At 37.3% G+C, this 144,179-nt stretch overlaps 2 pseudogenes; one reads left to right on the forward strand and one right to left on the reverse strand.

Moving 5' to 3' along the window:
• Positions 1–7,555: 7,555 nt before the first annotated feature.
• On the reverse strand, positions 7,556–92,963 carry LOC123610337 (annotated as a pseudogene).
• A 46,912-nt stretch (positions 92,964–139,875) lies between these two features.
• On the forward strand, positions 139,876–142,511 carry LOC123610338 (annotated as a pseudogene).
• The last annotated feature ends 1,668 nt before the right edge of the window (positions 142,512–144,179 follow it).

Here is a 144,179-nt window from a genome sequence, read left to right on the forward strand (position 1 = left end):
CAGGCGGGAAAACAAATAAAGGCAGGGGAAGTATTTACCTATGCTACTGTGGCCTGATGTTCCTCCTGGAGAGTGATGGCCTAAATAAAATTTAACTTTTGGAGTGGATCAAGTCCCTAAGGTGTTCAAACAACCACCTTGCTCAGATGCCTGGAGCCATCACAGTGAGGCAGTAGCTGAGCAAAGAGTGTAAGAAGTAGCTAGTGAGGGGAAAGAGAGAATGGTAATGTTAAGCATATAAGAAGCTTTTTCTTGCTTTTAAAATTATATTTTCTTTACAGTAGCAACTTAGACAAAATTTTTAGTGATATTTTAAGATAAGATGTGTTGTGTGAGTGTGTAGGTGGATTGTTCCAGTCCCTAAGCCATCAGTGAGCTCCTGAAGAGAGAAGTTTGACAAGTCCAGGAAGTGTGATTCACTGTGGTGATATCGAAATTTCAGCCATTCAAATATACCTCTTTTGTGACTTTTTCCAGAGGTGTATTATTATGAATACATCTTTTTAAGTTTAACATGCATTTTTACACTGATACAAATATTTTAAGACTATTTTTCTAATCACTGCTATACTGCCAAATCTATTATTACTGGTCATCAATATCTTTCTTAGATATGTTAAAATTAATTAAACCTATTGACTGTTTTTAATGTTTTTCTGTGTACCACCTATAATCATGTCACCTATAGTAAAGGCAGCCTGAGTTTTGAAAAAAATGTGTATCATGGAAGGAACAGGTGCTTAGGGCTTAAATAGTCACTTTGCCATTTTCTATTTATTAAAATATAGGAAAGTAAGTAATACTTGGGTTATTGGAACCTCAGGCTCCCTTTCTACGAAACCAGAATAACAGTGTTCACTATTAAGTGCTGTTTGGTTCTAATAAGATAATAGTTGTAAAAAGGATCATCCTTGGTATCCAGTAACAAGTGCAAAGATAATAATATTGGCAATACCTGATACTTATTGCACAATTACTATGTGCTAGGTACTGTACTAAAGCATTGTGAATATGTTTTCAATAAAAGTGTTACATTCAAAAGCTATGATATCAAGTAATTCAACAGTCCCATCTAGTATTGATTCTTACCCGAAACAGCTCCCAAGTTTCAAAAGGAAAGAAAAATGAGGGTGTGCTGCTAGATTGGAACATTTATAATGACTCCAACTTTATGGCTAGCAAAAAGTAAGACGGTAAAACGGGACTAAGTCTACATTACAGATACAAGTTATGACATTTAAATGTCTCCCTTTGTAATGTGCTATATTACATGGATTATGTGGAATTAGTCTTCATAATTTACAAACTGGAGTGGGAAGCTCTTGCAGGTGATTAGGACACATTTAAAACGCAAACATCGTCACATATGCAGGGGTTCCTACAACTTTCAGGCCTAACAACAAAACATATGTGTAAGGTGTGCCCCATGGGTAGTAAGTTTTAGAAACGAGAGACAATTAGGTAAATAAGAAATGTTCTTTATGTTTCTTGACCCACTGTCCCAAATTTCCAAAACTCACGTTACACATGTTTGCAAATAACTCCTTCCAGTTTTGAGTCCTATCTTCCTGAGAACTACGATCTTATTCAGGTCTCACTTCCTCTGGCAGGTTTTTTCTTTTCACTGAAACCTCCTCTCTTAAAGCATTTTCATGGAGCAGACTTTTCCTCAAGTGCCGATGTGAAGGTGTCCACTTTAGTCTACCACCTAGCTGTCTAACATTTCCGTGCTTCACTATCTTCTGGGGGTTCTTCCTGCAGCCTCCCAGAAGGGACACCTTCTTTCACTTTAGGCAGCACAGCAACCCAGCTTTCCACCACCTCTCCGGCTCAGATCCTGATATTGCACGCCCAAAGATTCACTAGGGGACAGTGCCAAGCGACAGATTCTTCCAGGCCCCCCCGCAAAGAAACACAAACGAACTGGAAGAAACTTTGAGATTTCCTTACTCTCTTGTCATCTCAACCAATCTCCATGAGAGGAAAGGAACAGTACAGAGATAATTTTATCCCATTTCCTTTAGAAGGCAGAAGCACCCAGCATCATTTTGGGTGGGAAGTAATAAGTTGCCTTCTTTTTGTTACAGTAGGATAATTCCAGGTAGACACAAGGACTGTTAAATACTCCTCGTCTCATTTTGACAATTTCCTCTTCCAAGAAAGAGTTCCTGACTCTATCCTCCAACATGCCTCAGGATGGTTATGCACACATTTATGAATGAATTAGACCTCTGAAATAATCAGATTCAATGGCCCCATTTTGCAGGCAAGTAAACTGACGGCCATCAGAACCTAAATTTAAAGAGCTATTCTAGCAGATGAATAGACAACAACTTAATGGACATCTCACAGCACGTCATATTCTCACTGCACCATTTAGGTATCGAGGATGAAAGGAAAAAAGTAACCTCTTAAATATGTCCTGGAAAAGAAAGTTACTTGTACTCTGAGGCCAACAATCCCCCAAGAATTGTAAATGGTGAAGATGCTAGTAGCTTTTGTTAAAGTCTAACCCAAACTGCATCCAGTTCCCTCTTTCCCAGTGCATTACTTCCTTTCAGCCACGTTCATCAAAATTCACACTCCACCTGACATTTCAACACAGAGAAGGAAAGAGGAGGCTATTGGCTTCCAGAATACTGAGCAATACTTTTTCTCCTTGACAACAGAAAGCCACATTTTCAGCTGAAAAGCCATGAATATCAGATTAATAACTGTAGTGAAATCCTCCCTTTCTCTAAAAATATTGGGAATTGAAGGGTGACCCCATCTGGGCCAAGGTTGGGTATGAGAAAATGCATATGTGCAGCTTCCAGTGGGAGAAAACACGATGCAGCACTCAGTCAGAAGTGTGGACTGAATGAGGATATTTTTTAATACTAATGTAACTGGGGGAGGACTGCTTCCAGATGGGAGGGGCAGCCGGTGGAGAGAGGTTTGTGGGGGCTGGGGGTGAACACTGAGCAAGCATGTGGAGATCTGAGGGAAAGAAAAAGGCGCGAAAGAGGCAGACAATGTGGAAGCAGGACTCAGATTGCAGAGAGCTCAATAATGGGACAGTGGGCCTGAAAAGAGGGAGACAAACTCAGGAAATAACCTTGGATAAAGGTGGGATGCTGACTCATGAGAGGGCAGTTTCCATTATGTGGCCAGAGAGGAAAGAGCTTGTCAGTGCAGCAGGGAGAAAGAAGGCTGCCCTGTATTTGGGGTAAAGTAAGGAAGTAAAGAAATGGGAATGGGCACAGCAGCATCTCTTGGATTTTTAGTGAAGTCATTCAAGCATCCAGTGACATCTGAATTTTCTTCTACACAAAATATCTTCAGAGATAGAGCAAATGCAGCATATTGTTACCAAAAGGGGGATCTAGGTAAAGGGTGTTCTTTAGTGTCCCTTTGGCGTTTGACTATTCTTACTCTTGCATCGAGGCCCCTGGTGGACAGGGAGTCACTATTCAGTTTTGCTCAGCACTGTGACCTCATCTATGATAAGTGTTAGCCTTCTTCATTCAATGGCTCAATTCAAAAAGTAAGCAAAGGGTGATGAGACAGAGGAGTTTCTCACTTAAGAAAAGCTGCTCCAATTTAATTTAGTTCCATCAGTTTACCAGCAATAAATTGTCAAATTTATAAAATATAAGCCGCCTTATTCAAGTACTATTTCATTACCTTAGACCCTGTACTTAATGCTGAATCTGTAGCAATTCTCCCCACCAGGTCATGTCGAGCTTTGAACCAGTGATTCTATGTATGAGCTCTGGTTCTTCTTCACCAGGTCCTTTTCTGTCCTTGTATTCATCTTCACTGTGATATCTATTACGACCTTAGTTTTGAGTCTATTAATATTTCAGTGCATCGTATCTAAAGTACAGTGTGTCCATATCTTCCTAATGCTAGCTACATTTTCTTACCACAAGCTCCCATTTCAAGATGTGTTAACTGGTTTCAATACATACACAGTTATTAATACATAAGCAAGGTCCCATTTAAATCCAGGCCCCTTTTCTAGATAAGCCTGTTTCATATATTATGATTAGGAGGTCTACAGACCTTTAACCAAATCTATTTCATAAACAGTTTAGGCTTTGAGGTTTCCTCAAAGGTTTTTTTTTTTTGTTTTATGGGCTTTTTTTTTTTTTTGGCAGTTAAAAAGGAACTATTTGTTTTACTCAATGTCAAACTCATTTGATCACGAAACCCCTTTTCAAGGAAAAACCATCAACATTCAGTAGAATGAGTGTTTTTTCTACCAAAGATTGGAGAACAATTTAAGGCACCAAAGAAAATCATGTTGATTGCAAACAGTCACCAGGCAGTCACCTGGGAACATGCCACAGTGTGTGATAATTAAGAATGTGGGCTCTAAAGTGGAATCAAAGCCTGTGGTTGAATCATGGCTCTTCACTGAGAGCTGTGTGACTGTGGGTCAGTTAGTCAACTGCTCTGAGCATCTATTTTATAATGTATAAAATGGGGAGAATAAAAGATCCTGAAAATGGAAGCTGATATCACAGTTGCCTGGGTTGGCAAAACAGATGATGTTGAGCACCTTGGCTCGAGTGAAAAGTGCTTAGGTCAGAGGAAACCCAGGAGAACGGTAATATAGGACAGATGGAAGTTTGAGCCACAGGGCCCCTGGAGACTGTCTGATGTGGAACCCTCCCTTTATGAGTGGGAACCTGGTAATACAGTGGAAGGAGTCCACCCAAGGTCAGTAGCAGAGAGGAGACCAGGACCAGAGGTCTGGCCTAAGCCCACTGAGCCCTCCTGTGCCAACAGCCCACTGTGCCAACACATCATTGAGTCACCGAGGTAACACCTCAGGTTTCCTTTTAAGGAGTCACCTTTGTTCCAACATAGTGTTTTGGTTAAACACTCTGTGTATGCTGACATGGCTTGCCAGGTGCTGTCTGGCAAAGGACACAACAGAAGTGGCAATAAAAGGCCACAAGTCTCAGTCACACTGTCTTTACAGTAGGAACCCTGGGTCCCTTTGGACTTGACTGCCTCTACAGAACACAACTGGAAGCCTTCTGCTGGGGGACTTCCCAGGGATTCCCAATTGAATACATACGCCTATGTAAGGCCTTGTACCACAGGGGAGTGATGCAACAGAGGTACCACCACTTACTCGCAACCACATCAGACTCCGACTCCTCTTTGATTGCAAACTTCTAGGCAACCAGAGGTCTCTGATAAAGTATAACTTCCACCTCAGAACCAACATCTTACATTACACTGCAGGGTGAACAAGCCCTTTCAGCTGCCTCCTTGTTGTCTGCCTTAGATTTTAACCTTCCTTTCATCGTGTGTGTTTCTCTCACTCTAAAGAAGAAGCGAGTCGATGGAGAACACTGAGTCTTTATGGCTCTTAAAGAGGGTCTGCAGAGAGACCCTGGGATGCTAGCCTCTGACAGTTTTATTTCAGACCATGTAACCAGAAAGGCAAGTAGGAAGGGATGCTATTGTTAACATTTCAAAACAACATTCAGTATCACCTTCTGTTTTGACCTGTGCAACCTTCTCTTTCAAGAAATTATCCTTTGATTCTCAAACTCCTTTGCCCTTGTCTGAGAACAAAGAGGTCCCCCCCTCCATTTTTGGTGCACAAATTGCTTTAGTCATTTTCAGGTTATGAAGTGTGGGGGAAATTTTCATGCAGAGAAAATACTTATGATTTCTTTTATGGATAATTCAAATATAGTTGAACCTTAGAACTTTAAGATGAAGAATGAAATTGTTATGAGTTTGGGGAAAAAAAAACCTGAGCAATCAAAAACCAGTCGTCATGTATGCACAATAAAATTGAGTTTTAAATTGTGTAATCATACCTCTGAATAATATGGCAGGGATATTATTGTTTGTTTTGATATTGTGCTCTATTTTAAAATGTACATAGATATGCAAATAAAGTTAGATAACTCAATCAAGGCACAACTTTCCTTTTCTTTTTCCTTAATTTACCATCTTAGTTTCTTAAATCTAAAAGACAAATTATATGCAAAAAAAATCAAAAGGAAATAATTGAAGTGTTGATGTTTCCTCTTAAAAAAATTAAAGATCTTTAAAATTTTCATTAGGACACAGTGAATTAACATTACAAGTAGGTAATATCATTAGTAAAAGAAAACATTTCTAAATTGTGTGTCTCTGTTTAATTTTCCATCCTCTTCCAACAGTCCCCCTTCCCCATACCTCTGGCCTGTGTAAAATTACTCTTCTGGTCTGGAATGTCTTTCATCCCTCTTATCTATCTGGCTAACTCATTCTATCCTTGAAACTCAGATCAGTTGCCATCTTATCTTTTCTCTATTACCCTTACTGGCTCAGCAAAGTGTCCTCTCTATTTCCATATTTTCATCTTGAAATAATTTTATTATATTATAATTTGTTTTTGTCTGACCGACCCCTCAATTTGGTTAGGAACTCCTGGAGTTAAGAATTTTATATTCCTCAACTCTCTATCCCTAGCACCTACTATAATGCCCAGAACATAGAAAATCCTCAATATATATTTGTTTGTTTGGATTTACTTTGATATTTTCCCACTAATTAGTGATCTGATAGATTTGGTAACCTATTTGTGAACAAATACATTGTTCATCTGAAATAATAAAATCATGCTAAAATTATTTCTTTTTCAAAAGACCTTTAAGAGGAAGAAAGCTATATTGAACACTTCAGGTAGAATTCCGCATTCAGGTCCTTTTAAAACTTTTCACAATATAACTAGAAGTTATTGGGTGAACCATATGAAATTCCCATGGGTCAAAAAGAGTCAAATATTCATAATATTTTATAATTTCACCCAACATACACTTAGTCTCTCCAGTACCTTGGTTATCACCATGATTTTAAGCTGGCAAGGATGGGATTATGTTTCAATACCCAGGCCCTTTCCTGTCCCCATTCGTATTTTTTGAAAGCAGGTGGCTATGCTGTGCGTAGCTAAAGCACACGTGCTCCTCACTGTCGTGCATCAGAATGATGATTCAGAAGATTGGGAACGGGCTAAGTCAGGGCTCCCATCAGAGGGGATGTGACCCAGTCTGTTATGTTTATGGGCAGCTATGACTTCTTCAATGAGCAAGAATCCTTGTCAGATACATTCTTAGATCTCCAGATGAAGCTTCCAAGCAAGGAATATATGGCAGCTGATATTTCACTGGAGGAGATACCCACCATGTCTCTTTGCCCACCCTGAAGCAGACTCCTCATCAGCTTTCCTGACTTCCCTTCTCCAGACCCATCTTGCTTGTGCTGCATCAGGAGAGTCAGAGGCGATCTGGCTTCCATTTACCTCCACCATCACTTTTGCTGGCACAGGGGCTTTCCTCTTTGGTGTGTCCCACCTGTTTTAACTCTATTTCTTCCAGAAAAATGAGTTAGTTCTTCCTGCTTCATGAAACTAATTATAGATGCATGAATAAAGACTTAATGGTAATATAGTTAGAGGGATTCAAATTCATAGCTGGTTAGAACAAAAGCCTCTTTTTTTTTTTTTTGCTAAGAAAAAGGGTGTTTTATTATATTGACTTGACCATAAATTATAATTATTTATAAAAGTTATACAGATGCAGGCTGATCATCTTTTAAAGTCCCAAAAAGTCAAATACAAATAAAGCGCAGAAAATTAACTGAATTGAGAAAGGTTCTGACATAATTCTTTCACATGTTATGTGTAATCACAAGAAGAATCATTGCAATAATTATCCAAAGTAATATTAAAGGTAACAAAAGAGATGTTTGGTCTTACATGTAAATTCAAATGTATAGTATATCTAAATTAATGGATCAGAGTTGGAGGACATCTGCAATTTCTAACAGTAAAAAATAAGTTCGTTTGCAAATGCTGTCTTCTTCAATGAAACAAGAAAGCAGATCAAGGATAAAATGTTAGATAGTCTTACCAACCAGGCCACCTTTCGAGATAATTTTTCAGGGTAATGATCTGCGTATGTAACTGAACTGTTTGTTATAACTCTAGAGCCAGTACTTTTATTTGCAGAGTCCATAAATCAAAATGTAGCAAATAATTATACACCAGGATTGGTAGGAACACCAAGTATTATTTCACAACTGGCACTATGTGTTTCTTCTTCTCTGACACAAGAGACACAGATCTAAGCTTGCTGTGTTTGAGACAATTCCTTTCTTTCACTGAGGAGCTTCTTTTATGACATGCTGTTCCTGAATCTGGCTGTAGATAGATTTTGGTAGATGTCAGTGACAAGCAATATGTTTTATATGAGGAGGATGTTGAAATTTCTCGTACAATTTTCTGGTTATAATCTTTGGCTGCTTTTTCTCTGCCTTTCCCAATATTGTATGCAATGGTTCCTCCTCTCCATAGCCCGATCCATCCATTTTCCACTGCTTCACCGTTTTGTCATCACCAACAGTAAAAAAAAAAAAAAAAAAAAAAAAAAAAAAAAAAAAAAAAGAAGAAGAAGAAGAAGAAGAAAAAGAAAAGAAGTCCCACAAAAGTATTTCTCATACAAAACCCTCATGTGCTTATGTTGCCTGGATACATCTTCATTTAGTCAAGTTCCAAATTCTAACCTCTCCATCGCATACCCCAGAAAGGACAGTAGCCAGGCTCTTTGGATGCTTTCCCAGCAATTGGCTCTATCTCAGTGACCATCCAGGGACGCAAGGAATGGTTTTGCAAATACACGTTCCAGTTTGGTAGTATTTAAAACTTGTAAGTATTTTTGTGGGACCTCATAAGGATGTAAGGTAGGATCATAGTTTCCTGGAACTTTTCACAAGCCCAGCGTGGTTTTGCAGATATAGTTGTCTGGGCTCTGGCTCAGCATCTTCACCTTCGTTTTGGCTCCTAGTTGTCCATGACTCCTCAAGCCTCCCCCCCCCCCCAAGTTTGGATTACTGTTGCCTCCTTACACAAAAGCCCTTTTAAAACACTTAATTTATACTACTAACTCTCTACCAGTAGTGGCGTGACTTATGTTCTCTTAGCATCATTTCTTTATTCACGATATGAGAGGAAAAGCAAAAAAGGTTACTTTTCCTACAATCCAGGATTATAGTATCAAATGAGATCATGTATATGAATATGCTTTGTGAGTGCTTTAGCACCATGCAAATATAGAATATTAGTATTACGTGCATTATTATGGGAATCTTTCTACCCAACATTTTTACCAACAACTTGAACAAAGACATAAAAGCACAATTATAAGCTCTGCAGATGATAGACATATGGGAGGAATAGCTAATAAAAAAGAAAGGAGGATAGAATCAAAGTTCAAAGAAATCATGACAGATTGGAATGATGACTAAAACTACCAAAATGATATTTAATAGGAACAGATGTAAAATACACTTCAGTTAAAAAAAATCATGTCAGGGGAGACCTATGATGACATCAGTTTATATGAGCCACAGTTACATGGCTGGGAACTGAGGATAATTTTACGCTTCTCTAATAGGAATACTGTGTCCAGAATAAAGGAAGTAATATGCTACATGTGTCAGACCATTGCTTACATGTGTAGTATTTAAACATTGAAATAGGAGGAACTGAGCATCTGGGGAAAGCAACCAGAATCTTGAAAGCCTTTAAAACCATATCATATAAGAAGCAGCTGACAACGATGGGGTTGTTTTGTTTGGAAAGAGATGCGTTAAGGGAGTCTACGAATGTTTTAAGGGCTTACACACAGCCTAATACACAGAGTAATTGGGAGATCTTAAAGAGATAACAAGGCATATACTAGATTCTCAATAAACGAGAGTCAAATCTAAATCCATTCTGCATGGCTCTAGTGAGAAGAGTATGAATCTATGCCTGGGAGAGTCAGTAAAGCTAAAACAAAAGGAATGAGTTTCTCATAGCTGGGAATATTCAAGGAAACTTTTATTGCTACCTAGAATGATTATAGAATATGCTGGAAGTTTTGTGTATATTGGTGTTGTCTTATCAGAGAATGTGCGTTAATCTACTTATAAACCTGCCTTCTAGCCACACACAAACCATGGCTAAGAAAAGATAATATACAAAATTCCATTACATTTTCAGGAAAAAAAGAAAGAGAGGCAATGTTATTGCCTCTTGCCACTGGAAAATCTTAGATACAGAGAGCTTATGTAAACTAAATATTCAATAATATTGCAATTGCCCCTGCTAAGGCAGTGGTTTTCAAACACTAGTGTCTATCAGAATCACTCACAGGGCTTGCGAAAACACAGATGGCTGAGACTCACCCTCAGAGTATCTGAGTGAGTAGACTTGGATGTTTAATAAGCTCTCAGGTGATACTGATGAAGAATCACTGCTCAAAGTAAAAATGCCTTGTTCATAGCCCTTGCAACACAAGACAAATTTGCTACATTAAAAATATTTTTAGTGTTTATTTTTGAGAGTGCGCGTGAGAGAGAGAGAGACAGACAGACAGACAGAGCATGAGTAGGGGAGGGGCAGAGAGAGAGAGAGAGAGAGGGAGACACAGAATCTGAAACAGGCTCCAGTCTCCGAGCTGTCAGCATGGACCCTGATGTGGGGCTCAAACTCATGAATTGCAAGATCATAACCTGAGCCAAAGTCAGATGCTCAACTGATTGAACCACCCAGGTGCCCCTATATTTGCCACATTTTTAAATGTATTACATGCTCCAACCATCTTCAGTTGACAATAAGGGGTCATAGCCTGATCAATCCACAAGCTATTCAGCAACCTACAATGTGCCTTGGCATGAAAAGACAAGTAGAAGAAATCAAGTTTCATCTCTCAAGAATTTGAACGAGTGCATGTTTAGAAGACAGGAAATTCATATAAGAAAAAAACACATTAAAAAATCAACAGGTATAAAAGGAGGAGTGAAAAGGTAACTGGATAATCAGAAAAGTAGAACACAGCAATAAGTAGGAAGAAGCTGAGTTCGGTAATGGTAAAGCACTAAACACCCTTAAACTTCTGAAAATTCCTGGAACTCCTGGGATCTGGTTTCCTTACCCATTAACAAGGTGTATTTGCTAAACTTTTGTACCTACTAAACTTCTTTCTGCTTTCTAATTATTTGACTTTCTTTTCTTTTTTTGACAGAGGGAGAGAGCATGAATGAGAGAGTGGGGGGGGGCAGAGGGGAGAGAGAGATAGAGAGACACAGAGAGAGAGAGTCTTAAGCAGGTTCCATGCTCAGCACAGAGCCCAATGAGAGGCTTGATCCCATGACCCTGGGATCATGATCTGAGCCAAAATCAAGATTCAGCCACTTAAACAACTAAGCCACCCAGATGCCCCTATTTGACTTTTTCTATGTTCTTCCACACTGGCTTATGATATACGTCACACTTACGGATAATTTTGAAAAGTGTTTACTCTGGTACTTGGAAGAACATTACCCTCCTGCTACCAAAGTTGCTATTGAGAAGTCCATTGCCACATTGATTCCCTATATTTTGCTTGAGACTTAACATTTTAACTCTCTGGAAGTTTTGAGGGTCTTCTCTTTTCCTAGTGCTCTAATGACAATATGTTCTAGTATGGGCCTTTTAAAAATTACTGTCTGAGTGACTCTTGCGTTCTGGAAAATTGTGTCCTTTGTCACAAACTTTTGTTCTTTTGTTGTATTCTTTCTTTAAAAATGAATTGAAAGAGAAGGAAGACTTTCCAAAAAGAAGCTCACGCAGTTTTATAAGTCAAACAAGAGCGAAAAATCTATTTTCCATTTTTTTATCCCACTTAACAACTCTCCCCATCCCAAAAGAAGAAAGAAAAGCAGGAAAGTCTGAGGGGGTTTTGGTTTCTCTCCATTGTAATTGAGCTTGATTCTTCTGTTAAATTCTCAGCAGGGAAGCCACAGAATCCAGAGCAGCAAAGCTAGTGAGAAAATGAGTAGAGAATGGATGAAAGGAGAGTGATGAGAATCAGAGAACAAAACAGAACAAAGCCATGTTGCAGCTGACCATGCTGGACGCAGGGTTGCACACTCTACAAATACAGTTAATGGTGGTGGGAAGGAAATGGTATTTTAAACCCATCTGTAATCCCCCTCTATTTTCTGTCACTCTGGAAAAGCAGTGCTTACAATGGCCTTCTCTGTGCTTCCCACGTGGGATTTAGCCGCTGTTGTAACCTTTGTGTTTTCATTGTGAGGATAGAGAAGCATAATTCCACTATATGTAAGCCACTTTGTAAGGGGAAATACAACTGTCAGCTCAGGTGGCTTTAAGCTGCCAGAGCTTGGGGAATAAAACCAACTCATCTCTCTTCAAAATCCCCACATGAGGAGAGAAGCTGACAGATATTAGTTTTGTCTTCCTATAATAAACTCTCCCCATGCAATGCAATGGTCTCATTGGAGTCACACTGGAATCTACTGTGGAGGCTTAAGAACTACTGCCCTCTCCCTTCTCTCCAGAGATAAAGACTTATTTGGCCCAGCGTTTTGGTCGGGACATAAAGATTTGCTAATGCTCCAGGTGATTCTAATGTGTAGCCAAAGTGGATAACTATTGCTATGAGGTTTCCTTTTTTGTTTTTTTAATGTTTATTTATTTATTTTGAGAGTGAACACAGAGAAAGGGAGAGAGAGAAGCCCATGCAGGCTCCACGCTGTTGGTGCAGAGCCCAATGCCAGGCTTGATCCCACAAACTGTGAGACCACGACCCTAGTGGAAATCAAGTCTGATGCTTAACCAACTGAGCCACTCAGGCACCTCTTTCTTTCCTTCCTTCCTTCCTTCCTTTCCTGTCTTTCTCTTTCTTTCTTTTTCTTTCTTTCTTTCTTTCTTTCTTTCTTTCTTTCTTTCTTTCTTTCTTTCTTTCTTCTCTTTCTTTCTTTCTTTCTTTCTTTCTTTCTTTCTTTCTTATTCTATCTTTTTTGTTGTTGTTGTTGCCTGCCCAAAATAATGTTTTTCTTTCCTAGATACCTAAATCTAAATTTTGGTTCAGGCTTCTGCTCTTACCCATTTAGGAAATTGTGAGGAAAACTAACTCCGCCCAACTTCAGGGCTAAGCCTTCTTGGCTTGTGTTAATTAATCCACTCCATCCCTCCATCCACAATCACTGATCCAGAGATGAACAATTAATACAAACAACCTAGTCAAGGTGGATCTTGAAACACTTGCTTGAAAGTATTTGATAAGAACATTTTCTTTCTTCCTCAGGACATTGTGGCATGTGGTTGTGAAGCCAGGAACCACTACAGGCATTTTTCTCGATGAGAGAAGCAGCATAAAGATGTAATCATTACTTAGAAGGGGACACAGCCAGGGAAATTGCAGAGAAACAGAGCCAGAGTCACGAGTTTATGGTCATCCCCAGGCCCGTTCTATTTCTGAGATTGCAGTTAGATAAGCCAGTAAAGGGCTTTTTTATTTAAGTCGACTGAAGTTGGGATATAGCAAAAGTACTCTAACAGATTTCCCCCCACGTGCTGTTTTTCTTCTTGACTCTCTTAAATCTGGGCCAAGTGTTATAGGAAGATGTGAAAACCATTCAGTATTTATAGGGGACTAAAGCAGTCTTGGTAGTAATTTTTTCATGATCACCTGCTTAGATTAAGGTAAAGCCTAATATATGCAAGATATCTTTTTTTATGGTTTGAAATGGAAGCACTAGCTTCTCACATCTATATAGAGTCAGCTATGTAATAACTGCAGGAAAAAAGGGGGAGCCTGGGTGGCTCAGTCGGTTAAGCATCTGACTTCAGCTTAGGCAATGACCTCACGGTTCATGAGTTTGAGCCCTGCATCAGATGAACTCGGGTCCCACTTGGGATGAGCCTGAGACCCGTTTCTCTCTCTCTCTTTCTCTCCCTCTCTGCCCATCGTAGGACTCTCTCTCTGCCCCTTGCTCATTTTGCACCCTCTCTCTTTCAAAAAAAAAAAAACTGCAGGAAAGAGCCCTTATATCCCATATTGTTGCTTTCTCCCACAATAAGCAAGTTGCCTACTTGTTAGTAAATTGATAACTGTTGAGTGGATAATTCACAGGAACACTGTATTAGAAAGTGTAAGTCTGGTTAGGAAACAGTGGAAAGAAAGAAAGGAATGGTCCACGGCCTCAAGGAGTTTGTTCTTTAATTGAGCAGTTCTCCACACATTTCATTTACAGTCTGTAATTGTGGACTGCTTTCCCATTGGAAGAAAGGTCAGGGAGTCATGCCTAGATCTCACCTAATATCCTGACTGTGCCTTTAGAATGTTGAGTCAGAGCGCACCAATGGAGACACCAATGATCCATGATCCTTTCTAGACAGGAATCTTTTCACTGGATCCAACAAACCCATGACTTTGCCAGCCTGGAACTGAAATTAAAACCAGAATGGATACTGGAAACTTCCCTTAGTTTTTCCCTTTATATCACTTTTTCTAATTGTAGAAGCTAGCACTTTTCAAGTCACCAGACACAGTTCTCTTATATGTCATCATCTGGTGATGTTTCACTATATAAACTTTATCCCAAACTTACCTCTTTTAGCTGGGGATCAAATATTCCTTTTTGCATGCATAAGAAACTGAAATATTTATGATTCCACTAACTAATTTGACAAAGAAACCATAGTCTTCAAGGAATTCTGAATTTTTATTAAAAATAGACCCTTCCAATATTTTCCCTAGTTTCTTGTGGAATGAAATCATTTGGATTTTATACGCTGATTTCAGTCAAATTGGCAAAGAGGCAGAAGTCTGAAAGATATATTGAGTTTTCTTGCAGGCAGCCACCCATGAAGTTAAAATCCAGGGGAAATCAAATTTCTTTAGTTCAGTCATTTACCTCCAGTAATGACTTACTTTTTCACCAACCATAACATTTCTCTACCATTATAACGATTTAGAGAATTTTTGTGTATCAGATTATTTTCACTTCGACACAGTTTTCCCTGCTTCACTGCTGAACCAATCCAGTGCTCTGAGGTGCTGTCGGTTCACATGAAGGGACAATCTGCAGGCTCCACTGAGTAGGTGAAATGTTCCATCATGACTGGTTACACTCAAGTTATGAGTCTTTACCTCCAGCTCAAAGTAGCACTACATTTTCTCTTAACACTTGTGAGTCACAGTCTAGAGACCTTAGTTTTTAGATTGTAGGGGTGTGTGTAAGAAGCAGGAATGAAGATTTTCAGAAAGCTAACTTTTCACACGTGAGTAATGCTGGAATAAGCTTAAAAATGCATATGCTATCCCCCAACCCAATCCTTTGCTGTTAGGCTCTATGACATCTCATAAGAGACTAATACTTAGGCTTTAGAACCACAATTCCTGGCTCAGGAAAGGAACCCAAACACCTCTTGCTAGGTTTTACAAAGACTTGTGGGGTTTTTTTTGCTTTTGTTTTTGTTTTCTAAACTCTGTTATTAAAAATATAATATATGCATGCATCTATTCAAGTGTGTAAAATGTGTGTTTTGCTGTTTAATAAACAGCTGTAAGCAACACTCATGGAAATATGATAGAAGTCAGGTGAAAGAGTATTATCAACATTCCAGAACTCACACCTGTGTCTCCTCCTACCATTCCCTCTCCTTTGGGGTAAACATTATCTTAACACTGATTATAAGTAATTCCTTGTTTTCCTTTAGTTTTAGTTCCTGTTTATGTATCCCCAAGCAAAATGCTTCAGTTTTGCCTGTTTTGAATGCTATATAAATGCAATTATGCTTGCATGTATTTTCTGTAACTTGCTATTTTCCATTCACTATTAAGATTGTAAGTTTCAGCCATATTGTTGCACATAGAACTAGCTCATTAATTTTCACTGCTGTATAACATTCTATGGTTTATTGATATGGTGATTCGTTCATCCATTTTACTACAAAAGGCCTCTTTTTGGTTTTTGGAAAATGTGAAAAATACTGCTTTGAATATTCTTGCATTTTATTTCTTTTGGATATAAACATACAGATTTATAAGGAATACTCTTAAAAATGGAAAGACTGAGTCACAGAATATGCGGGTTTTTTTTCAAGTTTACTAGTTTTCTTCCCCAACTACAAAAGTACTAGATAACATTATACAAGTTTGCAAAATGTGCTAATTTATATTCTTAATAAAAGGTAGTATAAAGTATTCCAACTTTATTCTTTTGTTTATAATGCTTTGTCTATTCTGGAAACTTGATATTTCAATATGAATGTAATAGTCTGTTCAAATATAAACCTACAAAAATTCCTGGGATTTTGATTGGTATTATATTGAAACTACACATCAATTTAAAGATAAATGACAGGGTAACAATATTGAGTCATGTAATCTACAAAGATGGCATCTTCATTCTTTTAAGGCTTCTTTAATTTCTCTCAATATTACCTATTTTTCAGTGTAAAGGCCTTGTACATATTTTCTCTTATCTCTAAATAATATTTTTGATGCTAGTGTAAATGGTATTTTCAGTATTTCAATTACTGATTGCTAGTACACAGAAAACCAATTGATTTTGTATGTTCATCTCACATCCTACAAACTTGCTAACCTCCTGTATTAGATTTATTGGCTTATTTGTTTTAAATTCCAGAAGATATTTTACACAAACCATTGTAGTTTTGTAAATGAAGATCATTTTACTACTTCTTTTCCAATAATGTTGTCATTTAGTCTTTTTCTTACCTTACTGGAATGACTGGCACCTCCTCCAGTGCAATGTTAAATAGCAGTGGTGGGAATGAATACCCTTACATTGCTCATGATCTTAAGAGACAATATTCATTTTCTTTTCACCATGAAGAATGATGTTAGCTGAAAGCTCTTCACAGACGACATTTATCAGATTAAAGATATCTCTTCCATTTCTTGTTTTCTGGGAAACTTCTATTAGTAAAGGCTGTTGGGTTTTGTCAAATGCTCTTCTCTATATCTGTGGATCTATTCATTTCATTGTTGTTGTTACTATGTGTGTTTGTGTGTGTGTGTGTGTGTGTGTGTGTGTGTGTGCAGTCTGTTAATAAGGTAAATTACATAGATTTTTAAATGTTAAACCACTTTTGCATTCTTGAGAATATTCCAAATTGGTCATAACATATTTTCTTTTTTGCATACTGTTAGATATGGTTTGCTAAAATTTTGTTGAACATATTTACATGTATGTTTATGAGGGATATTTTTCTGTAGTTTTCTTGTAATGTGTTGGTCTAATTTTGCTATCTGGATAATGCTGGTCTTGTAAAATGTGTTGGGAAGTTGTCTCTTTAATTTTCTGGAAGGATTTGTGTTTAGACATGTTTTATGGCTTGATATGTGTTAAATATTTATAAATGATCTGTGCATGATTGAAGTTAATGTACATTCTGCAGCTGATGAGTCAACTTTGTTAATTATGTTTTTCAAATTTTTCATATCCTCATATTTTTAAATGCTTTTCTATCAGCTCCTAAGAGAGGCAGGTTGAACTTTCTGACTTTGGAGATCTATCAATTTCTCATTGTATTTCTGTCAAATTTTGCTTTGAATAATTTGAAACTTCGCTAATATAAATTGCTATATCATTCTGCTCATTGAATCTTTAATCATTTTGAAGTAATTCTTTTTAATTCCACTAATTGTATTTGCCGTAAGTCTCTTTTGTTGCTTATTAATAGATTTATATCAACTTTTCTTTTATCAGGATTTAATAGCATGTTTTTCTTCCATCTAATGGCTTTCAACATTTTCTATAGCCATGTATTTTAAATACATTTCTTATAAACAGTATAGACTTTTTGTTCCCAGTGTATTTTTTTTTAACTAGAGCATTTAGTCCATTTGTACTCAGCATAATTACTAATATATCTGGATTTGTTTCTACCATATTATTTTATACATTTTGTTTGTGGTCTCTGTTTTTATATCTTTTCTTTGTTATTTAAGATTACTTTTAACAATGTTTTCACTCATTATTCGTATAAAATGTAGATCTTCTGTTTCCCCTCTCATAATATTTGAAATGATAACATGCATAGTTAACCTACTAGAGTTTGTAATTATTTATTATTTTACTTTCTTCTTTGAAAATATTAGGATGTCAGAACTTTCACCCCCATTAATGCCACTCATTCCAACTTATAAATTATGGTTCCATGATTTTTTTTTATCTGAAATTATAAAGTCATTTTTCTATTTATATATTTACTACAACAGACATTATTGCTCTTGATTTATAGACTTGGTGTTCATTTACATTGCCCACTCATCTACCATTTTCTCTGATGCTCACTTTCCTTTGACCTGAAGATTATTTTCTGGATTTTTTCAATAACTGACAGTCTTTTGGTGATAAATTTTTCTAGTATTTATTTTAGTAAACATGTCTTTATTTCACCTTTTTTTTAATTGACGTTTTGTCGGGTATAGAAGTCTAGTCTTGCAGTTATCCATGACACTACATTATTTTTCTTTGTAGCACTTGAAATCTGTAACTGTGTATTTATTTGTTCATTACCTGTATTCGAATTGGGTTACAGGGTCATAAGTTCTATGTGGGTAGGAACTATGCCCATTTTACATATCAGTGGATATTTAAATCTACTAGAATGGCTTGGAATATGGAAGTTAAACAATATAGCCTTGAATGAATGAATAATAGAATGAATAAATTAATAAGCATAGTCCCTGAACTTGTGGTATTTACATCCTGGTAGAGGTCTATCGAAAATAGACAAAATATTGGTGATCTGATAATTCAGGGCTGATTGTCTGATTCCCGTCATTAAACTAACAAACAAACAAACAAACAAACAAACAAAAAACATGGACCTAGGAAGTTTTAATGTCGAAATTTGGGCTAATTACTGGGGTGCTTGGGTGGCTCAGTTGGGTAAGCATCCAACTTCAGCTCTGGTCATGATCTCACAGTTCATAGGTTGCAGCTCAGTGTCAGGCTCTGTGCTGACAGCATGGAGTCTGGAACCTGCTTCGGATTCTGTTTTTCCCTCTCTCTCCACCCCTCCCCCACTCGTACTCTGCCTCAGAGAGTCAAGAATAAACATTAAAAAAAAAGTTTGGGGACACCTGGGTGGCTCAGTTGGTTAAGTATCTGGCTCTTGGTTTCAGCTCAGGTCATAATCTCATGGTTTGTAAGTTTGAGTCCCATATATAGATCCATGCTGACCATGCAGAGTCTGATTGAGATTCTTTCTCTCCCTCTCTCTCCGCCCCTCCCCTGCTCACTCTCTCTGTCATCCTCTCAAAAATAAAAAAAATAAACTTATTTTTTTTAAGTTTGGGCTAATTTCTGAACTTGACTAATATGCAGCTTTAGTGACTTTTATTATTCTTAAAGTTGTAGATGAAATTGGTCCTAAGGACTTAACAGTATAGGCTGAGTATAAATTTTTTCTTTGAATAGTTTGGGTTTTACTAATATATGTACCTTATTCCCTCCTCTTTCACCTTCCTTAGGGTATATTCATAGTTCTTAGGGAAAGAATAGATTTCCCCAGCAATGACCTTTTCAGTCTCAGGTGCATTTCTACGTGAAAATCAAGTTCATATGCATGATCCTTTGCCATATACCCATACAGCAGATCTAAGTAGTAGTGCTAGCCATTGTGTTACTAGTGCCCATTATGATATTCATTATGTATGGCTCTACTTCTGGCTCACTGGGGTAGATGGATGGGTAAAAGATAGAATGGCAGCTTCAGGGTGCTAAGCATCTAAACGAGCTATGGAAAATGTGGTGAGCACACATGGAAGGGGTGGCTGGATTTGAAATTTTAAGCTTTGATGGCCTCTTTAATATGTAACAATTCTAAAATATATATCTATAGATACTGACATAAACACATGACTTTTGCTAAGGCAAGAATTACATGACACCTACCATTTGAGTCTCACCCACCCCCGGAGTTACCTCCTTTTCTTGCTATTTGGCATCGCTGAATGTCTTTGAGTATATTTTTTCAACAGTCTTAAAATCTGCTAGGTGCTTTGCTATCTACTTGATGATAGAATATAAGTAATCCCTACCTTCAGGAAGTTCATGGTATAGTTGAGGAGGCAAAGAACTAAAATAACCAATTATACCACAGTGAGAAGTTCCACAAATAGGGAAATGACAGACATCTAAGTGGAACTGTGACTATTTTATGTCTTGGTTAGATGTGACACTCCTTAGTGTTCAGTGAGAGAACCATTTTGCTCAACCCCAAGGGCGACACTCATATTACCATGCAAGTGGTGTTCCCTGGATTGTTCAGTATATGCTCCATTCAACTCAGCTACTATAATGGCAGCCATGATTATTTTGAAAAGGCCAATTTTCCAGAAGACAGTGAAAGATTGTATCTGATTGAAATTATGGAGAGATGTTTCATTAGTAGGAAGTATAGGAAAAGTAGTCTTCCAGCTTTGGATGGATAGCTACTCCATCAATAAGAGAATAACGGAACACGGGGATTGCAAAGGCTTTTGTGGTGCTGTCAAATCAAGATATAAACTGGCATCATGGTGACTTAGTAGTCCGTTGAAGACAAGGTGGTGTGGATGGAATATCTTTTATATATTCATGAGGTTGTAGGCTTCAAAAGACTGGTTTCCATAATTCAGTACTCCAGATCTGTTTCAGAAGACCATCAGAATGAGGAACAGTCATAGGGGTGACATATTTGAGGCTAAAAAAGTCCTGGTGGAGGTTATTTCTAATGAAACTGGAGTCCTAGTAGTGGAAGTAAAGGTCCTAATAAGTCCCATTTCAATGTGTTATCTGTATATTGTGCAAGATGTCTGTCCTTTGTAAGCTAGGGAAAGCACTTCCTCACTTGAAAACAACTCACTCTAGACAGCATATGTATCTAGAATCCAGTGCACAACGGTGACAGACAGGGCAGTATATGGCAAGAGTTACAGAGTATTGTGGAGCTGAGGTTCAGATTTTCTAGTCAAAGTCAAGGGTACTTTGTATAAGTGTGCTGATTGTCCTTGAGTCTCTGAGCATTTGACTAATACAATGGTGCCTCTTTATAATGCAGCATAGGAGGCTAAACCTCCCAGTCTGCGCCCAGGCCCTGAGGCCATATGCAACTTTTCTCCTATAAACCTGCAAAGTTATAGAATTTTTCTCCTATAAACCTGCAGTTCTTGGATCCCTGTTTAGCTCTTATATTTGCAACCGTCTTTTAAGGTAAAGAGTATTAGGGAATTTTATTCAACAAAAGCTTCCATCAGTCAAACAATTTTTTTTTCTTTAATTTAGTTCTAAAATTCCTGGAGAAAATAATTTCAGTATTAAGTTTTTCGGGAGGAGCTTTATACGCATTGCAAAATAACTATTTATCAGTTTGTGTAGTCAGTAAGTTTACCTGTGAAGAAATAAATATGAATACAAGAGCTCTCACATATAGGGAGAGAAAATTTCTTGTTAAAAATCTACCATGTACTGCTCCGGGTGCTTTGTGTTTGCCTGATCATGAGCCATCTCCTTCTTTTGATGAAGTAATTCACATCTGAATGTTTTCATCATGAAAATAAGAGCCCACTCCAAATTCTCTTTATGAGAAAGTCTGTGCTTTGGACATGAGATGATCATTTCTCTTGAGGAAACAACACTAAAAAAATCAAAACTTGTTTTTAGCACTGAAACTACAGCTCTAAATTTGTTTAAATGGGTTCAGTTTTCTATTTCAATTCCTGTGTCAAATGCAAGTGTGGGAAGAATTTTTAGCATCGTGGATAATCTGTGGAACGTTGCAACTGTGCATCAGGACTACAACAAAATGAACATACAGTCAGTGTACAGGAAATGCTGAGCCTCTTTAAATGCACCTTTAATTTGAGTAGAAAGAAAAGATGGATATTTGAACTCAAAGACTTATAAAAAGCTATATATTCTAAAACAGATTATAAGGTATAATTTAGATCATCCTCGTATGAAGCCAATGAGTTGGAAACTTGGGAATTCAGATAAGAGCTAAAGAGAGACAGAAGGTAGGATTTATTTCCTGAGCCAACTAACACCAGGCTAGAATCATTAGTTAATTTCTCTCTCTTTTTTGATGTATAGATGTTTTCTCCTCCTTAAAAATGTGATCAAATAATACATAAAATTTTGTTAAAAATAATAATTTGGGGAAGAGGGACAGGGGAACAGAGAGGAAAGCCCTGACTCTCATTATGAACTTTTTTTTTCTTTGAGAGAGAGAGAGAGTAGGGGAGAGGGGCAGAGAGAGAGAGAGGGAGGAGAGAGAAAGAGAAAGATAGAGACACAGAGAAAGAGGATCTTAATCAAGCTCTATGCTCAGTGCAGAGCCCTACATGCGTCTCGATCCCATGACCCTGGCATCATGACCTGAGCTGAAATCAAGAGCTGGAAGCTCAACTGACTGAGCCATCCAGGCGCCCCTCATTATAAACTTATTAAACAATTATTTGAATATTCTAATAATATACATGGATTAGTTTTTAAAAATGTCAATAGGTATTTTTCAGGTAGAGAGATTATAAACCCTATATGCTTTTTTTGTTTGTTTTAGTTCTGTACACTAAGAGCATGAATGCTATTCCTCAGCAGTACTCATAAACTTACCCATTGTTGAAAGTCACAAATCTCTGGTAAACAAAAATAATAATACTAAAACATTTTCACAAACCATGGCTGTTCAAAGACAACAACTATTAGCTTTTAGATGGTTATTCTTCCAGATCATTTTCTCAAATAGATTATGCTAATTTAGCAACTAATATATAACTGTCTACATTTCTTTATATATTTCTGCATCACATCACAATTTTTTTCTGTATTACCATTTTTAAGGACTACATGTAATATATCATGATTTATTTAGTGAATTCATTACTTTTGGAATCACAGGGTGTTTTGAATTCATCCTTCTCCCTTCAAATTTGTGCATTTGCCTCATTCCTTAGGATGAATTCCTAGAAGAGTATTGCTGACCCAAAGGGAAGGCATATGTTTAAGACATTTGATACACTTGCCAAATTGCCTTTCAGGAAAGTTGGACCAATTTAGACTACCATTAGTAATGTATCAGAATGTCTGTTCATTCCAATGCTTGCTGTCACTCAGTTTTGTCAGTCATTTTAATATTTGTCAATGTAATAATAGGCTAAAATTTAAAATCTCATTTTATTTGCATTTCTTTTAAGTTAAACATATTTTCTTCTTTTGTGAAATACCTGTTATAGCTCTGATTATTGTTTCCACTGAGATGTTTAATAATTTCTTCATAATTTGTTAAAACTCTTTGTATACATATATTAACATGTGTTCATACATTTTCCCATATATTTTGTAGTCACCTTTTCCCATATATTTTGTAGTTAGCTTAGTCCTCATCTCAACTTTGTTTATTCTGTTTTTTCCCCATAGATAGGGAGGTTTTACATTCTGTTTTCAAATCAATTGAGAGCCTGAATATAAAAACGAACAATGGCTGGAACACATATAAAAATAAAACTTTGATCCAAAGCCTCTAGTAACCTTACCAGGAAACTAACGGTTACCTACAATAAACAACCGGGAAGTCAGCTTGCTATAAATCAGACTTCCAGGAAGCCAGATTGGTATCTCTAGTGGCAATCCAGTAAACCAAACAGTAACTTCTGTATCGATTGGCCCCAAATGCCCATGATCTGAATAATAACTGACGGCTTCCCTAATTTTTGCTCCAACTTAGGACCAACCACCATAAGCCAAATATGTACTCCTAACCAATCATCTAGGACGTCCCCCATCCAGATGGCCTGCTCACAGCTTCCCCAGGCCAAGAGCCTCCAATGAGGACACACCTGCAGCTCCTTCCCCTTCCACTCCTCTGTCTGCCTTTGAATCTCCTACAAAACATAGGTAACAGTGGCTGATTCCTGCTCTATAACCAGCTTAGAGTAAATAGCTTTTGTTTTTTTTTTCATTTGGGTCATCTTTGTTATTTCCATACTATCTATATATTCTCATATTGTTTCTTCTTAGGTGCCACACAGAGAGAGCCCTTCCTCATTGCAATTTTATGTAATTTTTAAAAGTTTTTTTTAAAAGTTTATTTGTTTCGAGAGAGAGAGAGAGAGAACACACGGGAAGAGCAGAGAGAGAGGGAGAGAGAGAATCCCAAGCAGGCTCCATACTGTCAGCACAGAACCTGACATGGGGCTCAAACTCGTGAACCATGAGATCATGACCTGAGCCAAAATGAAGAGTCAGAGGCTTAACTGACTGAGCCTCCAAGCATCCCTATGTAATTTTAAACTATATTTATTTATACTTTATTGAAGAGGCAATCTGGTATGTTGATTCAAAGTGCTGGCTGGAGAACCAGACTACTTGGATTTTGCTGCCACTAATCAGTTAAGTGACTTGGGCCAAGTCGCCTATCCTCTCTAGCCTTAGTTTCCCCATTTACATAATGGGTGTAACATTAGCTCCGCATGGTTGCTGAGAGGACTGTGTGAGAGTACCTAGAATGACACATGGTTAGCACCCAGTATATGTTACTGTTAACGCCTACATTTTTTGAGTACTTTTATGATAACATTGCTAATTATAGGAGAATTTTACATGGTTCCTACAGGAGGTGACAGGCACACACCTAAGAATCAATGGGGGGATAGGTTCTTGACTTCAGCCAATTTAGTCAGTGTATACTTCAGGGTAGGGATGCTTTCACAAAATCAAGAAACTGAGGGAAGCTCAGGCATGCTGCTAGCACTGGGGGTTGAGAATCAGAGAAATGCCACCTATAGCTATTTGGATGCTCATGACTTAGTCCAAAACCATAGGGTCCATAATCTTGAGAATCATTTCATCCACCAGAAGTGCCAAGAGTCCCGATGTGCTCCTTGTCCTGACCCCTCATGACAGATGCTACTTATGAGTAAAATGGAATAAAATGGAATAAATTAAATCTTTTCTTTCTTCCAGTCTTTGGCCATAGTTCAACTAACCCATATACAGCCATAGGTAAGTATATCTCAGTTGACTTATTTAAAGAAAATTTGAGGGATGTGCCTTCCACATAGACCTAGAGCAGAGTTCTTATGTTTATTACTAATAATCCCAAGTGATTATGATATTGATTCTCAGGTGCCACTATCAGAAATTGAGATGATTTAAGAGACCTGACAGTGTGAACGGGAATCTACATTCCCCCCACGCCGAGCTTTACTTGTGTATAAGATGAACAAGATGATGATTTGATGCATTTATATATTATGAAATGATTACTGTGGTAGTTAGTTAACACCTCCATCACTTTACATAATAACCTCTATTGTGACGAGAACACTTAATATCTACTCTTTTAGCAATTTTCAAGTATACCATACAATACCGTTAAGTGTCTACCATGCTGTACATCAGATCCCCAGAACTTACTCATCTTATAACTAGAAATGTGTATCTGCTGACCAATATCTCTCTATTTCCTCCACCCTCGGAGTCCCTGGCAACCACCATTCTGTTCTCTATTTCTGTGAGTTCAGTGTTGTTGTTGTTGTTGTTGTTGTTGTTGTTTTGGTTTCACATAAAAGTGAGATTGTACGGTATTTGTCTAACTCTGACTTATTTCCCTTAGCATAATGCCCTCAAGGTCAATCCATGTTGTCACAAATTGCAGAAGTTTCTTCTTTCTCAGATCTGAATATTATTCCATTGTGTGTGTGTATATATATATATCTATATATGTATATATATATATATATATACACACATATATATATATATGTATATATATATAGATATATATATCCCATTTTCTTTATCCACTCATCACTTAGGTTGTTCTCATGACTCGGGTGTTGGGAACAATTCTGCAATGAACATGGCAGTACAGATATCCCTTTGAGATTCTGTTTTTATTTCTTTGGGATATATCTAAAAGTGTGGTTGCTAGATCATATGGCAGTTTTGTTTGTAAATTTTTTGAGCTCCCTCTGTATTACTTTCCATAGTGGCTGCACCAATTTAGTACCCCACCAATAGGGCACAAGAGTTCTCTTTTCTCCACATCCTCTCCAATATTTGTCATTTGATAACAGTCATCCTAACAAGTGTGAGGTGATATCTCATTGTGGTTTTGATCTGTGTATCCCTGGTTATTAATGTTGAGCATCTTTTCATGTACCTGTTGGCCATCTGGAAAAAGAATTTCATTTTTAATAAACACTCTACATTATTTTGATGATGATATTATGTAGATCCCACATTGAAAACACTGCTATAGATGTGCTCAGATACTAAACTGGTTTGCATTTGATTTGGCATTTAAAGTATGAGTTTAAAAAATGACATGGGTGGGGTGGGGAGCACCTGAGTGGCTCAGTTGGTTAAATACCTGGCTTCAGCTCCAGGTCATGATCTCACGGTTCATGAGTTCAAGCCCCACATTGGGCTCTGTGCTGACAGCTCAGAACCTGGAGCCTGCTTTGGATTCTGAGTCTCCCTCTCTGTCTGCCCCTCCCCTGCTCACACTCTGTCTCTCTGTCTCTCAAAAAAAAATAAATAAACATTAAAAAAATGACATGGGGGGCAGGATTTGAGGAAGAGGAAGGATTAGATTGTCTTCCTCTTTCATCTTTTTCAGGCTTTAGAGAAAGAGGTCTATTATTAGTATTTTGTCTTTAAACAGTACATTAAAAATACTTAGTTTCTTTAATCTTCCAGCTCCTCTGCTCTGTAGTTCAGAGCATATTGTCACTGGGACAAATTTTGGGATGTCCAAGGAAACACCAGTCATTTCGATCCTCTCCTCCAATTACTAGTACCTTCATTTTCAGTGAGAAGCTATATCTTAATCCTTGTCTTAGAGCTTTTTGTACAATAGCAATTTTACATTTAGATCCTTACAAGTGGAATTTTAAAAAATATTTAACTTATTCACTCTCCCCCCACATATACATATCTAGTACTTAAATATGATTTTATACTGTCTCTAATTATTTCATATTTTCATCTTGTCTTTTCAGCTAGATCAGAAGTCAGTAGTATATTTCATTACTCTTTACAGCTACACCAATTTGGCTTAGCTTTTATTTTTCTGACTTAACTTTTTCTTTCATTATTATTTGATCATTCTTTTCTATTACTTTAACTCATATTGTACATTTTTCTTTTATTTCCTCCATAAAAAAACAGTTGTTTTTTTTCATTTACAAAAATATTTTTTAATTAAAAGTTCTCAGAATGATTTAATAACACTACCTCAATTTTGCATATAAGCAAACTGAGCATCTGACATGTTGATGTAATTCCCCAATGTAATAATGCTAATAAGTTGCACATAAGTTTTTAAAAAGAAATATAGTATTAGCAAACTTTTGTTAAACACCCATGTAGTCAAATTTTCATATGTATTTATCTCATTTATTCTTCAGAATAAACCTATGAGATAAGTATTATCGACTTTAACGGATGAGTAAACAGACTTAAAATGCCAAGTAACTTGTTCAAACTCAGTTCACAAATAATACAGTCAAGAATCAAACCCAGCTATTTTTGTACCTATAGTAATTGTTTCTTAAGGGAATACCTACACCCAAATCCAAGCCTCACTGCACGATATCACACTGGAATGTTATGTTGTAGCTCTGTCTCTACTCCAAGCACATGAGTGGAACATACCCTACCTCAGTGAGGAAGGACGCCCTCCCATCTGCCCAGAATGAGAGAAGTATACCAACTTCAATACCCTTTGGCTTTAGGAGAAGAAAAAGTATCATGATTTACAATAAAGCACTTCCAAGTGTGTAAATCAGATTTGCAGTGGTTACTCTTTACCTGTGGATCTGATTTACTTATAAACACTTGGGCCAGTCAACACACAAGCTCAAAATATGATATTAATGACACAAACCCAAGGATTTCAGCCAACCCCAACTAGAAAACACTTTCCTGAAAACTTTATGACTCAATATTTCTAAGACTGACATTGTCAGCTAATTTTCAAATGGTGTTTGTCAAAAGGAAAAATCAGTCTCTAAAGTTTATGCAACCCAAGTAATCACAAAGTGATACTGAACAAATCTATTCAAATTATTTAGTTTCATTCCTTTATATTATTTAATAAATGAATATTAGATTAAAATTTTTAACGGCTAGAAAGAAGAATATAAATTCTCATGAGTGAGACTCTGTAACAAAAAGAAGAGAATAAGCAGGGTATTGTGTGACAGCAAAGGCCAAATTTCCCACCATTTTCTATTATCACCATTCTGACGCAGTTAACCCTCACTCTCACCTGGATTTAGGTGTTGTTCCAGATACAGAAAATCTAAATATTACAAGCATGGAAATCTATGACATAGGAAAGTGGAGCTCTCTTTGAAGAAAATTAGATAAACGGTAATAACAAATTGCAGGTACAGATGAAAAAAATGATACCTCATCATGAAGTCTAGAAAAAGAAACACAAGTGTCTATGCCTATTGTTTCTTAAATTCAGGGTCAGTGCGGTGATTTGACTTTCTAACAACTTACCTATTATTTTCACATTATGTTACTTGGTAGCAGCATCTCTGTAGTGCATAGTTTTCCTCAAGAATATAGCTACTCTCCAGCTATTGCAAATACTGAAGCATGTATGGGCATGGATTGCCAACTACTTTAAGGTTCAAATATACTGTCTTCTGTTCAAATAGCCAAACCCAAGTGATGTCTAACAAACCTCAAAGCAAACAACAATTTTGGAGAAGTATTTTAGAGTGAACCAATAAATGAGGAGTCGCTGTTTAATGGGTATATAGTTTCAGTTATGCAAGATGAGTACGTACCTAGAGATCTGCTGTGTAACACTGTGCCTATAGTTAAAAATACTATCATTATTTAAGTACATTCTGCATTTAAAACTTTGTCAAGGGGGTAGATCTTAAGTGTTCCTACCACAATAAAAAAAATATTTAGGGGCACCTAGGTGGCTCAGTCGGTTAAGCGTCCAACTCTTAGTTTTGGCTCAGGTCCTAATCTCAGGGTTTGTGGGTTGGAGAGCCCCACAGTGGCCTATTTGGGATTCTCTCTCTCTCTCTCTCTCTCTCTCTCTGATCCTCCCCATCTCATGTATACTTACATGAGTATGAGCACTCTCTCTCTCTAAAAATAAATATTTAAAGAAAAAAAAAGCATATATTTTTTAATAAACTAATTCCTATCTATTGACCTATACTCATTCTTCCTTTTTGAGGAAGTCATAGATTGCCCTTCAAACTGAAATTCAAGGACCTATTTACTTAACTATTTGACTTTGAGTCTAAAGCACCTTCAGCAATTTGCTTTAAACCATCCCATTTTCAGCCAAGCTCGGAGTCAATGTTTCTTCAGCTTTGCTCCTGGTGTAAAACATTTTCTTTATGTTTCATCCTATTTCAGTCAGCTGGTAGAACAAATAAACTGCGAGAAGAAAAAAAGAAAAAAAAAAGAAACATGGCCTATCTCTTCACTTTTGAAATTTGATATCACCTACCAAAGAAAGTATCAAATATTTCTCCTCAGAAAAAAGTATTATGGTATGGTGCCCTCCAGTCAGGGAGAGACAAGCACACATTTCTTCTTCTCTTATGTAATGCTTTTACTAATAGCTAATGAAGGATTTGGCTTTATTTATATATAAAAAAATAACCAGTAATAATTTAAAGTTAATTCTTTCTACTAATTTTCAAATGTGAACTAACTTCATTACAGTAAAAAGAATAATGCTATATAGCTATATTCTCCCGTCTTTGTGCCATTATTGTTATACATATTACATCTATATGTTACTAACACAACATTACATTGCTATAATTATTACTTTATATAATTTTATGTATTTTTAAAAAGCTGAGAGAAGAAAGAAAAGCAAGTATGTATTTATAGTGTTTATTATATTAAACTTCTCATTTGCCTTTTCTGATTTGCTTTATTTGTTCCTATGGATTCAAATTACCATCTGGTGGCATTTCCTTACTCCATTACAGCTGGGCTCCCTCCCCCCTTCACCTCCTTTATGCTGTTATTGTAAAATAGGTCTAAATGCTTTAAGTTCAAAAATATAATTTATATAATTTGTTCACTTATATATATATTATATACAGTCTTACACAATTTCTTTTTTAATTAATTAAGAAAAGAGAAAAATAACATTTATACTCTCATATAATTACATAAATTGCCTTTGTTGATGTTCTTTGTCTTATGTGCAGATTCAAATTAAAGCCTGGGGTCACCTGCTTTCAGCCTGAAGAACTTCCTTTTAGTATTTCTTGTATCTGAATCTTCTAGAAACACATTTTGTTTTTCTTTATCTAGTAAGGTCTTAATTTCACCTTTATTTTTGAAAGAGAATTGCTCTGGATATAAATATTTTGGTTGATGGGGTTCACTGATGGCATTATCATTGTTTCACTTTCGGAACTGGGAAAATGTCATCCTGCTCCCTTCTCCATCATTTCAGATAAGAAATCTGTCAACCTTATTAGAGGCTTGTGTATATGACAGGTTGTCTCTTACAACATTTTCTCTTTGTCTTAGTCTTTCAACAGTTTTGCTATAAAGTACCTCCATGTGGATCTTTTTAATCTATATGCTACGTGGAGTTTGTTGAGCCTCTTGGATGTGTAAGTTAATATTTACCTTCAAATTCAGGAAGTTTTCAGACATTATTTATTCAAATATTTTTTTCTGCTCTTTTTTCTTTTCTCCTCTTCTGGTACTCTATCTGCACATATGTCTGTGTACTTAATGGTGTTCCACAATTTTCTGAGGCTCCGTTAATTTTTGATCACTACTTCTTCTCTGTTTCTTGGATTATGTAATTTCTACTGATCTATCTTCAAATTTCCCTGCTTTCTTCTTCCATGTTAAGTCTGTGGATCTCCTCTAGTGAACTCTTTCTATCACGATTTATTATACTTTTCAACTCCAGAATTTTCATTTGTAATACTTTCTTGTGTGTAGTTTCTATCTCTTTATTGATACCTACTATTAATGAGACACTGCCATTATACGTTCTCTTTTACTTCTTCAAACACAATTTCCTTAGTTCTTTAAACATATTTAAAATGGCCGCTTTAAAGTTTTTGCCTGAGAAGTTCGACATCTGGGCTCTTTCATAGGCAGATTTTTCACCTATTTTTATTTTCTTGATCATCACTTTTCCTGTTTATTCCCATATATCAGAATTTCTTGTTGAAAACTGGACATTTTAAATAGTATGTTATGGTAATTCTGGATACAACAAACTCCCATGGTTTGTTGTTTGATTTTTATATGTTTAGTGACTTGGCTAGATTTAAGTCTATTTGTCCTATACCGTGGAGCCTCTGATGTGACTCTTCAGAGGAAGCAGGCTTGGACATATGCACAACCTGGGATGACGGCAGGGTTTTCACAGAGTTCTCTTCGACTGTCTTTTTCCTGATCTCTTAAACTGTTTGCCTCTGATGGTATGATGCCCAGCTGTTAGTCTCCACTACTTGCCCGCTGATTGTGCTATTGTTTTCAATAATGCCCTGGGGCATAAAATGCTCTACCATCTGACCCAATTAAATCTGAGCTCCTTTATGGGGATAATTTTTGAGGCAATTCTTTGAGGTTAGTTCTGACCCTAGGAGGGACACTTTTAGCTGTGTCTTTCTATAATTCTCTCTAGTAAACCAGCTGTCATACCATTTAGTTGTGGCTCTCATGGAGTTACCAGCCTCCTCTAGATTGTTTACTAAAAAAACCTTCACTGTTTTTGAGAGTACCTTATGCTTAAACATCCCTGCACTCTGTTCCACATAAAGATATTTCTATTGGAGGATTTTCAGAGCTCTCTTAGGTACGATCTCTCTCCCGAGGTAAAATCTTTGGGCCACTGCTCCAGAGCTGGGATGTGCAGCTGGCCATTTCTCTGAGTAACATTCTTATTTTACAAACACGGTGTTGGAGGAGGGCAAAGGCCTCTGGTCTTTACGGCTTGCCTCTTTGGTCATGAAACCTCCACCTGAGAAGCAAGCTTGGTCAAAGGCTGTTGAGGGCCCAGTACTCTGGAGTAGAATCTCTGTCCTAAGAATGGGGCTGAGTGGAGGAAGGGAGCTCATAGCTGCTTTCTAGGTTACTTTTGCCTACAATTTAGTTCTGCAACACAGAGCTGGTATAGATGAGAAATGCTGATGACCTTTCCTTCGTGGGGAGATACCATGGCCCTTGCCTGGGAGCTGGAGAAAGATGGCATTCCGACTGCAGGCCAAACCCTCTTAAGTGGAGCTCTCCTGGTGCTTAGCTGACGGGGGCGGGGGGGAGGGGGGCCGGTGGTGGTGGTGTGGGGAGCAGTTTGTATCTAAATGCCACAGAGTTTTGCTCTGCTTACTGATATTTAGTAGATTTTCTTGAATAAATACTTCTTCATTTGTTCTGTGCACTTAGAACAATTCTTAGAGACTTTAAGTTATTTTTTAAAGCTATTTCCCAGTTATTCTTTCACCGTAATTCCTCCTCAGCTTCACTGAGGAGAGCATCTGCAGAACTTGTAGGCTGTAATTCCCAGAGCCCAGGACTTGCCCCCCCATAATCGTGGCTTAAAATTTCATTTTCAGGATGGCTAATGATACTGTCCACTTTTTTTTTAATCCAAAGATATTGTTTTATTAGTTACCTAAAAAAATATATATTTCATTTATCAAAATGACTGCAATTATTTTTTAACAACTTTACTGGGAGTGTAATTGACACATAACAAATCGTACAAATTTAAAGTATACAAATTGAGAAGTGTTGACATGTACTCCAATGTAATAGTCACCCCAGTTAAGGTAATGACACTATACATCACTCCCACAATTTTTCTTACGTCCTTTTGTAATCCATCCTTCTGCCTCTCTCACTGACTTTTCCTCCACACTGTCCTATAGAAGCATTGATCTGCTTTCCTTCCATATATATGTGTTTGAATTTTCTAGAATTTAGTATTAATAGAACCATATAGTATGCAATCTTGTTTTTGATCTAGCTTCTTTCATTAAATGTAATTTTTTAGATAGTCATACATTTGGTACTATGTATCAATAGTTTCTTTTTATTACTGAATGCTATTACATTATATCCATTAACCTGCTAATAGAAACTTCATTATTTCCAATTTTAGGCTATTATAAATAAAGCTGCAATGAATATTCATGTACAAGTCTATGTAAAGACATATTCTTTCATTACCCTTGATTAAATATCTCGGAGTGAAATGACTAGATCATATGATAGGTGTATGTTTAAATTAAAAAAACAAAAACAAAACCTGCTGAACTATTTTCCAAAGTAGTGGTACTCTTACATTCTGACCAGCAGTGTGTGAGCATTCCAGTTTCTTCATTTCTCCAAATACTTGCCAATAAACGGTATGGTTGGTCTTTTTTTTTTTAAGCCATTCAAATAATGTGGTGGTATTACATTATATGTATGTATTATATATATGTATAAACATATGCACACGTTTATGTATATAAAAGTTTATATATAAATATATACATACATATGATTTCAAATATTTTCTTCCAGTCTGTGCCTTATCTTTCCATTACTTTAACAGTATGGTTCAACAACAAAGTTCCTAATTGTTATGAAAGCTCAATTTTCCAATCTCTTATACATTTGCTTTTGGTATCAACACACACACACACACACACACACACACACACACACAGACACACAATCCTTCTCTAAACCCAAATCACAAAAGTTTTTCCCAGATTTTTTTTAGAAGTTTTAGATTTCACATTTAGGTTCAAGATCTTTTATGTGTTAGTTTTTTTTTTTTTTTAAACAAGGGGTGAGATATAGATCAAAGTTGTTTGTTTGTATCGCACATGAATAGCCAATGTTGAAAGACTATCCTTTCTGTACTGAACTGCCTTTGCAACCTTGCCAAAAGTCAGATGTCCCTATGTGTATGGGCTTATTTCTTAACTCTCCATTCTGTTTCATTAATCTATGTGTCTGTCTCAATCCCACAAAACCTTCATCACTATTGCTTTATTATAAATTGCACATTCAGGCATTGTTAATCCTCTAGTTCTGTTGTTCTTTCTCAATTTTTTTGGCTAGTCAATGTCCTTTGCATTTCTAAATGAACTTCAAAATCAATTTTCTCATTTCTATTTTAAAAATTTAGATGGAGGAATAGGGCTTCCCAAATGACACACTGAGAAACTCTGTGAATCTTTTCCTGCATAAAACCAATAAAAATTCTAGAAAAAATTTTTGTCAGGACTCTGAAAATTAACCACAGCTTGGTGACAATGAGAGGAGTGTTTGATAAGAAAACAAAATAAAAACTGCTACAACTTTGTAAAAAAAGTAGGGTTTTGACTTTTATGCTTGGCCTATTCCCATCCCACTCTCCACAGATATTCATTATAAATCTAATTTAAAGACTTCATGGCTACTTTGAAAACAAATAGCCTCATAACCACGAAAGCAATGAAAACCAGGAGTCTTAGAACAACCAGAAAGAGGAGACAAGGATTTCATTTCTTCAAAAAGTTCCTTTGCCAGGATATTGTCACTATTAGATTTGTATTACAGCTATCTAGAAAAGCCTGATTTATAAGACATAGTCATTACCTGCTCAGAGCTCATTGCATTATAAAGTCTCTATCCTCGTGGACTTTGTTGAAAAAGAATGGCGATTGTTTATTATTTCATCCTCTTAAGTCTATAATACCAATTGAGGTAAATAAGAGCCTGACAAATAGTTACAAGGGAGATTTGAGGAACAAATGTCCAGAGGAAGCTTTGTAAATCTCACATACTTCTGTAGCTGTGGAAGTCTGTGTGCATGTGCAAGGCTATGAACATGTTCAAAAAAGACCTGAGAGGGCTCCAATCCCTCAGATGTGGCTGAATTTCAAATACCATACAAATGAAGGATACAAGTGAAGGATAAGGCAGGGTTGTGAAGAGCCTCTACACTGAAGGCATGTTCTAACCCACATACAGAATCCCTTTGTAAAAGATGAAAGATTCACTGGTTCAAGGCATTTAAAGAAATATCTGACCAATCAGATGTTGACCACTAAGGTAATCAAGCAGTAATTTCAGTTGTAGCACACTATAGGGAATATAGACGTCAGAGAATTAGTCAAGAAAAGTCACTAGACAAATAGCAAAAACAACAGTAACAAACCTAAGGGAGAAGGACAATAAAATTTCCGGAGTTGCCATATGATGTTATCCCAAAAATTAAGTTTGCAATGACAATGACAAAATATAAGAAACATGAAATTATTGCCCATATACAGGAAGAACTTAAATCAGTAAAAACTATCCATGAGGAAACCCAGATTTTAGAATTACTAGACATAGACTTAAATCAGGTAGTAAAAGTGTGTTCAAAGAACTAGAGGAAAGCTTGTCTGAAGAATTAAAGGTATGACAATGATTCCCGTCATCAATCAGACAGAACATCAATAAAGAGAAATTAGCAAAAAAGGATGAAATAAGAAGTTCTTATTTCACAATAACTAAAATGAAGAAAATCACTACAGGGCCTTTAGAGTAGATGCAAATTGGCAGAAGAAATTATCAGCCAACTTGAAGAGTGAATAATAATAATTGATATGTCTAGAATATAGAACAAAAAAATAATTAAGAAAAATTAATAGTACCACTTAGATACCATCAAGTTGTACTAATAAATACATAATGAATGAATGTTTCAGTGAAAAGAAAGGGGTAGAAATAATATTTAAAATAATAATATCTAAAAACTTCCCAAACTTGATGAAAAACATTAATTTACACATTCAAGATGTTCTATAAACTCCAAATAGGACAAGACTTCAGAAAACAGAATATTCAAATTATTAAAATCAAGAATAAAACAGTGGAAATCAATACCAACATTACAGAAATTAAAAAGGATATGGAAATAGCCTAAGTGTCCACCAACTGATGAATGGAGAAAGGAGATGTGATATGTATAAATACAAAGGAATATTACTCAGCCATAAAAAGAACTAAATCTTGTCATTTGCAATGATGTGGATGGAATTAGAGAGTATTAAGCTAAGTGAAATAGGGAAAGAAAAAATACCATATGATTTCACTCATATGTAGAATTTAAGAAACAAATGAGCAAAGGGAAAAAGACAGAGAGAGAGAGAGAAACCAAGAAACAAATGATAAACTATAGAGAACAAAATGATCATTACCAGAAGGGTGGTGGATGGGGGGATGGGTTAATTAAGTGATGGGGATTAAGGAGTGCACTTGTGATGAGCACTGGGTGATGTACAAAATTGTTGAATCACTATACTGTACAACTGAAACTAATATTACACTGTATGTTTACTAAATGGAATTTAAATAAAAACTTAAAAGAAAAAAAGGATTTAAACGGACTACAGTTGACCTTTGAGCAGCATGGCTTTGAAATGCAGGAGTTAACTTATATTTAAATTTGTCTTTCTGATAAATACAGTAAAGCACTATAAATGTATTTTCTCAGGGCGCATGGTTGGCTCGGTTGGTTAAGTGTCCAACTCCTGATTTCAGCTTAGGTCATGACCTCGTGGTCATGGGATCGAGCCCTGCATCGGGCTCCATGCTGAGCATAAAGCCTGCTTGGAATTCTCTCTCTCCCTCTTTCTGTGTCCCTCCTTTGCTCATGTGCACATGTTCTCTCTTTCTCTCTCTCAAAATAAATAGACACTAAAAAAATAAAATAAATGTTTTATCTTTAAGATTTTCTTAATAAAATTTTATTTTACATAGATTATTGTACGAATACATTACATAATACATATAATATGCAATCTATGTGTCAATTGACTTTATTATCTGTGAGGCTTCCAGTCACAGTAGACTATTAGTAGTTAAGTTTTTGGGGAGTCAAATGTTGATCCTGGATTTCAACTGCACAGAAGATGGGCACTTTTAACCCCTGTGATGTTTAAGGGTCAATTGTACAATATGCCAAGAATGTCACCTATGAACAATATGCCAAGAATGTCACCTCCTTCATTCTTGTCATTGGAATGTCTCCTTTCCTTTTATCTTATAATCAGTCTTGCTAGAGTTTTCCTTTGCTTTTATTGAAAAGATTCTAAAAAAAAAAAAAAAAATGGGGCGCCTGGGTGGCACAGTCGGTTAAGCGTCCGACTTCAGCCAGGTCACGATCTCGCGGTCCGTGAGTTCGAGCCCCGCATCGGGCTCTGGGCTGATGGCTCAGAGCCTGGAGCCTGTTTCCGATTCTGTGTCTCCCTCTCTCTCTGCCCCTCCCCCATTCATGCTCTGTCTCTCTCTGTCCCAAAAATAAATAAACTTTAAAAAAAAAAAAAAAAAAAAAAAAGAAAAGATTCTTTGGTATCAAAGAATCAACTTTTGACTCCACTTATTTCTTTATTATCTTTCTGAATATACTTTAACTTATAATAACTCTTTATTATTTACTGTATTCTGCTTATTTTGTGTTAATTTTCCATCACTTTCCAGTTTCTAAAGATGGAGGCATACACTATTTATCTGAGACTTTTCCACTTTTCTAATACGAGATTTGTACTATATCTCTAATACTGTGTAACAAATTACCAAAAAACACAGTAGCTTGAAAACAACAAACATTTATTATCTCAGTATCTGTGGGTTAGGAATACATGAGTGCTCTCTCTAGGTGGCCTTGTGTCAAGGTCTTCCATGAAAGAGTTGGATCTGTAGTCTCACTTGAAGGCTCAACTCAGAGAGAACACATCTCCAAGCTCTCTCATGTGGTTGTTGACAGGCTTTAATTCTTTGCTGGCTGTCTGCTCCTCACCATGTGATACTCTCCCTAGTCTGCATGAGTGAACTTATGACAAGGCTTCTGGCTTCCCCCAGAGCAAGTGATCTGAAAGTGAGAAAGTCCATGCCAGGTGGAAGCTGCAATCTTTTCACAATCTAATCTCATACATGACATGACATACCATATTCTACTATATTCTATTCACTAAGTCTATCCCATGCTCAATATCAAAGGAATAAGGCTCTGCCTCTTAAAGGGAGGAGTATAAAACACTCTGTGGACCTATTTTTAAAACAATCACAGTCCAACCTCTAACCAAAATTTTTACTCTCCTCTCACAAGCAAAATAACTTCCTTCCTCCTGTATTTTAATTTTTAAACAGGTATGGCTTAGCAGTTATTCTATGCCTGTTCCCCTATATATACTGGGTTTTTGTGAGGCAGTCAAGTTTTTGTCTTCATTACATAGGTCTTCGTTACATAGACTGACAAGAACGGTATTCCAGGAACAACAGTTAAGAAACTATATCCACGAAGCAGTATCCAAACCTGGACCTGAATTAAGTGACAAGATTCTGAACTTAGAGCTGATTGGACAATAAAATAAGACACCTGGGAGTCTTGGAGGGAGGATCTAGGCATCGTAAAACTGGATACTTCTGTACATCTCTGGACCTTTGTAGTCCTTCTTCTATCATTTTACTTTTACATTTGCTACCACACCATGATACACTGTCATTTGTATACTTCAGATACTTAATTATATTTTATAGAAATTGAAAAAAAATAAAAAACAAGTCTTTTGTACTTATTCAAACATTTCTCATTGCTGATGCTTTTATTCCTTTCTGTAGATCCAGATTTTGACCTTGATATCATTCTTTTCTTCTGCCACAAAGATATCCTATTTATTTCCATTAAATTTTTGTGGGAAATTTATATATGTGGGTAATTAATATATATCAACTTGTATAACCTTTTTAATTTCAGATTGTGATATAATACAAAAATATATTTGGTCTATTTCCCCAGTTTCTGGCACAGAGCTCTTAAAAGTCTTGGAATTTCCTGAGTGTCTTTTGTTATTCATTATGAGCCCCTTACATCAAACCTGTGTTTATGTCAATGACATGACCTAGAGTGGGATTCCCTAGAATGCTTTAGGGTGTGGCTGGTCTTCAGAAAGACCAAATGATTAGACAGTTGGGACATTTTTTTAAATGTGTATTTATTTATTTAGAGAGAGACAGAGAGCATGAGTGGAGGAGGGACAGAGAGAGAGAGGGAGACACAGAATCTGAAGCAGGCTCCAGGCTCCCAGCTGTCAGCAAGAGCCTGATGCAGGGCCCAAACCCACAAATCACAAGATTATGACCTGAGCTGAAGTCAGATGCTTAACTGACTGAGCCATCCAGGCGTCCCAGAAAGTTGGAACTTTTAGCTCCACGCCTCAACCGCTAGGGAGACGAGGTGGGGTGCTGGAGACTGAGCTCTATAAAAACTCTTGAAAGCGAAACTGTGGAGAGATTCTAACTTAGTGAATATATCCACATGAAAGGAGGGTAGAACACCCCAACTCCACAGTGACAGAAGCTCCTGTACCAGGGACCCTTCTAAATCTTTCCCAATGTACCTCTTTATCTGGCTATTCATTTGTATTCTTTCTTTATCAGGCTATTCATTTCTATTCATTTGTATTCTATACTGGTAAACATAGTAAAGTGGCTTTCTGAGTTCTGTGACCTGTTCTAGCAAGTTATTGTACCTGAAGAGAAAGTCATGGGAACCCCTAATTTATGCGTGGTCAATCAGAAATATGGGAGAGCCAATATTTTCAACTGGCATCTGGAATGAGGAGAGTCTTTTGAGACTATGCCATGGAGTCTCATGCTAAATCTAGGTAGTCAGAATTGAATTTTGGACATTGAGTTGGTTTCCACAGAAGATCAGGGAATTGATTAGCACCAGGAAACATCCCAGACAGATATAAGTAATTAAAACTAATTTGTATTTTGTCTAGGTTTTTTACTTAGTTAGTATTGACTGGATATTATTAATTTTATTAATTTCAACTTTTGTCTTTAAAATTTTTTCTCTATTATATATCTGTCTTTTTCATTGAATTGACTTCCTTTTATTGTCATGGATTACTATCATCTATTTCCCACAAGTTCAGCACTGCTCAAGCCCAAGGACACAACCAAACAATCCCCACTCCCGTCTTTGCAAGTCTATTTTCTAGAAACACTCATGGTATATACCCTTTATCATTCAAGGTGTAATCCAAGCACATAAATATCACTGAAATCTGAACACAGGAAGATTAAAGAATTGTTAACCATAACATAAAATAACTATGAAGAGAACTGTATAGAATAGCCTGTATTTGAGGTAACAGTGTTCAAAAGAGAAATTTGGAAACCAGGCCTCCCCCTCACAGCTACGACTCAGACCTGGTTGCAGAAAGTGAATTGCATTTGACTGTATTGTAGAGAACTTTATTTGGTTGCCTCCATCAAGCTGGTCCACCATTGCCAGGCAAGTAGGAAACACTCTTCTGGGCTCCATGTACAGTGAGGCTGGTGGGTAGATGCTCAGAGGGAGTCAAGACTATAGAAACCCACTTGCAAGGATAGTAGTAAAAGGCCTAAGACACAGTGTCCTTTTCAGGAATGCCACAGTGAGATGATCACTAGGCCTGGGTCAGTGCTACCAGTTCCCCAAGGCACTGTGTACTCTGAGCACATGATTTGGGCAGAGTGGCACTGGATGTCCCTACCTACATGCACCCTGGGAGTAATTCAGTAGGAGCAAGAAGAAACAAAGACAGAAACACCCTGGAATGAGAAAGATAGTGTTCTTTCTCTTGCAATGTCCCTCTAGCACCCACTACTCTCAGAGTTTGACATCTTGGTCTCCTCATAGGAGATACATGTAGAGGATCAATCTCCATTATTACAAAGCATATTATTAAAGGTGAATTTTTATCCAAAAGGCAATAAATGGACAACTGGTACAAAAACATATGCAACTCATGGAGGGATTATGCTAAAATGAAGATTCTCATTTAATTGGTCTTAGGGGGAGCCTGAATTTCAGGAACCTAACTCTAAACCAGTTTCCTATACTATATCTGGTAGGACCAATAAACTCCTAACCATATTAACTGTCCCAGAGAAAACAATTACAAACACAGAACAAAATACAAAAACAGTTATCTAATGGTTTGGAGAGTAAAAATTAGGACACAGATTCTGGAGAGGAATTAAAACTTGTCAGAAGGGATCACCACAGGGTTAGTTTTATTTATTTTGGCTTTTAGCCTCAGTGCAGACAATACTCACATCCTCATGTAGAAAGCTATGGAATATCTAAGCCACAACATTTCTGGCCTGGAGAAAGAGAGAACAGAGTCTGGGGCAACACCAGCTGCCGGAACATGAGGTATGTGGGGGGAGGCAGGAGCCACAAAAAAACAGAGAATCCTGGGGTCATATTTTGTGTATAAACTCTTAGCAGATCTCTGGCTGAGTGCTGAATTATACATGTATAGGAGACACTACAGGCTGTAAGCAACCCAGCTAATGCAGAAAACAAAGCAACAAAGAATTAAACAGATTTGAGTTTCCATCTAAGAGTCAGAGTTATCAGTATGAGGTGAACCAAGCTAACTATCTGCAAAAACAAAAATATGCATACCCTTTTCAGTTATATATCTGAATCCAAGTCACCATAACATGACATTCACAATATCTAGGATATAATCCAAAATTACTTGAAATATAACAAAGCCAAAAAAAAAAAAAAAAAAAGAAAGAAAGAAAGAAAAAAGGAAAAAAAAAAGCAACCTCTTTTAAAATGGAAAAAATAACCACTAAAGGGCAATGTTAAGATAACCAAAATGTGGGGCGCCTGGGTGGCTTAGTCTGTTGAGTGTCCTACTCTTGATTTCAGTTCAGGTCATGATCTCATGGTTAGCGGAATGGAGTGAGCCCTACATCAGGCTCCATGCTGACCCTGAGGCATTTTCTCTGAGCCTCCGTGGCATTTTCTCTCCCCCTCTCTCTGCCCCTCCCCCACTTGTGTCCTCTGTCTCTCTCTCCAAATAAATAAGTAAACATTAAAAAAAAATAATCAAAATGTTACAGATAGTAATCAAGGACTTCAAAGCAACTCTCATAACTATACTCAATGAGAGATAGGAGACTATGCTCATAATGAATGAAAAAAAAGAGAAACCCCTGGAGACAAATGGGAAATATGAAAAAGGAAGTTCCAGAACTGAAAAATGCAGTTTCTGAATGGAAAAGTCACTGGTTGGACTTAAGAACAGACTAAAACTTAAAAGGAAAAAGTCACTGAAGTTGAAAATAGATCAATAAATTGAATAAATAGATTAAATAAAATGTAAGAGGAAATGAAGAACAGGCAAAAAAAATATTTGAGAATAATGCCAAAATATTCTCAGTTTGATACAAGATACACATTTGTAGTTTGAAGAAGCTTATGAAGCTTCAAGTCAGATAAATATGAATAAAAAACTGTACTTAGGCATGTAGTTAACCTGTTGAGACCAAAGATAAAGAGAACATTTTGAAAACAGCAGGGGAATATGGCATATTTTATTCAGTAGGAGAACAATTTACATAACTGTTAACTTATCAGAAATTAGGGAGGCTAGAGACAACGGGATTAGGTCTTTAAATGTGCTGGAAAAAAGATCAATGTACCACAATTTCAAATAACGGAAAAAACAAGAGAATTTGTCAAACACTCATTACAAAAAAATGCTTTGTGAAATTGTTCAAGCTGAATGAGAATGGTTCCAAATAAAAACTCAGATATTCAAGAAGGGGTGAAGAGCATTGGAAATGGTAAAATGGTAAATATGTATAAACATTAAAAAAAATTTTCCTCCTAATTTGTTTAAGACATATATGACTAGAGAAAAACTTATGATTTTGTTGTGCACTTTATAATGTACATAGATATAATATGTATGATAGGCAGAAAGGGTTGGGGGATGGGATAAATAAAGAGTCCCAGGGTGTCTACATTTTATACGAAGTAGTGCAATATAATATACAGTAGATAATCAAAAGTTAAATATGTATCCACAGAGCAACTGCTAGAAAATATTCAGAAGTATAGCTAAAAAGCCAATAGCTAAATTAAAATGAAATTATAAAGATTTATTTAAATAATCTAAAAGAGGGGTGTCTGGGTGGCTCAGTCAGTTAAACATCCAACTTCGGCTCAGGTCATCATCTCAGGGTTCATGTGTTCGAGACCCATGTTGGGCTCTGTACTGACAGCTCAGTGACTGAAGCCTGCTTGGGATTTTGTGTCTCCCTCTCTTTCTGCCCTTCCCCCACTCATGCTCTGTCTCTCTCTGTCTTTCAAAAATAAAAACAAAATAAAAAATAAATAAACAAAAATAAATAATCCAAAAAGTTAGAAAAGGATGGTTTCAAAAAAGGGGAGAGGAACAGAAACAAATAATAAAATGGTAGTAAAACAAAAATCATTGAGAGAAGATATTTGCAAATGACGTATCTGATAAACGGTTAGTATCCAAGAAATATAAAGAACTGATACAACTCAATATCTGAAAAACAAATAATCCAATTAAAAATATGCAGAAGACATAAACAGACATTTCTCCAAAGAAGACATCCAGATGGCCAACAGACACATAAAAGATGCTCAACATCACTCATCATCAGAGAAGTGCAAATCAAAACCACAGTGAGCTATCACCTCACACCTGTCAGAATGGTGACAAATCAAAAACACAAAAACAACAAATGTTGATGAGGATGTGGAGGAAAAGGAAACTTCTCTCTTTGTTGGTGAGAATGCAAACCAGTGCAGCCACTGTGGAAAACACTATGGAGGTTCTTCAAAAACTTAAAAATAGAACTACCCTATGATCCAGGAATTGCGCTGTTGGGTATTTACCCCCCAAATTCAAAAACACTAATTCAAAGGGATACATGCCCCTTGATGAATATAGCAGCATTATCTACGACAGCCAAATTATGGAAGCAGCCCAAGTGTTCATCAATAGATAAATGAACAAAGAAGATGTGGTACATACACACAATGGAATATTATTTAGTCATAAAAAAGAATGAAATCTTGCCATTTGCAACAACATGGATAGAGCTGATGAGTAAAATGTAGCAAAGTAAGTTAGTCAAAGAAAGACACATACCATACGATTTCACTCATATGTGGAATTTAAGAAATAAAACAAATGAGCAAAGGAAAAAGAGATAGAGAAAGACAAACCAAGAAACAGACTCTTAATTATAGAGAACAAACTGATGGTTACCAGAGGGGTAGTATGTGGGGGGATGGGTGAAACAGGTGATGAGGATTAAAGAGTACACTTACCATGATGAAAAAAACAAAAAACGGTATCACACACACACAAAAAATCATTAATCACATTAAATATTACTGGGCGAAACACTTTAATCAGAAGGCAGAAATGATTATAATTGACAAGAAACAAACCTAACTATATGCTCTCTAAAGAGATAAACATTAAAAATAATGCACAGATAGGTTGAAAGGAAATGGAATGGGAAATATATATAGTATACAAACTACAATTACAAGCAGGCTGGAGTAAGATAAAATAGACTTTAAAATTATTACCAGAGACAGAAAAAAGTAATTATTAAAGAACTAATTCCCATGAGGAAGACAATAATCAGAAACACAGATACACCTTATAACAACTTCAAATTATATAAATCAAAATCAATTTCACAGAATTGAAAGAAGACTAGTTAATTCCACAATCATAAGTGAAGATTTTAGCATCTTATCTCACCAACTCATGGAATACTAGACAAATATCAGTCAGTACATAGAAGATCAAAGAAATACTATCAATCATTTTGATTGAATTTATATTTATACAATATAATTAACTCCAAAATACACATTCTTTTTAAGTTAACATGGTACATTTATCAAGCTAGATCATATCCTGAGCCACAACACAAGTCTCTATAAATTTACATGAGCCAATAATATATAGAGTATGTTCCAGTACTATAACAATATTAAATTAGAGATCAATAGCTGTAAGATTCTGTCTAGGGAAATCACATCAGAAATTGAATGACACACATCTAAATAATATAGGGCCCAAAGAATAAATTATGCCCAAATTAGAGAATAGTCCCAACTAAACAATAATGAAATTATAACATACGAAAACTTGTGGGTAAAGGACATCTTACAGGGAATTTACATAGAATCTTTACATTACATCTTACAGGGAATTAAGACAGTGAAGTATGGGCAGTAAATTTTACAGTATGATACAACAAAATTTTAGAGTTTGAAACAATTAGGGTTAACACTGCTATTAGCGAAGAAGTGTTAGTTGTGATTGTAAATTCTTATTTTCCTGGGCCTACAGATCTGAACAAGTGCCAGTATTGATAAAACCTACCTCTACCTTGTTAATGCTAATGGATTAAACAGCACCATGAACCTGATTATCTGTTAGCCAATTAAGATAAGCATTGAGCTTGTCTTTATAGCATATTTATTGTGATTGGAAATATTGATGTATTCTATGTTAAATACTGGCCAATATATCAAGTACACGATTTTGCTCTGGGCAGACTCCAAAAACCACCACTGAAAACATATTTTAACAAGGACAGTTGCTAACTTTTCTCCATTTAAAAAAATAAATAAATAAATAAAGGACCTGAATCTCAATGGGTGATAACAATGACATTCCTTCTAAGGATCTGAAAGGAAGTTATCTCCTCTCTCCTAATATGCGTTGTCAGTCACTACTGCATGAAGTTCTCTTCAGACAACCCCTCCCTTGGCTCACCAAACCCAGTCATTAAATTATACAGATTTTATCTCTGAATAGTACACCAATCCAACTCCTACCATCTTCATCTTTGCTATCACTGCTGTAACGTTAATTACTAAACACCTCTCCTGACTGCTATTCCTTTTCCCTTCAGGTCCATCTGCCACCCAACTGATCCATTTACCCTTCCTTAAAATATCTACAATACAATATTCAAGCTACTCATTGTGACATAAAAGACACCCCATGAGCTGATCTCTGCCTATCATGATTTCTTTTCTCATGAGTTCTGTCCTCCAAAATTATATTCCAGTAGCAAGTCTGCTCTACTTATACTGGCCACGCTATTTCTCTTCTTTATACATTGGTTCTACTTGGGATATTTTCTAATGATGTAATCATTCCTTTCATCTTCCACAGTCTGTGCCTAAACACACACACACACACACACACACACACACACACACACACACAGCCACTTGAACTAGGGAACACTATTTTATTTGTATCTGAGTCCTAACCTTACTCCTTATTTTCCTCTAGATTCTAATTTCTTTCACTCTTGAACCACCATCCCTAGTCTAGTTTCTGCAAGAAATGCTCAGAAAGGCTGGTCTTCAGTTTCCCACTGAAATGCAAATAATTCTTCTATCCATCTTTAGTGTATGGAGAGATTCAGCCTGGAGGTACAGAATGGTTTTGCCCTTCATAATCTAAATAAAAATACTAAAGAATAAACACATACAAAAAAAGCTCTCTCAAAATGTCTGTGATAGCTTCAGGCATAGAAACTTGAATGGTAACTGTGTCATTCTATTCTGCTTGGAAGGAAACTTACATGTTATAAAGATGAGCAAGGGTGGTCACAGAAGGGAGAGGAGACAATCAGGCAGATAGTTAAGGATAAATAAGTTTCCCATGAGCCCCCATGCCTTTATAGTTCCTAAGTTTCATGAGCTTTTGTCACTGAAATTCTTCAACTCTCATGCTCACCATCCTACTTATATGTTCCTCTCCATTTCCAGTACATTGATTAACTAACACTTACTTTGCATTTCTACATGCCAGATTCTGTTGGAACTGTAGATACCATTGTAAACTAAATATAGTCTTGCTCTAAAACGTTCAGCATACTAGGAGAGATAAATAAACAAACACTATGGTTATAAATACTACCAGTGGACTAAGCACAAAGCTCCTTGCCCCACCCACCCCCACCAGTGAGGCATTTATAAAAAAGAGCCAGACTCAAGTGAATCTGTTTTTGGGAAGCAACTTGCAGAGCTTCTCAGAGAAAGTTGTTGATTTTCATTCTGTTTGTTCACTTACTACAATCATAAATACAACTCACAAACTCATAAAATTTCTTCTTGGTGGACTCTTATTATCCTACCCATTAAATAGATGATTAGGAAAAAGAAGTGAGTCATTTCCACTGCCTTATGGATGAGAAGTGTCCCTGCCATCTTAAAATAGAACCCAGGGTTTTTTTTCTCAGAAAACATTTTATATATAAAGTTTAGTTCTATAGTTATATTTCAGATAAATCAAAGGTTAAATATGATTTTTCTTTTTATAATTTTTCTAAGGTTATTTTTTTTGAGAGAGAGAGAGTGCGCATGTACAAATGGGTGAGGGGCAGAGAGAGGCAAAGAGAGAGGCTCTCAAGCAGGCTCTGCACTGCCAGCAAGGAGACGGCTGGAGGGCTCAAACTCACAAACTGTGAGATCATAACCTGAGCCAAAACCAAGAGTTGGATGCTTAACTAACTGAGCCACCCAGGCATCCCTTAAATACAATTTTGTATACTTGTTTTAGAATGTAAGCACCACTATGACATAAAGAAAAGGCATCCCAAGCTCCAAGCAAATGGTCTACCTTGCATTTACTATACCACCTTGTTAGTAAGTCAGATGCTCCTGTATCTTAATTTTACATACTAGGAAAACTTAGACTCAAAATTGTCAAGTGACTTCAGACTTTTTAAATATTCTTTATTAAAAAAATGCAATCTTAAAATGCTTGTAGAAATGACTGGGTAAAAATGAAATAAATTAAATTAAGGGATAAAAGAAAAAAAATTGTTCCATAAATGACCTAAAGCCTTACTGAAGAAGGAAGATTATTTCACAGTCCATGACTCAGTATATCCTCACGGTGAGAACATTTAAATCCCTGAAGCTCTTGTTCATGTTGATGACAAAGTCAAGCCTTTGGAACGTTAGTGTAAAAGAAAAGAGGGAAGAGAGCATGGGGTACCCTGATAGGCCAGATAATTTTAAAAGAGATCATGAAATTGTAGGCCCCTAGGAAAAAATGCTCATGTTAATTCTAATGAAAATCAACCAACTCTTCTTCAAACTATTTCTCAATCAGGGTCATAGGCAATTAGATAAAGGTTTGCTTCCTTTTTCTTCTTTAAACTCTGACATGGAAGTAGGGATGTTCAGAAGGTGATATAGATAACTAACCTGTCTTAGTTGGGTTTCAACATTAAGACACATCTTCAGGGTTAAAACTGATGGCTTATATAAACAACTCTTAGTAATGAGATCATCTATCCAGAGAAGAAATCCAGATTTGCATTGACCCAACTTTTCTGAGCATAAGTTGTCATGCCACCCTTATTTTTACTTTTTATTTTTCATTCTGTTGCATATACAATATCTGATAAAGAAGGAGATTTGACCATAATGTGAAGAAAATTCTGAAAATAAAGCACTAGAGTACTTCCTACCATATCCACTATTGCTGCTGTAGAGAAATATAGATGGAATCTCAAAAGTAACTCGGAAGAAATAAGACATGAAGGAATGCTGAAAATAATGCAGTTTTTCTGGTTTTGCCTATTCATAACACTAGAATATCTTCTCTGAAAATCAAATATGGTCCCGATATTTATATACAAAAACAGTAAGAGTGCTTTTTTTTTTTTAACGCAGATATTTGGAGACAAGAAGAGATTTGCTGAAAATGCCTAACCCCATAATCTGAAATGAGAACTATAACATTCCTCACATACATGGAGGGTAGGAGTATAGAATGCTTTCTGAAATTGTTTTCATTCCCTGCATTAAGAAACTGAGAATGGCCCTTAAATGGTATAGTTGAGGAAACAGCATGGTCCAGCTAGAACGCTCCCTAGTGTGACAGCCTGCAGCAGTCCATTCCTTAATCCTGAGCCCCAATTACCACTTATCTCTTCAATCCTTAAAAAGTAAAATTTGAGGGGCACCTGGGTGGCTCAGTAGGTTAAGCATCTGACTCTTGATTTCGGCTCAGGTCATGATCTCACAGTGGTGGTATTGAGCCGCATGTCGGGTTCTGTGCTGGCAGCATGGAGCCTGCTTGGGATTCTCTCTCTCCCCTCTCTTTCTGCCTCTCCCCAACTCACACTGTCTCTCTCTTAAAATAAATAAACTTTAAAAGTAAGTAAAATTTGAGGACTATTTATTAAATTATTTTACAGAAGGCTTTGCTTTACTTCAACATGCTCTGCAAAAAAATGAATGTGAGATAAATGCTCCCTTTTGCTATGAATATTGAAAATTTTGAATTTATGCTCTCTTTTGCCATATGTGGTATTTTTTTGCGATCTGTAGTGATAAAATTCATGTTTTGTACCTGTTTTGGAGGAAAAGTCCCTCTTCTTAGAGTCAGTGATCTAAAACTATGCCACAATATATAATCATCAGCATCATTTGTCACCCCCATGGTAGTAGCAGCTCAAAGAATTGCTTGGTCCCATCACTGTTTTTTTTGTGGCAAGCCTACATAGATTGGGTTATGGAGAGATGGAAAAAGTGTTCCTTAGAGGCAGAGGGCATTCAAGAGAAATGTCAAATATTTAGAGATCATCAGAATGTGATGCAGATGTGAAAGATAAAGACAAGAAATTTTGAACCCAAGGTTCTTCTCCAAAAAGCTAAATACAGTCCTTGTGAAGAGTATACATTATGCCACATTGCATGGAACATATGAGAGAAATAGAGGTATTATAAATAAGTATTACAAATCCTTCTACAGATGTGAAGAATCAGAGATATGCTATGGTGATAGTTGGTGATACCATGCTACCACTGACTAAATTTGTTTAGTAGTGATCTATTTTTCTTGATTTTGTTTACTTGTTTTCCTACAACCCTGTCTCCTTTCTTTTGATAATAATAACTTCATCTTCTCTTGGTGAACAACACTCTCTCTCTCTTAGAGAGAGAGTAGTTCAAGTGGGACTCAGTTTGCCTTCTGGTTCCATGACGAAGACATGGTCGACCATGACATGACATCTCCTGGATACGTGAAATCACTTCTTGGAACTTTTACTAGAATTATCAGGAAAGAGGCGCTCTCTCTTTCTTTAAGGAATATGTTAGTCTGGAGTCCATGGGACTACCACATGTAGAGAATCTGCTGAGCACATCTGAGACATGGCTGGAAGCCAAATGTGCCACAAATTTTTTCAAAAGCAAATCAATTTCATTTATTGTGTTTACCCTGAACTAGCTGAGTTGGACTTTTTGTAACTTGCATCCAAGAGAGTCATGGCTAGAACATGTTATGAGGCAAGTACAGTTTTCTTCATTTAATTGGAAGTATTAATAAGTCACTCAAAACTATGAAACTAAGGAGTGGCTTGGCCAAATTAGAAATGATTTTTAAATAATAACTGAATTATGTTGTCTTCAGGAATGCATGCCTGCTATACCATGAGGAGCCCTCCTATATTTATTAACTGCTACCATTTCTGCTGACATGTAAAGGGAATAGTAGACAATAATAACATTTTTATAGAATAGCATTTTCACAATCATTACCTTACTCACCATCTCTATTCGATATCAAACTGGAGCTCCCCATCAGCAAAATAAAACAAGAAAACAAACATGCAAGTCAGAAAGTTGGAGAAGAAAGAAATAAAATTGTCTTTATTCACAGGTGACATAATCATGCATGTAGAAAACACGAAAGATTTTTTTTAAAGAGCTGTTAATACTAACTATTAAGTTAGGCAAAACTTAATATGGCAAAAACAATAATAATAAGTTAGGCAAAAACAAAAAATGAAGTCATTTCACAGAAATCAGCTGTTTCCTACATAACAGCCACAAATAATCAGCGAATTAAATTTAAAATGACCACTTGTGATCACATCAAAACATGAAGTACATTGAGACAAATTTAGTAAAATACATTCAGGACCTGTAAATATAAGCTGCCTTGCTGAAAGAAATTAAAGACCTTAAGAAGTGGAGAGATTTATCACATCCATGGGTCAGAAGACTAAATATTGTTAAGATATCAATTCTTTTCAAATTGATGTCTACATTTATTGTAATCCCAATAAATTCCCAGAAAGCATTTTTTAAAGAAATTAACCAAACGTTTCTAATAGCTGTTTGGAAATATATCAACCTGAGCACTGAGTGTTATATTAAGTGATAAATCACTAAATTCTGTATCTGAAACCAATACTATACTATATGTTAGCTAACTTGAATTTAAATAAAATCTTGGGGAAAAAAAGGAAATACAATGACGTAGAATAGCCAAAATAATTTTTGAACAGAACAAAACAATTTCAAGGACTTATATTACCTGTTTATAAGACTGCCATAAAACCACAGTAATTAAGAAAGTGTAGTATCAGCATAAAAATAAATATGTACATCAATGGAAAAGAGATAGTCTTGACATGAACCCACACCTATATGACCAACTGCTTTTTAACAAAGGTACCATACTACCTTTTGTAAAGGACAGTTTTTTCAACAAATGTTAATGAAATCATTGCTTAGCATATGGAAAAAATAAACCACGATGTTTACCTTACACCTTGCACAAAAAGTAACTTGAAATGAATCATAGTCCTAAATACAAAGACGAAAGCTATGAAACCTGTAAAAGAAAATGTAACTAAACACCTTCATAACCTTGGGAAAACAAAGATTTCTTATAGATTACACAAATGGTAAACCATAAAAGAATAAAAATGATAAACTGGACTTCATCAAAATTTAAAATGTCTGCTCTTTGAAAGACACCAGTAGGCAAATTAAAAGACAAGTTACAGGCTGGGAAGAAAACATTTGCAATAAGCACAACCTGAATACACATCGAAAACCTTCCTATGCAGTTCTTAGAAAGTACTTTTCCCCAACTCTTTCCAACAAAGTAGTTTGTCCTTAATACATAAACTATGTGTTCTTGTATCATTCACACTGGTATCTGAAAGGTAATACTGTTTAATGTTTTAGGTCCCAAAGGAAAAGTTGAGAAGTGATATCTTAAAGACATATCTTATTTTTTTTTTAATTTTTAAAATGTTTAAAAATTTATTTTTGAGATAGAGAGGGTGGGAGAGAAAGGCAGAGAGAGAGTCTCAAGCAGGCTCCACACAGTCAGCACAGAGCCTGACACGGGGCTCCATCTCACGAACCGTGAGATCATGACCTGAGCTGAAATCAAGAGTTGGATGCTTGTGGACTGAGCCACCCAGGAGCTCCTTAAAGGCATATTTGAAACAAACCTTTGTTTTCTAAGGTCTAGTTCAATTGAAAAGAAAAAATGAAAACAAAAAACAAAACAAAACCAAAACCAAAAAAAGACCCCAAATTTATCTGGATAATCTGAGAGCTGCATACATGCTTCTGAGGATTAGTCCTAGCTTTGACATTGGTTAGAGAACTCCTAAGGACAAGATCGGCAAAGGAATGGAATTTCCAATGGGCCAACACAAATTTTAATGGCTGTGCCGACAGAAGTAGGAGTTCAGGTCCAGAAGTTGGATCCTGCTTCTGGTGAAATAGTAGCAAGGGGAGGATGGGAGAAGATGTTCTGCAAAACATCCAGGTACAAGCTAGAGCTATTTTACAGGCACAGAACCCCAGGGGCCACATACAATCTCAGGTAAGAGAAGGTAACCAACATTATACTTATTACCAACCTTGGAAAGTGATTTTATAGCCAAGATTTAATTTGATTTAGAAAAATTAATTTGGCACATCTTATACTGTGAGTGTTAAGGAAAAAGTCAAAAGCTTGCCATTCTTTAATGAATTCCTCGCAAAGTGTTAAGTGTCTTCATTTAAAACTTGAATCTAGAACATGACATCTTGTAAAAAATTTTCAGTACCTTTAAGACAGTTGTCCAAATCCATAGTTTGACCTGTAACACCTTGCAAGATCTGGCACCTGCTGATTTCACTGTGTGTGTCTCATGACACTCTTTTTCTTGATCTCTGTGGAATATCAAAGATAAAAAGAACTTGTTGAAGAATGTGAGAAAATGTAACTTTCTAGAATCCAGACATTGATATAATAATAGCTTCAAATTTCTGAAGGAAATAACTGTCCATCTAGAATTCTATATCCACAAAATATATCATAAAATCATGAGTACAAGATAAAAATATTTTCAAAGAATAAGAGTGTAACCTACTCATAAACTATCACTGAGAGGTTTAATTTTAGCAAAAGGGAAATTGAGCCTTGAATAAGGAATTATATAAGAAAAGTAACAGTGAACAAATAAATAAGTTAGTTTAGTAAATATAAATAAGCATTGACTACGATAGCAACAAAAGAAAAAAACTAATTTTGTTGGGTTTCAAAACAAGGTTAAACTAAATTGCTCAACAAAAATGTGGATGACGTAGCAGAGCTTGTGGGCTTGTAACTAAAATAAGTTTCTGTTTTTGTTGGGATGAAGGATAGAGCCATTGATCATCTATTATTTTAGTATTTAAGATCCTAGCAGGAATTGGTCTGTTTGTACCCTGTGGTAACTACAGCATCTAAAAGAATGCCTGTCATGTATTTGCTTTGCTTTGTGGTTTTATTTGCTTTTCTGTATAGTTGTACAGAACCATTATATATAGTTGCATAGATTTATAGAATTCTTGAAAAGGATAATACAGAGGGTTTCTGTATACCCCACACCCAGTTCCCTATTATTAACATCTTACATTAGTATAATGCATTTGTTACAAGTAATGAATGAATGTCGATGCATTATTATTACCTAAGGTCTATATTTCATTCAGATTCTCTAAGTATTTTTCCTATTTTTTTTTCTCTTCTACAATCCCATATGTATACTGCATTAAATTTAGTAGTCATCTCTTTTTCAACGTTTATTTACTTTTGGGACAGAGAGAGACAGAGCATGAACGGGGAAGGGGCAGAGAGAGAGGGAGACACAGAATCGGAAACAGGCTCCAGGCTCTGAGCCATCAGCCCAGAGCCTGACGCGGGGCTCGAACTCACGGACCGTGAGATCGTGACCTGGCTGAAGTCGGACGCTTAACCGACTGCGCCACCCAGGCGCCCCGTCATCTCTTTTTAGAATCCTCTTGGCTATATAATTTCTCAGACTTTCTTTGGTTTTGATGATCTTAATTTTGAGGCAGATTGATACAGTGTTTTGTATAATATCTCTCAATCGGGAGTTGTCTCGTGTGTCTTTATCCTGATTAAACTGTAGTGCTATGTTTTAAACAAGACTGACCAAAGTTTGCTTCTCACCACATCATATAAAGGGTACATAATATTAATAGGACTCATCACTGTTCCTATTACACTTGGTCACCAGGTGTGATTATCAGAAAGTGTCAGGTTTCTGGCAGGTATTATGTTTTCTCCCTTCCTACCCTGTATTCATTAGAAGATCACTATGCATAGACCACATTTAAGCAGTGGGGCTGTTTTGAACTCTAGTTATTAACAGTAATAATCCTGTTATTTTTTTTTTAATTTTTTTTTTCAACGTTTATTTATTTTTGGGACAGAGAGAGACAGAGCATGAACGGGGGAGGGGCAGAGAGAGAGGGAGACACAGAATCGGAAACAGGCTCCAGGCTCTGAGCCATCAGCCCAGAGCCTGACGCGGGGCTCGAACTCACGAACCGTTAGATCGTGACCTGAGCCGAAGTCCGACGCTTAACCGACTGCGCCACCCAGGCGCCCCAATAATCCTGTTATTAAAAACACAAAAAGCTTCCTTATGCAACATTTTTGAAAACAATATAAGGGGAAAGTAAAACTAATTATTACAACTAAAATGACTATTTTGGTAAAGATTGTTTCATGCATTTCTGTGTTGATGTACATATATTGGGTATATTTTTGGGTACATATATACATACAAAAATACTGACACCTCACACTCTACTATAGAATTTTATATGGATAGGATCATATCAAACTAGCTGCTTTTTATTATATATACCCTGTTTAAATGTAGCTTCTTGTTTTTTTGTCTTGTTTTGGGTTTTTTTGGCTTACTTCTCTCTGCTCAATGGTCTCCTATTTTTACTAACACAACCTCTCTCCATTCTTCAAAGCCAACATTTCAAAGTTGTGCATAATTTTGGTCTCTAATATTATATATATACACAATTACATACATGCGTATATAATTATATATGTAATTTTACAAAAAATAGAATGCTATTATATGCTTGCCTATGTCTAGCTTAGACAGGCAGTAGACTCCGTTGTTAAGTCTCTGGAGGCAAGGGAAACAAAAGCAAAAATAAACTATTGGGACTTCATCAAAATAAAAAACTTCCGCACAACACAGGAAACAACAAAACTAAAAGTCAACCTACAGAGTGGGAGAAGATATTTGCAAATGACATATCTGATAAAAGGTTAGTACCCAAAATATACACAGAACTTGTAAAAATCAACACCCCAAAAAACTAATGATCCAATTAAAACATGGGAAAAAGGCATAAATAGACATTTTTCCAAAGAAGACATACAAATGGCCAGCAGACACACGAAAGGATGCTCAACATCACTCATCATTAGGGAAATGCAAATCAAAAGTATAATGAGGTATTGCCTCACACCTGTCAGAATAGCTAACATCAACAACACAAGAAACAAGTGGTGGTGACAATATGAGAAAAGGTAACCCTCTTGCACTGGTGGTGGGAATGCAAACTGGTAGAGTCACTCCAGAAAAAAAGTATGGAGTCTCCTCAAAAAGGTAAAGATAGAACTACCCTATGATCCAGCAATTTCACTGTATTTACCCAAAGAATACAAAAATACGAATTCAAAGGGATACATGCACCTCAAATTAATATAGCAACATTATTTACAATGGTGAAAGTATGGAAACAGCCCAAGTGTCTATCGACTGATGAATAGATATATACTACATATATTCTATTATATATACAATGGAATATTACTCAGCCATAAAAAAGAATGAAATCTTGCTATTTGCAACAACGCGGAAGGAGCTAGAGTACAATGCTAAGCAAAATAAGTCAGTCCAGGAAAGACAAATATCGTATGATTTCACTCATATGTGGAATTAAAGAAAAAAATGCAAGCAAAGGTAAAGAGAGAGTGAGAGAGAGACAGAGAGAGAGAGAGAAACCAAGAATTAACTATAGAGATGGTTACCAGAAGAGAAGGGGTTAGGGGGATGGGTTAAGTAGGTGGTGGGGATTGAGGAGTGCACTTGTGATAAGCACAGCACGATGTATGGAATTGTTGAAATACTAAATTGTACACCTGCAACTAATATTCCAAGTTAAGTTAACAAACTGAAATTTAAACTAAAACTTCAAAAAAAGGAATGTAAATTCTGGGGCCAGACTGAGACTATCCTAGACCCAAGTCTTAATTATCTTGGTGACTCTAAACTAAATTCTCTATGCTTCATCTTTCTCATGTTTAAAAAGGGTATTAATAGAAACACTTATTTGACAAGGAAATTGAGAAGACCAACCAGAGGATTTAGTGTAAGCACTGAAGTATGAAAAGATTCAAGAAATGTTAGTTATTGCTGGTTTTCTACTACTACTATTCTTATTATCAATATATTCAACTAACAACACAAGATAAAAATCCTTCAGTCCATCCAAGTCAACTAGTATAGGTGCAGCCACATGAAATTCCATGTTAAAAAGACAAACCTCATTTTATTCAGTTATTCCCCTATTGATGGATATTTGCCTTCACTCTCTTTTTTTTGTCATTACAACAATGCTGCCATAAACATCTTTATCCATACAGTCTTTTTGAACTTGGTCTTTTATATATAAAGAACAGGTTCACTGGGGAAATATGTTCGTTTGATGTGTATATGTATTTTCATTTAAAAAAATTTAACGTGTATTCATTTTTGAGAGACAGAGACATACAGAGTGCAAGCAGAGGAGAGGTAGAGAGAAAAGGAGACACAGAATCTGAAGCAGGCTTCAGGCTCTAAGCTGTCAGCACAGAGCCCAATGCAGGACTTGAACTCGCCAACCATGAGATCATGACCTGAGCCAAAGTCAGACACTTAACTGGATGAGCCACCAGGTGCCCCTGTATTTTCATTTTTAATGGCTTCATCAGCATTCTAAAATTGTTGTAATGATTAATATTTTTTTCAGTAATGTATGAGAATTCACATTTATAACATCCTTGGAGCAATAGGTATTGTCACTCTTTTTATTCTTTGTAAGTGGTAAATATAATGTGATATCTCAATAAAGCTTTGACTTAAATTACCCTCCTATTACAGAGATTACATTTTAAAAAATTGTAACATTTATTTATTTTTGAGAGAGAGAGAGAGAGCACAAGCTGAGGAGGGGCAGAAAGAGAGGGAGACAGAGAATCCCATGCAGGCTTTGCACGGTCAGCACAGAACCCAGTGAGGGGATTGAATTCACAAACTGTGAGATCATGACCTGAGCTGAAACCAAGAGTCAGACACTCATCCAGCTGAGCCACCCATGTGCCCTTAGAGATTAAATTTTTTATATATGTTTCTGGTCACTTGAATTGTCTTTTTTGAGATTTTCTTGTTCATATCTTTTGCCCATTTTTCTATGAAGATGTAACCCATTTGTAAGAACTATTTTTATACAAACTTTATCTGTGAAATGGGTACCAAATATTTTTTCATAATCTATTTTTATATATTAAACTTGTTTATGATAACTTAACTACATAATTTTTAAAAATACATAATTATACAAGTATGTTTTCCATTTTAAAATGAGTTTTATAAGTTGTCTGTATTGTGTATCTTTTTTTTCATTCAAGAATTATTTGGACTATGTTTCTTAACTTCATAATAGAAAGTTTATTGTAGTCTTTTCACTATTCTATAATATTTTTTTGAGTGGAAGTCCTCTAAATTCATTTTACGAAGTATTAAGACAGTGGTTTTCAAACTTTAGTGTGCATTAAGATCACCTGGGAGATTTTCTAAAACACAGATTTTTAGATTCCATCACCAAATTTCTGTTTCAGGATCAGTGGGGGGCAGACTATTAGGATTTCTAACTACTTCCCAGATGATGTCGGTCCCACTGGTTGAGAGCTCACATTCTGAAAATCACCAAAAACTCACAGCACATAGTTTGAAAAATACTAATCAAAAAATAACACAAAGACAACTTGCAATAAAGGCTTAGGCATCGATGCTCACTACCTTTTTTCAAGGTCAGACATTTTAAAATGACAGATCAGTATCTCCCAGGAAAGTAATGGCTCAACACATCACACCATCTCCCAAGGTTCAGTGTAAGACTGAAGTTTCTATCAGTTAGGTCTATGTGGGTGGAAAGAGTTCCATGTTCCTGCAGAGACTAGAGAACCAATTAGAAGAGATAATCTTGAAAACTTCTATACATAAAAGACTGGAGGTTAATCTGAACTACTTCTGAGATTTGAAACCTCACAAATTTAAGAATACAAAGGAGAATAAAACTGATGGAAATAGTTCATGAAAAACAGACTAACCACTAGGCTTAGAATGCCGGAAGAAGGGCTAAGTAAGAACAGTTGCTTTGGAGTTGCTAGAGTTGAAAAAAATGTTGATAAATTGATCAAATCAGGGAGCGCTTCTAAATCAAGGGAGAAGGCTGGAGGTTAATATGACATTTGACGGGTTAAAATGTAGTAATTCAATTGGCAACTACAAAACTAAAAAACATAACTAATAAAAAGACACCACAACCTACAAATTTGGAATAATGCAAATTCTGTGCTGCTGATTACAATCTGGTTCCACAAGTTAAAATTTTTGATGAGTGTAATAATTAGTAATGGTAAATCTGGAGCTCATTGAACCTAAATAACTTGCCCAATGTCAATATATCCAGTAAGCCTCAGAGCTACTATTGGGTTTTGTGAGATTAAAACTACTTTGTTCATTATGCCATAAATGAATAGTTTGATCTACATCCCAGGGGACCATCTATATTTCTGTGCAAAGCAGGACCTTTTGTTAGTGAAATAACCTATCATTAATAGTAGTTCTGGGAGGAGCACATGGGTGGCTCAGTTGGTTAAGCATCCAACTTTTGGTTTGGGCTCAGGTCATGATCTCATGGTTTGTGAGTCCAAGCCCTGTGTTTGGCTCCGTGCTAACAGTGCAGAGCCTGCTTAGGATTCTCTCTCTTTTCCCCTCTCTTTCTCTCTCTGCCCTTCCTCTGCTCTCTCTCTCTCTCTCTCAAAATAAATAAATGGACTTAAAAAAATAGTTCTTGGGAAAACATATTGGGTAGCTGTTTGCCTAGGACTGTGTCTGTAGCCTATTGGACAATTCCGAAGACAAAGCAGTTGCTTATGGAAACACAGCCACATCTGCTACATCATTCCATTTTGAGACCCATCCTCTAAGCTACTCGAATGCACCTGGACACAACACAATCAGACTTTTATTTTTAACATTCACATACATTTTTCTTTTGCATTTCAGAAACTGCATCATCTTTTTTTTCCCCCTCCATGTGCCTGAAACCTACCTTTTTCCCCCCATGCTTTTTATGTCATTTGCCACAGTCGTTTTGGAACATTCTCCTCCACTGCCTGCCAGCTGGAACTGTCCTTCAATGTCTAACCCTTCAGATCTCTACTTATTTATGAAACACATTGCATAGTATAATTAAAGTGGTTCTGTTCTGTTGTATGTTGTCTAACATTTTGCTCTGTGCCTGAGAGAGCTATTTATTTTAGCGGCCACAGAATCTTTGGGAATTGGTAGCTCCCAATGAGGGTCAGTAGGCAGCACGAAGAACAGATGACAGCCTGCAGTGCCTCCTTCGCATTTCTGTAAAGAGATCTGACATTTACAAAGAACTGCATGTTGCCTTTCCCCACAAATCTCTGAAGATTCCATAAAAATAAAAGGCTTAATGATTATTCCTTCACATTTGATATGCTTTTGAAAGTGTAAGAGATGCTATTCTTGGTTAAACTGAAGGCCTTACCATTGTAGGAATGGTGGAACCATCTCTAAGAATACTGAAATACAGGAATGATATAGGTCAGAGAACCCTCTCCTAGAAATTGCTAGGCCAGTTCTGGAGCTGAGAATTGCTGTACAGGACAGGCCTTTCGGTTCTAAAGAATCAACATACCTCTTCCTACAGTTCTCTTAAATTTAGATCTGGTAGATTCAGGTAGCATTTAAACCACCTTAGAGTTAATTATACTTCCATTTTCCCTGTTCATGAAAGAAATTTGAAAGTACCTGAAGTCCATCCTTAAATAACTGAGACAAACTTCCTTTAATGATAGATAACACCTTAAACTAAAGATTCAAATGAATTCCAAAAGTTAATCTACCCTTGGATCTTTTAAATTGCATACAAAAGCCTGCATGTATTAATAAGAAATGACTTCACTTTATTAATACCGCTTTATTTTTAATTTTCTGATCTAAATACACATTACTGAAAAAGAAATTTTCTGTAATATTTCCTTCATGCAGAATTTAGAGAGGTGCTTAGATTAACTAATCTTTTCTATGGTAAATAATTTAAGTGGGGAAAAAAGTTAATCAATAAAAAATAAAAGGAGCTTTAGTGACATTTTAAAGTAAACCCAAGGACAGTTGTGGAGTGAATCAAGTCCCATTTCTCCATCAGGGTCATATACAAAGTATGGAAAACTTGGCTTAAGAGACCCAGTGCCAGATTTGGTAGGACAGGGAGGAAATGAATGAGGTGCAGAACTGGAGGAATAGTGATTTCCAGAGAACGTTCATTCACCATGGATACAGCCACAAAGAGTTTAAGGGGAAGAAAAGTGACTCCCTAATCCTGCTTCCTTTCTCCCAATCTCTGTCCCAGCCAGTCCCCATCTAAATATGGGGAAAATGAAGAACATAAAGATTCCTTTTTTTTTTTAACGCGTAATTATTTTTGAGAGAGAGCAAGCATGAGAGGGAGAGGGCCAGAGAGAGGAAGACAGAGGATCCAAAGCAGGGTTTGCACTGTGAGTACAGAGCCCGTTGCAGGGCTCGAACCCACAAACTGTGAGATCCCGACCTGAGCCAAAATAAGCAGTCAGATGCCAACGGACTAAGCTACCTAGGCGCCCCAAGAATTCCTCTTTTTAAAAAAAGTTCCTTTATGGTAGAAACCCATAAGTCACATTTTCTTTTTAAATTGTTACATTCCCTAAATTTCATTCAATTCCTGAATTTTTATAGAGTGTTATGAAATATATCCCTACATTAAAAAATGTATCAAATAGATAAATAGTTTAGAATAAAAATAGCATGAACACCCATATACATATACTCACCACCCTGTTTGAGAACTAGAATTAATACTTGTACCTTATATGTTTTCTGTATATCCCTGAATAAGTGTGTTACATGCCCTCTGCTCAGTATTGCTCTGCTTTTTTTCTTTAGTTTTATCATGTAAAGATACAGTATACAGCTTATTTTGGAATTTTATGTTAGTAGACTCATGATGTGCATGCACACTGTTTTGTGACATTTTTTCATGTTTTTGTGATTCATCCATGTTGATACTTATGCCTATAATTTATTTTTATATATTGTATCATTAAACGATATACCACAATTAATTTATCCATTATATTGTTAGCAGATATTTGGGATGTTTCCAGTTTCTGAAATCTATTTCCATTTTTACCATCAATGTTTATTTTTTTTAAAAATGTCAAATCTCAAGATTCTCAACATCAATAATTAAAAGGGGATAATTATATGGGGACGAGTTACTAATTAATGAGATATTACTTGTCAGAATGGCTAAAATAAAAGAAGACAAGAAATAACAAGTATTGGAGAGGATGTAAAGAAAAAGAAACACTCATACACTGCTGGTGGGAATGTAAATTGGTGCAATCGATGTGGAAAATAACATGGAGTTTCCTCAAATAGTTAAAAATAGAAATAGCAGATGATCCAGTAATTCCACCACTGTGTATTTACCCAAAAAAAGTAAAAACACCAACTCAAAAATATATATGGATCCCTATGTTTATTGGAGCATTATTCACAAGAACCAAGATATGGAAGCACCCCAAGTGTCCACTGATAGATGAATAGACAAAGATCTGGTATACACACACACACACAGGAATATTACTTAGCCATAAAAAGAACAAGATCTTGCCATTTGCGAAAACATGGACAGATCTAGATAGGGTATTATGCTAAGTGAAATGAATCAGACAGAAAGACAAATACCATATGATTTCACTTACATGTGAAACATAAAAAATAAAACAAATTAATAAACAAACAAAAAAGCAGAAACAGATTCATAAATACAGAGAACAAACTGATGGTTGCCAGAGGGGAAGAGAGTAAGGGAATAGGCAAAAAGAGTGAAGGAGAGTGGGAGATACAGGCTTTCAGTTATGAAATGAGTAAGTCATGGAGATGAAAGGAGAAAAAAAGCATGGGGAATATAATCAATGGTATTGTAATAACATTGTATAGTAACAGATGGTAGCTACACTTGAGGTAAGCATAGCATAATGTATAGACTTGTCAAATCACTATGTTGTACACCTGAAACACTGTGTGACAACTATGCTTCACTAAAAAAAATTAAGGCCAAACCTCCCCAGAAGTTGAAAAAATAGTACAATATGTGCTTCACTTACATTAATCAAGTTAATTTAGCCACATTGTAAGCACTTTTTTCTGTACTAAAAGTTGTGGGATACAGAAAACTCTGTAGTTGAAGGTAAATTTATAGCTCACAAGTTCCACCAAGAATTTCAGTTATCTGTCATGCACCATTAGTGTTTTTATTCTAGAATAGTTCTTCAGCATTTTGGAGAATGCCTCAGAATTTTGATTTGGTGGATGTTTTCCTCATTTCAACATTTATGTTAAAAATCTTTGTAAGAAATACTTCATAGGTGATGCTGTGTCCCATCTAGGGCATCACATAAATATGCACAATATATCAGATTATCCCATTATTAGTGATGTTAAGATTGTTTGGTTAAGATGATGCCCATTGTATTTTTCTACTGTAAGTGTACTTCCTGAGTTCACAATTAATAACTAATGTGAGGTAATAGTTAGGAGCTCTATAAATACCTTATTCTCCAACAAAATTTCACCCAATGATTTCAGCATCCATTGACGATTTTTTCTTTATTCAGTCACTACCATGCTGTTTGTAAAATGGTGACTTTTAAAGTTTCCATTAACAGGGCACCAGGGTGGCTCAGTCCATCGAGTATCTGACCCCTGATCTGGGGTCAGGTCATGATCCCAGGGTCATAGGGTAGAGCCCCATTTCAAGCCCCCATGTCTGTGCTGAGCATGAAGCCTGCTTAAGATTCTCTCTCTCTCTCCCCCCTCTCTCTCTTCCCTTCTGGCCACACACACACACACACACATGCACTCTCTCTCTCTTTAAAAAGAAAAAAACAACAAAAAAACAAAAAAAACACAAAAAACAAACAAAAAAAACATTAAAATTTCCATTCTTTCTTCATTTAGTAGTTGGCATTCTTCTGTAAAAAAAAAAAAGAAAGAAAGCATTTTCTTTTCCAGTCCATACCTGTTTCTAAAATTTTTTTAATGTATATTAATTTTTGAGAGAGAGAGAGAGAGAGTGCAAGCGGCGGGGGCAGGGGGCCAGGCGGCAGAGAGAGAGGGAGAAACAGAATCTGAAGCAGGTCCCAGGCTCTGAAATGTCAGCCCAGAGCCTGAAGCAGGGCTCGAACCCACAATACCCGGTATCATGACATGAGTTGAAGTCAGTCGCTTAATCGATGAGCCACCTAAGTGACCCCATTACATATCTTTTAAATTTTCATACTACCCAAAGCTATCTACACATTCAATGCAATCCCAATCAACATTGCACCAGCATTCTTCTTGAAGCTACAATAAGCAATCCTAAAATTCATATGGAACCACAAAAGGCCCCGAATAGCCAAAGGAATTTTGAAGAAGAAGACCAAAGCAGGAGGCATCACAATCCCAGACTTTAGCCTCTACTACAAAGCTGTCATCATCAAGACAGTATGGTATTGGCACAAAAACAGACACATAGACCAATGGAATAGAATAGAAACCCCAGAACTAGACCCACAAACGTATGGCCAACTCATCTTTGACAAAGCAGGAAAGAACATCCAATGGAAAAAAGACAGTCTCTTTAACAAATGGTGCTGGGAGAACTGGACAGCAACATGCAGAAGGTTCAAACTAGACCACTTTCTCACACCATTCACAAAAATAAACTCAAAATGGATAAAGGACCTGAATGTGAGACAGGAAACCATCAAAACCCTAGAGGAGAAAGCAGGAAAAGACCTCTCTGACCTCAGCCACAGAAATTTCTTACTTGACACATCCCCAAAGGCAAGGGAATTAAAAGCAAACATGAACTACTGGGACCTCATGAAGATAAAAAGCTTCTGCACAGCAAAGGAAACAACCAACAAAACTAAAAGGCAACCAACAGAATGGGAAAAGATATTTGCAAATGACATATCAGACAAAGGGCTAGTATCCAAAATCTATAAAGAGCTCACCAAACTCCACACCCGAAAAACAAATAACCCAGTGAAGAAACGGGCAGAAAGCATGAATAGACACTTCTCTAAAGAAGACATCCGGATGGCCAACAGGCACATGAAAAGATGCTCAACGTCCCTCCTCCTCTGGGAAATACAAATCAAAACCATACTCAGATATCACCTCACGCCAGTCAGAGTGGCCAAAATGAACAAATCAGGAGACTATAGATGCTGGAGAGGATGTGGAGAAACAGGAACCCTCTTGCACTGTTGGTGGGAATGCAAATTGGTGCAGCCACTCTGGAAAACAGTGTGGAGGTTCCTCAAAAAATTAAAAATAGACCTACCCTATGACCCAGCAGTAGCACTGCTAGGAATTTACCCCAGGGATACAGGAGTACTGATGCATAGGGGCACTTGTACCCCAATGTTTATAGCAGCACTTTCAATAATAGCCAAATTATGGAAAGAGCCTAAATGTCCATCAACTGATGAATGGATAAAGAAATTGTGGTTTATATACACAATGGAATACTACGTGGCAATGAGAAAGAATGAAATATGGCCCTTTGTAGCAACGTGGATGGAACTGGAGAGTGTGATGCTAAGTGAAATAAGCCATACAGAGAAAGACAGATACCATATGGTTTCACTCTTAAGTGGATCCTGAGAAACTTAACAGAAACCCATGGGGGAGGGGAAGGAAAAAAAAAAAAGAGGTTAGAGTGGGAGAGAGCCAAAGCATAAGAGATTCTTAAAAACTGAGAACAAACTGAGGGTTGATGGGGGGTGGAAGGGAGGGGAGAGTGGGTGATGGGTATTGAGGAGGGCACCTTTTGGGATGAACACTGGGTGTTATATGGAAACCAATTTGACAATAAATTTCATATATTGAAAAAATAATAATAATAAATTTGCTTAATTATAGGGGCACCTGGATGGCTCAGTTGGTTAGATCTGACTCGTGATCTCATGGTTCATGAGTTCGAATTCCATGTAGGGCTCTAAATGACAGTGTGGATGCTGCTTGGGATTCTCTCTCCTTCACTCTCTGCCCTTCCCCTGCTCAAGTGTGTGCTCTCTCTCTCAAATAAATAACTTAAACATTAAAAAAATGTAAATGTGTTTAATTGTATAATGTTCACACATTAATCAAGATAAAACTGCCATAACTATAAAAATAGTCTACAAAGTAGGGGCTGCCTATGTTGCTCAGTTGGTTAAGTGTCTGACTCTTGATTTCAGCTCAGGTCATGATCTCACCATTTGTGGGTTTGATGAACCCTGTGTCAGGCTCTGCACTGGTAGTGTGGATTCTGTGCTTGGGATTCCCTCTCTCTCTCCTTCTCTCTCTTTCTCTCTTCCCCTCTTCCACCCACATGAGTATGTGCTCTCTTTCTCAAAATAAACTGTAAAATAAGTAAGTAAACAAACAAATAAATAAATAAATAAATAAATAAATAAATAAAGTCTACAAAGTAGAATTGAAGGCAATAAGAGACTTAAAAAATCCATATTTCTTGAAAGTAAAAGTAAATTCACTGGGAATATTTAACCATTATAAATGTGTATGCACCTAATAACATAATCTCAACATTATAATGCCAAAGTTCATAGAACAGAGAGGAGAAACACACAAACCCATAACCACTGTGGATAATTGATAGAAAAAGCAGGCAAAATATCAGTAAAGATAAAGAAGATCTAATAACACCACGACAAATTTTATTTAATTTGAACCACTGAATCTAAATTGACCTAATACACTGATCAACTGTAGAAAATATATTATTCTGAAGTGCACCTATAACATTTACCACAATTAGCCAATACACTGAGTCATAACTTAATACATCTCAAAAAAAAATCCCTCAATAAATGTCAAAGGAGCAAAGTTAGATATGAGTAACAGATATAGTTAGTAAGTTCCTAAATGTTGAAAGTTTCAAAAATCATTTTTAAACAACACATTAGGCTAAACAAGTCATATATTAGAAAATAAGAAAGGCTGAAATCAATGAGCTAAGCATCCCACTCAAAAGTTAAAAAGGAATAGTAAAAAATTCCTAAATAAATTGGAAAAAAAAGGAAACAATGAAGACAAGAACGGAAATGCATGAAATAGAAATCAAAGAGAAAAGCAAAGAAAAAATTCCAATATATTATTTAAAATGACTATTAAAATTTATGTAACCATAGCAATACAAAGAAGTACACAAATGTATAATATAAAGAATTAAAAAGGGTGACCACAAATACATATTTCAGATGAGGAAAGATGAAAAGACCAAAAAGATGAGGAAATGTGAATAACTTTATACCAAAATATATGAAAATATAAAGGAAATGGACAAAATCCATATAAATACAAATCATCAAACTTACACAAGACAAAAAATCAGGATGAAGTATATGTATCAGATATATATCTCTATATACATATATAGAGATATATATATGAGTTTTTTGGAGGGTGCTCTCAAGAGGAGTGAAGAAACTAAGGTAGAGTGGGAAAAAAGCTATACAAGACTGTGGTCTCAGTTGAGACTTGCTTCAATTTTATCCAAGAGAGAAGTTCTGACACAAAAATTACACAACAGAATCTCATCCTGAGGTAAGGCATTGGAGGATGGGGAGGGCTGACCTTTTATACTTGTGTCACTTAGTTTGACTAACAACAAATTTTGTCTGTCCTAAAGCCAATGGAATAGAAGTGTACTCTACCAGGCAAGCTGACTTACACTGAGCTGAGGGCAATACTCTGGCAGTTGTAGACTGTTAGCAGTCAATCATAGCAGGTGAGGGAGGGTACACCAGCCAGTAAAGGGAATCTGGGTGTGGTGGTCAACTCATCCACCAGGGTCCACCATAGTGGACCTATTGAGATTCACTGTGTATCACAGTAGGTTCACTTTATACAGTCAGAGTTTCTTCAGGATTCCTGTTGGTGACAATTTCTGGAAATACTATGAGAGGAGAATTAGCAGGACAAATTATAGCTCCACTGCTATAGTTGGTCCTGAGGCCATAACATAATCATCATCTCCCTCTTTTTTTTTTTTTAATGTTTATTTATTTTTGAGAGAGACAGAGACAGAATGTGAGTGGGTTAGGGGCAGAGAGAGACACACACACAGAGTCCCAAGCAGGCTCCAGGCTCCGAGCTGTCAGCACAGAGTCCAAGGCAGGGCTGGAACTCATGAGCTGTAAGTTCATGACCTGAGCTGAAGTCGGACGCTCAACTGACTAAGCCACCCAAGTGCCCCCATCATCTCCCTCTTCTGCTGCCCATTCTAAATTTCCCTGAACTCTGGCTGCCATTTCCACTAATCTAGATAGCTTGACTGGGACACTGACCAAGATACGTGAATCCCCAAGGGAATCTGGAAATGTCTGGAGACAATTTGGGTTGTCCCAACAGGAGGAGGTGCTATTGCCATCTAGTGGGTAAAGGCCAGGGATGCTGCTAAATACCCTACAATGCATAAGACAACTCCCTCCACAGAGAATTTTCTAGCTTAAAATGTCAATAATGCTGAGGTGGATGAATCCTGCCTCAAAAGATTTAGTGAAAATTCTTACGGGTTTGGGGAGTTTTAAGGTTTGCTTTTGTGCAAAGTGCCAGTGACTTGGCTTTTTGCAGACAGGCAACTGTGGAAACCAGCCACCCAGACCAGCCTCCCAAAATGCCCTTTTACTTCAAGTAAATCCCACTGGAGAGTGAATCAGGAGAGTTAGTTTTGAGAAATGGCTCTTCTACAAACTAGTTCTGTTTCCCTAGGCAAGTCTCATCAACTCTGGGCTTACATACCCTCATTTACAGAAAAAAGGAAATTATCTGATCTTCATATGGTCCTTTCAGTTCTGATCTTCAGTTCTTTGTGGCTAAATACTTCTTGGGGGAGGGAGATTAACACTGGAAAATCAGAATCATGTATTTACATCTTTGTTAATCAGCTTCATTTATAAAAGACAGCTGCACAGGAGAGCAAGTAATAATGGCTGTTGTAGGAGGGGAGCATGTAACCCTAATAACTGGAAGTCAGCTGGACAGGAAAATTATGGATTATGGGGGGGGGGGGGAACCATTGAACATGAAGGCAAGAAGGTCCAGAAATAAAAAACCACCATTATTCTAAAGCTGATCTGGTAACCACTATAACCACAACAGCAAACATTTGCACAGGGTTTTATAAACATTAGATACTTTAACCCTTTCAGCAGCCTCATGAGATAGGAAGTGATGTCTTAATTATCCCCATATTACAAATAAAGAGCTTAAAGTTAAATAAGACAACTGGATGCTTAAGTTCCTGTGCTGAGTGAGAGGTAGAGTTGGACTTAAACTGACATCTTCTGATTGCTAAATCCTTCAGCTTATCAGAAGAAAATTGGACTGAGAGTCTCAAGAGTCTGAAGATCCCGGTTTTAGTGTAGCTCTGGCCTTTTCCAGCTCTGTAAGAGCTTGTTTCTCCATATCAAAATTATTTGATTCCCATGCTGGGGGAGGTTTTGCCATCTTCTCTGCACTCATTAATTACATCCCCCTGATCTTGAAAGGGGTGATTCACTTTAAGCATTTCTAAAAAAATAAATAAATAAAGTCTTGCCAAAACACAAACATTAGTTCTGCCACATTATTCTTCAGGTCCATAGGCCATGTCTCAAAAACCTAAGAGAATAATTCTTATAAATTAACTCTGGCTGTGAAAGGTTTTGAAAGAATTATGTTCCCATAAAAGCGTTAGAGAGCATGGGTTTTGTGTCAGTATATTTGTATGACCCTCACTGTGTGCTAATTATCGGTTATTTTTAAAGTTGTTTTATACTGAATTTTCTACACAGCAGCTTAAAGAAAGATTCTTGGAAAATATCCTGGATTTCTATCAGCAAAACCTTGGAAAGCTCTATCACACATTTAGTGATATTACAAATATTATGGTTTTAAATTCACCAAAAATAAAGAAGAGATTTGGAGATACTAGAGTTTTGGGGGTAAAATTTTTGTCTTGGTTCACTGGAGATATTTTAGAAGATAATCTAACATCTGGGCTTTAAAGTCAGTCTATGATCCTCTATATTTCTTGTGCCCCATTGCATATCTTTATGGTCTCACCATTTATTTTAGCCACAGCTGCAACATACTTTTTCATGTAGGCTCTGACTCATTTTGCATTTGTAGCATTTCACCTCTATGACATGCCATGCGTCTTTGCTTCTTGCCCTATGACTTCAATGCCAAAGCATGAATGGGCCTGGAATGGAGCTTTCTCAGCACAACTCATGTACTGTTGCATAAACTGGATTAGCTCTGGGATAATGCTCAACCAATCTGGGATGGGAGCCAATGGATGAATACACTTCACTGTCAATCCTTGGATTCATGATTTTGTGAGGCATTTCATATGACTCTGGAAGATCTCAGCAGCACTGAACTCTAGTTTCCACGATGGTAACCAACTCAGTAATGATCTCTTATATTGGCTTTGTGTCCTTCCCTATTAAATTCTGTGCAGTTACCTCTATTCCCTGATACAACCTCCCAAAAAAACTACCAGTTCATAAGTCTTTGTTTTACACTCCACTATTTTGGGGGGACAGGGGTAGATGGGTAGAATACAGGCCAAGAAAACTGATACTAGAAGTAGCCCTAGAGGTTGGTAGACCTTCAGGATGAGATTCTCTAAATCCAATCACTAACCAACTGCTGGTGACTGACCCAGGGAGTGGTGAGAGCACCAGGGACGCTGTAACATCATAATTAGATGTCACCTATGGTGTGTTGGCATGATACACAGATGGAAAGTGAAGTCTGAGGTAATGTAAGCTATTGAACAGAATAGACAGCACTGGTCATTATAAGGCAGAGTTCTGTTGGCTGCATTGGAAACACTAATAAGGAAGGATTGGTCTGGTAAGCCAACCATCAACTGAGAGTGAGCTATGAAAGCCATAAAGGCCTCCACAGAAGAATTTAAAGAAATATGTTTCTCCTGTTGTAACAGGACAGCCTGTGTTGGAGATCAGATCCTAGATTTATTTAAGAGAGAGCATTTAAAAGGAGACTAATATGCAGACTCAGTGCAACTCCAGTGCCAAGGAGTCCTGATAGAGGAGAGATGTGACCCCGATACCTGGTAGAGGAATATTTGGATTGATAAATTTAAGAAGGCACAACTCCCAAATTCTCCTAATCCTCTATGCCAGCAGAAGTAAAGCCCTCCCCGCTTTGGGGAGGACAGCAGCCTCCCCTTACCTGAAGACCATGTAAAGAACTCACCTGAGGTAAATGCCCTATAAGATTCTGTTTGCCTTCCTCATGATCTATCACACCTCTACTCCTTCCCACAAATTGATATCCGGATTCAGATCTCTTCAAAACTCAAGCAAGGAAGCAGAGTCTCTTCTCTGGAAGGTAACAGCTAACTCTCCAAAAGAATTGCAGATTTTGGCTTATACGTACAACGAATCATGAGAGTTCCCCTTGGATTGAAGGCAGAATATAAGACTAGACGAAGAGACATTATTCACATAGACGCACTCTCCCATGACACAGAATTTAATATTCTAGCCTGAACACCTAGAGCTAATTCTAATACACTGCTGGAATGGTTCCTTAAAGCTCTAATATTCTGATAGTCTACAGTAATTGAAGTCAGATATGGGAATTGCCGTGAAAGTTTTAATCAACTTTATTGAGGTACAATTTACATACAATAAATGCACACATTTTAAGTGTACAGTTCCAGGAGTGTTGATAAATCCTGACACCAATGTCCACGCTAATCATTATAAAAAATGTTTTCTTCACTGAAAAAAGTTCCCTTGTGCCCTTTGCAGTAAATTATCCCCACCCTCCACTTCAGGCAACTGTAGATCACTTTTCCCTATTCTAGAACTTCGTATGAATGAAATTATATGATATATAGCCTCATATGTTGGCTTTTCTCTTTTTTCACTCAGCATAATATCTTTGTGTTTCAAACATGTCATCACATGTAACAGTAACTTATGCCTTTTCATTGCTATTTCTCACTTTTGAAATATACCACAATTTGTTTATAAATTCACTTGCTGGTGGACATTTGGGTTGTTTCTAGTTCTGAACTAATTTAACAAGCTGCTATTAACATTCCTGTCAAGTTAATGTATAAGTATATTTTCATTTTTCTTGGCTAAAATACTTGAGTGGATTAGTGGATTATATAGAAATAGGTATATGATATTTTTTATAAGACACTCTGTTTTCCAAAGTAGCTGTATCATTTTACATTCCCACCAAGAATGTACGAGAGTTCTAGTTGCTCCTCATCTTTACCAACTTGGTATGATCAGTCTTACTAACTTTTAAAGTTCTTAGTTTTAACTATCCTAACAGGTATGACATGGTATCTTCATGTGGTTTTAATTTGCATTTCTCTAATAATAAATGCTCTGGAAGACTGAACCATTTTCATGTGCTCATTGGTCATTTGCATATCTTAGTTTGTGTATATCTGATCAAGTGTTTTATCTATTCTTAAAGCTGTGTTATCCTTATATCATGAAAGAGTTCTTGGGCTTTGCTAAGGTGGGTCTAAGATTTTTGTTACTGTAAAGTGTAGTTTTTATTCCTGAAATAAACTTTCTAGTGTCTCAACTAGATGCTGTAGTTGTTAAGGAGGTCTTTCCACTCTGGCTGGTCTGAAATTCCAATGTCCCCTGGAACACCTGATCTTGATCAATATGATCTCTGTTCTCTGTGCCCTGTAGGTGCTATTCTCTAGTAAGACTCCAGTAGTCTTAACCTGCTGCATTGTGGAAAACTACCTGCATGCAAGGTAGCCTCTAAATACACTACCGAGTTATTTAACCCAAAGGCCAGAGAACAGAGGGACTCATAGAACACATTTTAAAGGTTTGTTAAATTATTTTTGAACACACAGCAATAAGAAAGAGGATAGAAGTGGGGTAACTTAACATTTTTAGGATAGGTTACAAGTGGACAGAAGGACCATAGTACTCGAGTCCTGGGTTATGTAATGTTCACTTATCCTGTCTCTGTCTTAGCTGCATCAGCCTTTCTGCTGATGGTGTGGTTATAAGATCCAGAGTTGAAGTCAGAGCAAGGAGTTTACAGAGAGATCTTGGACCAATGACTCATGCATGCTCTATCAGAAAGATGCAGAGGCAAGTATACCTGGCCCTAGCAGGAAGCTGTCAATTAGCCTATTGGACAACCATGGGTTTTATTTGCATTTCTTCCATAGACTACACATGGTGTTGTTAATCCAGAGGAGGCATAATCAAGACTTGCTCTTCTATCCTTAAGTAGGACCCATATTCGTTGTATCATCTTGACTATTTATTACACCTATCTTTGAAGTGCTTTATAGTTACTCATTTATAATCTATATTTTTTATGTCTCATAAATTTTGCCTATACCTTACTGGCTTCTTGTTTACTCATCTATATTTAACACAGTCTAGAAGCTTTATCTGTGTATCATAAAATCCCAGCTTACTTACTATCTATGTTCAACATTTATAGGTTTCATCAACCATCAATTATCCCATCTTCTATGGAAGATTTAATAGTCTCAAACAATGCAGTACACCCACATTACATCTGTGCATGTGCAGCTTAATCCTCAACAAAGCCTTCACCAAGTTCCTAAATCCAAGCCAGCACCCATTGATTGAAAGGGAGATTGGGTCCCCTTGAAGAAGGACTCTGATATGCCACTATGACAAATAGTCACCCAATCCTTCTCCCAAAAGGATATAGTCATTTCCCAGAGTAACTGTGTATTAGGGAAAGTAGTATCCCCAAACACTTTTGAGGGTTATTGGAAACAAGGTCTAATCTACCATTTCAACAAGGGGACCAAAATACCAGTTAGGGGGTTAATGGTGGACAGGTGATTAATGGGGTGTGACAGTGGGTACAAACTCATCTTGCCAAAATACCTGCAAGTAGTTAGAGTAGTAGAATAATATAATGGCCTATTAAAGGCTCATCTCAGAGTCAATATCTTATATGTTTTGATAACTATGTCCTTGAGGAGGAGGCATATAAAGTAAACTAAAGTAACTAAACACACATTAATCATCAGATGATGACTCATCCCCCAATATCTAGAACAAATACCTGGATTTTAAAACCAAAGGGTGTAAGATTGGCACTTATCACCACAATTTTTAATAATCCCTTTGAGGAATTACCATTTTCATTCCTAAAACATTAGGGTCTGATGGATTAAAAGTCCTGGTTTCCAGAAGAGATACAAATCCACAACCCTTACTGGGTTCCACTAAAGAAATGCTATGATGGGGCGCCTGGGTGGCGCAGTCGGTTAAGCGTCCGACTTCAGCCAGGTCACGATTTCACTGTCCGTGAGTTCGAGCCCCGCGTCAGGCTCTGGGCTGATGGCTCAGAGCCTGGAGCCTGCTTCCGATTCTGTATCTCCCTCTCTCTCTGACCCTCCCCCGTTCATGCTCTGTCTCTCTCTGTCTCAAAAATAAATAAAAACGTTAAAAAAAAAAAAAAAAAGAAATGCTATGAGTACCACCTGGTATCAGGGGCCAGAAGCCAAGAAAGTAGTTACTATAGTTACGAAAAATTGATCCTGATTATCACGGGGAACAAAGGTTGCTCCTCCGGAATACGAACATGAAGGAATATGTCTGGGACATATTCATTGGAACATTTTCTGGTGCTTTCAGGCCTGGTAATAATGGTGAATGCACAGTTGCAGCAAACACAGCCCAGTAAGGCTCAGGCCCCTTAGGTATGAAGATCTGGGTCACTCTACTCGGCAAACAACCTACACTTGCTGAAATGCTAATGAAGGACAGGGAATTCTGGAAAGAGTGGTGGAAGAAGAAAAGATAAATGCCAATTATGTCCTTGAGACCAGTAGGAAGTACCTTATTCCATTAACCACTGAATATTGTCTTTAAAAAATAATTTATTGAGGTATAATTGAAATATAACATTATTAGTTTCAGGTAAATATTAAGTCTTTTGCAAATTAGCTATCACTTTGAGGAAGTCAAGATTTAGGTTTTAATGTAAGGCACGACCAGTTCTTAGCAGTGAAAGATGTGAACTATATTACATGTGTCCTGTGTCTGAACTTACATCCTCTTAACCTTATCTCTGATTCCAACTCTGGTTTGATAAACAAATTCTATGTGTGCTTTGATTTGTCCTCTACCTTTTCTCTTTGACTTGGGCCTTCCCCAATGTTCAAGTATGGAAATCTAGTTGGAACTCAGTAGCATGAAACTAGAATAGTCCAGAAGTGTGTGTGTGTGTGTGTGTGTGTGTGTGTGTGTGTGTGTGTAGATGTCTGTGTGTGCACGCTGTGGATAGGGGTTAAAGGTCCCTGAAGCAATACTAAATGAAAAGTGATAGGAGCCCATGGATATATGTTTTCCCCTGTCAATCCTTTGGTGGGCAGTTCTGAGAATTGTTTGGCTGGTTCTCTTCTTTTGGAAGGCCTGATGGTAACTAACTTCACTGTGGCAGTGACCATCTTGATATCAGATGCTCAAGTTGAGTTTTCACCCTTCCAAATATATTCTCCCCAGTCCCTCATTCTTGGTCCTTCCAATCATCACTCTGAAATCTGTGTTACCTAGAGGAGGAACCTAAACTAAGACAAATACTATCCCTATAATCTTCTCACTATGTGATGGTGAGGAAATTACTCAACTTCTCTGCACCTCATTTGTCTTATACAATGGCAATGTTAATGGCACACAGTAGTTATGAGGATTAAGTGAAAAACTATAATGACTGGCACATAATACAAAAGAAATATTAGCCATTTTTACTATTGTTATTAAGCTTTCCCTGAAACACAAAATTAGGGCCCTAGAGCTCATTTAGTAAAAATTCAGCAGTGCTGAAATAAGAACAGTCTGATTTGAAAATAAGATCAAGACATCCTCACTGTGTTTCTTCCCTTTAATATGTAAAGCATCAAGAAATTCTAGGATCATTAATGGAGTCCCACTGTTTACATATACTTTAAGAGATCTACATGAAGTTAAGAGTTACAATGGCTTTAACTCTTACAAGCACATATAATGAGCCACAGAAACCTTATGCTCTATTCCCTAGGCAGTTTGCTCAAAATGCCAGTCTCAGTATAGGTTTAGCTTACAGAAAGATTCATATATCCATAAATACATATGTATATGTCGTATACATATGTACATGTGTAAGTATGTACCTTCTACTTCTAGCTTAAGTTTGAATGTTTTAAAATCACAATATTAAGAAAACATTTCATTTCACTTCAAAACATAACATTTATAAGAGGTTCTGCATTGAGTCTCGAGTGTGCCGCTTTCTATACAATCTCAGATTACTTAACCTCTCTAAATGGCATATTATTCATTTTTTTTAAAAAGTGGTTATGGAAGTAACACTACCTTCATAGAGGTTTTAACAGGGTTAGAGGAGAGGTATATGAAAGTGCTTTTTGAATTGATTTTTTTTACAAATATTGAGTGTTAAAATTTTTACTTGCGCATGAACATACAAATATCTCTTACTGGATTTATGTACGAATGAACTAAATTTCAAAATGGAGGAGCTTTCTTTTCCTTTATCCTCTCAAATTCTCCAGTGATTTTGAGCTCATGTCTATAGGGTGGACACTGCAGCCATCTTGACTATGGGCAAGAGCCAGTCTCTCTTCCATTCAGCCAGAAGTGTGGCTGCAGGGGATTGAGAGCCAGCTCTGTTTTAGTGCCTAATGTATACTAATCATTCTGAATCCCTTATCTTCCCACATAGTGTAATAGATCTGTGTCTCACAGGGGACAGGGGTGCTCTTCCCCACCACCTTGATTTCTTTGCTGGGCTTGGAGGCTTGGAGGACCCACACTTATTTTGGATCAAAAAGCTCTCATACATTAAGAACATTTGGGAGTGATGGTTCTTTCCAGATAGGGGATCAAAGGCAGCTTCAAGGAAAAGGCAGCATTTGAACTGGGCTATATAGACTTTTAAGAGATAAAAACAGAATGAGGGTATTCTGGACAGTGGAAAGAGCATTAGTAGAGACACAAGGACATGGAATAATATCCAGGAAGATTAATTTAAATATAGGGTGTATTGGGTATTGAGGCCAAGAGAGAAGAATAAGCAGTGTAAGTAGGTTAAGATCAGGTAATGAAGGTCAAATATAAAGAGCACTTTCTATGTAATACAGAGCTATTTGGAATTTAAATTGGGTTGAGATGGCATAATTAGAGCTGAATTCTAAATAATTAGGGCCTGAATGGGACAGTGTCATTGAGATGGGCAAAAAAGGGAAGATTTTGAGACATTGTAGAGGAAAAGGATGGACTTAGAAAGTGTTTTTGTGAAGATTAGGAATATAAAATGTATTTTTTAAAATGGCTGAGGAGTTAAACCTTGGTGGCTAGGGAGGTAGATTGTTAACCAAGATAAGGAAGACTGGAGAGAAACCTACTTTGGGTACAGAAAGGAGAAGCAAAATGTTGGTCTTGATTCATTGAATGACTGAGTCATTTTCTCACTCATATTGAAGTATAACATATATATGTAGTTAAGTTCATAAAAATGCATTAATCTTAAGTGACTTTTCATATTTAAATAAATACTGAAGCCATAACCCAGATCAATACAGAATATTTCCAGCACATCATCAGGTTTCATCATCCTGTTGTGAGTCAACAAATATCCCCCTTGGTGAATTCTGAGTTAGGCTCATTTTATATCTTTTCTATTATTATTACACAAATATTTACTGAGTTCAAAATAGTACCAGGAAAATATAGGGAACAGAAACAGTTGCTTGCTTGGCCCCAAGAGATTCTTTAATGATCTAGTGCAGTGGTTCTTATTTTACTACACATAAGAGTCACCTGATACTATTGTTGATATGTGGATTTGGTAGACCCCTTCCCCAAAATTTTAATTCAGCACTTTTAGGGTAGAGCCTTACAATATTCATTTTTCCCCCTACTGGAGGTCAACTTCTTTTCTCTTTTTTTTCTTTTCTTTTCCTCTTTCTTGTTGACATATACTAATTTCAGGTGTACAACATAGTGATTCAGCAATTATAAAGGTCATGAAATGCTCACCATGGTTAGTGTAGTTACTGTTACCACACAGAGTTGTTACAGTATGATTGACTATGTTGTCTATGCTGTACTTTTCATCCCCATAACTTTTTCATTTTATAACTAGAAGTTTGTACTTCTTAATCTTCTCACCTGCTGTCTCCCCTCTGACAACCACTAGTTTGGTCTCTGTATTTATGAGTCTGTTTCTCTTTTGTTGTTGTTTAATATTCTTTTTTTTTTTTAAACACATGTCCTGGTTTCCTTTGAAGCAGATGATCTTGGGGCTAGACTTGAGAAACACAAACCTACTCAGTGGAACAATAAGGCCTTGTAGTCCATGCTAAGGAATCTGGACAAAATTCTGTGGACTTCAGGGAGGAGCCAGAGCACTGACAAATGGAATAACAGAGTCATGGCTTATGTACTTGGAGATGACTCTGGTAGTGAGGAAAGGATGGTCTAGAGGGAGGAAGACTGCTGCCAGAGGGTCGTCACACAAGATCATTGCAATGGTTCAGATAAGGCAAGAAAAAGTCTGACTTTCTTTGGGAGAAAAGACAGATTCAAAAGGCATCTAGGAGGAGCACTCAAAAGCATGTGATCAATTAGGTGTGTGTGTGTAGAAATGAACAGGGAAGTAGGGAAGATGGCTAGTTGTCTTTAATAATGTAGATAAAAGGATTTACTCAGATCTTGAAGCCACCCTGACCTCCTGACTACTACCCACATTGAAGTGCTGAACACAAAACACTAACCCATTTGTCCTGAGTCACAGAGGGCAGATTTTTAGTGCCGAAGGCTGACTAGTATTTATCCTAATACATAGGGCAGTGTCAGAACAATAAAATGTTGAGCATCCACTTAATGAAGCCTTGTCAGACTCTCAAATATCTGGTCCTGATGGCTTTCAGGAATTTAGTTCCAAGAATGCTCCTCCTGCTGGGGGATTAATTGGTGTTTCCTCAACTAAATTCAAAATATCTCAAGTTGGTGGGGGCAGGGGTGGGAATAAAACCAAAGAAAACCTTGTGTTTGACATTGGAAAGCAAGCATGAGAGGCGAGTGGGGTAAAGACTAATTGCCATGTATCCTTTCCAGCATGTTTCGTCACAAAGTCTTTAGTGGTGGCAGCTGAGAGGTGACATGGATGTGATGTGACAAACAGAGGCTGTGTATTAGCCTTGCCAGCCAACCCACCAACTTCTTAGGAGAGGCACAGAGAGTAAGAACTAACCAGTAGATAGGAACTCCATGCCTCTTCAACCCCAAGTTCCCTTTAGAGGGGCGTAGACCCACAGTAGCGATACCGAGTAAGGTATCAGCAACATTATAGCTTATTACATATTACACTACAACTTACTACAGATTACCAAGAACTTTCTTCAAGCTACCTACTTCAAGTCTGAAAACAGTTCTCTGGAAGCAAGAAAGTGAAGATGTTGATCTTTTGCAGATGACAACGTTTGAACTTAGATAAAATGTCCTCCTCAAGGTCATACATATATATCCTGTTGGAACTCAGACTAAAGCACCGAGTATCAAAAGGCCTGAGTCATTTCCCCAAAAGTGAGCAGGCTCCCAGGAACCAAGGGCAATCTCCTAGCCTATCCTCAATCCCTTCTCCTGAAATGCTAGCATCTCTCCACTGAGGATGTGCAATGTCACAAGAGACCCTTGGCATATTAGAGTGAGGACATAACATAGGCAAGGGGGCATACACCATAATCATCTCCCCATCCTCATGTACAAGGTGTGCACATCTTTCAGATGCCAATGACAGACATAGAATTTGAACAGTGAAAACTGCTTTCTTCTTTGTGCCCATATTGATAGCAGAACTAATTTAAAAACAAAAAACAAAAAACACCAGGAGAATCCAGGTGAGTAACATGTATTTTTTTTTTCCTTAAGGATTTCTTTACAACTGATTCCTAGCTTGCTCTTAGCACTCAAATGGAATTGGGAAAAGAAATGACAACACTGATTCTTGAAAAATGTTTCCTGTTTCAGATATATAGCTGCCATCGCTGTCAGCATTTGGCTTCACCATCTGCCGTTTGTCACAGAAATCCAAAGCTCTTCTATGTAAAACTTGCTTAAATGAAATTCACTTAAAACAATTCTAAATACGAAGAAGTATTTAATTTAGCATCAAACCCAGCCTATGGGCCAGAAAAATTCAAAATTAAAAAAACTGGAGAACTGATATATATGATCATGCCTGCCGTCTTGATGCTGCTTAGTTCCCTTACTACATGAGTTTGGATAAACTCCAGAAATGAGCAAATGTTTAAGAAAAAGAAATCATCGTTGAAACAGTATGCTGATGTTCTAACATCTTACAGTTAAACCATCAGGTATAGACTTTCCCATCGTGAACCACACATCAGTCATGGCCATGAACCTGGTGGGAAAGGAGCAGATCAGAGGCTTTGCCTCCTATGCAGGACAGGCACAACTGGAACAGATACAAGCACAGGCTCTGGGGATCACCTTGTCTGGCAATCAGAACTGAGACATGGAAGGGCTGGCAGTGGACTTCAGGGATACTCAAACAGGCAGACCGTGCTGCTGGAGTGGGTAAAGGGATCCAGAGGAGACAGAGAGGCTTGAACAGGTAGCTTTTACACGAAGCCCTCTGGCAGAAAGTTAGAGCACAATGATAGGGAATCCAGAAAGAGGCCACATTACCTAGCGAGAGGAAGTACTTTCTCCAGCTCTTGTTTTCTCTTGTTCTTTTATTTTTAAAATGATTTTTTTTCTTTTTCTGTTTCCTATTCCAGTTATTTTCTTAGTACTTACATATTATCAATTCATGAGCCAAAGAGTATGTGTAGCTTTGGAGAATCATTTCTGTTGCAAAGCTTTCCTTTCATAAAGAAATGATGCCCTTTTTGACTTCTTGTTTGGGGCATTGCCCAACCTTTCTGAGAAATGGTGAGTGCAGAGAAAATACCCCAGCAACGGAATTGTCTGGACCATGTTTAATACAAACTGACTCACCAGGGAAGCAGAAATGCAAGCTTATGGTCCTCAGTTTCCTCTACAAAGCAATGCTAGCTTGTATATTAGTGACATGGGTATGCATCTCTCTGACCATCCATCTTGCAGCATTAGAAAGATCTCAAATTTAGGGGCGCCTGGGTGGCTCAGTCGGTTAAGTGTCCAACTTCAGTGCAGGTCATGATCTCACCATTCGTGAGTTTAAGCATCCCACCAGGCTCTGTGCTGACAGGTCGGAGCCTGGAGTCTGCTTTGGATTCTGTGTCCCCCCACCCCTCCCTCTTCCCCTCTCCCACTTGTGCTCTAGCACTCTCTCAAAAACAAACATTACAAAAATTAAAAAAAAAGAAAGATCTCAAACTTGGATTTAGATATTTAAACAAAACTCTCCCTGACACAATCCTCTTCCTTCTAAATATAAATATACATATATTCTTATCAACTTTCCTGTCCATAATCCCTTGGGGCTCTCTTATCCTGGGACCATGGTAAGCAGGTACTTCTGGTTCCATTTATTATCTTGACATTATAATATGGAGAGCGGTTTGGCATCCAAGGGCACTTTGTTTGGTGCCTGCACAGTCCTTTCTTATTGATAACCCTAATGTAGTTTATCTTTCTCTCAAGTGTGCTAAGTCAGTAAAATGCTTCTATAATCAAAACTATGTTAGAGGGAGACAAATTTTTCCCATAACACTTACTGATGCCAGCTGGTGTTAAACTGTCTGTTTTCCGTGGTCTTTGTATTTTGGTTCTACTTTTTAACAATATGTTTTATTTGGTTTTTATATCTACCTATATCTAAAGTACTATTAGGGTTATTTTCATATTGTGTTATATTCCCCAACAAATCATATACCCTTTCCAGCTATAAAACTAAAATTACTAGAGTATCAACCTAAAAAAAAAAAAACATTTAAGTGTGCTGCAATAGAACATTAAACCTAGATTCAATGTAAATAGACACTACAGCTATTCCTGCTAGAAGTATTGATAAAGTTTTTACATATTAAATTTCTATACATTGAAGCTAATTCCTGGTTTCCCCTGTGTAATTTTAAACACACTAGGCAACCATCTCCCTATCTTCCTGGTAAGATAAATAACTATTAACGATCCTTTCCTTCCCCAATCTAAACACTTACTCCTATATTTACCTCTGATTTTGCAAATAAACATTAAGAATCATCTTTAGAGTTCTCCAAACATGCTTCTTCCAATTCAGACCATTGTGAGCCAAAATCAGCTTTGGCCTTTGCAACCAGATCTCTCGTTTCCTGCTCAAAACGTTATTTCTTTGCAAATATTTTTTGTGCTTCCAGTCTACCTACCTACCTGTCACTGCACTGCCTCCTCAAATCCCTCTTTCCATATCCTCATTCTGAGATGACTCCTTGTCCACAAACCCATTCAAGCAGTCTCTGCACACTCCTGCAACTTCCCTGCAGCCCCACAAACTCTGCGCCCTCATCCCTGTCTAATTTTCTCTTCATCCCTTTCCAATGTGGTGTTACCTACTCTGTTTGGAACTAGGTCTTTGGCAATTATAGAAGGTATGTTATTAACTCTGCCAGCTGCTTCATCACCTGCACTCACTGCAAGCCAATTTTAAAAATCTTTGTTCCTGGATACTCCGTGTATTCTAATTAGAGAGCTTATCATAGGGCTGCAGCAAAATTCTGCTTTGACAATGATCTTTCCTCCTTACTTCCGTAATATAAAGGAAGGAGAAAATTGTATTTCAGACATCAACCTCCAGCCCTCATACTATTAATTTTTCTCAGTATATGTTTGTGACATCCACTTAATACCACTGAGCCCTTTCTTTTGGACCTTACTAAACACATGTGTGAAATTGTTTGAGAGCTCTGGACATTGAAGAAGGTGTGATGGCACACAAGACCTGTTGTTCTTAAAAGGGAAATCAGAGAAATGAGATTTGTTACTTTTTATCCACGTGCTCTCTATTTTACTTAAGAGACCTCTTTTTCTCTCAGATTTTTCCAACTCTCACTTAATTTGAGAGGAAGCTGAAGGAGACCACAAGCTGTGGCCGTTGAGAAGTTAATGTACCGTGTGATGCAGGAAGAAGCCCTGGAGGGGGCGCTACTGAACAACAGCAGTACAGCTGACTTTTGAACAGCACGGAATTAGGGGCCCGAACCTCCATATAGTCCAAAAGCCTTGTGTAACTGCTGACTCCCCCCAAACATAGCTACTAACAGTCTGCTGACCAGAAGCCTTATAGATAACATAAACAGTCAATTAACACCCATTTTGTATATTATATGCCATATTCTTACAATAAAGTAAGCTAAATAAAAATGTCATTAAGAAAATCATAAGAGAAAATACATTTACATTACTGCAGTGTATTTATTGAAAAATCCACATAAGTGACCTATGCAGTTCAGACCTGTGTTGTTCAAGGGTCAACTGTAGGGTCAACAGGCCTTACTGAATCGAGAATCTTGTTTATTGGTTTTTTCCTAAAGCCAAAAAGTTTTCTAATTCTCCTTTCATACTAAGTCTACATATTAGTATACTAATGATACTTAATATACTAATCCTTTCATTTATTCATTTATCCATGCATATATACAATCATTTATTTATTAATTCATTCATATTCGACTAACATTTATTAGAAACACCAGGTAAGGAGCTGTGCTCAATGCTGGAGACTCACAGAAAGGCAAGGTCTCTGCTTGCCAGAAGCCTCAGACCTAATAGAGGAACCAAATATGTAAAGAGACAATAAAATACGTCATGGGCATTGTGAGTACTGTCAGTGAAGCTGGGTGAGTTGCCTTTTCAAATCTTAAAAGAAGCATAATTGTGAAGTATATGAGAAAAATTTCAGTTGTATATATTTTCACTGAGGAGACTGCAGTAAAAGTATTTTAACATCGCATGGATCTATATAGAAACTAATTTAAAAAAAAAAGGTGCAAGTAATCCTGGGAAGTATTGTCACAGTGAATTATTGCATGACATTATATGCCAGGAATACATGTCAGGAACAGTTACTAAAATAGCCATTGTGAGGCAATCACTGTAATTATCTTTCCATGGCCAGACGTATTTATAATAGTCAAAGGAAAATCAAGTTGGCCTAAGCGGGTTGCAAAACTGGAAGAAATAGGGGGAAATATTCTCACTTAATTGAGCATTGATAAAGGAGAAAGGAAGTTGAATGAATTAGTAATTTAGTCACAAAGATGAGGTTTCTTTTCTTTTTTTTTCCCCTAGTGGAAGGTTATGGGTTTAGAAAAAAATAAGTAAATTGATGAAAGAGACACAGGATCACCTTTTTTCATCTGCAGAAGAAAAGAACAAACCTGGAGAGAATGTTATTTCAGGCCTTCCCCAACACTAATAAGAACTTTCTTTTTTAGGAGAAGGACTATCTAACAAAGCTGAACAAAGACCTGAAGACGCCATGCCATCAGTATTCTTAATAACTTTGACAGCAAGAAAAAGTATAACAAGAGTTTGTAAAGTAGGTGGCTTGCCAGGAAGCTTAGGGGTCAACTGAGATTTTAGAATTCCCAGTTCCTGAAAACACCATGGAAAGACAGAGAATATAATGGGAAAAGACAAAAAGCTAAGCTGTGATGATTACAGAAATTATTAGCATATGTTTTTATTTATACTATTATTTGTGTTTTCATCAATCTTGCTGGATATTGAATCTAGCCTTAAACATATTTACAATTCAATAATGGTATAATTGATTAAATGGAGTCCATTGGCTTTTACTCCAGGTAAGCAAACTCAGGTCTGTATCTCTCTGGATGTGCTTATGTCTGCAGATTTTAGTATGTCAGTTTGCCTTGTGACCGAAGTTCTGGGGCAAAGAGAAGTCATTGATTTTCAGTTTGTTCAGCTCTTTTCTTGTGGGACAGGAATGATAACTTACAAACATTTCTCACATTGTATCTAAGATCCAAAGCTTTTCTAAGGGTTTAAACAAGAAGATGATGTGATTTTATTTTTCTTTTTAAAGCATTACTCTATTTTGCAGCATTGATTGGAGGCCAACCATCCTGGAAACAAGGAGATGGGTTAGGCGTGGTTTCTAATGACAACATAATCTGATGTTGTTAAAGAGATGTCAGGGACAGGGCCATAAGATATGAGCACATTTAAGAACTGAGATGCCTTGGATGGATGGGTCCTATGCCATGACCTTGAAGTTATTCAGTACGAAAGTACAACTTGGTTTGAAGAGAAAGATACTTGGAATCAGGAAAGAAGTGCTTTGATAAATAAAGTAGAGCAACAAGAAATTACTGGGTGACAGGATGAAGAAAGGAAGAGCAAAGAAAAGGCATGAGACAGACTATTTCATAATTACATTTTTTTGACTTTCTATTTTTTCTTTATTATTGAGGTATGCTTGACATAAAATATTATATTAGTTTCAGGTATACAACATAGTGATTCCACAATTATATACATTGTGCAATGTTCACTGAAGAGTATGGTTACCATTTGTCACCATACACTGTTATTACTGCACTATTGACTGTATTCCCTATGCTGACTTCTTATCTCCGTGACTAATTTATTTTATAACGGGGAGTTTGTACCTCTTAATCTCTTCACCTACCCCTCCAACCACTTTCCCTCTGGCAACCACCAGTTTGTTCTCTGTATTTCAGTTTGTTCAGTTTTATTGTTGTTGTTTGCTTAGATTCCACATAGAAGTGAAATAATATGGTATTTGTCTTTCTCTGACTTATTTCACTTAGCATGATCCTCTCTAAATCCATCCCTGTTGTCACAAATGGCAAGATTTAATTCTTTTTTATGGTTGAGTAATAGGCTACTGGGTGTGTATGTCTATTATCTCTATATATCTATATCTACATATAGATATAAAATATCTTCTTTCTTTACCCATCTATTGATGAACACATGGGTTGTTTCCATATCTTGGCTATTGTAAATAATGCTGCAATGAGCACAGCGTGTGCATATCTTTTCAAATTAGTGTTTTCATTTTCTTTGGGTAAATAATAGTGGAATTATTGGATCATATGAAATTTCTCTTTTTTTTTTTGAGAAAACTTCATATTATTTTCCACAGTGGTTGCACCAATCAACATTCCCACCAATAGGGCACAAGGATTCTGTTTTCTCCAAGTCCTCACTACTACTTGTTATTGTCTTTATTTGCTTGTTTCAAGTTTTTACTTAAATTCCAATTAGTTACCATAAAGAGTAATATTAGTTTCAGGTGTAAAATTAGTGATTCATATTATACTTTTTTAAAACATCAATCTGAATGTATAATTGTCTTATACTGAATTGGAGAGAGAAGACACCCATTCCACTTTCTTCACTTAAAGCTTACATGGGATGAAGGGAAATGAAGAAAATGTGTCATTTGCAGAACTCCAGATTTCAGTTAAGGCGCTTAAGTAGATGGAAAAGATGGAAAGATTAAGACTTCAGTGGGGTTTATCAATCCTGAAATAGGTCCAGAAATGTAAAAGATTCTTGAGAAGAGTGAGGAGTGAAATATTTGGCCAGATATAAGACACAGAATACCAAAGGGCTACTTGCAAAAGAGACTTCAATCTTTCATAGAATGTGGGAAGCAAGGGATATGGGGATGTGAGTAAGGTGAATACAGCCCAAGAAATCTTAAAGTTGTGGACCCTCTGGCTTTACCAGATTCCACCGAGTTTTAGTAGAGCCTGGGTAGCTCTCGGGAGTCACAATGCAGGCAGGTGGCAGCCATGCTGGGCAGGAGTAATTTTTAGCATGCGTGTTGCAATCAGGTGGTAAGATAAACAACCACAATGGGCAGAGGCAAGAAGCTAGACAAACACCCAGTGGCCTCTTACCAAGAAAAATCTTAAAAACCTCACACACCTAGTGGCCGCTTATAGTAGGAGCAGTTGGAGGTGGTGAAGAACATTCATCATTGGACAGAAATCACTGACCCTGAAACAGACCATTCATCTTGCAGCAGCCACCAAAATTGAGAGGATAAAAGCATTTGCTCTCTTTGTCTTGCCTTTTTTTTTTTTTTGTTTGCCACATCCTACATCCAATCCTAAATTATTCATGACCCTTTTGCAACCTTCACTCATTTAAGCTGGTCTCTTTTAATGTCCAGCACTCTACCAGGAGCACCACTCTTTGGGTTTCTACCTTTTGTTCATTATTTTTGCAGCCCTTGGAAATTCTCCCTTCTGTATATGACCAGTGCAGAGTTCTCAATGACAGAACTTTAGGTCTAGTTAGTGAGAAAGATTTTTTATTCTAACTTTGTTTGCTCAGGCAAGAACAAAGTATTGTCTGCAGAGAGAACTGTCTGATGATAGCATAGCACTAATTATAATTTAAGAAAAACTAATTTTTAAAATTATTTTTTTCAGGTTTCTAGGGGTGTCAGGACCGCTATTTAAGAGTGGGATCATGAGTGAATTACGCTGAAATTAAGATTTCTTAGAAGATCCAGGATGGTAAATTATTTCCTGACAAGGTCTGTAAGTTGATTCTATTTATATAATGTTGCAAAAGGTGAATTTTCTTTCTTATGAGATGCTTTCATTAGTTAACCAACACATAAAAGAGTAATTCACATATTTTCTATTATTCCACAGGAAAATCCACATGGCTTCCAGGAAAGAAAGATTTAAAAATACTTCTCTTATGACAATTTATTCTGCTACAACCCTTCTAAGTGCCAATGAAATAGGGATGTGAATAGAATTAAAAAAAAGTCATTAAGACTTGAGTCCCTTTTAACATATAATTTAGAAGTCAACTGATTAATTGGCTTCAAGTTATATTTATTTTTAAGCATAATAATGTCACTACTGCAGGATTATACAGTTCATCAGAAAGATCTATCAAAAGCAACTTCACACAAATTAAGGTGACAGTGTACAACTCTTTGTCAGCAACCTCTAGTGGACCACATGGTGGAATTTAATGTGCACAACTCTGGCTGAAATGGTTGCAGTACAATCTTTTTTTTTTTTTATCCCATTCATTATGTATATCAAATTTAGTTTCATATATTAAAACTTCAAAGAACTGGTTTTCAATAATCATCTAATCTGTAAAGCTCAAAAAATAAAAATAAAATAATTTATTATTATGAAGAGATAATACATTTTAGGCCACTGTAGTAGTTTTCTGTTACTCCTGTAACAAATTCCCACAAACCTAGCAGCTTAAAATGATCCACAAGTATTATTTCTCTTCCGTAGGTCAGAAGTCTGAGTGGACTCAGCTAGTTTCTCTGCTCTGGGTTTCACAAAACCCAAATCAAGTTGTTGGTTGGCTGGTTTCTTATCAGGAGGCTCTGGAAAGAATCTACTTCCAGGCTTATTCAGACTGTTGGTGGAATCCAGGTCCTCAAGGCTCTAAGACTAATATCCCTCTTTCCTTACTGGCTGTCAGCTGAGGGCCACTGTTGGCTCCTAGAGGCCCCTCCCTAGTCTTCCTACATGGGTCCCTACTCAGAGCTAGCAACAGCATGGCCAATCCTTCTCATGATTGGAATACCTTTTAACTTCTCCTGCCAAATTTCTCCTTTGCTTCCAGCCAGAGAAAGTTCTTGGCTGTTAAGGGCTCATGTGATTACAATGTACCCACCTGAATAATCCAAGATAATCTCCCTATTTGGAGGTTCTTAATATTAATTACATTTGCAAATTCCCTTTTGCCAGGTAGTGTTAAATATTCACAGATTCCAGAAATTAGGGCATGATCTCTTTGGGGATGGGGCCTCATCTGCTTACCACACCCACCAAAAGTAAAAGAGAAATGCACAATCACGAAACTGAAGATCTATGAAAAAAAAATGCAATACATGGTACTTGATTTTAAAAAATTCTGAGAGGACAGCAAAGTAAATCATGACATGTTCAAACTATAGCATATTATTATGTGGCCAAAAACATCCTATTCTTAAAGTGTATCTAATCATATCAGGAGATTTATACAATAATATTTAAGTAAAACTAAAGCACAACAATGTATACTGTATAATCATATTTTATGTGTAGGGATATATACACATACATGCATACATATTTATTTTTATTTATGTACACATTTTATATGTACATTCAGAAACATTGCCTTGTATGTATATAATTTATATGTTATGTATGGTATTTTTATTACCAGAATAAAGCAAAATATTAGAGTGGCAATGTCTGAGCAATGATACTATGTTGTGTGAAATCATATTTTCCAAAACATTATAATTAGGAAATAGAATGCTGCATTTAAAAAAAATGATACCATGCATGGTTTCTCAGACAAAATGAAATATTCTAGCAAGAGAACCCAATGAGTCACATTACAAACAGACCTTAGTCTATTATGAATTAATTAGAAATGGAGATCTGGTACCCTGAGACTGGGGTGGGGAGAGGGGAAGATGATTCATACCTTACTGACAGATCAATCACAGAAAATCACTGAAGGTTCACAAAAACTTCTCTGCTAGATAAAACCTTTCCTGAGTGCCTTTCTTTCCAACCTGCAGTATAAAAGTTAGTAGTTTCTTATTTTGTTTATATAATTTATCTTGATTTTTACATGTCTGTATATAAATTCTGAGACAGGCTACAAATCACAGTCTCTATAGTTGTTTCAAGCCCCCATGTAGACTTCCAAGGCTCTTAAACCACTAGATCTCCTGAGTCAACATCATTGTCCTTCTCCCTTGATGAGGCACAAGTCTGACACAGGAAACAATGATCCTTCTCTCCCTCTGGATGTCTGGTAATTCTAACCTATAAGTTGGGAGAGAGAGCTATAGCTCTTTGACAATAAAGAACATTTACCTGTGCTCCTCATGCATTTCCAATGTCAAAAACATTTCAAATGAATTTCTACTATCATCTTTTTCTTAGAACAGTAAGTTACCACCAAGACAGTTGAGCTCATTTCCAAGCCTTGTTCCATGCCTTCATATTTTGTTAATATCAACCAGGCTGCCTTAAGTGGGGGAACACTGACATACGTCATTACAAAGGGTTATGACTGTCATTGCTCCATTTTTCTGAATTTCACTGCGAAGGCAGTCACTCCCCTTTGGTCTGAACAGTGCTCTTCTTCACAGAAAAGTTAGCATGCCTGCAAGCCTGTATTCGGAAAAAAGGTTTTCCGGAGGTTGAGTACTTTTAGGTATGATAGGCCACATGCAACTAAGACTCAAAAATAGCAGGATAAAGGAACAGAGGATTCAATTGTTCCCCATCTTTCCTTAGGAAATCTGACCCAAAGTATCTTTGATGATAAAACTGTCCACTTTATGTGTTTGCCTTTGCTGATTCAGTGCTCAAGACAGGCAAGAACTGCATAGAAACTACTCTCTCATTAGAATGTATTGCAACAAACTGGGGATGGTGTCTTGGTCACATGCTGCAAAATTGGGAGGTTTGAGTCTCAGTTCCCTATGAATCAGTGGTGTGGAGGTCTACAGCTGCAGTGGCACACCTGCTTTGTAATTATGAGAGCCAAGGCAAGACTAGAAGCGACATCTCTGAACAGAAAAGAGAAAATCTCAAGTCAGAGACAAGATAGGAGAATAAGTCTCATGACATAGATTTCAAATTCTGGTTTTACAATATGGGGCATTTGGTATTGGGGAAAGCAAACCCACAGGACTTACTTCAAAAGACGCTCTGACATAACTGAATTATATCCACAATAATCCACTTGCATAATGGTTCCTAATTACTTTGACTTGCCTCTTCAGTCAAGCCCTGCCAGCTTTAATAGATGGTATTTCTTCATCCCCTGCCCACATGTGTATATTTTACTATTATTCTGATATCTAACTATATCCCAGTGCTGACTTCAGGTTTGTTCCCCAACATCCTCCCCACATTGCCTTTGGTAGATCTTCATCAATTCTGCCTTATTTTTGGAAAAGACAGCCAGACATACTCCCCTCTGAGTGTCAAAGCACTAAAGCCCACCTTCAGAATCAAGAGAATACATTGCTAGAATATGTAACCAAGATAGATTGGATAATTTTCTGATTTCTCCACTCACATTATACCTTTCTCTGGTTGAACTTGGATAGTTCTAGAACAATTCCTGGAAGAAAACAGTATTGCCATAATCTCTTCTTATGGACTGATGGTTCTCGTATGTATAAAAATTACTGGAAAACTTATTTTAAAAATTGCTTTCAGGACCCAGTCCCTGGATATTTTGACTTAGTAAGTCTGGGATGGTCCCACTGAGCTGTATTTTAATGAATTATCTTTACATTGAGAAGTACTGCTGTTAACAGGATGAGAAAGGAAGAAAATAGAGGTCCTCTAGAAACTTGGAGGAAAATACAAACATTCTCTGGAATGTAAGATATGAAACTATTACCTATTGCATCAGAGTATGGACAACCAAAATCTTGAAACAACCTTCTGACTATCCTTCAGTGTACCATGCATCTCCCCTTTAAGTAGGATATTCTACTAGAAAGCATGAGTGTTTATTTCCCCGACAACTATACTTCTTGTGGGTAGTCCCCATCATAGTGCGTCTCTGTGAGGCCAAGCATGTGAGCTTGCTCTTTGGCGACAGATCTATTTGTGCTGGGCTCATCACTTGATATTGGGCCTTGAGACTGCAGAGAACAACAGAGCTTAGACCACAATAAATAGATGCAAGTAAAGACAGCCACTCTCTGGGGAATCCTGTCAAGGCAGCAGGACTGCCTCATGGAGTTCCCCACTGTATTTGCTACACTAGGGTCACTTTTCTTGATCTTCCACCATGGCTTTTTCAAAAAAAAAAAAAAAAAGCTAATTGAATTAGTGGTTGTTTTGTCATCTGTGAGCTTTTGGGAGCAGAGACTATGTCTCATCTATTTTGTGTCATTAAAGCCTAGCACAGTGTTTGATAAAGAAGTGTTGAATACGTAACTAGGTAAAGGAATGGAAGCACCAAGAAGATAAAGCGGGGGTGGAGGGCGAGAATGCTAGTACTTGAGGAAGAAGCATCCTCTACTCCACCTGATTTACCCCAGACTAAATGCTGCACTTTTTACACTTCAACTATTTTTTAGTCACACAGCTACCCCACAGTTTGCAAGAATAGAAAGTTTGGTTTATACCATGAAAAAACCCGTCTATACATTTATATTTATGATTTTCTAAAACTCATATTTGTTCTTTAAAACCCACTGGTGAGGTAGTGTTAAAGAGCTAGGAATAGGACTGCTTTTTGAAGTCTAATACATGTTCTGCTTGGAAAAAAAACTGCTTCTAGTGTCTAAGAATAATTAACAACACACTTTAATTTATGAATGTCTGTGCTTAAAGGTCTCTCATCCGTGGGAAGGGGAGAGAGAGAAAGAAAGTCTGAAAGGCTAATGGAAAACTTTCATGTCCTTGTGCTCAGCTCTGGTGAAACATCCAGGAGTGGTACTAAAGAGGCCAGAGGAATCGCTGCTGAGCTCTGCTTTACATATGTGCATTATAAATTGGTAACCTCCATATTTTAGGTTTTAGACAACCCTCTCTCCCCTCCAGTGGCTATGATTTAAGAATAACAATGTGACATGAACATTGAGATGAGAGGATAAGTGAATAAAGAAAAGGGATGGTGGTGAATAATTAAAAGGAGGTGGGGGAGTAAACGGGGAGAAAGAACTGACTCATGGGGAGCAAATGTATTCATTGCTTCTTTGTCTCCTCCATGCACTGTACCTCTCGACTGGGAAAGCAGATTTCTTGAATCTCAAAGGAAATAAAGGTGGCAATTAAATGCTGACAAGAAAAATAATAAAAATAAAAAGGAAGAAAAGAACAGAGAGGAAAGACTGCCTCCTCCCTCAACCATACATCGTGATCCTGACGATCTTTTCCCCATCTGTCAACACGAGAAAAGTCAAAGGATTTGATCTTAAGGGCATGGGCAGTGGGTTTTTGAATCATCCGACAAATGGGTCTAGTTCTTTTTTTTTTTTTTACACCCCTTTCAACTGTCCTATCTTCCCCACCCATCTCTATGAGTCAGCTGCTTATGTTCAGTGAACTCACATAGTCTACTGTAGCAGACCCATGAGGGAAGTCATTCCTGCTGACCAGATCTTCCCCAGCCTTATGACCATAGCCTCCTCTCCATTGCCAACTACCCCCACCAGTGCTCCCACGGTCTCTATTTCTGGATACTGTGCTACCTGAACCCTCAACCAACCCCCACTCTCTACTATGCCTGCTTCTCCCTGTATTCTGAGTGTTGATAGGGGGAAAATGCAAAATCCAAAAGACCCAGTCTTTGTTTACTTCAATTGCCACTTCCCAGTAAGACTTTTTATTCTAAGCCACTTCCAATAATGTGTCAAGCAACTCTTCCCAACCCCCTGGATCTCAAAAGATACCCTGGCCCTCTTCATGCCCTGGCCTTCAAAAGATGACTGTCTTTCCTCCTACCTATATGGGAAAATCAAAACCACGCCACAGACATTGAGAGTTTCCCTAATTTCCTGTCTGCCCAGTTTTGCATCCTTTATGCCTAAAACAAAAGAAGGGAAATGCCCTATACTCCTCTCTAAATTCAATCCTAACTCATCCACCATAGCACATTCCTGACTAACCCCACCTCCATCTCTATCTGATCAGCTCTTGTCTTCATCCCGTTACTCCTTCCCACAGGTCTTGACCTTAAGCCCCTGGTTAATATTAATTTCATTTCCTTCTACCACGAGACCAGGCTTCTGAGTAGCCAGAATGGCCTCTTTAATTTCATTACTATCTTGGAGCAGTCTGCCTCCTGTCATCACTAGGGTTTCAAGTTCACCAGTGATCCCCACTATACCTCCCAAACCCCACCAATTTTTCCCAGAACTAAAAGTCACTGTTGTCTCTTTCATTTGACACTATCAAAATGCTAAATACCCTTTTAGGCCTGGTACAATTTTTTCCTACCCAATACCTCCCTGCTTTCTTTGATTCAGAGACTTCTACTATTTCCCTTTCCACTGTCTCTCAGCACCCTTACTTATGCCTCAGTGCTTTGCATGCCTTTTTCTTTTACTTGGTTGTAAGTACCATGAGGGTAGGAACTACATCAGAGCTAACATACAGTGCATTCTGAAGGACACATTTTCAGTAAGAGGAAACTGTGTTCAACATTTCTTTCTTGAACTTTCTTCCCTTCACTGTTCCCTTAGCTGACTAATTCCCTTTCTTCACTACACTGCTCCCCCACTGGTCAGTTATAAGTTATGAAATGTTTCTCCTTTCTGTCACATGCCATGAATCTATGTCTTTGCCTCCATTTTTTATTGTCAATACCTGGTACAAACTCTCCCCTTCCTGTGGCTAGATTATGGCAACTGTGTCACCCAAGCTAACTTCACTCTCCCCTTTCCAATTTCTCATTGCTATACTCATGTTTAATTGCCACTTCTCATAAATTCTATCCCAGATCTATAACATTCAGGGGTTCTCCGTTTCCTACCATGTCAAGTTTAAAATCCTCTACCAGATTAGGTACAGACTTGAAAGTAAGCAATGCATTTCATTCTGCCCAATTTCTGACTACTTCCAATATGCTGTCTTCTGGTCAACCTGGTTTCCTCCTGAGTCAGAGAGATACAACGCACAACATTATCTCAGGGACATTAGAGTCACAAAGCCGTGGATTTGAATCCTGGCCTTTCCCTTTACTAGCTGTTGGCTTGACAAGTTATTTACCTCTTTAAACCTCAGACTGCTCATTTGTAAAATGAAGGCAATAATACCTTCCTCACAATTATATCACAACCAACTGGTGAGCCCCTTATATTCCTTCTCTGACACTACAGTACCTAGCACAGAACTGAGCCCAGTGCAGGTGCTCAAAAACGGGCAGTAGTTAGTGGTGCTTATCTCGACAATGAGAAATGACCTCAGTGATAAAGAAAATTAGGATCAAATACAGGACTAAAGGAAACATGGCTAGAAGGTTGAAGAAGCTCTTTAGGGAGATTAAAAAAAATAAAAGACTTGGAAAAGTAAAAGGCTCTGTCATAATTCTGGTGTAAAGGCCTCAAGTAACAAAGGCTTAAAGTAGCATATGATGAGTCAAAGGAAGGTTTCCAGTGTTTTATGAGATATTCAGAGGAAAGGCAGGCAAGACACACTTCCACCTATTACCTACCATCCTATTTTATCCTTCTTGCTCCTTCAAGGAGAGTAGGACCATTTTCTGCATCTGTGTCTTTAGTTTCAAATGAGGCAAGGACAACACTGTGACAAATAAGAGTGCTACTACTCTGTTTTCTGTTTCCTACAGCTTTTAAGCCTATAATTCTGATCTTGATCACTGCATAATTATCTTCATTATATTACATCATCATATTATCCTCACTTCATAAATGAGGAAACTGAGGTTTAGAAAGAATAAGTGACTCACCTCCTTAAGCAGTCCTCTTAAGATATTAACATGATCAATCCCTGTTCCTACAAGAGGCCAACTGTAAAAAGCTCTTATATCAGGTTTCTGTGACAGATATGTATAATATAAAATCACTGTATGAAAGAGCATCTAGATTTGACAGTCCTAGATATTATCTATGTGTCCCTCTGAAACAGAAAGTTCTTTCTGTTGCTGTGGTTGCAATGGATAAAGTCAGGAACATTCTTTGGACTGATATCTTCAATACTCTCTTACATTTTTTTCAGCATCTAAAATAATTAACTATGCTGCCTCAGCTGTGATGAATTGAGAGATCTTAAATGTGAATCTCTAGGGAGAAAAGCTGACAAGAAACTAGAAAGACTAGGGCCAGGGAACTAAACTTTTCAGGTTTGACCTCAGGGGAATTAACTAGATGCCCAGTGTCCAAGCTTCTAGACATCTGGAGTTGGCTACTAATAGACTCTAAAGTTTGCGGTAAGACATGGAAATAGGTTAAATATATGCAGAAAGTGGAAATATTTGGCATTAAATATGCAGACTAACGTGAGTGTCTGTGACATTAATCACTTTAAACCAGGGTCATAGGAAGACAGGAGGTTATCAGGGCCCCAGGGAGAGAGCTGATGCTCAGAAAGATTTCAAGAGATGAAAGGAATTACAATGTGAATTAAGAAATTGAGACACATTAATAATATGATTTAGTGAGGACTATGTCCCAGGTACTATTTTGGGCATTTTTTACAAAAATATAAATTAATTCTTCCATTCAGTCACTCTATAAAAACAGCATTATAATCCTCATCTATGAGAGGTAGTAAATTTTTAAAGTCTGACTTCAGAGTAAATTTTAGTAAAACGAGGATAAAATAATTAACTACCTCAGATTGTTCTCATAAGTACTGAAGAGTCGATACAGTATAGAACTTCAAAGAATATCTGGCACATATTAAGAATTGAATGAATGCCAACTTGTATTTGCTAAAAATAAATAATTACATATTAATATAAAATAAACCAAAACACAAAATATTTTAGTAACTTGCTCAAGGTTACACAACTATTTGTTGGTCTAAGTCAAGCTATGAATCCATCCCTAACTGGTTCCAAATGCTGAACTCATGAACACTGGGCTATGGAGCAGAAGTCCAATCATACCCATGAGGCATACATAGTGCCAGAGTGGGGAGCAGTGGTTGTAGCTTGATGGATATGGAGCCTAGATGGTCATCCAAGCACACAGTGAATAGGACTTTGAACATCAAGACTCTGGGCTCTAATCATGTTTCAAGATGGTGCTCTCAACACCAATAAGGGCTGATTAGGCCAGACTCTGGGTCAGGTAGAGATGGCCTGCTGGATGAAGTTTGGCAGTATCTGTAGCTAAGAGAACATGAGTCATCAAAAACCATTTAAAGGATATATGGAGAAAAGGAAAGATGTGGTTCCAGGTAGTAGTAGATGGAAGGTTTTGAAAAAAATAATCAAATATTTTTATGTATTCAAAAGCAAGCTCTTGAAACCAGATTTTATAAATTATTTCCAGGTGAAGATGTTGACACACTCCTGGTCTACTGGCCAATCTTTAGTCTTTCATTAAGTAGTAGGCAAAAAAATGGCTGTTGTGGGGGCTGCCCACTAACTACTACTGAGTTAATAGTTTATGATGTTTTATTTATTTTTTATTTTTTTCATGTTTATTTATTTTTGAGAGAGAGAGAGAAAGAGAGACAGAGCACGAGCAGAGCAGGTGCACAGATAGGGGGAGACACAGAATCCAAAACAGGCTCCAGGCTCTGAGCTGGCAGCACAGAGCCAGACATGGGGCTGGAACTCACAAACCATGAGATCATAATCTGAGCCAAAGTCAGACGCTCAACCAACTGAGCCACCCAGGTGCCCCAAGTATATGATGTTTTATGACTTAAGTTTGTCTTTAAAATTTTGCATCCAACTTTGTGAATGCTTCTCTTGACCTGTGTCTGTGAATGTGTCTCTCACAGCATTGTGTCTCATCCGCCAAAGAATTTTCCTTTATGAATTTTGAGAGTTAAAGTGTTACACAAATGGGGATAGGTAGCTCTATCACTTCTCTTGGAAAGGGCCAGAGATATGAGTAGGTACTAAATCAGGAATTTCAACAACCCACATAAATGTTTAAAATGCCCCAAAACATAAAGGGTGACTCTTCATGCTTTCCTCATCCATCCTATATGGTGACAGATACATTGGCAACACCTTATAGACAACAGGTTCAGACGTCCCTGTGATTTCTCTGATACTCATTTATTGTTTTTCCTGCAAGTGATCCTTGCTCAAATACTTTTAAGACAGAAGTGTAAAAAGTGACAATTGCATTAAAAAACACACATTCCGTTGAAACTTAACAGACTATGAATAACTTAAATAAGTATTAAAAATGTGTAAAACTGTATTCTTATATCAAATTAGATAAAAGTTGAATTGCTTTAGACAAAGAGTTTTTCTTTCTTTCTTTCTTTAATTCTTGACAGACCACCATTATATAAGGTGAGCACTGCAGGAAGTAATGATATTTAAAATTAAGGAAACTTTTCCATTTCAATGATGCCCATTTTAACATTTCACAATGAGTCTTTTTGGCATTCTAATTATTGTTCTAATTCTATTAATGTTTTTTGTATAGGATTATATTGGCTCCTCTTCTAGTGATCACTAAAACTTCATTTGGAGTCGTATCACTTCATTAATCTTGATTACTTATAATTAATCAAAACAGTCTTCACAGTTAGGTCTTAGAAATGTTTATCAATATGTATCTCATGAATACTTGACTAAATCTACGTTTCATCTATTTTTAAGAAAATCTGGAAACTCAATAGGCTTCCTCATCTGAGAGAGAGAGTACAGCTTAGCTGGTAAAATCTGGGACTTCAGAGTATTTGGATCCAGACTATTTGGATTCAAAGCCAGTTCTTCCTCATTCTAGCTGCAAGTGATAGGGCAAGTTATTTAACCTCTTTTTACCTTTTTAGTTTAATCTATAAAACTAGAATCATGGTAATAATACCTAACTCATAGAGTAATTTATAAGTACTTAATGAAATAATAGGTATAAAACAGTTATAACTGGGCCTAGCATTTAATAAATATTCATCAAGTTTTTTTTTGGTCATTACTTGAGAAATAGAAATAATTAGTAAATTATGTTATTCACTGGCCTCTGGAATCAGACAAGCCAGGGTTTTAATTCTTGTTTTGTTTTACCAACTGCATGGCATTATGCAAGTTATTTAGTTCTCTTGTTTTTTCTTATAGATGTAGATATAGAGATACAGATACCACTTCCCAAGTCTGATAGGAGGATAAAATTTTTGCAAAATATGATTAATAGAGTGAGCACTTATTTTATATTGGTTGTATTTTATTTAAATAGGAACACATTTTGTTTTTATTCTATATCAAACTAAAAATTATATAAAGTGTTATCTGGAAATCATTTATAATATCTGATATTATATATTTGATATTTATTTTTTTAATATATTTTTTAACATTTATTCACTTTTTGAGAGACAGAGACAGAGTGTGAGCAGGGCAGGGGCAGAGAGAGAGACACACAGAATCCAAAGCAGGCTCCAGGCTCTGAGCTGTCTGCACAGAGCCCGAAGTGGGGCTCGAACTCACAAACCATGAGGTCATGACCTGGGGCGAAGTCGGACACCCAACTGACTGAGCCACCCGGGTGCCCTAACTTTGATATTTCCTTATGGTATAGGTAAAGAGGTCTATATCATGCTCAGTTTCCATTCATTCAAAATATTTGAATGTCTACTATATACCAGGCACTGTGCTAACAACTGGTGATAAAGTATTAAAAGGCAGAGACCTCAGCTTCCAGGGAGCTCTATGACCAATAAGCAAGGCAAATAAACAAGAGGCAATGAGGAAACTGCCTATGCACCCCATACTACAACAGAGGCATTCGTACGGAGCACTGGAAGCATAAGCGAAGGAGCAGGAAAATCTTGTCATACATGTGGAATCTAAGCTGATTCTTGAAAGAGTGGATGCTAGCCACACAACAAAGAGAGGAAGAACATTCTGGCTGGAGAGAACTTATGAAAAAGAACATTTTCTCAAGCCTACAGGTGTGGTGCACAGAGAAGAGATTTAGTTGAAGAGTCAGCAACAGGTTATTAGGAAGCACACAGGAAATGGGGATCTTGTGAAAAAGTTCATCCAAGAGACTTATATGAATTGATTTCAGTTTAAGAAAGTTTACTCAAATAAAAGTGGAAAGTGGCCACAGAGGATCAAGGCAATGGAGACAGAAAGCTTAAGGGAAAAAAAACCCTCAAATTAAAGGTATTTATATCTATATTAACATATTTACTATAACTTAAAATTGGAGGTACACCTGAATAAGTTGTTTCACACGCTCCTTATCATAAGCTTTCTTCAATATTGACAAATACTCTTCAAAACATGTTTAAAAATTCATTTCACACTATCAGAATCTAGAAAGTACTAGACTGGCTGCTGTGACCCACACAGAGTGGTTATGATGCCACAGGATGCCCAACTCTGATGGACCTAGACATGGTTGTTGCCCTCAAGACATTCACCGTCTACGGGAAAATGTAAACTAGTAAGTAGTGTATTATATCCCAGTGTTCTCAGTGCTCCTCAGCGGCAGGAGTTGATATGGAAGCACATGAGAGGATGACCATAGGCACTGGGTTCAGAGAAGACTTTGGGCCGGAATGGATGTTTCACAGACAACCACAGAGAACCTAGCCTAAGGAGTCCACGCAAAGAACACTGTCATGGACAAACTCAGATATGAAGGTTCAAAGCGCAGAGAAGATTTGGCTCCTTCTAGGAAAGGAAGAGTTCCAGGTATCTGGAGCTTAGTGTGCAAGGAGGGCAATGCACAAAAGTCAAGGGTGGAGAAGAAAGTAAGGAACCACAGCACCAAGGGCCCACACATCATGTGAAACAATTTGGACATTGACAGATTTTGAATTCAATAATATCTTCCTGGATACCTTACAAAGAAAGGAAATGTTGAATCTCTGGGTATGCCAGGCATCCAGGCAGATATCAGATTCCTGGACTAGACTATGATCCCTGAGAGCTAGATGCGTTGTGTTTTCTGTAATACCAAGAGCTGGCATAGTGACTGCCATAGGTAGGCAAGAAATTAAATGCCCAGTGGGAAGTTAATATTCCATAATCTAACTTTCTACTACTGGAGAGTTCTTTGTAATCTCTCTTACTTAAAATAATCCTGAAGTGAACATCCCTGTATTTAAATCTTGAATTATATCGATGTTTACTTATTTAAAATACAATCTTAGCAATGGAATTACTGTGTAAGAGAATGAATACATTTAAGGCCCACAATACACTGATCTGGAAGGATATTCCAAATATGCTTTAACAAGCAAATATTTGAAAATGCCTGTTTCCCTGCATCTTCAGCACAACTGGATTATCCATAAATTTGATAATGATTTGCAATTACTGCATGAAATACTGGGGGAAGAGCCTGCATCTTTATTATCATTTTATATTTCTTTTATTAAATGTTTGAAATCATGTCTTCTTCCCAGTACAAAAAAAAAAAAAAAGGCTTACTGGTTTTCCTTTTTCTTTTAATTTGTAATGAAAATAGCTGGGCCAGGAATTTACCTGGGAGTTAATTTCGGCTAAATCTTGTAAGTTAATTTACTATTTTAATTGTCATTTTCTTCTACAAAGATATGTAGATCTGTATTTGGTGGTTAGAATAAAATCAGCATATCTTTTCCTCAGGGCGGTGTATTAGCACTGAATTGTAAGTGTTCTTTATAAATTAATATCATCATCTCTTTGTCTTATAGGTTTCAAATATATTTCATTTCCTATGTGACATCTGCCATTAGTTTTATTCATAGAAATATTTGACATTAATTTTTTGCCTTAAAACTTCATTCCTCCTGCTTTCCATAGCTTCTATAGTTCTTCTGACTTCATGACCTTAATGTGCCATGTATACATTTCATTTCTGCCATGTCAAGGAACTGATCTAAATGTTTGGAGTACGGTGACAAAGAAACTAGGCAACATCCCTGCCATCATGGAGCTTACATATTAGTGGAAATGGACAGTGAAGAAATGAACACATAAATATGTCATATAATGTCAGAGAGTGAGTTAGTGCTTGGAAGAAAAATAAATCCTGATATGGGTAAATGTGGGACCACTGAGCTGCTATGTTCAATAAATTGTTGTCAGGTTGTAATACATAATAGATCTAAACTAGTTTTTCCAGGGCCTGGAATATAATAAATACTTAACCAATGGTAGCAATTATTAATTACAATTTAACTTTTCTCTTAACTCATAAGTTATTCATAGAAGTGTTTTGTTGGTATGTTTCTTTTAATTTCAAGTGACAGGATTATATCAACAGTTTATTTTTTATTTTTGTTTATTTGCTTCTTTTAAGCAGAGAATATGGCCCATTTATTTTGAGCCACTTATTTTCTGCATTTTGGAATTTTTGACTATTTACTATGGCCTAACACAGAAATTATTTAAAAAGCAGACTGGAGGCTACCAAGTTTCTATTTTTTGTTTAAAGATGTTCAAATTAGATATCTATCTATTTATTTTTTAATCTGTAAAATTACCCTCATTAATTATATTATTTAGGTCATTGTCTTTTATTTTTATTTTTTGGTCTATAAAGGACCAAATAAGCCATTGCCAACTTCTCTTCATTTATCTAAGAGTTTTTTATTTATACATTTAGATATAATGATATTTAGTACATAAATCTTTATGACTTATATATTTACTGTGGATTATATCATTTATCAGAATAAAATGACATTTTAGGCACTTTACTGTTTTTTGTTTGGGGTTTGACATCCAGTGAGACCCTTCCCCCTTTATAGAATTTTTGATGTTGAAGTATATAATAATTTGTTACTAAAGAAATGAAAAATTCTCCCTTTTCTTTGTTTAACTTTTAAGATCTCTCCTGTTTTGATCTCGCCTGATATTAATTTATACTTTAATCTTTTCGATGTCATTATGCTTTAAGTATATCTCTTTCAAGAAGCATAGTTTTATTTAGTTGTTTTTACTATAATTGAGAACATTTTTTAAAATGTGGCATTAACTTATTTTCATTTATGTTACAACTGATAAACTTGGCTTTTATTCATCCATCTTGTCTTATGTTTGCTGACTTAATGGAAATTTTTTTGCACTATATTGATTCTATCTGTTGCTATGTTTACTTTTTCTTTGTGAACTGGGATGTATTCAATTGTTTTTAAATTCAACTAATGCTTACTTTTAAGTAAGAACACATGCATGTGTGTGTGCATGCATGTGCACACACACACACATTTTTCTTTAATCACCATCATGAAATAATCTATATTTATTCTTTACCCCTCAGGCTCTTGTTCCCTCTGCTCCAGTAATAACCTAATCTCAGCAGCATTCTTTAGTCCAGTGTGTGCAAAATGTAGGAAGGCATTCTAGCTTCATCTAATAGATACCATCATAATGACCACTTCTCTGTAACAAATTTGCTTCCACGTCCCAGATGCCTGCTAATACAAGAAATTTGCTTAACAGGTGGAAACGTAGTGCTTGGTGCAAACATTCAATAACAGTGATTATTAGGCCACACACATCTACCAAATGACTATGAATGCAAGAAAATATACACATATTATCTACTGCATAAGGATATAAGCACGAAGTAATACCCATGCATTTTTTTAGCTGCCCCATGCTATAGCTCCCTGGTGTCTCCATACCACCTAGAAGTGCCAATGGTGGACTCGGTTCAAAAGCTGTGCAAAAAGGTAAATCTTATTGAATCAATAATTTTGATAGAATGTAGTACCTCATAGCCCCTCAAAGGTAAATCTTATTGAATCAATAATTTTGATAGAATGTAGTACCTCATAGCCCCTCTCCCTGGCAACTAATTTTATGCCTAGCTATCTATAATCCAACTTATTAGAACTCCTACCTGATACAACTAACAGAAAATAGCTTACGTCATAATTGCACATACTGATAAACTTGGCTCATACACCTACTCTTTTCATCCCTTTTAGAAAATCAATATTTGGGCATCTCCTAGTTAAAGTCTAGTAAATGCAATTTGCATCCAAGTCAGTAAGAGTAAGGTTGACCAAGACAAATATAACATAATGATCTGAGCCAAATCACAAGAAATCTATCTCCAGGTTGACAATAATCTATTAATAATCAGGTTTGAGATAATAGTTGTTCACTATAATTGTGATTTTACCTAACAATGGTCAGGGGAAGTTAGGGGTCACCAAGGGCTAGAAGTCTACTTATTCTATGATTACCCTATAGTTGTTATCTAACTCTTTATCTGGATAGAAAATTTCATCATATTTAGTGTGGTGTTCAGAAAGAATAAATTTTATCATGTGTACTATGGTATTTCTGGGATTTTCAAGGAATGAATAATCTAGATCCCTTCTTGGAGAAAAATAAATAAAACACATTGGTTTGAGTGTGACAAGAGTCAGGGCTTTCAACTAAAGAGAGGTTAACCCCTAACTTCTAAGGCAGTGCTCAATGGGAGCTGAGAGGCTCTGAATAAGATAAAGTTAAGGAATCTGAGCATAGTCTTAGAGGAGAGGTTAATATTGTCAGGAAAAGATGATTTTTCCATCATTTTATACATATCGGTGAATCAGTTATTGGGGATATGTTCTAATATGTCCTCTAATAAAGGAGGTAAAAATCTAAGACAGTAAGTTCAATTAAAAAATTTGTAATTCTGTTTGTTCTCTGTATTCATGGGTCTGTTTCTATTTTTTGACTGTTTACTTACTTTTGTTTTTTTTTTTGTTTTTTTTTTAGATTTCACATATAAGTGAACTCATGGGATTTGTCTGACTTATTTCACACAGCACAATACCCTCTAGGTCCATCCAAGTTGTCACAAATGGCACAATTTCATTCTTTTTTTGGCTGAGTAATATTCCATTGTATATACGTACCACATCTTCTTTATCCATTCACCTATTGATGGGTACTTGGCTGCCAGAGGTGAGGAGGGTGCGAAGATGGACAAAAACGGGTGAACCACTCAGAAAGTTTTCAAAGAAACAGAAGCCTCAAATAGCTGGGAGTCCTCATTATTTTTCCAGATAGAAGAACATTCCAGTTATGCAATGAATAAGTCATGAGGATAAAAGGTACAGCATAAGGAACACAGTCAATGGTATTATAATAGCGATATATGGTGACAGACGGCAGTTAAACTTATGGTGAGCACAGCATAACATATAGGCTTGCCAAGTCACTATGTTGCACACCTGAAACTAATGTAAAATTGTATATCAACTATAATTCCAGAGGTACTGAACTAGTGCCCTGGTCTCATTTCTGGTAGACTAAGAATTGTTAATAGTGCTGGTAATGGGGATCTCTTTTATCTCAGTATGACAAAAAACCATGTTAATGGAGGAAGGAGGAACCAATGGCTTCAGGAGATCTGTAATGGCCAAAAAGAAGATTCCATGGGAATCCTGGGACAGAAGGTTGCCAGATCAAATATAGGACACTAAGTTAAATATAAATTTCAGATAACAACAAATGTTATTAGTATATGTTCTGTGCAAGTCATTGCTCACCTGAAATCAAATTTAACTGGACATCTTGTGTTTTTTTATTTGCCAAATCTGGAAAGCCTGTTTAGAAAGTTTTTCTTTTAATTTACTTTTAATTTTATTTATTTTGAGAGCGAGCACAAACAGGGGAGGGGCAGAGAGAGAGGGAAAGACAGAATCAGAAGCAGGCTCCACACACACTATCAGAATGGAGCCCAATGTGGGGTTTGACCCCACAAACCACGAAATCATTATTTGAGCAGAAATCAAGAGTCCACCGCTTAACCAACTGAGCCACTCAGCCGCCTGTACTCAGAAAGTTTTCAAAGAAACGGAAGCATCAAATAGCTTGGAGTCCTCATTATTTTCCAAAAAAAGAAAAAAAAAGAATATTTTCATTACCATATATATTTCTAACCATATATCTTAACTATCATTACATAGCTTGTCTTAGAAAAGCAAGGCTTTTCCCTCAAACCGATAAAATATTCTTAAATGTTTCCAAAACTCCGTTTTATTATGCTGGATTATTACTTATTCCCCGATCAGTATCTTAATACACATACCACTGCCAAATCCATTGAGTTCTTGTGGATCTCAAATTCAAGCTCCCTTAAAAGACATTATGTATAAAGGAAGAAAACATTGGCTAGTAAATGACCAGATATGTTAAGAGAAGACAGGAAGAAGGAAAAAAAAATCTGGTAATTAAAAAAAGAAAGAAAGAAAACAACAAGTATTTAAATCTGATCCTTATAGTGTTTAGTTTCTCTTATAAGTAAATTAAAATTGAGTAAACTCACTGTATTTGCATATTTAGCTTAATCTAAAGATTTTCATGGCTTCTTTCTAATTCTCACAGAGCCTCATTCCCTTGTGTATTTCTCAAGCTTTAAGATGAATGTACCCGTTTATCTTGTCACTTCGACAATTTCAATTGAAAGGCCTTTTAACTGATGTCAGTAAGAAAACTACTGCTATTTGTAAAAAGAATTTGAGTGAGGCAGTTTGGAAGTTAGAGATATATTTCTCCTACCCACTCTTTCCTCAAAAGGAAAATAGTAGCCTCCATTTTGGGAGAAGAAAGAGCAAAACAGCTCTAAGATTCATAATGTAAATTTGAATGTTGGGCTAAAGTGTGTGTGTGTGTGTGTGTGTGTGTGTGTGTGTGTGTGTGTGCTTAGAATTTGGAGCATAGACCACAGCATTAGACTCCTTGAGGTTGCATGTACGTAAAAAATATCTCACTAAATATTCCCAAGGCAGAAGTGATTAGTTCCTTTTTAAGTCCCCATGCAGTGGCTCCTTAAGCAGTAATTAAAAGGGAGGAAGTGAAATGTCTGCATAGGATCTCCTAAACTCCGGCCAGCCAATTAACTTCCAGCCCTTACACTGTGGATTTGATCTCAGGATGTTTGTGCTATATTGTGCTCCTGGCAACTCAAGCCCACCTATTGTTTCAAAGAGCATCTAGTGAGGGTAAAGCCAGCTGGTTTGCCAGCTGCTGCTCCTCCTGGGAAATGGGGGGAAACTCCCTGGCTTCCCTAAACTACCACCATTTCTGTTTATTAACATACACAGGAGAAAGTCTCCAAAATTCCAAGCATGCCTCTTGGCAAGGCTGTCCACAATTCAGTGCTTCCCGGTTGATTCCTTTTAGAGAGCACAGGGAATGTCAACACAACTGGAGGTCAATTGACTATGGCCTATGAAAGCAGAAGTGCCCAGCATGTTGAAGGTCACATTCACACGGGCAGAAACATACTGTGAATTCAGGGCTTTGGAGCAGAACATAGCTGTGCCATGAATACTGTTCATTGTTGTTTTTTAGGTTAATTCACCCATAGTTCTGTGGTCCCAATTCTAGGATCATAATGCTGAAAATGTAGTTGAGACCTCCAACTTCTTGATCTTAAGCAACATCACTTTACTTTTCAGAACTGTTGCTTTCTTCATCGTAAGATAAAGAGGAAGGGGTTGATTAGGTGATCTCTAATGACCTTCCCCCACTTTCTTAGCAAGGTGACACATTTGGTAGCAGAAGTCCAACTACATGGGCTGAACTACATGCAGATGTTTATTTTTCCTCAGGTAACAAGAGGTATGAGATTTAGTGCAGGGCTGGTATAGAGGCTCCCCAACGCCAATAGGGAGCAGTATTCTGGTATTTCTGCTCAGTGAATGATTTTGATTTAATGCTTTTCACTTGTGATTTCAAGATGGCCGCTCTATCTCTAGCACTCCCATCTAGACAGGAGGAAGGGCCAGAAACAAATTCCAGCAGAGCATTACCCTCTAAAGTTTACCTAAAAGCTCCACTCCAAAGTTTATATATAACCAGCCATAACTGCATCATAGATTCATCCCTAGCTGCAAGAGAGGTTGGAAAGTATACATTTTTAATTGGGTACATTGCAACCAATATGAACATTGCATTCTCTTTGTAAGAAGGAGAAAATAGATATTAGGTAGTCAATTCATATGGAATACATACATGGTAATCTCTAAGATTCTATATTTCAGTTATTTTACTGTTTGTATTCAATCCATCTTTTAAATCATTGAGAACAGGGAAAAAAAAGCATTAAGAAATTTTGTGAACAAGGAATCTTTGCAAATTACACAACAGTTACCGTGAATTGGAAGTATGGTTCCAGAATGGTGAACATCTGACCCTCCTAAAAGTTGTTCGAGAATGTATGTCACAGATATAGATTGTCACTTTCTAGACCAGTTTTTCTTACTCTTTCTTCTTTCCTTTCTATGCTTACATTCTCAACCTCTTTCCTTTTTTATCTCTATCAGAGTTATGCTTGCCAGTTAAACCTTTTTGAGAGTAATTAAAAAAAAATAACTTGTTTATTCACATCACCTAATTGGTTCTGTCTTCTGTATAAGACATCCTCCTTTTTTAAAAAAAATATTTTTTATGTTTATTTGAGAGAGAGAGAGAGAGAGCAAGTACAAGTGGGGAAGGGGCAGAGAGAGAGTGAGGCACAAAATCCAAAGCAGGCTCTAGGCTCTGAGCTTTCAGCACAGAGCCTGATGTGGGGCTTGAACCCAGAGCAGTGAGATCATGACCTGAGTGAAGTCGGAAGACTGACCGACTGAGCCACCCCGTGCCCCCAGGACATCCTCCTTTTAATCTATATCCACTTTTCCAGGACTGGATGACTTATGTTCCTATAATTTATGATATCATTGTTTAATAATGAATCCTTTCTTTTATTCCATTATTTCAGGGAGATTCGCTCCCTGTGTTCTTCACTCACATGACATATTAAATCATTATTTACAATTCTTCATGCCCTTCCTGTATTAGAATTACTTACATATATCCTCTGCATTGTGACTTTGTGGTACTAGCCTCTGGATGGAGCAGACTGTATTTCTCTCCCCACAGATACTGAGTTTAGCCACATGTTGGCTTCTGCCAATGGAATATAGGTGAAAAGTGAAATGTTCCAGTCCTCAAGAGTTTCCACTTGCCCTTCTGCATTCCAGCGATTCACCATGAAAATATTTCCTAGACAGCCATTCAGCCAAAGAAGATGAAGAGACAATTGAAGATGACCTGAAATCAATCTAAAGCCTGAAATAAAAATCTAGCTCACTTTACCCTGAAACAGACCTACCCTGGCTGACACATAGGATTTTATGTAAGTAATAAAAAGCTTGTTTTAGTAGTTAGTTTTAACTTACAATAAAGAGCTGGATTTAGTGAACTATTGATATTTTGAGATTTTCTGTTACACAGCATTATTATGGAAATACCAGACTAATTCAACTGGCCCAAAGGCAATCTGCCTGCTTTAGGGTATTCATGGCTGGAATTAGTGGTAATAAAAGCTGGGAGAGGCCTGAGTGGTAAACAGCCTTTAAATTCTGTGGTAATTCCAAAGACGTTTGCCAGATCTGTTACTTCTAGGCTTTATTCTAGAAGTAACACAAAAGGCAAAGAGGGAAAAGGAGAGGTCTTCAAAACTTCAATCAGCTGTACAAAGAGAAACATTGACTAGATTTTGTTCATTCCATTCACTTGACTGAAGTCATTTCTCAGGTCCATGTGTCTGGTTTCCTATTACATAGGATACCTGTGCCTACTCAGCCAGCAAATTTCAAGTATACAAATGTGGTAATTTTTTTTTTTTTCAGCAACGGTGAGCAGGCTTTAAAAGAAAGTCCTTAAAATAAAGGAGGTTTGAGGCATTATAATAAGGAATAATTCACCACAGTACTTAGCTTCCAGAAAAGGACAGTTGAGTACTCAGGAGAAAACTGGAGTTGCTCTCCTCTCCATAATTGACAGGTGCACCTTGAAACAAACATAAGCATCTTCTCTATTAGCCAGGTCCTGGATTTACTTCTGGGCACACCACAAAAACACTACCTCAGCCCCTGGATCCTTGCCATAAATAGCAGGAGTCCCAGGGGAACAAATACACCATCTATTCCAGTATCCACCAGCAAGGCCCAAACAAGTTACTGGCAGGACTGAGGAAAGACTCGGGCAAGAGACTTTCCTTGGAAAGCCATAATCGGCTGCCTAAGTTAGTGCCATAAGGGAATCCTGAGAGACCCCCACAATTACTCATCATTACACTTTCCTATCTGAAGTAAAACAAAGTAGACAGCAGCTGCCTCTAATCACCCTCAAAGGGGCAGTGGCTGCAGCTGGTTTCTCTCCCATAGGGTTCTACAGTTGTACGATGCCCACTCCTGCATCTAGTCATCTGGCAGATATGAGATCTTCTGAAAAGTCTATTTTCCATGCTCTGAATACTTGCTGCGGTTTATAATCATCCAGTGACCAGTGGAAGCTATAGTCAGGAAGTAGATGTGGTTCAGTAAACCCTCTACAAGCATGAACTCCCCTCAAATGAAATGTGGCTTGCATAGATAACAAGATGACTTAATGTGAAGTTAAGGTCGTTGGACCACCTATTGAAAAAGTGCCTTATGCTATCCTTTAGCATGCCAAGAAAAAAACACAACATACAAACATGGAAGCATTTTCTCTTCTTACCAAAGGGAAGTCAAGCTTCTTTGCTCCTAAGATCTGGACTATTCTTGCCCATGGGGGTAGGAGAGCAGTAATCAGCCTTGTGTTTCCAGACAAAAGAAAAGTTGCTAAGTAAATCTGAGTTCCTGATGATGACAAATGGGCTTTTTTTCGTACTGATGGTGTAGAGCTAGAGTTCACAAACTCAAAGCCTTTCTGGGAAGAGGCAGACCATGGAAATGACACCATAGGATAAATTCAAGCTGACCTCTGGCTTTCTGGGAGACAGTAGGAAGTGGTAATGACTGGGCATACTAGCAAGTTCATGTTCTGCTTAAGGAAGGAAGATATCACTCAGTTCCAGCAAGTCACTGTTTGGGGGAACACAGACTTCTCTCCTGGATTAAAGAGCAACAGCAGGAACAGCACCCATGGGCATAAAAGAGCAGTTTCCTCCTCTCCTGTTTGGGACTAAAGAGGCCTCCCAGGATTCTTCTAGGATAGAAGTGATGCATAGAAACTCTCCACAAAGTAAGTGATGTTAGATGGTTCTACTACTTTGCACCATCTGAGGGCTAGACTAGAAACTAATCATTACACTCAGTAAATTCTAGTGGTCTGCACTAGAATTTTGGGGGATACTATTACAGTGAATTTTCAACAATGGAAATTACTGTTCTAGGATATTTAAATGGTGTGAGTTTTGAGTTGCTTCTATTGAAGAAAATTATGAAAGGGCAATTTGGGAAATGAATATAGAAAAAGGAGATAAAAATGGGTGGTAGAAAAAGAATAAAATATTTTGCAATGCTACAGTAGAAAAAGTAGGAGGAGACAGGAGAAAGCAAATCACTATGTCGGATCTATCTATAATTGTTTGTAAGGAGAGAGAGAGCTGAGAAGTGTGTAAGAAACAGGTATGGATAGATGCTTATTGAAAAGAACACAAGAGCCAAAAGCTCCAAATCACACAATCATGTGGTTTTTGAGTATTTGGAGAACTACATGAAGGGGAAAAAGTTTTGTTTATTAAAAATAAATATATGAATTAAATAAATACACAAATTAAATAATTCATAATGATTTAAGAGTTTTTAATGTCATTAACTTTTAGAGAACTGTCTTCATTGATTTTTTTGTATCAGCAGCTGTGGCAAACCACAGAAACCAAACTATATTAGTTTTATTAGAAGACAATTTATTTCAAGGATACTGGTAGCTCACAAATCATCAGGAATGCCACAGAGTCCAATTCAGAAAAAAGTATAGGGAATATGGGGAGGCAAGAACCAGCCAAGATCCTACCACAGCAACCACCCCTGGATACCACTTCCCATGAATGCTCACTCCTGGGACATAAAGCTTATGATTCCATAGCAGTCTCTACACATAATCTCCTGGCATATCTTATTTTTGTTCACTTCCTCAATATCCAAACTGTCTGGGAAAAGCAACCAACTGGCCAAATTTAGGGCGAGTTCTGCATCTTAGCTGTTCTCTACCTGTGGATTCCACAATGAAAAGCAGGGTTCTCATAGATTCCTCCAATATAGGAAGGTGGTTTCAAAATTTCCAAAATGAACACACAATAAGTGACAAATGCCTTTTACATTTATTAAAGGATACTTAGGTTATATAGTATATACTAACTTCTTTCTCTCAATAAGACTTCTTATAAAAACTTATTTTATCAGTCATAAATTCTTAGGAGGGCTTTCTGAGACACATGACAAGGGAAAGATTACCATATAATTATGTAAACCTGTAAAGATGTAGTAAAACTATTGTGTACCCAGTGATTGTTCTTTCTGTCTAGGTAAAGTCATTATCAGTGTAATGAGTCTAAATTACTGAGCACCACCATAGCAATGGAAGTAGAGGAGGAAAGAAGTTGAAAGAGAAAGGCAGAGATAAAGACAAAGAGAAACAGGTACATAAAATACCTTATCTCTATCTAAAGGAACAAACAGAATGAAATGACTCAAGAACACTCATAATACATATGCCTGCAACTGAGCACATAAATCATGAGTTGTGTAGACTGTGAATTCATCACAGTCACTACTGACATTTCAGTAAGGAGTATATCTGAACAGGGTAACTTTTGATCTAGCTCATCAGAAAAAAAAATCCAGAAATCCATTCTTATCAAGTTAGTCATTTACTCATTCATTACTTCATCAGATATACATGGACACCTACTATAAAAGAAGTTCAAACAATTGAGAAAAAGAAAAGAACATTGATGAGCATAATCACAATAATTAAACACAGGAAAGACAGATAATTTAGGGACAAAAAAGAATGTATTAAAATATTTTAAACTAGTCTCATGCTTCAGAGAAATTAAGGAAGCAACAGTGAATGGACAAGCTAATTCTAAAATCCTTATGGAAATTCAAGGGATTGTGAAAATAATCCTGAAAGAAGAGAAAGAAGTTGGAGGACTTGCCAATTTCAAAATTACTACAAAGGTATAGTAATCAAGAGGATATGGTACTGGCACAGAATAGACATATAGACCAATGGAATAAAATTGAGAGTCCAGAAATAAACCCAGGTACACATGATCAGTTGATTTTCAGCCAGGGTACCAAAACAACTGAATGGCAGAAAGAGTCCTTTCAAGAAATGGAAGCTAAAAAACAAGATGTCCACATGCCAAAGAATGAACTCAAGCGCTATAAAACTATAAAACTCTTTGCAGAAAACAACCTAAATCTACATGACCTTGAATTAAACCAGTTTCTTAGATAGGACACCAAAAGCACAAGCAACCAAAGACAAAATAGGCAAATTGAACCTAATCAATTTTAAAAACTTTTGTGCACCTAATGACACCAAAAAGAAAGCAAAAGACAACCCACAGGATGTCAAAGCATTTGTTAGATACACATCTAGTATCCAGAATATATAAAGAACTCTTACAACTCAATAGCAAGAGACAACCTAATTAAAAAATGAGCAAAAGATTTAAATAGACGTTTCTCCAATGTCTATTGGAGAAATATATATATTTCCATATATAATATATATATATATACATATGTATACACATATATATGGCTATCAAGCACATAAAAAGATGCTCAACATCTTTAGTCATTGGGAAAATGCAAATCAACTCATGCAGAGATACCACTTAACACACTCACTAAGATAGCTAGAATTAAAACAAATAAGTGAACAAAACCAGAAAACAAATGGTGAATGGTGAAGTGCATGCTACAGCATGGATGAACCTTGGAAACATTATGCTAAATGGAAGAAACCAGCCACAAAAAGCCACACAGTATATAATTCTATTTATGTGAAATGGCTAGATACACAGGGACAGAAAGTAAATTATTGACTTATAGGAGCTAGGGAAGGCAGAGATGCTACTAGGACTGACTGGTAACAAGCATAGGGTTTCCTTTTTTGGGTAATGGAAATGTTCTACAATGAGATAGATAATGGTGAAGTCTGTACAACATAGTGAATATACAAGAAAACACCCTACTGAATTGTATAATTTAAGATGGTGAATTTTATATTATATAAACTATATCTCAATTTAAAAAAAGAAAGCAAGATTAAAAACTAAAACAATTATAAGAAAGAAAGAAAGAAAGAAAGAAAGAAAGAAAGAAAAAGAAAGAAAGAAAGAAAAGAAAAGAAAAGAAATATATACATATATCAAATCATCATGTTGTACATCTTTTTTAAAGAAGTTTATTTTGAGAGAGAGAGAGAGGGGGTGGGGGAGAGGCAGAGAGAGAGGGAGAGAGAGAGAGAGAAAAAAAAAAGAAAAGAAGAAAAAGGCAATTGTAGCCATAAAAGAGTATGGTACTATGAAAATAGTATTTTAAAGAAAGAAACTGCTCTTATAAATTAAAAATATTTATGAAAGAAAACTAAAAATTTCATAGATTAGAAAATTAATAAATTGGACCTAACTTAAGATTAATTTATTGACACACAATATTTAAAAATCTAATATGTATATAGCAAAAGGAACAAATGGAAAAATGTTATATTTAAAAGATATGAAGAATAATTCCAAAGAGCACCATTGATCCAACATACTGTTTTTCAAACTGTAGGCTTAGCCCTTTAGTGCACCGTGATATCAAATTAGTGCTCTACAAGTAGCATTTTTGAAAATGAAATGAGATCAGAATGTATCATATACAGTAATGTACAAATGCATATTGAATAGTATGTAAATGTAGCTCTTATTTTCAATTGTGGTCAGAAGTTTGATAGCCAATGATGATATAATAAAATATCAACTAAGTAGAAACAGTGATAATGTACGGGCCAGTACAAAGAAACAAGAAGAGACAATTTCGTCACATTGGAGAGAGGCACAAAATCTTTCAGATGGAAGGACCAATAAAATACATGCAGAACAAAGAAAAGCACCTACATTGAGATGAAACTGCATAATTTTAGGGATAATTTTATATATTCGACAACTAAGAGAGAAGAGCATAATGCAGTGCTATCCTTGACCTTCTCAAGTAGAAAAGAATCTAAACCAAAACTTTATGCCTAGAATAACAGCAATCAAATGCATGAGAAAAACAAAGGCACTTGGTGACAGGCAAGAACTTAGAAAATTTACAACCCACACAGTCTTTATGAATAAAATAAAATACTCAAGAAGTTATTGCAACAACAACAAGAAGGATACAGAGGATGACGTAGGATATACATTCACAGATGACCCTGAAGAAGAAAAGAAAGTCTAAAAGCACTGAAAAAGGAAATCATTAAAATAAGTTGCTGAGAAAATTCCTCTACCACAGAGTTTAAATGCCACTGGGGTAGCAATTCCTTCTCTGGGTTAAATACACTTCTTAGTTTTACAGTGAATAATACAACTATAATATTGTGAATTACATGTGGTAATTTCAATTTTTAGAAACCAACAGATGAACTATGAAAGGACTAGGGGTATAAAATGGATAAATATTAAGGATCTTAATATAAATATGTTAACATAAGTGACCAAAAAAATGACTTTCAGATGAAAGAAGAATGATGGAAAGAAGGGTAATTGCTCTAATTTTCTCATTGTAATATCAGGAAATAAACATAAACTGTCTAAAGTCAAATTAAAAGAAGCAAAAGTTAAACATAACTATAAGTTAAACTCCCACTCCATGACTAGATTAACTGAATATAATAAGATGACCAAAAAAAAAGTAAACAGTATAATTACTTTCAGAACCTTTGCTCATATACCCCACTCCCCTGATAGCCCATGTGAGGAGACACAGCGCTAGTCACTGTGACTCTGTGCAGTCCTCCTGAAGGAGTATGTTGTATATAGCATTGATGGATCAATTATGGGACTTCCCTGTAACCAAAGCTTTGAGCCCTGTAAGTTTGTAGTCTCTCCCAATCTGACTCTGGGCTTAGACATGCACCTGCTTTTTGACTACAAGTTTTTCAGCAGAGCTGATGCAAGCAGAGGCTCGAAGATGCATTTTGCCTCTCCGTTTCTCCTCTTGCTGCTCTTTAATTGTCATGAGAACATGCTCCGGCTAGCCTGATTCTGCTGGATAGAATATATATCACCAATTCAAACCTAGCACCTCAGGGTTCTTTCCTGCCTTCTCTTTTTCCATTTGTATAGATTCCCTCTCTTCAGTGAATGCTTAATTCCACTGTGTGAGTCTCCAGGCCACACTGGGGACCTCTGAAGCCCTCAGTCCTGTAGCCCCTGAGGACCACCACTTCCTTGGGCCCCAGCACTGCTAACTGGATGGCCCCTGGTTCCTACCATGCACTCGTTAGGTAGGACTGTCCCCACTTCAGCCCCCACATCCCATCTGCCACTTCCTGACCTCCTCAGGCCACACTGCTGTCTCTTAAGGCAGAGAAAGAAATGAAAGGAAAGAGAAAGAGTAAGAGAGACCCCAATAACTTTTCATTTAATAGAATTTATTTGGTAAAATTATAACTTAGAAGAGACTCTCATTTTCCTTCCCACTTACTGGAGAGAACAGAAGAGGGGAAAGATTTCTTAAATCTTATCTTGAAAGTCTACTTTGGATGTCTCATTATTGGTGATATTCTTCTACAGGGATTGCATCTTCTCCATAATATGCATAAAAGCAGAATTTGGTATTAAATGAAATAATCAGCAGTGATACTATGAATTATAACTATTTGTCTATTGCCTACCATATTTAAAGTGTACAAAAGAAATTTAATCAATAAACTACCATTCCACAACCATCAGACAGGCAAATCTTACAATTTTTGACAATGTCAATTATTAGCATGACTTCTGAGACTCTCATATCATGCTGGCAGGAAATAAATTGGTACATTCTGGATAACATTTTAAAAGTGTCTACCACATTTAAACATGAGTATGTACTTTGACTCTGTACTTTTATTTTGAAATGTATTTCCTAGAGAAAATTTGCAGATGTTCACAAGGAGACATGACAAGCAAGTTCACCACAATGTTGATAAAAAAGCATTGGGGGTGACCTAAATGCCTATCAGCAGGATAATAAATACAGGTAGTGTATTTATCAAATTTCATACATACAGTGATGAAAATGAATGAACTAGACCTACTGATAGCAACATGGCCCAACATTTAAAGTATAAATATGCAGAAAACAAAAAAAAAATTGAAAAGAATACTGTAGTATGATATAGACACTATGATAAATACTATGTGGTTTACAAATTAGATAAATAATGCTGCATATTGTTTAAGACATGTTTACCTGGGACACCTGGGTGGCTCAGTCAAACATCCAACCTTTTATTTTGGCTCAAGTCGTGATTCTCACCATCATGAGACTGAGCTCACACTCAGTGTGGAGCTTGCTTGGGATCCTCTCTCTCCTTCTTCCCCCACCCCAAAGAAAGACATATTCACCTATAGTAATAATATTAAAACATGCATGGGAACAAATAAATACCAAATTCAATACAATGACTAACTAGCTCTGAGTATAGAGAAGTTTTCAACTGTATTTTATATTTTTATAATTAAAAAATGTCAAAGAAACATTGATATAAATTGAGAATGTTATTAAGTACATAAGTATTTAAATTTTCCAAAAAACCTTCTGCATGTTTATAGTAATTATAATAGAAATTCTCCATCTTTCTCATACATCTACGTGTGCATGCGCACACACACACACACACACACACACACACACACACACCCTTCAAGGAGGTTCAGACTCTTTGGGATGGTAGAATATTTGAGGAGGAATGCCTATAAATAAATAATATTCTTTCTGCAGCTCTCAGAAAACAAATAGAGTCTCTGATAAGGTTAGCAATATATTGGGAGAGGCAGATATTAAGCAAATAAACATAAATAAATACATAATTAGCACCTGTGGTAAGTACTATGAACTATGGATGGCATTTATTGGAGACAGGGAGCCTGAGGGAGTGGTATAGTCAAGGATGTCTTCTCTGGGATAAAATATTTAAGCTGAGGTCTAAAGGATGAATAAGAATTAACGAAGAGAGAAGTGAGATTTCTTGCAGACACAGGGAACATTATATTTAAAATCCCTGATACTGTGAACAGATTGCCACGTTCAAGGAAGTGAAAGGAAAACTGCATTGCTGAGCAGAGTGAGTAAGAAACTAGAGGTTATAATACACAGGGCAGAGGCCAGGATCAGGACAGCTATTGAAGTAGTTAGGAAAGAATGTATTATAATCAGATTCACAGATTTGGAAGATTATGTTGACTGGTAGGTAGACAACTGACTGGTAGGGACAAGTCCTTCAACACAACAGTCTTAAACCACCACTCATATAAGCATTGGGTGTAACTGCTCACAAATCTTCTAAGGCTAATAATGACTCATCTCTGGATGCATGATAGTGTAAAGGAGGAAAAAAGCTTTTCTTCTACCCTGTTATGTTCAGTAACTGAGGCCTTGCAAATACATATTAACAAGAGAAAAGGCATACACATTTTATTTGAGGTTCATATTTTTATGTATCATTGGCTGAGGGGCATGGGTGGAATCATCCAAAAGCAGTGAAAATCTCCCCAAAGCAATTAGGCCTGAGAGCTTATATACCATTTTAACAAAGAGTGATAAATTGTGGAGACATGGCGATACAAAGGAATAGGGGTTGAGCTTCGAGGGTGGTAAATTGTAGGAAGGTAAACATATGGAGGGAACTGATAGAAGATAGGGTTATTTTAGTATGACTTGTTTATGCAGATTTAAGTTGGTGTCATCTTCAATGATAAGAATCATTTCTTTCTGGTATAGGAAAGGGGAGGAAGTCATCTTCACAAGGGTAATTCATTCCCTGATTTTAAACAGAAAGGAGGAAGGTAGAGAGGTGGGTTTTTCTCTTTTCTTTCTTTCTTTCTTTTTTTTTCTTCATCCGCTGTTTCTCAGTTGCTTTCAGCTCAAAATAATCCTTATGCCAAAGTAGCATATTTTGGGGTGTCATATTCCAATCCCCTTCAGTACATTAGTAAAACTGTGGATTTCTGAAAGAACTGAATTCAAATTTCAATTCCACCACATATGAGATCTGTGATCTTGTGCAATGATAATAACAGACAGAAGTTACTGAATTCTTATTACTTACCATACATTATACTAATAAGTTTTATATCCATTATCTCACTGAATTCTCAGAATAACCATATGGGGTTTCACATTATATTATTTCCATCCAGTCCACATGTGAAAACTGAGACTTCATGGTTTATTAACTTGTCCATGCCAGATAACTAAGTGGTAAAGTCAGATTTTGAACTCAGGCAATCTTGAAGCCCCATGTTCTGCTGTCACATCATCTTTATTTCACCTACAAGCTAAGGGCAAGGGACCAATTCATAGGACTAATACAAAATTAAATGGAATAACCTATGTTAAGTTGTAATTCCAATATTAACACAAAGTTGCTCTTTATACATTTATTTTAAAAGATAATATAACTTTGCTTTAAAAAAAGATTTTAAAAATTTCAAAGTGCTTTAGGTGCTCATGAATTTCATAGTCCAGCAAGTTAAGAGAAGTTGAGAACATTAATGTCATGCACCAATGCATCATTTCCACCTGGCTAAAGTCATAACTTTTCATTGACATCAATGCTCAGAAATCAGTCATCAACAACCTTAACTGTAAAACACAGATTAGAAGCAAGGAACTGGTAATCATTTGGGCAATCTTGAACCTGAGAGCCATGATATTAGAGATGGAAGGGATTGGACCAACTGGGCACTTGACAAAATTGAGGCCTAGAATGGTAAACACAGGGTGAGTAAATTGGTATTTTCTTAATTCAATACTGTGATTGTTTGAGAATAGATTCACCAGTATCATACATTGATTTTCTGATGAAATAGAGGTGGTGGAATCAACCTTCCCCAGCCAAAATACTGGCAGAATACATCGTGGTAACCATCCCCACAGTCTCTAACCGTGTCTCTCCGTAGTAGAGACCACAACCAAGATGTACCACTTCTAAAAAGATGCCACCTGCTCTTATATGCAATACTTTATGAATGACAAAACACCTCAGAAAGCATGTTGAAGCTTAATAGTAATGAAGCAATAAGTATCATTTCATGAGCATGAAAGGATATTAAATTATGATGGTATATTTCTACAAAGAGAAATCGAAAGTAAAATAATTTATCAGGCCAGTACGAATTATAATTGCAACCCTCCTTCCTGGACCATCCATTCCCTATTGCCAATCTTGGGGTCTCACAGCAGTCAGATAATTGATATAAACCCATTTTCTATTCTTCATTTTCAAGAATCCTGTAGTACTTCACTTTATATGTGAAGAGATAAGACACATACAAGGAAAGAAACCTGACCATAATCAGCAAAACACTTGGAGCTATAGATCTTTTAAAAGATATGGAGGTAAGTTCTTCTGAGGCTTAGCTGGGAAAGGTAATTCTCATTCCCATCCTCACCTTTGCTTCAAGCCAGAGGGAGAGGGAGAACGAAAGGAAGAGGACCTTACTCTTCTATTTGCCTGAATTCTATATCATTGCATTGCTTAGAAAGAAAAGTGAAAACCAAGATGAAAGATGAAGAAGGCACGCCACGCTTAACAAAAAAAGAGCAACAGGGGAAAAACACAACAACAACAGTGGAAGTGAGTGGGGGACACAGGCTCTTACACTAGATAGAACTGCCTTCCTATTTCATTCTTTCTAGCTTAATCTTCTTGAGCCTCAGTTACTATGTCTGAAAAATAACATGTACTTCATGGAGGTCTTTTTTGAGGATCCAATGAGATAATGTGTGTAAGGTGTCTATAGCAGTGTCTGGCACATAGTAGATGCTTAATAAATGGTATCTATTATTATGTTACCATATGTATTATTAAAATTCAATGTTGAAGTCTCTAAAACTATACAACTCTACTTTTTAGTCTTTTACTTCTACCAAACTGCACACTGCATGGGGGTAGTAATGCATTAAAGAAACATTTAATGCTTAATGAATTGTTGAGTAATTCCACATTTTTTCAGTGATTCCCAGGCTCAGCATCAACGGAGAGATGGGGCTTAGCACTGCTTTCATGCATGCTTATGCAGAAGAATGTAGCCCTACCCTAAACACTCGAAGAGAAGGTGAATATACTAAACTTGCTTACTGGGAAAATTTTCAATATCCATGATCCAAAACCTCAGGAAGGATTTATGTACCAAGACTACAGCCTGGAATTTAGGGTTTTTCCCTTTTCCCTTGTCTCAAATGCCTTCTAGCAGAGCATTTGATGCAGTTTGTGCCACAGCCATCTCCTTTTAGTGTGTGAAATTGTTATTCAGAGTGTAAACTACATAATCCTACTACTGTAAGCTCTTTAAAGACAAAAAACACTTCATATTTGTCTTTGTATTTCCAGCATCTGAACAAAGCCAACATATAGTAGATATTCACATGGCAAGTCCATCCCTCTAAGATAATACATATATAAAGTATGCCATACATCAGTTGAAATACTTTACATGGATTATCTCATTTTCCTCGTGAAAATGAAGTAAGTACTATTACCATTTTCATTTACAAAGGAGAAAACAGAGGTTTGGAGAACTAAAGTAATTTGTTCAACGTTACAGATCCACAAAGTTTTCTAGACAAATCAGGTTATTGGATTCCAATGCCCAGACTCTGAACCACTACTTTAGCTATGTACCTTGTCTTTGCGGTGATGTGTTAACGTTTCTAAGGGGTCTTTCCTGCCAGTTGAAGTTAAGCTTCCGCCTCTGTTATTTCCATGACCAACTCCTGTGCATTTCTTTCAGAGCACTTATCCTAATTAGAAATTACATATTCACTCAAATACTTATTTGTCTCTCCCATTGGACCGCTCAAAGGTAGGGTCAAATCTGTTTTATTTGCTACCCTATATGTTGCACCTCATAAGATACTTGAGACATAGTAGGTGGTCAACAAATATGTCATAAGAGATGGAAAAATAAAGTCAGGGTTATGTGAATAAAGGTCAGAGAAACTGTTAGTTCCTCAAGAACAAGGACGTGACTATTCATCCAGGTTTCCCCAGATCTGTCCAATGCCTGATACAACAGGAACTCAGTAAGTGTCTGCCAAATGAATGAATATGAGTTGGTTACATGTAAACAGATGTATATTCCAGAATTTAAGTCATTAAATTCTTCCTTTCATTCATCCTTCAGTTAACAAGAAAAACAAATTGCAAACTCATAGAGTTCTGTTCTAGTGGAGAAGAAAGATATTAAACAAATTTAGAAATAATTTTAAGCATTTCTAGTTTTCACCATAAAGATTTTCTGCTCTTACCTTGTAGTTGTGTGTTTTTGAGCTCATTCTTTATTCTTTTCCAGGTAAGTTCTTCCTAGGCTCTTTCAAAGCTATAATTGCACTTTCTCCATGATCTCCTGCGTCCAGACCTGTGACCTCAAAGTAAGGTCTCTGGCCCCACCCAAGACTGACTAAACTGGGAATGAATTGGGAAAGAGGAACAGTAATCTGTGTGTTAACAAGCTCTCTACTAGAGCCCTGATTCTCACCTGAAGATCCTGTTAACCTAGGAGTTCCCAGACTCGGCCCTTAAGAGTTTCTGATTCAGGAGGTCTGGGGTGGGGTCTGAGAATTGACATTTCACCTGAGAACTTCCCAGTTCCCATGCTAATACTGCTGGCCCAGGAATTGTACTTTGAGAAACATCTATCTAGAGTCCAGACATAAATGCAGAGTTCTCAAACCTGGGCGCATATTTGAGTTACACAGGGATTCAATGCCTAGGCTGTACTCTACAGCAATTAAGCCAGAATGTCTGGGTGTAGATCCACATTTTCTGAAGCTCTCCCAGGTGATTTCAATATATAGCTCAGGTTTGAGAATCACTCTTGACACCAGATCAATGCTTCTCAAACTTAACGTACATACTGTTGCCTAAGGTCTAGGGCAAGCCCCTTGCTCATAAAATGTGGTATGCTGGGCAGCAGTCTGAACATCTCTTGGGCCTTATAAGAAATGTAGATCTCTGCCCTCACCTCAAATCTGTGTTTTATATTCTGCATTTTAACAAGACCTTGAGGTGATTTGTAACCACATTAGAGTTTAGACGTGTATCCATGCCCACACAAGTACATGCTTTCTCCAAGTCGTCCTGTCCTTGTTCTATTATTGGCCACATTTTGCCCTGAATCACACATCACACTATTCTCCTTTCTAACCACTCAAGGTCTTCAAACTTCCTGAACAATAGAAAATGTGCAGTCCCTTTGTGGGACATCACAGAGTGCTGTGGTTTCCATAATTTTAGATGAGCAGGGCATCCCAGGGAACAAGGTAATGGTGGATGCACCCATAGGGGAGGCAGATGTTTTTAGATGGGATGGGTATTCCTTCCTAATTCCACTAATGACTAAAGCACAAGAACCACCAGCCTCTTTATGCTTTTAGAGCAGATGGAGAAAAATTTTAAACTGCCTCTGATGAGTCAGAAATCCAAGTTCTATTCTGGGTTCTGTGACTTCAGAAAGCTTGTTTATCTCAGCTCCAGCTAGTCAAGTTGTGGAATAACTTTGCCTTTAAAAAAAGAGAAGTCATAGAAAGCAACAGTGCCAACAGCCAACTTCACATTTCCCCTGTTACTCAGGGGGATAAAAATGGCTGGGCTGGCAACCGATCAGCCTTTGGCTTTGGAGAAGAGGATGGGACGGTGTAGAGAAATTCTAAGCATTCCTCTTTGGGTTAAAAAAAAAAAGTATGGAAAGAATAAAAAAAGAGAATAGAGTCTGTTCAGCACACACACAAAAAGACTATAACTGTGTTGCTAACATGACAACAGAGGAAGGAAATTATGGTGGAGTAATGGGATGCCATCTCTGGACAGCTGAAGGCTCAATAAAGAATGGATAAGAACATTTATGTGAAACTTCGCTCTTTGTCTCATTTGGTCTCACAATTTTATGAAGAACCGATAGCGTGATTATTCCCATTTTACAGGTGGAGAAACCCGAGGCACAGAAGGTCAATATACCAAACAATGTCACATAGATCAAAGCATCAGAGGGTAACCATATCTAATGGCTTGAAATTTTGTATGTTTTCTTGGAAACATTTCTTATGTGCTCCAAAGATGCTAAATGCTCCCCGTTATTACTAGGCCTTTGTTGATGTTTGCTCATGATCTTTCACTATGGTAGCATGATGATTCTCCTAATTTGAGAGAAATCCTATGAGGACCCACACTGAGGCACAAAGGACTCAAGTGAGATCACCAAGTGACCATCCAATTCAGTGCTTTCCAAACATCATTTGAAAATAGAAAGCATATGGGTGCATGTTAAACATCTAGTTTCATCATAGGGCATTTTGAAGATTCTAATTTAAAATATCCTGGGTGGGGCATGGAAATTATATTTTAAGCATGTATCTTATTAGAGAAAATTGGGAAGAACTAATTTTCTTAACTCAGGAATCTGTAAGTGGGATTAGAACAGGAATTAAATGGAAATAAATGCCATTTTACTATTTCTATTATCTGCCTCCTTAATCCAAGGTAGATCCAAGCATCCCCCCCAGTTCTCTATCAAATCTGTTTTTATTGTTTTTGTTTTAATAAAATGATATGGCAATTACAATTGATACAATATGATCAGTAAGGGTCCTTGCTCACTGTAGGCCTGAGCTTTCTTCCCAATGCTCACATAACACTTGGATACAAATATGAGAGCCTGAAGCTCTGATATTTTAGTTGAAACAATCTGACCACCCTCTCCAGCATTCAATAATTCTTGCTCTCAGGAAAAGAATTTCACATACAATCTAAATTTTTAATATGGCAATTTAGCTCCTTTTGAAAGTGTTGCTAGCTTTCTGATACTAATGTTTACTGCCTTAAATCCTCTTTTTTTTTTCTTTTGAGTAGATAGGATATAAATTCCAGTAGATAAATAACCAAAAAGTTGGAAAGACTGTGTGGAAAACCAGATGGGCAAGACATAGGAATCTATGCTGTTCACTGATGAGGATTTATGGGGCTTGGATGGAATTGATGCAATGTATAGGCATTGAGTGAGAACATATGCAATGTTAAATTGCAACATATGTGGATTATAGAAGTTGTCAGAGAAGGAAGTGGTGATAACATAACAATTTAGAAATAATATAAAGGAGCTAGGGGCCAAATAAATCATAGTAATATAATTTAGTTATATTGGCTTTAGTAAGAAGAAGTAGCAGGAATGAATTGCATTAACAATAATAGTAACAACAATACTAATAGGCAACATTATTCAGCACTTACTATGTGCTACAAAGTGCTAAGCACTTCACATGAAATACCTCAGTTAATCTTGAAATAAACTATTGCTATCCTTATTTTACAGATAAAGAAACTACAGCCGAGACAGGTTAATAAATTTGAGTAGGATCAAACAGCTTATAAGGGGCTGAAGCCATTGGATTCCTAGGCAAATACATGTGATTTGCTATCGTACCTTAACGCAGCTGAACTCACCTACAGCATACCTTTGTACCCTGTCCCAGACCCTCTAGCCTTGATCCCTGCCTTTGTCTTGCAGAATCTTCTCTCACTGAAATCTAGTTTCCATGTGACTACTAACTTCTAGTTCTCCAACAAGGCCTCTTCTGGTATCTCCAGGCTACCACCCTGAGGGAAGTTCAGGCAACTGATAAATAAAAGGATGGGATGATAGAAATTGTTAAGTCACACAAACATTCCCAAAATTAAATAGTATAATGGCAAATTTCTACCAAAATCATAAAACATAACCACTCTTTACAATTCAGACCCAAACAACTCCATGTCCTTCATAAGTTATAGTGATTAAATTTACTCAAGGGTAATCCCAGGCACAGTTCATCTGCATGCTTTGAATGTGTTAGCATCTTGTTGAGGAAGGCTCTTGAGCCCTCTAGGGATTTCTGTCCGTGTCCTGTATGCTGCTTGAAAATTAATACAGGCCTGATCAGGTAGCTCGTCCAAGGTCAGAAAAGGGATCTCGTCTTACACAGGTACTAAGCACCTGTGATTTGCAGACCCTCTTCTGCTTTTGTCTTCACCTCTCCTACCCAGTTTAGAAAGGGGGTGACAGGGTGTCTGGGTGGCTCAGTCAGTTAAGTGTTCAACTCCAGGTCAGGTCATGACCCCACGGCTTGTGGGTTCCAGCCCCACGTTGGGCTCTGTGCTGACAGCTCAGAGCCTGGAGCCTGTTTCAGATCCTGTATCTCCCTCTCTCTCTGCCCCTCCCCTGCTCATGCTCTGTCTCTCTCTTTCAAAAAAATTAGTAAACATTTAAAAACATAAATTAATTAAATTACATTTTAAAAAGAGGGTGAAGAATTCTGGTAAATAAGGTACCCTCTTATTACAGAATCTCCTTTGCAACCAAAAAGGAATCCCCCATGGAAATAGTTATAATGGGATTTGAGCTATAAGATATGCACATTTATGTGGAGGAGTAAAGATTGATTGACTCTTTTACTCTATGAAGAGAACAAGGTTATTTATCGATTAGATGTTTTATAGCATCTTTCCTCTGAAAGGTTCAACTTATGCACAGTTGGGGAAAAGTTTGTCCAAGGGAAATAATTTATGGGAGGTGAGGGAAGCAGGTGAGGGAAATAGTAAAAAATCATTAGGAAATATACAACCTCCTGAAAGACCAGGTATAGAAAAATGTATGTGCCAGGGAATATGCTATCAATGAACTTGGAAAAAAAGCTGAACCTTAGTTTATCAGGAGGGAAAACTGAACTAAGAAGCTTGCGCGCACGCACGCGCGCGCACACACACACACACACACACACAGAATTTTTAGAAATAACTAAAAATACTTTTAATTAAAGTGATGCAAGCCCTTGGAGTCTTGTGATCTCCAAGCAATACTGCCAGGAAGCATGGCCCAGATCTCCAGGGCTCTGTAACTCCAAGGTCCCATTTTTCTCCTTTTAGCACAGAGAAACCTCTTTATAGATAAGAGGGGGACCAGCATGGGCTTGATCCATCTCTCCCTCTGTTTCTCCCAGATACTCTGCTCTGCTTAAAACTTTTCTCCCATTTGGAGCCGTTAGCTTTGCTAAATAAAAGCTAGGAGGTCTTTGTGGTTTACTCCTAGTTTCCTCTCTACCATGCAACTCCCTATGGGAATAGACAGAGACTCAGTTACTTGTTTAACTGGGGGAAAGACAGAGAGATGGAAAGGATGGAGAGCAAGAAATAAAAATTAACAGCTCAAAATATTATCCATCCACACATGTGTACCACCACAACATAATGCACAATGAAAGACAGAATTTCTGGCCAGAATGTACTAGCAAAGAGCCATAGGGCTGAAGAAGGAACAACTGTCTTTAATTGAGAGATTTCTTTTTTTCAACAATGCACTGGAAGACAAGTGCCTTAGGATAGCCAAAACCTCTCCGGGGTTTATTCATCTTTACGCGTAAAGAAAGAATAAGTCATCTGTGGCAAAAATGTCACTCAGTGCCTAGCAATATATTTAAAATATTGTAATGTCTTTCCTCAATTAATTAATTTAGTACAGCAATACAGGCTCTCTCCCTTTATGTTTGTTTGCTTAACTATGTTACAGAAAACATGGACTTAATTTGATCCTTAATTATAACCTAGATCTTTCTCAGAGATACAATAGGCAAAATACATCCCAATTATTAAGGTTGCCAATAGGCTTAAGATGAGAAACTACATATGAAGTCACTTTGTAAACTGTAAACCACTACAAAATATTATTTTTGCCTTCCTTTGCAACATCTCCTTAATGTGCATCTATTAGCTACCAGCCCCAAAGTTCACCCCCACACTCTGCCCCTTAGAAACTTTCCTTACCCACCTGAAATTCATGTCTGGTCCTTTACTGTTATCAGGTGAGTTGTTTCTCCTTGATGCAAGCCTATCATTGCCATTGCTTCCCTCTGCCCATAAGATAGCTCTATCCCTTTGCTGCTGATTGGCTGCTGTTACAGGTGATGGAGGCTGATGCAGATGGATTCCAGCAGTTCTCATGAGTATTTTATGTGCTTTTGCTGATTTACAGCCAGTTCAGCATTCCTTTAAATGGCCATAAATTGGATTGATGTCATAAATCATATCTAGAGAAAGTGCCTGAGTCCCAGCTCAGGCAGCTATGCTAATGTCTGTGAAAATAACAAAGAAACATCCTCATTCAGGCCTGATTCTACTGCATTAAAAGGCCAAATTGTAAGGATCTGTCAGTTACTGAGAGGGGAAAAGGTAAAAGGGGGAGAAAGGTCTTTGTAGGGATTATTAATAACACAGCCAGGAAGAATGTATAGATGTGTGCCAGGGAGAATAAACAGGGGTGGGGGTAGAAGAGGGGGCCGCTGAAAGAGTGATAAAAGAGAGTGCTGTATATGGAAAAGATAAATGCAAATGAAATATACTGTATGGCAATGGATTATATCAGCGGTTGATATATGGGATTGAGTATCAAATTGTTGAGCTGGCAGCCATTAATATGATATAGTGGATGTGATATGCCGGGTGACGGCAGAACTGGTGCAGGGAAAATAAAGAACACACTGCAGTCTTTCAAAACAATGGTTCAAGGAAAAGACAGAAAATTATAGCACTACAAGTTTATAAAGCTAAAATCGTGTGAGATAATTATGGATTTTGATAGGGTTCATTATTCTTTATCAGGTCTCCAATCTCATAAGGAAAAAAGAGGACTATCTCTTCTCCAACTTGAGGGCATGAGGATGGGAAGTTTTCCATTCCATGAAGGATTGCAAAAAGTGACCAGGAATGTTTTCTCTGGTGAATGCACTTCTCTTGACATTTTAGCCAAAAAGGTATCCTCAGGCTTGACCAACTGTTTTGAGCTGGGCTCATCTGCAGAATTCCTAGGAATTTAGTGTAGCCCCAGAAGTTAACCTGTTACCTTAATTCATTCACCGATTCCTTCATCAGATCTTTGTTGATAACCTACTATGTGCCAAGCACAGTAATGAGGTTTCAGAAATTAATATAAGGAAGTCTTTGAAACATTTCCTATTTTTTATTATCTATCTCTTGACTTTTGCATTTAGATAGTTTGCCCATACAACACGCTGCAGCAGGCCCATTTAAGAAAGTCACAGGACACAGCATTCAGACAGATGTCTTTAAATCCAATGAATTCCAGGTCCACTGCTAGTTCTGAGTCTGCTGGCTCTTGGGTTCTGACTCTGTACTCTGGTACCAAAGTTTTCATAATTGGTGACTCCTCTTTTAGGTGTATTAGACTTAGTTTCCTACTCAGTTTTTGGCTCTACCCACTGCCCTAGCTTGGCATCTCTGGTGGCTTAAAGCTAGTATGAGAGAAATCCTCATCTGAGTACTCCCACCCCCTTCCTCATCTCAACCACCAGCACACTCAAACCCCATGCCTCATTACATGAGCCACCAGCCCTCACTCCACTAGGAACTGAGCATTCTGGCACTTCCTTAGAATTATTTTTCTTTTTGATGGACACTTGACCTATACTTCCCCCTTTTTCTTTGTGTCTCTGTTTCCAACCTTGAAACACTCTCTGAGCCATCTTATCCGCTCTCCCCCAGGGTCCAATTGCCCCCAGATGGCCAATCTGAATCCTTCCTCTCCGCTTCCTCCCTCCTGAACTCCAGTCCCCATCACCCCTGTTGAACTGCTCACAGAACAGGCCCAGCTCCATGTCCCATACACATTCAATTCAGGAAGGAAAAGCCTACTCAATGTGTTTTCTGTCTCCAGAGCATGATCATTTCCCCAGCCACTCAAGTTAAAACATCAACTTCTGAGTCATCTTTAATTCTTCCTCTCTGACCAGTCTCTGTAGTCAATTTAGAAAAGTTCTGCCAGTTGGGGCGCCTGGGTGGCTCAGTCAGTTAAGCATCCGACTTCAGCTCCCGTCGTGATCTCGCGGTTTGTGAGTTCGAGCCCTGCATCAAGCTCTGCGCTGACAGCTCTGAGCCTGGAGCCTGCTTCAGATTCTGTGTCTCTTCCTCTCTCTGCCCCTCCCATGCTCATGCTCTGTCTCTCTCCGTCTCTTAATAATAAATAGATGTTAAAAAAAAAAGTTCTGCCAGTCTTACCCACGAAATGATTTTGAAATCGATTCCTAATTCTATATTCTCATGGCCACTGCTTCAGTTTCACTTTTCACCACTACTGGCTACTAACTGATCCCCCTACTTCCAACTTTTGCCATTCCAATTGATTCCATCCCACTCACTGCTATCGGGATATCATTCTAAAGCATATGTCTGATATTATCATGCCTTTGCTTGAAAATTCCCGACTTACTACACTATAAAGAATAATATTTAATAGATGCATATATGTATGTTTACTTGTTCAAAACAGAAAGATGTTACTCATCAGACAATCAATATGGCACCAACATATTTTCTAACTATCTTAAAGCATGTAACCCCAAACATATCTTATATTGCTTTCACCAGTATGGAATATTTGCCAATCTCTGAACACACTTTACAGTATCCACCAGGTCAGTGAAGCCATCCACACGCACACAAAAAGGACTTCCCAGAGGGATTCCAGAATAAACTTATTCTTCTTCATATCTATAACTCTACCCGTGGTCTCCATAAGACCCTGAAATTTCCCTAGCATCTGTAGAAGGAGACAGGTGCTTTTGCCATGACCCTTTATCATTCTTTGGGCTGCTGGCAACCTCAGAGCTATCAACAGGGACACCCTCTACATCCCAGTTTGGACACTGATCATTTTGAGAAGTTTCAAATTTCAATAGTTCCCAAACACAGGGAACTATGTTTCCTACATAGCAGTCATTGGAGGACTCCTAAAATATAGACTTCCATGGCACACTCCTAGAAATTATAATTTGGAGACCTGGAGTGGGGCCCAAGAACCTGCATTTTAAACATAATCTTCAGGCTCAGCCAAGTGTGGAAACCAATGGCTTAAATTAGCTGGATGGCTGATAGAGGCAGGATGAATAACAGGACCAGTTTAATTAAGGTAGCTTTCCCATTGGAGCAGAGCAATTCAGAACAACAAAAAGTTGGCTGGGGTGGGAGTAGTGGGGACGAGAAGATGAGGAAGAAAATTGAAGCCACCAAAATCCTTTTCAAATCCCAGAGATGATAACATTTTATTTTGAGACTGATAAATAAAAGATGGCCTCTCCCATCTGGCTTTATGATATGGAAACATTGTTAATGAGACATTTGTAAAAGTGCTGCAGAGTTGTTAAAGGACCAGGACTATGGCTCTTAAATTCTAAAATATGAGCACCAGGCTTCTGTGTGTTCTTACACAAATGCTAGAGTCACTAACGTGGGCACCTGACATTTCCAAAGGGTCATATTTACATTTCTCACAAATTAAGCTAATGCTGCTTAAAACCACTGCAAATCTCATATTATATTTCAGTTTTCTTGCTTTTAAATAGTATCAGTTCTAACCATTTACCAAACCTCACTGTTTAACTTGGCGGCTGGTTAGACTGGCAGTAGAGCCTGCCATCATGGTGACCCTTAATGACAGCAACAGTGCTGCTGTGTGTCCAGGCCAACTAGAGAGGTTGGAAGAACAGCACTGCCTGTGTGGCCTATGGTCACCATGGACTCATATTTCACATTCTTTCATTGGTTGATTTGGTAAGTTCCCTCTCTTAAAATCGCTTTAGATGCCACTGACTGATGGAGAGGTCCCAGCTTTAGTGATTTTTAACAGATGCAGGTAGACTTTTCTGTAATTGACTTATTGTAATGTGCTCCTATCATTATGGCTGGCTGGTTTTCCTCAAGACCTTTCTGGATTTAAGTTTCTTTACTGGCAAAATAATAAAATAACCTTTTCCCTCTGCTCCTTAAGGATGGTTAGACAAACAATGTGTTTGTGTACCTGTGTGTGAGTGGTTGAGTGAATTATTGAATTTTGGTGGGAAGTGACTCATGCACACTTGAGGTGAGGAAGAAAGTGAGCTCTGGAAGACAGTATAGCAGCTCAAGCAAGAAGAACAAAACAAGAGGAGGGCTATGAGATATAGCACACTAGCCACACACAAACTGGTAAGTGAGAAAAACAACAAAAGCAACGGCAGGAAGCAGGAAAACGGCATGACTGGAGTATGCTAAGCCCAGAATGTTTCCTTCTTCACCTTGGTTCAGGAGCACTACCAGTAAGTGGACACTGAAAACAGAGGTGCAGGAAAAGACTGAGGAACTGTGATGGGGCAGGTGGAAAGAGGAAGGAGAAAAAAATGGGGAAGGTGAAATGGAAAAAGAAAATAAAAGTATGACCATTTTTGTTGTTGTTGTTGGCCATTTGGGCAACAGGAAGAAAATAAGGCAAGAGAGAAAACCTCTTATGCTTCTAGGAATTAGAAAAATGTCATTAATAAACAAACAAACAAACAAACATCTTTTTTTTCAACCCTAATATCTTTGCCTCAGCAGCCTCAGGCTACAAAATTCAATATGCAGTTAGAACCTCAGTCTACTTGACTTTGCAAAGTTTTGCCTTTTACCAGGTTTCCCTTCCAAAACGTTTCTGGGGAATGTGACAAATCCGGCCCAGTTGCTGCTCGCCCCGCCTGCCAGCTGTCTGGCTCAGCTCACTGCTCCTCTCATCCCCAAGCTCTGCTCATCCCACTGCAATCACACCTTCCTCTTCAGAGGGGCTTACCCCAGGCAGCTGCTGTTGGCTCAGTACTCCTGCACCCTCAGTATTTTCTATCCCAACTTTGCCCTGCATTCCCATGGTAGAAGCAAAGAAAATCTGTGATTTTTAAGAATATTTTACAGATAGTTCAAAGATAATGAAAGAAACTCAACTGAGAACAAACTGAGGGTTGATGGGGGGTGGGAGGGAGGGGAGGGTAGGTGATGGGTATTTAGGAGGGCACCTTTTGGGATGAGCACTGGGTGTTGTATGGAAACCAATTTGACAATAAATTTCATATATTGAAAAAAAAATTAAAAGTGCCACGATAATAAAAAAAAAAAGAAAGAAAGAAACTCAACATAAAGAATAATTCCTATCCATCACTAGCTGTGTGTATACTCTGAGTACACAGACCTATGCCTACCCTTAAAGTTCTTTAATGGTTCACAGCCCTGACTTACTCCTCATCTGCATCCTCAAAGAGCTGCAGGCATCTTGATGCCTTAGCACCCACTGGTCAAAAGACTGAGGGGAGGTGGAAATGACTTCCACCAATGTCAATCCAAGACCTTATTTTATTTTATTTTATTTTATTTTATTTTTATTTTTATTTTTATTTTAGAGAAAGCTTATGCGAGCAGGGGAGAGGGGCAGAGAGAGAGAATACCAAGCAAGCTCCACACCCAGTGCAAAGCCTGACACACGCCTCAATCCCACAACCCTGGAATCGTGACCTGAGCTGACATCAAGAGTTGGATGCTCAACCCACTGAGCCACCCAGGTACCTCACAAAGCCCTCCTTCAGTGCACTCACTTCTTGCCCCAGGATTGACCTCTCAGGGACAGAGTTCTGTCCTACCCATTGCATGTTATCTTTCCTATCTTAAGTATTTGCCCCCAAATGATACTTAGTATATTTCACAAAACTTTAATAACTCTAAGCATAGGTAAAAGCTACAAAACACACTGGGTCAACTACACATCCCCACAAGGACAAGCACATCAATATGGGGCATTGTCTTTCCCAGTCCCCACCTATTCAGAACTGTCCTATCTCCATCCCCCATGCTGAGTGCTAGCCTGAGACTGAGACCCTGACAATCTGATATGAGCTTGAGATACATCCACCACATTGTCCAGTTTTCAACCGTTATCTCCAGAATACTTTTAAATGCATCCTCCTATACTTTTAAGTTTCCCAACTTGGGCAATAAATTATTTGGTTGCCCAAAGTTGAGAGTGATTAAACATTACACTGAAACAAAGCATGTTAATTGAGTCCCTTATTGTCACTTCCCTGGATGACTGTATAAACATCTAATCTAAAATATCCGCCTCCACTCTTAGCTGCTACTCATTTATTTAACAAATATTACTAGGTGTCTACTATATGTTTGCATTATTCTGGAGACTGGGTATACAACAATAAAAAAAACAAGGTTACTACTTTCATGAAGCCTATACTCTATTCCCAAATATTTTTAAAACAAAAATCTGGCCATGAGACTTCCCTACTCTAAATCTCTTAAAAGTCCCTATTGCTTGCATACTAAAGTCCAAACTCCTTAGCCAGGCCTCTACGTATCCCCTCATTCCGAAACCCCCTAGGTTCTCTCTCTCTACGTCTTTTAATGTAACTCACATTCCACCAACAATATCCTATATTCCCCATATCCTTTCATACTTCAGCCATTTGTATGTGCTCTCTACCTTTCTCTGAATACCCCTGCTCACTTTTTCTCTTGTGGAATCCCTTACTTATCTGTCACGTTTCAACTTGATGTAATTTAATTTCTATGGTTTTCCTTCAGACTTGAAGGTAGAATTAATCATTCCCTTATCTGTGAGCCCAAAGTAGTTTATAAACACATTTGTCTTAGCACATATTGCATCATGGTTTGGTTACTATGTTTATAGGTCTTTGTCTCCCACTAGACTGTGAGTTCTCCAAAGGCACGGACCTTATCTTATTCATCCCTGGGTTACCTATGGCCAAAATACCCAAGTGGCTCAACAAATATTTGTTGAATTTCATTACAAATTTTAGGAGATCAATATGGTTAAACACAGATTTTTGTGAGAATCTTTGATAAATGGTGGTAAGAATATCAGAGGCTCTGATAAAGAATGTGCAGTGGTTTTCACAGGGCTGGAAAAATCTTCAAGTATGGTGAATATAATGTAAATAACAGATGTCAAAGGGCAAAAGTGGAAAGAATATTTAGTATGTTTGTATCAAAAATAAATGTTGAACTTAAGAATAGCAGCAGAGGTATGTGTTATTCTTCTGCCCAGAGGAACTCTGCAGAAGAACCCCCTGCAGGTTTGGCAAAGCATTCTCCTTGGCCAATCATGGCTTGGCTCCAGCATTAGACCTCCAGTTTCAAATAGAATACATATTTTTAATAGTGGAAGGAGGCAGTAGATCCAGCGAGAGAAGCAAAGCAAAGCTCAAAATAACTTTGGAACTTCCACATAGATTTAAAAAAAAAAAAGCACTAAAGACATAAAAGAGAAAAAATGAACATCATTTTGTATGTCCTTAAATTTTATATAAACGGATTCATTCTGTCTCCCATCACAATTTACTTTTTCCCTCAGTTTTTAATTCTAAATGCCCATTTTGATACGGCATACTTCAAACCACCTATCTCAGTAGATCTCCAGTCTTGGTTAAAATGCCTGCCTGTGATATGTCATACAACTTTTGTGAGCTGACATTATACATATATATTATTTATAACAATGCCATGCACATAGTTAATACTCAGTAAAGGTTATCTATTATTATTATTTTCATCATCATCGTCACTTATTCATATGAATACACCACAATTAAAACAAATTTTAATGTTTATTTTAGAGAGAGAGAGAGAGAGCAAGAGAGAGTGCCAGTTGGAAAGGGGCAAAGAGAGAGGGAGACACAGAATCTGAGGCAGGCTCCAGGCTCTGAGATGTCAGCACAGAGCCTGACGCAGGGCCTGAACTCATGAATGGTGAGATCCTGACCTGAGCCAAAGTCAGCCAAAGTCAGCTAAGCCACCCCAATGCCCCTGAATAAACCACAGTTTATATATCCTTTCCCCTTCTGCTAAACTTTTGAATAGTATCCAATATTTTATTTGTACTAAAAAAATGTTGTAATAGATATATTTGTACATGTCTCCTTGTATGAGAATATCTCATACCTGGATGTTAATCACTGGATTGAGGGATATGATAAATCATTATAGTAACAGTTCTTACATCATGACTCCCTGTATCTTTGACCCTGTATTGTCTCCTCTCACACTACTCCAGACTTGTCTATGTGACTCCTCGGCTGATAGGATATTGTTAGAAGATAATTCTCTATGGTTCTCTCACATTTCTATACATCTTATAAGGAAGGTACTAATTGGCCTTTTGTTTCAGACTATTTTTTCAGGGATGTTACTATAGCAAATAGCCCTAGAAGCAAAGATAGTGTCTCCCTGCAGAGCAAAGGACAGATTTGCTTAACATCCTACATCATATATCATCCCTTATCAAAGAGATGATGTCTTCCTCTGGGGCAAAGACAGATTTGCTTATAACAGGTCATAAAAGATTTAGGTTCTATAAGCTCAGAGTTCCCCAGCTGTGATTGAAACCCACTACCATTTGAAACATCCATCCCCGTGTCACTCTCATATGACTTGAGAGGCAAGAAAAACTCATATAAACATGATACTTGTGCTACCTACTGTGCTGTAACAGAATCCTTTGCCTCTGGACCAAGAAACTTGTACCTTACCAGCTTCCAGAAAACTATAGCAGGCTAATTTGTTAACTTGCAAGTAAAATAAAATCTCCTATCCTCCACATTTCTCAATAGATAACAGCAAATGTGATAAAAGAGGATTAAAATCTGCTTGCACATTGCCGGTTGTCCTCTCGTAATTCTGGAAGCTCTTTTGCCACTAATGTGAAAAAGTCCAGGCTAATCTGTAGGCTGATAAAAAGTCTAAGGAGAGAAACCCCACATATACGAGTCAAGACTTAAAACTGTTACTGGGCCCACATGGCACTGTAAGTAAGCAGAGATGAACCTTCCTAACCCAAGCTGATGGACCACAGACTTGTGAGCAGTAAGCTGTTTAAACCACTAAGTTTGGAGATGGTTAGTTATATGACAAAAGATTACTTTTAAAAAGGTTACTGATTATAAGATATGTAGTCATATAAAACCTAATCTGTACCAGATATTGATACAGGTACTAAATATAGAGCAATGAACATAACTGAGATATATTTGAGTGAATAAGTCACCATCAGCTACCTTTGATACTGAAAAATTGATCCACAAAGACTTTGTACCAATATTCACTTGAAGCAATTCACTTGAAGGAATGCATGAAAATTCTACTTTACCATTTTCTTACTAGTAGTTGTTATTCTAGGATTTTTTTTCCTACTTTGATAAATGTGAAATCATATATAATTGGTATTTAGTTTTCATTTCCCTGATTACTAGTGATTTGTTTTCATGTTTTATTGTATATTTGGGATTCCTATTCAGCAGATTTCTGGCTCATGTCCTTTACCCATTTTGCAATTGGGCTGTCTTTTTACTTATTCATTCATTGTTCTTTACATATATAGACACTAATGCTTTAGCAGTTAAGTGGGTTGCGAGTAAATCTCCCAGTTTGCCCTTAAATTACATGTTTTCCCCTCTCCCTGCATCAAAAACACTTCTTAAATGTTTCTCTAGCTTTGTAATAAGTCTTAAAATCTGGTAGAGGGCACGTCCTCCTTCCTGATTCTCATTCAATTATCTTGGCTAATCCCGTACCCGTTTGCTTCCATCACATTTGCCTCTCTATGCATGTATCTTGTCAAGTCCCACAAAGATCACTGCAGTGTTTTCAAATTTTAATTACTTTGAATTTATTGTTAAATTTGAGGTTAAGGGGCGCCTGGGTGGCTCAGTCGGTTAAGTATCCGACTTCGGCTCAGGTCATGATCTCACGGTCCGTGAGTTCGAGCCCCGCGTCGGGCTCTGTGCTGTCAGCTCAGAGCCTGGAGCCTGTTTCGGATTCTGTGTCTCCCTCTCTCTCTGCTCCTCCCCTGTTCATGCTCTGTCTCTCTCTGTCTCAAAAATAAATAAACGTTAAAAAAAAAATTTGAGGTTAAATGATGTCTTTACAATAGCGAGTCTTCCCATCTATGACCATGACACCTCTCCATTTTCTCTGCAATGATTTCACAAGTCTTTTATTGGGCTTACTGTTAGATAGATAGACACAGACACACAGATAGATATATGCTACTGTGATTGCAAATATTTTAGGAAACCTATATTATCTTCTTGGCTGTCACTGATGCCTTTGGAGTCTTATGTAGCATCCCCTCCACTCACCTCTGACTTCAGATTTAGTTGCAGCAGATAATTCCATGTGAAAGCCTTTCAGGGCTTTCTCTGAATCCACAGAAGTCTACTAGGCACATACCACACACACAGCAGAGAAGTTTGGGGAAGCTGATGCCATCAAGAATAAACCCCAACCTGGGAGACAGGAGCCATGGATAAATGACCCAGTGTCCTCTCCTTTCAACCAGTAATTCTGAAATTTTGTATGCTTCTTAGTTGTCACAGTGAAATCAAACACCCATTGTTCACAGCAGTGACCTCAATAATTCACCCCTGTATTGACTTTTTCTCCTCTCCTTGTTCACTCTCCTGCTTCCTGACTACTGCTTCTTGAGTTCATGTCAAAAATAAATTGGTTGCACCTAAATTCTTGTTTTAGGTTCTGCTTCCAGGGGATACTCCAACTAAGAGATTTCTATTGATATATTGATCAACAGAAAAGCTATTGATTTTTTATCTATTGATTAATTTCCAACAATTTTGCTGAATTCTCTGATTCTAATAGACTGGAATAGATCTTGGATTGTCTATGTACTTAGTCACATTGTCTCTGAAAAATAAGAATGCAGTTCTTCCTTTCAAATCCTTACTGTTCTTATGTGTTATTTCTTGTCCCATTACAAAGACTAGGACTTGTAACACTGCATTGAAGAAGAGGAGTAATATCAGGTATCCTTAAAATTCTTTTTGACTTTATAAAGAATGCTTCTATACTCAGTTGTGCATTTTCCTAGAGGTTTTTGATAGAGATGCTGTATGAAGGTGAGGACTTTTTTTCCATTTTTAGTTGTCCTGAATATTATATTATCAAATGAGTGTTAAATGAAGTTGAATATTTTTCCTTGAATCTACTGATAAAATAATATTACTCCTCTTTTAATCAGTGTTTTATAACATGAAATTGTTCTTGCATTTCTGAGAAAAACGCCATTTGCCAATCTTTTCATGAAGTTTTGATATAATTTCTGCTTAGCCTCCAAAACGCCTTGGAAAATGTCTCCTAGGTAGACTTTCTGTATAAAAGTGAATACAATATAGGTGACAATTTCATTAAAAGTTTGATAAACACTTGCCAGTAAGATTGTGTCAGTCTGGAGCCAAGTTGCTAATACACTTTGACAAATGAATAATGGTTATAAGTTTATTTCTGTTTCAATTGATTTTTAAATTGGTAAAATTTACTCTTCTGGGAATTGTCCATATTATCTATGTTTTAAACATTAGTACTAAAGAGTTGATATCATTTCTTATGATTTTATACCTCTCTAATAAACCTTGTTATACTCTTAATTCCTAATACATATTATTAAGTAGTTTATTTTTTCCCTCTAATTACATTGCCGGATGACTATTTCATTTGTCTTTTTAAATAACCAGTCTTTGATTCTGGTTGATTCATTCTTGTGTTTTGTTCTATTGGTTTGTTTGTTTGGTTTTGTTTTTTCTTGGTAATGTTTTCTATTTCAACAATCCTTACTCTTACTTCTATTCTTTCTTTTGTAATATTTGTTTTGGGTTTACTTTGCTATTATAGTTTATACATTTATTGAGATATGCCTGACATGAAAGAAGGTGGACATATTTTAAGGTAATGATTTGATGTATTTTGACATACTTATCCACCTGTGAAACAATCAGCATAATTAAGATATTGGACATTTCTGTCATGCTCTTTTGTAATGCATCCATACTCTTTCTTCCCATTGCTTAATCTGTCAGACAACCAGTGGTATGTGTCCCATCAATATAGATTATTGTTAATTTCTAAAATTTTATATCATTTAAAACTGAGAGCATGTTACACTTTTTTGGGCTTGGTTTCTTCACTGAACGTACTTCTTTTGGAATACATCTATTTTGAGGCATGTGTCAGTATTTTGTTCTTATTGATGAATATTATTGTACAGATTATACAAATTTGTTAATCCATTCAATATTGAAGGATTTTGGATTGCCTTCAATTTCTGTATAATACAAATATATTAACTAGAAAGACTGGTGTGTTGGCTATTTCTCTTAGCTAAATATCTTGTAATGGGATGGCTGTTTCATATGGTAAATCTGTGTTTAAATTTTTATGAAAATGCCAAACTGTTTTCCAAAGTAGTGCTGTTTACATTTCCACGAGCACTACATGAGAATTCCTGTTGCTCTGATTCCCTGCTAAAACTTGGTAGGAACAACCTTTTCAATTTTATCTATTTTACAGGGTATATACAATTATCTCATTGTGATTTAAATTTGCATTGTCCTAACGACTAATGATCTTTTCATGTACTTATTTTCTATCTATATATTTACTCTGGAAAGTGTTTATTCAAATATTTTGCCCATTTTGTTGTTTGTCTTACTGTTACTGGGTTGTGTGCTTCATGTATTCTAGACATAAGTCCGTTTTTAGACATAGGTTTTATAAATATATTTTCACAGTCTATGGTTGTTCTTTTTGATTTCTTAAATTTCTTTTGAAAAGCATTATTCTACTTTGATGAAAATGGATTATTTTTTATAGCACATTCTTTTCAGTTCTCACCTAAAAGTCTTCACCAAACTCAATGTCATTTTAGATCTTGATGTGATTTTTGTTTATTTGTTTGTTTGTTTGAGACAGAGAGAGAGAGCATGAGCAGGGGAGGGGCAGAGAGAGAGAGGGAGACACAGAATCCGAAGTAAGCTCCAGGCTCTGAGCTGTCAGCACAGAGCCTGACGCGGGGCTCGAACTCACAGACTGTGAGATCATGACCTGAGCCAAAGTCAGATGCTTAACCAACTGAGCCACCCAGGTGCCCCCCATGTCATTTTGGATCTTACATTTAGCTCTATGATCCACATTAATACATTTAGTGTGAAGTGAAAGTTTTTTTTTTGTTTTGTTTTGTTTCTTTGCATTTGTATATCCAGCACTGTTTCTTGAAAAAGTGTATTTTCCTCACTGAATTGCCTTAACCCCATTAATGAAATCAAATGACTACAGACAACTGAAGTGGCACTTGTGGCCTGCAGGTGCCTGGTCTGAGGCCTGCGGTGTGCACTGGAGGAGGGGGAAGGCAGAGAGTTCAGAACCACCCCCCCGCCGGCCAGCCCATCCATGGACTTATTTTAATTTTCCCAACCATCCTGTGAGATGTAGGATTTTGGCTTTCAAGATCCTCTTCCCACCAAAGCTCCCTGCTCTCAGCTGAAAAGAACTGTGCATATTCCAAGAACAACATCATTGGTCTGACATAAGACAATTCAGCCACTGGTCACAAACAAATCTGTTTCATGGGCAGAGATGAAAGCCTGTTCTGTCATTCCAGGAAGGTAATTTAAGACCACATGCTACCTGCCTTATTTTCTTGCCAAAGTTGCATGTGGGACTCTGCAGCAGCCCGTGAGATGGCTGAACAATGGCTCTGTGTGGACTATGCCAAGTGTGGCATGGCTGGCTGCAAAAAACGCAAGGAAAAGATTGTGAAAAGTGTATGCTGGATCAGCAAAGTGGTGCTCAATCCTTTCTCAGAGTCCAGCAGGAATATGAAGAAGTGGTATCACATTTAAAAATGCACATTTGAGAAACTGGAGTGGACCAAGGCTGCCACAAAAAGTACTGACGACCTTACAAGATGGAAGCCTGGGAGAAGCTGGAAGATAATGAGAAGGAACAGATAAGCCAACACATTGTAGATCTGTCTTCTAAGGCAATAAGCACACCAAAGAAAGCTGTTGTCCAGGCTAAGATGACAGCCACTGGCCAGGTGACATGTCCAATGAAAGGTACCTCATTTGTCATCAATATCAATCCCCAGAAATTTTCTGGTTTTTCATCCAAGCCCAACAACTCTGGGGAAGCCCACTTGAGCTTGACGCCTAAGGCAAGTCTGTCCTCAAGCAAATGGGACCCCAAGCACAAGGATGATCTGCTACATGAGTTTTGGAAGTTGTGCACCATTGTGGCTGAAAATTCTTGCTATAATAGGATGACCCAGATCATCCAGAACTTCCTTTGGAAAAGTTTGGCAGGAGATGGTTTCCACAGTGACGTGTACCTAAAAGTTAAGCTGCTTCTGCCAGGTGTTATTAGGAGTATTTACAACTTAAATAATAAGCAGACTGTAAAGCTTTTCAGCCTAACTTTGCACTGCAACCCAAATGATATGGCATGAGACCTAGAGCAGGTTAGGTATCAGAGACAACCAGAATCTTCTTTGAGCAGAGCAAGTCTGTCCTCCCAGGTGCCAAGAGTCTCCTTAACATCCAAGAGGTGGACAACTTCCTCCTTCAGCTCTCCAACTCACCAAGGAGAATGAGCAGCAACAGGCCCTGCAGGACACTGCCGCCAGGTACACAGCCAATGACCTTAAGTGCATCATCAAGTTGATCAAACATAACCCAAGGATGAACTTGGGTGCAAAACATGTGTTCGATGCCCTTGACTCCTGTTGCCTATAAAGCATCACACAACCTGCAGGACATGGTGTAGCAGGTCCTCTGCAATGAGCAGGAGGTGGAGAAGGAGCCAGGCCAGAGATAAGCTCTGAGCATCCAGCCATCACTGATGATGCCAGTGCAGCCCTTGCTGGCTGAGGCCTGCAAGTCCATCAAGCATGTGATAAAGACATGCTCTAATGACATGTTGTCTAAAATTAAGTATGATGGGGAGTGTGAGTCCAGGAGCATAATAATGGGGACCACTTCAGCTACTTCAGCCGCATAGTGAAGCCTGTCTTGCCTCACAAGGTGGCCCACCTTAAGGACTACATCCACCAGGCTTTCCCTGGGGGCACAACATGATCTTAGACTTTGAGGTGCTCCTGATCAACACTAGGACAGCCAAACTTCTGCCCTTTGGGATTCCTGGGGTGCGTAAGAAAGCTGCCTTCCAGGATGCTAATGTCTGCCTGTTTGTTTTTTGTTTTACCTACTTCAATGTCAAGTTGACGGACAGGCCTCTGTGCAAGCAGCAGAAGTTTCTTCATGATAACATGGTTGAAATTCCCAACCAGATCATGTTCTCAGAAATGAAGAAAGTCACTAAAGCTTCAGACTTGACCAACATGATAAATTGGGTGATGTGAGAGGTGTTGGAAGGGCTGGTACTGAAGGATATGAAAAGGACACAAGATTTACTATCCTGACTTCATCGCCCCAGACCCAAAGAAAGCTGCTGTGCGGGAGATGGCAGGGGCTGAATTCTCCAAATATGAGGCTCACACAGCTGTGGGGATCATCTCCATCAGATTCCATCACTGTAGGATAAGGACTGGAAATCTGCCACTAACTGGTCCCAATTCAAGGAGCTACACCGGCAGTCTAAAGAGAGGGTAGACTTCACTGTGGCAGCTGGTGAGGAGGGGAGCTCCTCTACAAGGGACAGCAGTGGAGAGAATGAGGGTACCTCATTCTGGGTCTTGCAAGGCCTCCACAGCCTCCCCAAATTGGTGGAGGGCTGCTTTGGGTGGGAGGGCCAAAGCAGCCCTCCACCAACGCCAAGAAGGCAAGAGGGAGGCTGAGTAGCCCCAACAGCAAAGGAGGCAGCAAGCTGATAGGGAAGCCTTCCCCTGTGAAAGTGGGAAAGAAGCATAAGGTTCCTGATGAGACCCTGTGCTGAGCAAAGGTGCTTGCTTGTGGACATTTTCACTAGAGTATGGCTCTATCTGCCACCATCCACACCAGATTTCAGCCATCTCAAATGCTATTTTGTGGCATTCAATGAAGACCTGATGTAGGAATTTGATATGGCCTCAGCCACACATGTGCTGGGTAGCAGGGACAAGAATCCTGATGCTCACCAGGTCTCCCCATAGTGGATTTGGGTACATATTTGGAAACAGAGGCTGGTAGATCCCTTCCAGGACTGAGGTCCTCCCTCTCCATCATGGGTAGTGGGGAGGACAGCCTTTCTTGGGGCAGTGCATCTTCCAGAACCCACCAACCACGTTTGGTATCTTCCCAACCAAGAGTCAGCTGGGGTGGGTGCCATTAGTGAAGTCCATTTCTTTTGCTGTTTTACACAGATCTTTCAGATCTGGGTGCTGGGTTGTTGTCTTGTTGTTTTCTTTTAAAAGAACTGTTTTGGGGGCACTTGGATGGCTCACTTTAGTAACTGACTCAATATAGGCTCAGGTCAGGATCCCACAGTTCGTAGGATTGAGTCTTATGTCAGGTTCAGTGCTTACAGTGTGGAACCTGTTTGGGATTCTTTCTTTCTCTCTTTCTCTCTCTCAAAATAAAGAAATAAAACATTTAAAAAATGTGTTTTTTTCCCACAAATAAAATATCTTGCAGTTAAAAAAATTCAAATAATTATACATATTAGAGTGTATTTTGAGATTCTTTATGCTGTTTCAATGACCTAATATTCATTTATTCTAAAGCCATGATGTCTAGAAAACTGTAGCAGTCTATTAAGTATTGAATAAAATACTATATCTCTTTCAAGTTTGTTAATAATTTTCAAAATCGTTCTGCATATTCTAAATCTTTGATTTTCCAAATAGCTTTTAGAATCAGTTTGTCAGTCTCTACAAAATAAAACAATTCCTAGGGTTTTCAAAATTCTCATTAAGCCCTGCTTTTGCTGCATCTCAAAATATTTCTATGATGTGTTTTAACTATCCCTAATTTTAAAAATACTTTCTAAATTCCCTTGTGATATTTTTTTGACCTGTGGATTACTTAGGAGTGTGTTGATTGAATTCTAAATACTGGGGGATTTTCCAGATATCATTCTCTTATTGATTTCTAATTTAAGTCCATTGTTGTCAGAGTAAATAATTGGTGTTATGTGAAATTTAAAAAAATTATTGGCATTTCTTTTTATGGCCTAGAATATGGTGTATCTTATTAAATGTTTTATGTATTTAAAAAATGTTATTGGGTAAATCAGGTCAAAATAGTTAATTGCACTGCTCATGTCTTCTATAGTCTTACTAATTTTCTTTTATTATTCTATCAGTTAGTGGGGTGTACATGGGTGGGTGTGGGAATATTAATGAAATTTCCAACTATAATTGTTGATTTCTTTAATTCTTTCAGAGATGTCAGTTTTTGTTTCATATAATTTGAATCTCAGTTATTAGAAACATAAAAATTTAGGATTGTTATTCACTTTAATTGAATTAACTTCTTTACCATTATGAAGTGATCTTTATCCCTGGTAACATTCTACTTTAAAATCTACTTTCTTATAGTATTATAGCCTTCTCAGTTTTCTTCTGCTATTGTTAGCATGGTGTATCTATTTTCATCCTTTTACTTTTAAGCTATCTTTATGATT

This window comes from Leopardus geoffroyi, chromosome C2 (genome assembly GCF_018350155.1).
Source record: "Leopardus geoffroyi isolate Oge1 chromosome C2, O.geoffroyi_Oge1_pat1.0, whole genome shotgun sequence".
Taxonomy (NCBI): domain Eukaryota; kingdom Metazoa; phylum Chordata; class Mammalia; order Carnivora; family Felidae; genus Leopardus; species Leopardus geoffroyi.